The following is a 144,179-nucleotide window of genomic DNA, read 5'->3' on the forward strand; positions in this document are numbered from 1 at the left end:
TTCACATCATTAGTACTGCTTGCTATGTTCCTCACAATATCTGTGAGAGTAAGGGGGAGACGTTTATGGTGGGGCCAGACACCAGGGCGGTTAGAAGAGCACAGTAGGGTGCGCTGTGCATCAGAGAAGCTTTGAAAACCAGTTTCATGACTGTCCAGGCTACGGTGTGAAAGTTCTGTTTGTTTCTTCTTGATGAAAACCCACCCCCTTGATCCACTCTATTTCCCTGTAAGCCAAACGCTCTCCCCTCCCCCCTTTGATCTCCGCTGCAGAGACAATAAAGTCATTGTTGTTTCAAATTCATACATTCTTTATTAATTTGTCACACAAATGGGGGGATAACTGCCAAGGTAGCCCGGGAGGGGTGGGGGAGGAGGGAAGCACAGGAGTGGGGTAATTGTAGGGGCAATTAATAATTAATAACAGTATGTCATTAGCTGTGATTTATATGTTTTGACTATAACTCTATTAGGGTGACCAGATAGTAAGTATGAAAAATCAGGACAGAGGGTAATAGGCATCTATATAAGACAAAGCTTTAATATCAGGACTGTCCCTATAAAATTAGGACATCTGGTCGACCTAAACTCTGTGCATATAATATTATAGAGGTTAATGGCTCAATAGATAAGTTGGAGATGGGACTTGCATTTAAAGCAGGCATGAAACCTCCTCAAATTTAACACTCTTGGCCTGACTTGCCATTGCTCTGCAGCTTGTATATTCACATACACAAATGGCAAAACAATTGTAAAATGCTACCATTCTGATTTGGTAGCTGTTTACACACACTTTGCACTGATGTGACTATACAGGTGCATGGCTGTAGATGCGCAGACTCAGCCCTGCAGTGCTTTCTGCTGGTGACTTCTGGGAATTAGCTCTTTTGCAGCCAGGAGCGCCCTCTGTAGGCCGGTGATCCACCTGGCCTCTGGCCCCGTGTCCCTCCCTGGGCCCCGGTGCCCCTTTAACTGGGGTGCTGCCCCCTGGCAGTATCCCACCAATCTGAGTATCCCCTGCCTGGGGAACCCCCAACCCACTATCCCCACTTTGTCTCAGTATATGGCTACTGCCCAGTCTCCATCTAGCCCCCGTTCACTGAGGCAGACTGCAGTATCAGCCACTCATCATAGGCAAAGGGGTTTGGACCTGCTGCCTTTGCCTACGCTGGGCTGCCCCCTGCAACCCCCAGTACCTCTTGGCCTTATGCTAGGCCACAGCCTGGAACTTTCCAGGCAGGAGCTCCCCAGCTCCTCTGCCTTTCCCCAGCCCTGCTTCACCTAGGTACCCTGTGTCTAGCTCCCTGCAGCCAGGCCCTTCTCCCTCTACAGCCAGAAGGAGACTCCCTGGCTGCCTCTTATAAGGGCCAGCTGGGCCTGATTGGGACCTGGCCGAGCTGCGGCTGCTTCCCCAATCAGCCCAGATTTTAGAGCTTCAGCTTTCAAGTCCTCCCAGGCCACTTTTTAAACCCCTCAAGGCAGGAACGGGTAACCACCCTGCTACAATAGCAATGGAGGATCAAGTACTCAGAATGGCCCTCGGGTTGTATCCAAACTTTGCAGGCTGCAAATAGTCACAAGGACTTGAAACTGCAGCAGAGGATCAGCATGGTGCAGGCATACCCCAGCCACATACCATTTCCTTGGCTGTATCTCTTTTAACTTGCTACACTGTGAGCAAGAAAAATAAGTGGTAGTTCCTACATCAGCTTCAAACCACCGGAGGATCCCTTTTACACTGTAGTCATTCTCCCTGAGCTGGCTAAGGTGACTTTAGTGCCAGATTCCACATCTGATACAGCACAAAACAGTCATGGAGCACCACAGAATCTGATACAGTACATATAATCCTTGTTTTATAACAAATGTTCTATATCAAAGATTCTCTTTTGCTAGACATTGTTTGAACCAATCCCATCATTTTTTGTCAGCCTGGGGAGGGATTCATCTGATTTTCCCATCCTACAAATTGTTCCACAGATGGTTGAAGCTTTGAACTAGCAATTGACCCTGCCAGTAGCCTCATCAACCACAAAACAATGATTTGAAAGGAAGCATGGGCCTTAGCACCAATTATTCTGTCACTAGCAGAAAATTACTAGGAACATATGGGTCAATAAATTTCCAGTGTCCATCTACATTTTGTATTTCTATAGATTGTGATAAAGGGTTTTTTTCAGCTGAAATATGAATACTAAACATCTGTTTTAAAATTATATATAATGCTTATTCATTATCAGGAAATATATAGCAAAGTTGTTGTATAATTATGCTTAAACTGTATAGCCACAAACATATGTTTATAAGTTAAAATAAATCTCCTGGATTTAGATTAAGGATAAAAATGAGATTAAACATATGGGAGTAGACAAGAATGTGTCCTAAGAAGCCAGAATAAATAATAATTATGTAGTATCTTACTCCACAAGAAGTCCCATTGACTTAGTTAGACACAACTGAAAATGAATGTGTACTGCAATCAAGCCCAATATCAATAAAATTAAATATATCTTGTTCTAGACAGATTCTGGTCCTACAAAATAATCTCAATGGGAACCGAGGGCACCTTGTAGAGTTGACATGTCTGTGACTTTGAACACAGATGTTAATGGAGAATTTGACCCTATGTGCGCTGCAAGCCCAAATCACAATAAAAATGAATAGCGTTAGAGAGAGAGGAAGAACTTTCATTTACATTAATCTGTTTTATTGGCAAACTTAATAGCTTAATGTACACTAACTGAGTTTAATTCTAATATTGTTTATTTTATCTGCATGGCTCTGATTGACACTGGCATATTCATTATTGTAAAGATGTCATTTCAGGAAATTCTGATTCAGGCTGACCAAAGGCTACTATCATTCAGTATTGCTATAGTGATATAAGTATTATAGCTGCCCTAGATGGCTAGTGGCGTTCTGTTATTTTCTTTGTTGGGCCTGTCTTGTAGTAGGTGACTTCTCGGTACCCTTCTGACTCTGTCAATCTGTTTCTTTGTCTCTTCCATTGTCTACAGCCAAGCTCTAAGATACAACCGCATTTGCTCCAATCCCTCAGACAGAGACAAACACCTACAGAATCTCTATCAAGCATTCTTAAAACTGCAATGCTCACCTGGTGAAGTGAAGAAACAGATTGACAGAGCCAGAAGGGTACCAAGAAATCACCTACTACAAGACAGGCCCAACAAAGAATGTAACAGAATGCCACTAGTCGTCACCTACAGTGTGAAGTCAGTCTAACGAGATAAATCAATTAACAGCAGGATAGCAAGGAAGGAAAAATAACATTTGAAGAGGTAAGAGAGTGGCCCTTTACAGACAGTTGACAAGGTGTGAGTAACAGTAGGGTGAAATTAGTATTGGGGAAATTAACCTTAGGTTTCGTAATGACCCAACCATTCCCAGTCTTTATTCTGGCCTAATCTGATGGTATCCAGTTTGCAAATTAATTCCAGTTCTGCAGCTTCATGTTGGAGTCTGTTTTTGAAGGTTTTTTGTTTGTTTGTTTATTTTTGAAGAAATGCCACTTTTAGATCTGTTGCTGAGTGACCAGAGAGATTGAAGTGTTCTCCTACTGGTTTTTGAATGTTATGAGTCCTGATGTCAGATTTGTATCCCTTTATTCTTTTGCATAGAGACTATCCGGTTTGGCCAATGTACATGGCAGAGGGACATTGCTGGCACATGATGGCACATATCACATTGGTGGATATGCAGGTGAATGATCCCCGGATAGTGTGGCTGATGTGGTTAGTTCCTATGATGGTGTCCCTTGAATATATTTTCTGATGGAAAAAAAGAAAAGCTCCAGAAATGGTTCCCTGATTTAACTTTTCTCATTCTGTAGCAAGCAATGCTCACAGGCAGCAAGCAGTACGCCAATATGTTTGTAAGGGTTATAGAAACATTTTTTTTTTGTATTGGCAAAACAACCTTTTCCCCTAATTTAATTCTCAGAAACATTTGAATGATTTTAACTGAAATTTTCCAGAAAACTGTAGCCTGAGGCAGAGAGCATGCATGGAAAGTTTCAGCCCAAGTGGCCCTGGCTTGAAAAAATAGAGCATGACTGAAAATAGGGGCTCTAAACAGAAAACGTTAGGCAAACAATTTTAGGGCCTGCTACTGTTCCCCCCCTATGGTAATACAAGCTTTTGAAATGTATTCCTCTTTGGAAGAAATTCTTTGTGCTTTTCGTGTGAGCAGAACATAATTTCCCTGAAAGCCATGATAAAGGTTACAGCATTGTTGTAGCTGTGTTGGTCCCAGGATATTAGAGACAAAGTGGGTGAGGTAACATCTTTTGGTGGCCCAACTTCTGTTGGTGAAAGAGGCAAGCTTTGGAGTGAAGAAGAGCTCTGTGTCTCTTTCACCAGTAGAAGTTGGGCCAATAAATGATATTACCTCATTATAAAGTTCAAACAGACATTTATTAATTCAAACTAAAGGAACATTTCTGAAGAAAAATATTCTCACCCCCACCCCCCCCAACCTAGATTTCATGGACCACACTGGGTACATGTGGCTAAAGCCATGAACAAGGAATGGTCACTTTGCTCAGATTAACTGAACTCTTATTGATGGCTCTAGCTGTGCATAGATGTGGGACACACACAGAGTGTAAAGGGGGCTGTTGGTCAGGGAGGGACTTTGTGCTCAGTTGCAGAAACGCCCCCTCCTCCGCCCCCATTCTTCTGCCAGTGCTTTCAACTGGACAATTAGGACTCCCCCCAGTCCCAACCCCCGTCCCTGCCACCGGCAGGGAACTCCTTTAATCACCACAAGCATGTCTCCGAGTGCTTAGCGGGGCTCAGGGCGTAGTGGCAAGTCAATGAATCAAGTCTCCCTCCGGCTGCGGACAGCAGCTTCACTGGATCACTTCGGCGTTCTCAGAAGGAGGAAGGGAGGACAATCCGACGGGGAGGAGACTGCAACTTTATCCCGAGCCCGGACTTCCCTTCTCCAGCCGTTCACACTGCTCCTCTCCTGTCTCCAACAAATCCAGGCTCCCTCCAAATCCCCCGACTGTTCCTGCAGTAGAGATGGGTCGCAGCAGATGGAAGCTGTGTACTCAGACCATGAGCCCCCGCCCCCTCTCCCATGCCTTTCCCGTAGCCATCTCCATCTCCTTCTCTCTCCAAACACGCTCAGTAACGCGCTCGTGAATCAGGCTCTCCTACACACTAACCCGATGCACTACTCCAGCAAACAAGAGCATCCATGATCCCTGATCTGATCCTAGGGCTGCAAAGCCGGATTAGAGGTGACCAGCAGGCAGCATTATCTTCTCTCCTTCCAACACAAAGGAAGAACTATGTGCAAAATCTTTTTCATATAGGTAAGTTTGGAGCCTTTCTATAAAGGCACAACTTTATTTCCAGAAGCTTTAGAAGATACTCAAGTACCTGGATCCGGAAGTGCCCTGGCTCCTTTTCTTTTTCAGATAAATTAAACATGGTTAATATTTCTATTTACTCATCTTTTATGTTAGTTTTTTCCCTGGGGTATTATTTATGAAGATATGAAAAAGTCAAATTAGAGGAAACTCTTTTTAAAAAGTAAAATTTGCTTATGAAAACTGAACTGATAGCATACAGGACACTGCTCCAAGAAAGATATTTAGAAAGCCAACCTCCTATCCCCCAAAAATCTGTCATTTTGAAAATTTACTTTAAACATACATATGTAAATTATCTGTGACTTTGAAAAATATATAATATAATTGGTTAAAATATGCAGCATTCAGTGAGAACATTGGAAGGTATTTATTAAAAGAACTGTTGCACTTTTAGACACTGGAAACTTATGGAAGAAAATGTAAATATCCATATTTTTATTTCACTAGCAATCCTTTTCTACTTATGCACAGTATATATGTTATTTATTCCTATTTTAAAAGTCAACTCTAACTTTGTATACAAGTTGCTGAGGCTGCCTTTTCCATCATTACAGAACTGTAGCCAATTCTAATGAATCTCCCAAAATGTAAAGATCACAGTCACATTGTTATAAAACTTAAAATACTAAAATCCTGGAACATGCTACCATACTGATCTGAATTAAAGCAAACTAATGTGATCTATAATAATGAAAAAGATGAAATATTCATTTTACTGCATAAAAACAACATGCACTTTCATAGCTCTGTGTTGCAGTCCTCACTCAGACAAAACTCCCAATGATTTTATTAAGAGCTCAATTCTGCATTCCTTAATAATGTGAGTAGCCATATTGGCTTCAATTGGACTGACTAGTCATGTCAGCTGGAAATGTAAAACTGAGCCCCCGTGCAAAGGTTCTGTCTAAACTTTCTTTTTCAGAATGTTCAAGTTTCTATGTCTGAATATATTCAGGAATATGTCTTCAAGAATTGTATCTCAATATGACTTGCTTAAAGTACACTAATGTATATTACTGACTTCTTGGATGCTATACATTACGTACATTTGTATCTGTAAATTTGTTCAGGATGCAAGAACTGATTTTACAATGAAAGTGACTCTGAGCTCTTTTATTATAGAACCAGTTTATGAACCCTGATTTCACACTTTTTTTAAATGTAAAAACCTTTGCATTGCTTACAAGGAGCTATTTTATGCTAATTTTTCTGGCTAAAACATAAATTTTAAGAGACCTGTCACTGAGTATGGACTCAGGCAGAACTCTCACTGAACTGAATAGAAATGTTGGTTGAGCCAGGAATGTAGGCTGGATGCTCAATAAGTTAATTTTGGACAGACAGGAAGTTATTTATTAACACTCAAGTTCCAAGCAGAGTCATGCTTTTGCTGTGCAGACTTAAACTATTGTTTCTTATATATGCTAACTGAAAGAATCTATTGATCCATTTCACAATTAATGATAGATGAAATGATACAAAATCTTTAAAATTCAAAGTAAAATAATTTCTGCCTAAATTAACAAAACAGTTTTATGCTGTGACTCTGGGAAGCACACATCAGAGTACACAACCCAGTGGGAAGAAAGACAGAGGTGACTTTAAACCTTCTCTGCTTGGTATGGACTTTTGGTCAGTTGGTGGTGGTGGGGGAGAGGGGACTGGTGTGGTCCCTGGCATAAATTATAGCAGCCATGGGGGAGCTCTAATATATGGCAGCCTCCCAAAACTCATTATGAAGCATGGAGCAGCCTAGAATTGCTATAGCACTGCAGTAAAATAAATAAATACCCCTTATGCCCTGTCTCCATCACTAGTGAGGGCAGCATTGAACTGATTAAACCGACCCTACATTGCTTCTGCAGTAGGGGAATTCTCCCCAGCCACATGCAGTGTCTTTATGGCCCATATATGCTGCTGACTGGCATATGTACTGGCATGTGGAGGAAGACTCTTTCCCCAGGATTATGAACTATACTTCTGTTAATTTCCATGGGAAAGAATGGTTGACGCTTGCACCCGAAAGGCATGATTTTGCTTGTAATAGCAAATCTAATAATTACCCTCTTGTCAGCCTGAACCAGCAAACATTCTGATCATTTTTGCAGATTGGCCTTTCAACCATTTATTATTTATTATTAATTATTTCTTGTTTGATAGTACTCAGATGCCCCAGTCAGGATTTTGGCTCTATTGTACTATGTGCTGTAGAAGCACTGAAAGCCACAGTCAATGGCCCAAAGAGATTTCCATCTAAAGGCCAATCCTGCAGTTTGTAAGGGTGGACCCTTCCACCAGCACAGAAGTCAAATAGGGGTCCAACCGTACAGATAGCAGAAATGGGTCTTAAAGAACAACAGGTAGGATGGAGGTTAGGGATATAATTAAAATATGTAAAATATCTATTTATGCCAGTGTGGAAGTATGCATTAAATACATATTTAAATACACTATATTTAAAAACAAACAAAAATAACTAAATGAAAATCAACTAAATATAAGTGATCCAACCAACCCTTAATGAAATGGATAATTACCAGTAGGCATAATGGGGAAAATGGATCTTGAGGACTATGATTCTATGTATTGGACTTTTGGGTGAATAATTAATGTGAATCTATTATGTGAATAACAATCTACCACTGCAGATTATTAGAAAGCAGTTCATTGTGAACTTTTGACATTCACATGTGGAGTTATTCTGAAAGGACCTGTGTCATCTGACATTTTTCTGTCCCTAATTTCATAAGAGTAACTCTTTTTGGGTTTCCATCTCAAGTACTCATGATTACAAATGTGAAATTCACTTTCCATGAATGTCCTAAAATATTTTATTGAAATTTTCTGTTCCAGCAAACATTCTGCCGGTAAACTTATTTCCTAAACTATTCCTGGAAGGTAAACACAAAAGGTGTCTGAATCCATTTAAAATTAAAAATGAATATTTGAGAAAAATGTGTACCGTATTCAGCCAGCTCTGATTCTGAATTAAATTTAATGTGTCACCTTCACCTTTATTGATTTTTGGAAGAAGAAAAAAAAAGAACAATGGAGTGTACAAGGGAAAAATATACAGGGCCAAAATCTATTTTTAGTGTATGCCTATACTGCAATCACATGGTGTCAAGAAGACATAGCTAGATTAAAGTTTGGGTATCTCTGGTCTTGGAGAAGTGAAGTTGCAGCACATGCACTCCAACATATAAGTCCCTGGAACTCTTAGAAATTACTTGCAGGGGCTACCTCACACTGAAGCATGTGTTGCTGTGGCTAGTTTAAAACTGGTTAGTTTAAAGTCAGGCATAGGCAACTGCTATTGATTTCCATGGAAGTTGCCTGTGGGCAGAATTTAGCGCACACTATTTAGAATATGACAACACTGAATTACTCCATTTCGCTATTTACAACAATTCTCTCCCTCCCATTATCATGGAAATGAACTGTATACATGCACATAATACAATACAAGTAAGGAGGTTGGAATCCCATGTATTACTTCCTAGAAATATCATCTCTAAGGCTTAATGTATCCAGAAGATAAATCATTGCATTGGCCAATCAGTTATGGAATATATTAGAGTATTGCAACCTGTCAACTTGCTATGGACCAAATGTGTTGGCTCTGTTTTTACACTTTCAGATAAAGACTCAAAAAAGAAAAGCATAATAACAAATACAGGAGAAAATATCCCATAGTATGGGGCAAGATTAATTAATTTTACATATTTTAGGTGTCTCACCTGTTGTGCAGAGAAACAATGTTTTTTAAAAGATATCAGTCAACAATGAAAGGTCAGAGTGCCAAGAACAAAAATTGCAAGAGTTTCAAAGACTTCTTATTAAAAACTTATAAAGAGAAACCAGCAAAAACTGAATAGAAAATTCAAAGGTCATTGTGAAATTTCACATTGATAGGCCACCCAATTTTAGAGAAAAAACAGGAATACATCCATCATTTAAAGTCCATTTTATAACACAACCCTAAATAGGGTGTCACTACCAGGCAACACCATAAAATCTATTTATGTGTATTAAGTTGGAACATTACATATAAGTGCTAAGAATGTGGTATAGGTGTGTATATATATATATATATAACTGTGTCCTTAAAATCACCAATTGCATTGAATAAATAAGCATCTGCAGTTAGATACCTCAGTATTTGTAGTATTCAAGGTATTTCCTATGATGTATCCATATATTTTACCTCTACGTATGGAGGTCAACATAGTCCCTACATGGGACTTAAGTGGTGCATGGCCCCTTGTGCTGATTTTCCACACTGGGATGAATTTTACCCATAGTGAAGAATATAGGCTGGGCCCAGCACATCCATGATTCACCAGGTTGCTGCAGAATTCAGGAATCTTGCCACACAGTACATGAGGCCTTCAGTACAGGGCGCTACTAGCAAATACTGCGATAACCTTATCTCACATAAAAATTGCAAGCTTTTAATTGCAAGCTTTTTGAATGTCCATCTGTGCATAATCATGGGAGAGATGCTGTGAGCTTTAGTTTAACTACATAATGTTTTCTATCCCGATGCCCTGGTTATAGTTGCTCATAACTCTGAAATTTTCATTTTTCAGAATGAAATTTTCCAAGCTTGGAATCTGTCCAAAGATGAACTTTTTTGCAAAGATTGAGCAGAAATAATTCAGTCATTTTTGCATATAGTGGGAATGGAAAAGAATATACGTTTCTGATTATAAAAACCTCTAGTTACCTGTTTTGAACACTCCTACAGTTGGGATTAGAAATTTGAAAATTAACAAGAAAACAACTGTATTTATGTCTTCAACTGTTTTGGCAAACTTGTTTTTGTTCTGACACTGTGATGATCGCACAGTGCTTATTTTTGCTAACACACAAAGCATGTATTTTAAGAAGGTGAGATAGATATTCATATGTGGCTAATTTAGTGCTCAAGAGAGTACTGATGTGCACTTAGACAGAAGCAGACTCCACTGGGCACTAGGCTTGATCCCTGCAGACCTTTTGAGGTAGAAAGGGGTTAGGAAAAGCTACTGTGCATTTTGGAAAATTTCTAGAAAGATGCCATGCCAGAACTTCACCTTAGCTGCATAGTTGGGGAAGGAGTGAAGACTGTATTATAATACATAAGGTTTGTTTGGGTGCAACCCTAATATTGGCATTCCTGCCTTTTGATTTCTTAATCAAGCAGCCTAAATATTTCCTTAACTTAGCTTGGTTGCGTGGCTTTATATTAATATTTAGGGGTTTTTTAAGCTAGCCTAAAAGACTTATATAGCTCTTAACTTTTCCGTTTATTTTAGATATCCTTTAAAGACTATAGACTTTAACATATTAGACTAAATAGTTTCTTGGTGACTTTTGTATATCATGAATGTTAGTTCTGATTATGAACAGAGTGCTTGAATTTGACATGGCTCTGCTTCAGGCTGCAAAGTGTTTGAAACTAAAGAGGCAGTGTTGAGGGGATTGTGGAGTTACGTAATATGAAAGATTTATGAAAAGCAGCTTTTTTTCATTTCCAGGGAGTGAAATGAAATTTCTTCCACAATATGAATAGTCTTGGGCACTAGTATCAACAAATTTTGAAATCCTGTTGGCCCTTTAGGCTTATGTTTTTTAAACATTATGCCAGGCCTGCACAACTCGTAAAGCGGCGAGGGCCACGTTACTCCAAAGAAAACAGCTGAGGGCCGAAACCCCCCGGCCCAGCGGAAACACCCCCCCCCGCGGCCCAGCGGAAACACTCCACCCCAGCACCGCCCAGCCCTGCAGAAACAAATCCTCCTTTCCCAGTGCCACCCCACCAAAACAGCTGTGGGCCAAAAAGGAAGGTTGGGGGTGGGGAAGTGATACTTGATTTTAAATCAACCAGGGGCTCCCAGCTGAAGAGCTGGCTGGGAGCCCTCAGGGTCAAATTAAAGGGCCCAGGGCTCCGGCGGCTGCGGGAACCCGGAGCTTTGTGGGGCTGGGGCAGGGATTTAAAGGGCCCAGAGCTCCTGCTGCTGAGGGGAGCCCAAGCCCTTTAAATCCCAGCCCCAGCGCATCCACTGGAGTCGCCGCCGGGATTCAAAGGGCTCTGGGCTGCCCGTGGCGGCGGGGAGCCCTGAGCCCTTTAAATCTCAGCCATGGCCGAGAATCTCTGCGGGCAGCTCAGAGCCCTTTGAATCCCAGCTGTGGCTGGGATTCAAAGGGCTCTGGGCTCCCCACAGCTGCGGGGAGCCCTGAGCCCTTTGAATCCCGGCCAGGGCTGAAATTTAAAGGGCTCTGGGCTCCCCACGGCTGTGGGGAGCCCAGAGCCTTTGAATCCCGTCCGCAGCTGGCAGGGCTGGCTTCAGGAAGTGCAAGGCCCAATTCGAACATTTTCGGCAGGGCCCCGGCAGGGATGACTGAAAAAAAAAACCAACACGTGTTAAAAAAAAAAAGCCTTTCATTTCTTAGCAACCGGTTCCCTATAAAAAGTTCTGCCATAGTGGGTATTTTTTGTACCAGTAGGGTTACCATATGTCCGTATTTTCCTCCTGGATGGCGATTTAAGATCCAAAAAGCCTGACATGTCCGGGAAAGTACAGATGTATGTTAACCCTACCTAAAGTTCTTTTTTAAAAAGATGTGTCTGAACTAGAAATGAGCTCCGCCACTCCCTAAGGATGTGTTAGGGTGCACGTGTGGGTCCCAGCTGCTCCCTGCTCACGTCATTGAAGCAGGTGTGCAGGGTTACATCCCTGGGAACTACAGGGAACCAGTGCACATGGGGCTGGCTGGAGGTGGGGAGAGGTGGCTGGAGGTAGGGTCTGGCTGCAGGTTGGGCAAGGGCTGTGGGACAGGCTGGAGACGGCATGTGGGATGGGCTGGCTGGCTTCAGGCTGGGCCACAGGGGTGTGTGGCATGGGTTGGCAGGGCTGGAGACAAAGGAGTACAGGACTGGCTGGCTTCAGGCAGAGGGGTGCGGCAGGGGTTGGCTGGAGACAAGGAAGGGGGGGCGGGGATGGCTGGAGACGGGTTGGTGCAGGGCTGAAGGCAAGGCAGGGGGTGAGGGGCTGGCAGGAAACGGGCTGGCTGTGGGCAGCGGGTGCAGGGCTGGCTGCAGACAGGAACTGGTGCAGGCAGGGCAGGAGGTGCGGCAGGGGTTGGCTGCGGGCAACTGGTGCTGGCACAGGGGGTACAGCCCATCCTGTATGGTGAGTGCTCCCTCCTCCTGCCTCCCCCACCAGGGTAGCAGTAGCAGCCCGTGGCTCAGGAGCTATTTAAAGGACCAGGGCAGCAAAGGTATCTGGAGACCCCCCCCGCTACCCCAGGGCTCTGGGGGCTATTTAAAGAGACTGCGGCTCCCCTGCTTCTACCGCCCCAGCCTGTAAATGGAGCCCTGGGGAAGTGGTGTGGCTTCAGCAGTTATTTAAGGACCGGGGCAGCAGAGGCAGCTGGAGCCCCGGACCTTTAAATAGTCCCCAGAGCCCCCTGCTATCCCAGGGCTCTGGGGGTATTTAAAGGGCCCAGGGCTCCCCTTCTTCTACCACCCCAGCCCTTTAAATAGCCACGGGAACCCTGGGGAAGTGGTGGGGCTCCGGTGGCTATTTAAAGGGCCGGGGCGGTAGAAGCGACTGGAACCCTGGACTTTTTAAATAGCCCCCAGAGCCCCACAGCCCTACCCCAGGGCTCCAGCAGTGGTGCTCTGGTGGCAATTTAAAGGGCCTGGGAGCCAAAGGCTTTTAAATAGCCCCCTGGGGAGGCTGGGCCACCCCGCTACAGCGCACTGGCTTTTGTCAGTACACCGTACTGGGGTTTGGGCATGTGTCCCTCTTAGAGGTGGGCTGACTCAGGGGAATTGGATGAATTGGCCTAAAGCCGGCCCTGGCGGCTGAGATTTAAAGGGCTCTGGGCTCTCTGCGGCTGCGGGCAGCCCAGAGCCCTATGAATCCCGGCCGCGGCTGGGGTTTAAAGGACTCTGGGCTCCCCACCGCTGCGGGCAGCTCAGAGCCTTTTGAATCCCGGCCGTGGCTGAGATTTAAAGAGCTCTGAGCTCCCCGCCACTACAGGCAGCTCAGAGCCTTTTGAATCCCGGCCGCGGCTGGGATTTAAAGAGGTCTGAGCTCCCCGCTGCTGCGGGCAGCCCAAAGCCCTATGAATCCCGGCCGCGGCTGAGATTTAAATGGCTCTGGGCTCCCTACCGCTGCGGGCAGCCCAGAGCCTTTTGGATCCCGGCCGTGGCTGAGATTTAAAGAGCTCTGAGCTCCCCGCCACTGTGAGCAGCCCAGAGCCCTTTGAATCGGGGCCACGGCTGGGATTTAAAGGACTCTGGGCTCCCCGCGGCTGCGGGCAGCGCAGAGCCTTTTGAATCCCAGCCGTGGCTGGGATTTAAAGAGCCCTGGGCTCCCCGCCACTGCAGGCAGCTCAGAGCCTTTTGAATCCCGCCACGGGCTGCACAGTGAGCCTCTGCAGGCCGCATGCGGCCCATGGGCTGTATGTTGTGCAGGCTTGCACCAGTGTATCTTGTGTAGATGTGATGTAACATGTAGGGTGTTTTGGGTGGAAAATGGATCTCATTTTTATCTGTTATTCATCATAGCTGAAAGTTAATACACCAGCAGCTGCTATACTTTTCTGTCAGATGTTATACTACAGAGGTTTGGTGTGCAATACCTGGCATAATCTACCACCCTTGTTTAATCGTTAAAAAAAAAACCTAGCAAATTAATATACAATAAAAGCTTTGCTGTGAAGAAGTTATGGTTGCTAGATACACAACATACCTGACATAATCCCATAAAATCAAGGGCATGAAAAGTTAAGCCACCTACCAGTAGATATCCTCTTCTCCTCCATCCATAGGCACACCGCCTAACTGTACAATACATCGCAGATGGCACACCTTGACCTTTCCTTTGGCCCCTAAGTGTCCAGCCTTCCATCACTACCTTTAACAAATCAAACCCTCCTATCCTACCACACCAAATAGCCACAATTAATTTTATTGGGAGAAGTTTGGTAAATGGGTGTGTGTACAACAGCAGGTTAAGGGGAGCAGAAATAAGGTTGAGATGTCTGGTCTGTGCAATATGGCAGTTGTGATAATGTTAAGGATTGTCTGTAGGTAGATGAGCAGAGCATAATGCGGTTTAACCTTTCATTGCCCTGTTTTTGTGAGGTTGTGTTAGGTAAGCTATGCTTATGGCAACCCTAAGTCTGCATCACAGCAAAGCTTTTTAAATATCTAGAATATTTTTGAGGAAAACAGTAGTAAAATATTTACCAGCTGCATAAAAAGGTTTCTACAATTGTGACAGGAAGATGTTTTATGAGAGCATAAAAATATGTATATATAAAAGTAATTTTAAAATAAATTCAAATAGAAAATTTGTATAAATTGATTGGAGCTTTCGGCAATGTCATACATGCAATGTTAGATTTTTTTTAAATAGAAAAGTGCATCTGAGTGTATGTAGTAATCAGTTTCTTGATTTTGTAAATTAATGCCAGATATTTTAAAGAACAGAACTTACTCAGCTAATGGTATTAGTCTAATTCCTAAAAAATATCACTACCATTGGCACCTTGTTGGCAGTCTCAGTAGAGAGGGTAAACATCAGCTACTTTCTCTGGACTTCGGAGTACTAGTATTTAGCTCTTATATAGCACTTTCTTGTGTGCCCCAGCAGCCTTTGCATGGCGCATGTCTTTTACAGACAAGAATCACAAATGCTGCCAGTGCTTAGAAGCAGCCTGAGTGACATCCCGAGAACTAACCTGTCAGCCAAATGAAGGAATAAGCTGCGACTCATAACAGAATGCAGACATGTTTTGGTCCACTTTCATCAATCGCTTGTATTCAGAGACTGAATCAGTCAATCAGACTTGGAGTATAGCTGCCTGCCAGAGTTTCTCCTTTCTTCTCCCCTATTTGCCCCACTCAAAAAAAAAATCCTCAGAGTGGCAAGAGGATTTGCTGGTTTTCATTCCAGCCCTTCCTATCTGCAGTGTTAGCTGGACTGAGTTCATGGAAAATACATTTAATTATCTGCCCTCCATTTCCCCCCTTTCATCTTCCTTCTGGATCCTAGGGGTTCACAAACAAGTGAAGGAACTGGGGAGGTTGCAGGGAGTCACGTTAGAAGGTAGCTATTTAATTATATTGCATAATTATGTAAAAATGAGTGAAATATACATCAGTGAGTATGGGTTGCATAGAGGTCTAATTTTGTGCAGCTTCATGTGAGACCTTTCTTGATAATGAGCAAAAGTCACTGATTTTTCCCTTCAGGGTCTCCTGGTGCAGTAGCAGTAAGTATAGAGGAGTCAGGAAGCTATCTTTCACACAACTCAGAAGCAAGGGCAACCAGAGGCAGCCCAGGATTCTACAGAAGCCAATGGGGAGGTTAATGAAGGGAAGCAGGAGCTGCTGGGAGGGGGCTTAGTATGGGAATAGGGATTGGGCAGGAAGGCTGAGAGACTGGAGGATTGTTGGTGGAGGAGTGGAATCCCGGGGACTGCAGGGTTGCTGGAAATATAAGGGAATCTGTTGCAGCCTTCCTTATTCTGCCCCACAGTTCATTAGCCTCCCCACTCCTGACCCTGATTTTGTCCCCTGCATTCTGCTATTCCTTCACCCCGCCCCCCACCCCCACTTTTTTACTACCAGGTGCTGTTGCTGGCACTACTTCCTCCTCCCTGGGTCTGATACCAGCTGCAGGGGAGAGTGAGGAGAGACAGAGATCACTTGATAGCAAAAATCTGATTCCAGAGCACATCCCATCATCTGGAAAGAGGGACTGCTAATGCCTAGTTGAATGCATGAGATGGCAGCTGAGATACAGACAGGTGCGATAGGACTTGTGACAGTGTGACTGTCACACACAATATCTGATGCTTGGCATCCCTTTGCGCTGTACATTGGGGATTGGGCAGTCACAGAAAGGGGTGAAAGCTGGAGAGGAACCCATGCATCTTACTGTACATAGGGCTTCACAAAATGTGGAGCTAGTCATGCTTCCTTGGCTTCTTGGCTGAATTTCTAGCTAATCAAGCCTACTTAGAAAATCTGGATGCAGGAGTCAAATAAATGCAATTGTAATTTTCATAGTAATGCAAGCTCAGTTTATGCCATATACAGAACAGTGAATGTAGTAGCCTGTGGGTAACATCACTTGTAGTTTCAGAGATTATTATAATAGCCACTGAAATTGTGGCATATTGATCACTATTATATGATAGGGATACTGACTTTTGCCTGCTAATTTGCAGTCCCCTTCATGCTCCCACTGGAATTTCTTGTAGGCCTCCAATACAGCTGGTCAAGCCACTTGTAGCAGTGTGGGGGATTTCACCCTCTCTGATTTCTCCGCATTACCACTTGCTTCCAGAAAAATTCAGAAATGCTGCAACCATCTCCTCCAGTTCTCTGCCTGGTTCCCTTTTATACTCAGGGGTTTGGGAGTTTATCTTACTCCATTTCTGTGAAAGATTCAGTTTTCTTCTGATACCATATAATAAATCAGGAGTGCTGGTAAGATATTGGACTTTATTTCCTGGCCCCAATCACAATCAGAGTGACACAGATCAATGCCTCTGTCACATGGCAGAGATCAGACTCTATTGACTCCTGTGGAAACCATTACAGAAACCACTATTTACAACTATCTTATGAAATCTTTAAAAACACTGAGACAGGCAAATACAGGAACAATACACCAGCCCAGACTTTAACTCCAGTAGAACTGAAATGGTCAGTCATGTAACGGATATGTTAAATATTTTACAAAGCTCATAGAAAGAGAATTTCCATCAGAATCTGTAAGCAAACTATTAACAAGATTCTGCCGAAGGCATTTTAAATACTATGGCTGGAGTGAAATCTACACTTAAGAGGGAAATCCTCCTATTAGTGTGCAGCACCTGGCAAAGAAGTGCAGGAAGAAGGGAGATGTACATGTGCAGGGGCCATCCTGCTGGCACAGGGTAAAATGGCTCAGGAGAAGCCCCTTACATTAATTTAAAAAAAAAAGAAGAAGCCGTGTGTTGTTCTGGCTAACACATGCTACCGAAAGCCACTTACATTCTGAATGGCTAGCCAATACTATTCCCCACCTGGCAGACTATAGCCCTTTCCAGGTATGGTGCACCAGCCTATTAGTAGCCAGTCCTCGTCACTAGTGCTTAGGACAGAATTATGGCTGGCTGCTTTGTGGGGGGTATGGTATGCTGCCTTCTCCCACTAACACACCTGCCTAGCACAAGGCAGAATTTAACCCTAAATTTTTGCACAGAAAACATGATGAGCTAAATGAGCTCCACGATGGGTGTGACATTTCCCAGGAGTACTCAGGGTTGTGAGGCACCTTGCTATCACTGGCTCTTAGTGTGAGAAATTACCAGACCTGCAGTTCCTAAAGGAACAGTGCTCTGCAGCTTACTAGTTATACCTTAGAACACAGCTCCACTTATTCTTAATACATACATATAATATAAAATTCTAAGTGCTAACTAACTGTTTGTTTCCAGTATTTCTGTTTGCTCTCATATGAATCTCCATTCTTTGTTAAATAAATTTATACTTGATTTCTTCATAAATAAATCAAGTATACATTTATTTAACAAAGAATGGAGATTCATATGAGAGCAAACAGAAATACTGGAAACAAACAGTTACATATAAAATAAAATTCTAACGTGCATTCTAGAGCCTAAACACAAATCACAAGATGCTCTCTTGCCTAGTAAGGTACTGCAGTCCTTCCTAGAGAACTTTTTAACCAGGGTGGCTGAGACTCTTCTTTCATGGCATCAAGTCTGACGGTAATTTGTCTCCCTCAGTGAAGGATGCCAAAGCATCTTTCTGAACCCCAAGATATACCAGATCAGTCCTTTGTTCTTCATCTCTAAAACAGGGCCCTACCCCACCTGTTTTACTTCTTAATTTTCCTTCTGAAGTCCCCACAATCTCTTCATTAGAATTTGATTCAGTTTGTAAATAGATCCTCATTGTAAGATACACAATACACAATGGTCAGCCAGGGATATAAATGTATCCCATCTCCTGTATGTTGTAACTTCACTGAAGGCATGCTACCTCTGGATGACCTGCCTTTAACTACGAGGCCCTAGGAACATACATTTCCAATATATACATTTCTCTTTACATATTATATGCACATACATTTCACAAACATTATGGTGATCAGTCTGACACAAGCTTTCAGCAGAAACCATACATAACCCTCTTTAGAGAATTAGAATGTAAATACTAGATCCAGGAGATCCCTGTAATGATTACGTATCCCTGTACCCTCTGCCAGTTGGCATCAAGAGATCCTTTGGTCACAATAAGTTTAAATTATCTTTTCAACCCTAAAGGTCTATGTTAGAAATTCAGTAATATCTGTAGGTAAAGATGATTGCTTTAGAAAAGATCAGCAACTGATTCAAATGCTAATGGACATGATCCAAGGACAGAAATACAGTCACAGAAATGTCTGCAAACTCCCTTATTCCACTTGCATGTTTCCTAAAACATGTTCACAAGCCCATAGCAACAACACAAAGGCTACATTTAAAAGAAGGCTTGTGAGCCTGTTATAAAGACAATAAACAATTTCATGGGAACGAAAGATCAAAATAAAAATAAGGGAGGCATTACTCTCATATATAAGGAAAGTGTGTTCAAAGGATGGACCATGGAGAATCAGAAAGCATTCATCCAAAAGAAGACTGAAAAATTTCACCACAACACTGATACTGTGACTTGAAGTAAGAGTGAAACTGAATCAAAGTTCAGAGGGAAATGTTCTGATAACACCATCTGCTCATTTGCACTAAGCCAGATTCCCCTAACACAGGCCATCATAGTGTCTTATTCACATTTTTCCATTGTGGACAATGTGTGGAAGTACATAATTTATCTAGACATCAATATCTCCTACCATATTCAATGACTAAAGTTAATGAATTCTTGAATTGTTTTAAAGGAGATAGTGAAATAGTTTTCCCTTTTCATTGGAGACAGTAATAACCATTACCTTTATTCCTGTCACTTCACTGCTTCTTTAATATGGTAAATGAAGTAACATACCTTTCAGATTCTGGTAATTCAACAAATAACAATACAATCATACGTCTTTAATCACACACACACACACACACACACACACACACACACACACACACACACACACACACACACACACACACACACACACACACACACACACAGAGGATAAAATAAGCTGCTAGTAGTTCACACTCTGCTCAGTTGAAGAATGGGGAAAAACCTGTGCAAAGCCTGAACAAATTCTTTGTTATTACTAAATTTTCCATTAACCTGCAAAATGCAAGAGGCTGTGCTCTTGCAAAATACATGCTGAAAGCTGAAAATCTTGTCAGATATGATATTTTGTTCATAGAATTTAACATGGATTCTGTATTAAAACTCTCTTTTACCCATCCACATCCAAGATAAAACATTTGTTCAGAATTTTAGTTAATATTTCTCTGGTACATATTTTCTTAATATTTTAAAGCATGTCTGCAAAACTATTTCTATCAGGGACTTGATGATCAATGGTTAATTTCAGATCTGTTGTGTGGTTTTGCACAAAATCATTTTGAATGATATACTCTCTATCTTAAAGTCAGGAAATGGATTATAGATCTTATAAACTGTTTTAAAATTATCATTATGGTTGTGAATCAATCTGACAAAAGCAAGAAAATTCCATATTTAAACTAAAACACCTGCCCTTAACCAGACACATTTTGATGAATGTGAATGTTTTTTTTTTTCAGTTCAAGGATTATTTATAGCTAGACATAGAAAAATAGTTTCATTTTTTTCAACAGCCTTCTAAACTTTTGTCCATTAACAAAAATGTTGCTAGGGATGTGTAACAAATATAGCTACAGCATATATAGCATGAATTTTATTCTTAGATGGCAATGGGTCCTAAAACTGCTACGTGAGAAAAATACAGTCAAAAGAAATTACAGATTAGTCACCTGTGGGTTGTGGGCATGAGTGTGAGTGTGTGTGTGGTGATACTATAGGCTAAAACTGTCTTGAACTTTTTGTTGTTTATAATTTACCAAAAGTATGCAGTTTTTTAAAAGTATAATGCCACTTTTTCAAAAACTAATAAAATTTAAATGTTAAAACATTAAAAACACAGATCTCCATGCTGATGACTCACGGAACTACCTCTCTATTTCAGACCTGTTTTCCTCTGTCCAAATTACATTCTCAGCCTGTTTCTCTGACATGTTCTTGTGAATGTGTAGCCATCAGCTCAAACTAAACATGGGTGAAACAGAGCTCCTAAGTCCTTCCTCACCAAGCCCTCCCAGCTACTTCCTTTCTTGATGACTGTGGACAACACCATCATTTTACCTGCCATTCAGGCCCATAATCTGGGTGTCATCTTTGACTCAGATCTCTCTCTCAGGCATCGCATCCAGGCATATCTCATTATAACATCTCTAAGATACAACCTCTCTTATCCATCCACACAGCTAAAATGCTCATCCAAGCTTTCATCACCTCTTGTCTTGATAAAGGCAACATCCTTTTCTCTGGCCTTGACAAATGCAGTCTTGCCCCACTTATATGCATTCAGAATGCTGCTGCAAATTTTCCTAGCCCATCTGGTGATGTTATCCCCCTCTTTGAATCCCTCTCGTAGCTCCCCGTTCTCTATTACATCAAACGTAAGATACTTTTATTTACTTTCAGTTCCCTTCATGGTCAGTCCCACCCTATTTTCCCTATCAAGCTATTGGTGCTCACTTCCGATCACCCCATGATGCCAGCCTCCTGCATTCTTTCTCCATTGCTCCCCACATGCTCCCCAGGAGCATCTGCAAAGCTACCTCATTATCCAACTTCAAATCCCACCTCAAAACTCTTCTTTGCCATGAGACACACAAAGTTAGGCTGCTGGTGTACAGTGACAACAGCCTATCATACTGACAAATATTGTCTCACTATTTCCTTGTACTCTTCTGTAGTCCAATGGGGCAGAGACTGTCATTTCATTCTGTATTTTTACAGTACCTAGCACAATGGGGTCCTGGTCCATGACTAGGACTCCTAGGTGCTACAGTAATACAAATAAAATAAATAAATAAACAAACAACAATTAGTCCTCAAAAAGGACACAGATTGAATTCACTAGAGAGCGAATCTATTACTGAGTTAAATCAAATACTGCTGCCTTTTCAAAACTGTAATTAAAAACAATGTGGGTCTTTTTACTTATTTTAGATATTTTCTAATAAATGTGGCAACACTTGTTCAGGATAAATTAGCATGGCTTTACTGTGTACCATTGCCATATAAAAAGCTTCATGTGATTTGAAGTTTGATCTACTATAGCCTTTTTTAGAATAACTATTTATCATTATACTTTACTATTAAACCTTTCCCATGTTTGCTTTTAGGAAATACAAGAACTCTTGAAGCCACCTCTGACAATGTACACTCTTTTCAGGTGTTCCAAAGTCCTGTTTCTATTGATGTTTTTCAGGTAAGAAAGCTAAACTGTTGTTATCCCTTCAATATGTGTGCATAATATAGTTGAGTATCATCAAACCGATTCTAGTTAGAACATTATTTTTGCCCAAGTAACAAACATACCTGAGGGTCTGCAAGGAAAAAGTTTAAAGGAACACATGTACCCGCTGAATCTGGCCTCACTATTACAGAAATAAGCCCTCTTCAGCTAAAAGCAGAAATATAGAGCTGAACTCACCCCTGGCGTAACTTCATTGTTTTCAGTGATCTATAATATTTTATACTAAATATACTGTTGATCAGTCAAACTTGTCCAGAAATAAAGTGGACTTGAACTTTGCCAAGTAATATTATTTGATTACTATTATTATTTATGGAGAGCGAACACTGTGCTAGGTGCTATACGAATATGAAATATATATGGCCACATGGTCCCTGCCTGAAGCATATTACAGTTTATTTCAGACAGAGCAGCTCAGCCACACATAATACAACAGGTGATAGTACAATCTTAAGGTACGATTAGAAGTACTGGGTGCAGGCGGGTCTAGGCCTGTCCATGACTAAAGGCCATCCCACTCAACTAAGGGAGCACTAAGTGCAGGTTCCATTTGATTACAGGAAACAAAGGAGAACACAGGCACAGGAGTGAGGACAAAAGAGTCAGTGGATATTGCCCAGAGGAACTCTGCCTGGAGTTTTGAGTGGAGAAGGGACCAAAAATAGTTCCCATAGTTGCAGAGCACTCCTTCAAGTTTCCTCCTCCTGGTGTGATGGGTGACCATCTTGGCCAGTGCCAGGAAGAGAGATTGATGAGGAGGTCCCGTGACCTTAGGGGACCATGGATGGGGTGTGCACAGATCATCTTGATCTGATCATCACTGAAAGGCTTTAGGGAAGGGAAGGGAAGGAGTTGTTTGAAAACATTTTTTTCTGGGTTAGAATATGTTTGTGAAATCCAGTTCTCTCTGTAACTCCCTTAACTAATGGGCCAAATTCTGACCTTTTAAACATGAATGTAGTTCTGCTGAAATCAATAGGGTTGCAGGGATGTAACTTTTTAAAAACAAAGACAAAAAGCACACTTTAAAGAACAAAATAATTTTGAAGAGGTCTGTGACAGGTTACCCCCCCCTTTGAGGTGCCACCTGATGTACTGGGACACCGCTTAGCTCACCTGAGTTTCCTTACCTGTCTTGCTAAGCCACGCCCTCAAACCACCTCTAGCACACGCACAGGTAGGGACACATCCAGCTGCAGAAAGACATAGTAAATAAACAAAAACTGCAAACTGAGCTTAACACACTAGATAGGTAGGATATAAATTAGCAAATTCCCACTTTGAATGATAAACGGGCTGGCAGACTCTTAAGGCACAAGTTGCTTTGGCTTTCCCAGGTTTTCATGCCACAGGCTAAAGATCCTTCTAGCCTGGGACCATCACTTCCCACTCTTCAGTCCTGCGTCAAACAGTTCCCATTATGCAGTGCTATATCTGAGAGATGTTTATTGTACACAGTTCCTGTGGTAATCCTTGTGCTTGTGTGCATTTCCTCAATAAGCCATTAACATTGTTTGGCCTTTTTACTGTTGTACCTGAAAGGCAGCTTGTGGGTTCTTTTTAACCTCACAACATGTTTCAGTAACACATACATAGCCAAACTTCATAATGTCACATTCGACAACAACACGTACAATTCAACAAGATGTTAATGTCTAACAGATCAAGACCTTTGGAATGATACCTCACAAGACATACTTTGTACAAAACATTTCCTAATTACATAACAGTGGTAAATATTGGGGGCTCAGGGTGTCACAAAGTCTATGCAACATATCTTTCCCTTATGAAAAGATAAAATAGGAGGGAAAAGTTTACATATGTTGTGACAAGATGTATAGACCCCACACTGATGAGGAAAGGGCAGAGATGCATGGGTGGAAGGCCTAGCCCCACCCCTCTGGCCCTATCAATCATGCATTATAGGGAGGAGGCCTTTAAAAGGAAGGAAACTGCAGCCAGTCATGGGAGTACGCATGCACCAACCACCACTAGGGTTGCTCTAAGCAGCAGACTGCAGGAGCAAGTTGTGAAGGGCACTCCTAGGCAAGGGACCTTCACCCTGGCCCTGAGGAGAGTACAGCAGGCTCCCAGTCCCAGCTAACACAGACAGGTTGAGTCTGACCCAGCCACAGCATTAAACCTATTATGCTGGGACTGGATTCTTGGCAGCACTAGACTTGCCACTCCCATATCCCCCTTTTGCTGAAACTCCAGGGAGAGAATATCCCTGAAGGCATGACAATTTGTGAATTTCATTTTTATCACCCAGCCAGAGAACCATAAGGAGGCCCCAAAAGGGAAGAACTGCCCCCACCCTTCACACAGTAGGAAAGTGGGGCTGATGTTGCAACCACCAGTGGTGATAATTGGGTGGGGGAGGAACCACCAAGGACTCTGTTACATGCATTTCTCCAAACTATTTAAAATAAATGAATTGTTACTTAAGATTTCCTGACCTGTTTGGAAACCTGCCCTTTGTTAATCTTCCAAAACCCTGTCTGCCTCCTTAGCAGAAATGTGTGGCAACAGTCACTTTCAACTCACTTTAATTTATAAAAAATAAATTTGGAGTGTTGAGAAAATCCCAATTTATCTTTGATAATATAAATTTGGTTAAAAGTAGCCAAAAGGGCTACAGATTGCTGCTGAAATAGGAGTTTAGCAATCTGGTAGGAAAGGAGAGTTTAAAACTCTCAGGTTTTCTCCTTCAGCCCTTCACACATACAGCTCCCCCAAACACATCCCTGTCGGTATCACATCTCACTTTTCCTTTTGGAGGGAATCAAGTAGAGGAAGAGTGAAGGAGATGTTGTCTATAGGAAGGAATCCAGTTAGTCCTTTCTGGGACAGAGGAATCCACGGGGAATGACCTGGACTGTGGGTAAGGCCCGAGCGGGTGGGTGGTCAGGGGGCTTTGGGGACTGTTTCTGGGGCCAGCAAGCATAGTCAGCAGGCCTCTAAGTGAACCTCACTGTACAGAATCTTGATTATTTTGGAGTCAGTTGCATGGAAAATTTTACCCATACTGTTTAATTGCTTAATTATGCCTACTATTTTATTATCAAATATTTTATCTGAGATTAATATGTTGTGGAGCTTAATCAAAAACTCCTTTCTATTTGCCTTTTTGTTTCATAATACCATGAATTTATGGATGAGATCTCTCTAAGAAATTGCGAGATGAACTGATTATCCTGATAGACTCCTACTCTTACGCTCTTTTGCAAATGGATAGGGTATAAATCTGAGAATAAATTGGCCATTGAGTTTATTCTGTTGATTGTTGGCTCAAAGTATCTTACAATAAATAGATCTGGCTTCTGAGAGGATAGACTAGCAACAACCTCTTCATCCTACCATGTATATTCTCTGAATTGTGTTTTCTTCACTTATTTACTTGCAAATGTTGGACCTGGATAACTGGTGAAGAGTTATTTTCAATATATCCTATTTCAATATCTACAAATGACATTTCTCATTTAATTTCTGGGACTTGGCATTATTTTATATTACAGTCACAACACAAAGCATAGCTTACTCACATTGAAATCAATGGACAACCTGTATAGCCAGTTTCAAGGAAGCAATTTTTTGTAAAGAAAAATCAAATAAAACATTGAATAAAAGTATTCAGTACCAAAGTTATAGGTGTATAGTGGAGTATTTGTAACCATTAACTTTAGAAGTAATGCAGGGTCAATAGAATATGCAGCAAAATGACAAAATCCATTGACATTTTACCTTACAGTTCTTCATGTTAAATTTAATTATTGTATAATTTTCCAATGGAATAAAATATATAGAAAATGGTTTAAAGTATGTATCATGTATGTAGGAATCAGATTAGATAGATATACTGGGCCTGATCATGTGGGTTTTGTTCAGGAAATATCCCATCGATTTCAATGAGAGTTTTATAAGATTAAGAAAGGATTGTTGGATTGGGTTTTCAGGGATTGATCCTGAGAGGTTCCATCCACCTTTTGTGAAATGTTAACAGCCTTCACCTGGATTTGAGGGCATTTACCATATTTCATCATTGGGTTTTTAATAAGGAAAGAATTAACATACATATTAAATTCTTGATAGACTGAAGTGACTATCAGAGAGTTTCATTTCAATTGCTGATGTATTTCAAAGTATTATTGTTTTGCTGTGTAGAAGCCGCTGTAGTTTGTTAAAAATAGAATGTTTTAAAACATACATTATACACCTGACAGACCAGAACAAATAGGCATTCCAGTCTATTGGATAAATACATATTCATAATTTTTCTAAAACACATTCTCTAGACAGTAGCCTGGGACAGCTGTTTCAAAGTAATTTTGTATTAGGATGAGTGCTAATGCATTTTCGATAAATTCCATAAGAAAATTTAGGAACAAAACTTACTTTAGGAGTGTAGATGTGTTTAAAAATTAAGTACCAAGGCAAAAGAAGCTCTGGTACATACATGGCAGAGATGCATAAGGGAAAAGGAAAAGTTCTTGGCTTTTTTCAATTCCCTTTGTTACAATTGTACAAAATACCCTATTGCAGTAGTTATCCCTGCTCCTTTTGAGGTAGGGTAAAGAAGGGAGTACACAGCATCCCAATTACAGAATAGGACTACTTGGTATGCTCAGATTTTTGGTCCCAAAGGCAACATGATACTTAAGCAAGGAGTCTAATTTTAAACTCATATGTTGGACGGCTAGCTAAATGCTTAAATATCTTGCTGAATCAGGGCCTTTTTTAACTTGTGTTTTGGAAACTCAAGAGTTAGTGCTACTCTGCTTATGGAAGAGGTGTAATGTACCCTTCTTCAGCCACCTGAATACAATGGGTTGTCCTAATGCCCAAATGATTATGAGGTCTTGTGGACAGAATGTGACCCTTAGTTATAATTTAATCAAGAACAAGAGGAATGAGGCTGCACATTAGACGCTCATTACATAAATCCAGAATTATCTTGGAATAGCATGGAGCTGGGTGATAATTAAAGTGATTGAAATAAATTGTTTCTAAACACCAATTACTTAATGGACATACCCACCATGCAACAGCTTATGTAAATTATAACAAAAGTTGACACTCCAGACCAATGGAATACAAGCTATAATCATATATTGATCAGAAAAACAATGTTGTGTGATGTGATTAAAAAGAATGTTGTCTGGCAATTTTCCCTGTGTTTTTTAGAACGACATGAAATATATTCATCCACAGTCCATTAAAACTATGTGGTTAAATTAATGCAACTCACTGACTGTTTAGCTGTAATTATGTGTTACTGGGTGAGAGACAGAAGAACTGCAGCAAGTATGGCCTCTATGTAACAGATTAAAAGGTGATACTTACCCAGCAATTAATTATACCTACATTTCATTAATATTTAAAATATATACTTGATTTAAAGGTTCTTTCTTCTTTAGAAGATCATAAATCTTATAGCGAACAGATTAATTGTGGCCAAGTATTGTTAAAAGAGCATACTTAAAAGAAAATTGAGTAAATCAATGAAATACCTCCACCTAATAAATCAATTTCCAGAGACAGGAGAATTCATATAGTCTATGTGATTCTAGAAGAAAGAACTTTACAACTGACAATGAAATACAGCTACCTCCCAGCAAAGATTATGAGAGGAAACACACTTGCCCAGTGTCACACAGTAGCAGAGGGGGGAATAAAACACTCCTGATTTCCAGTCCTGTATCCTATCCACAGAACTCCTACCTCCATCTCTACATAAACCTCTACTATTAGGTCACTGGAATAATCTTGTTATACCACTAGTTTTATTTGTTTTACTTTCCTATATTGTACTCATAGCAAGTTTGTGTACATAGGAGCTGCCACAGTAATTCTACTTGATTTACCCAACATGTTTATTTCTCTCTTTTAAAATGTGGTGCAGTAAAAGCAGGATTTTGAGAGATTTAATGTATAAAAATATTCCTTTTTTTTTAAACTGTCTTTTTTTCCCTGGGGACTTTAAGTGGATTTCACTGTATAAAAACAAGCATTATTATAAATGAGGAAACAAAAAACAAACAAACCAGAAGAGATATATGGTACCGTATGTTTTACACATTCAATGCTAGGGAAACCTGAGTTGTTTCCACAAGCTGTTCAGTTATTAGAACAGTTAAAAAAATATTTAAGGCTAAAAATGGTAGTTTCTGCAAATTAGGGATTGAACAAGCTTCATGAAATCTGACATTCTTTAGGATATTATTTTTCTATAGATGTGTGCTTTATGAAATACAAAAGCACAGACATTTCACTTTATGTAAATCTAATGGCAAGCAGTCATTTATGGCCCTGACACATGTACCAGTTTCAGGAAACTCAATTTTGTCTCTATAAGACTCTTCCTCCATGTTCTTCTTTTCCTTTAGGTTAAGGAAAATGTCCACAGCTGAAGGAAAAGGTGAAATTCTTCCTCCAACTATACAGAAAATAATGAAGGGATACAACAAGTACCTACGTCCATTTTTTGATAGTAAGTATATAAGTTGCTTTGGACAAGTTTACACCATAACTTAGGCGCTGACTTTTGTTTTTGCTGGTGGGTGATTTTGAAGACGTGTGTGTGTTTGGGGGCGGGGGAGGAGAGGCTCTGCCAGTTTTGGGGGGAGGCTATTTTTAGCATATGTATACACTTCTTTCATATTCTAGTTATTGAATACGTTTCTATCATTGGTATCTTTACTATTTTAATAATGATTTAATTTTTATGAACTACTAATTAATTGATAATTACATTATCATGGATAATATATTAACATACTATATAAATAGTATATTAACAGCGTTGCAATCACCTACAAGCTGTCTTCACTAACGTCCCAGGTTAAAGACATTAGGTATCTCACTGTAGCTTTCGGGATAACTGTCAGCAATCTTATTTACATCTAGTTCCCTGGTATGATCTTGATGCACATTAAGGACAGCTACATTATTCAGTTGCATCTGTCCCACTGATGACTGGAGATGATTTTTAAGTGTTCTGAAACTGGAGAATGAGTGTTCCGCAGTTCAGGATGGTACAAGCACGGTGAGAAAGATGTATAAATTTGCAGTACTCTGAAAGCATAGTGCTTTCAGAATACTGCAAATGACTCAAAGATCTCTTTCTTGATGGGTAACAGCTAATTTAGACACCATTTCGTATAGATAGTTGGGATTATAATTTGGCAATAGCATTACTTTGCATCTAACATTGAATTTCATCTGCCATTCTGTTGCCAAGTTACCCAGTTTTGTGAAATCCCTTTGTAACATTTTGCAGTTAGCTTTGGACTTACCTTTGTTGAGTAAATTTGTATCATCTGTAAATTTTTCCACCTCACTGTTTACCCCAGTACAGGTCCCTGCATGGATCAGCGTATTGTATAAAATCTGTCTTCCTTGAATAACATGCAGACTCTGAAAATGAAGTTCTCTAGTTTTAAATTTTAAAACATATGCAGGTCATGTATGGCACTGTAAAATAAATTAATCAAAGGGAAAGAAGGCAATCATTCTAAAGTTAGGAGTTCAGAAGCTTAATTCTTTCTGACAAAATTATTTCCTTTTATGTAATCACTTAGAGTCATTGGCTAAGGAGGTTCTTAGATCATGCAGTTATGTTTGAACACATGCGGTGAGACTAGTCATCAGTTTACCAGCCAGAGCACATCACATCACATGTAATTTTTAGAGCAATTTTATAAAATACGAATAGCCATTACTATATTGTATTTAAAAGTGCATAATATATCTACATCTGTTTCTCTCTTTTTTTAAGTGTTCCAACTTCTGACACAGCTGCTTTTGTTTATGTAGTATGTTGTTAGCAAATAACAAACAATGTTAGGCTATGGCTATACTTTCAGATGTAGAGAGCCAGAAGTTAAACCAGCCCTTGGAGACAGCAGCAGGTAAAGTGCTGCCGTGTTTTCACACTGTCAGCTGCAAGCACAATGGCGTGGCCACACTGGCAGCTCTTGCAATGCCACAGAGAGCAGTGCATTGTGGTAGCTATCCTGCAGCATGCTTTTCAAATGGTGAGGGTGGAGTGTGACAGGGAGTGTGTTGTGTGTATGTGGGGGGAGAGACAGTGTTTTGGGGAGCAGAGAGTGGGTCAGCACGCTGTCTTGTAAGTTCAGACAGCAGCAGGGCGAAGGGGGAAACCCCGACATAAGCCCCACCCCTTGCCCCTCTCTCTCTCTCTCTCACACTCACACACATGCACAAATGCCTGTCTCTGCAGCAGCAGCATTCCACAGTGATGGTTTGCTTTGCATCCCGGAGCAGATAAGCATGCTGGCTGTCAGAAATGGAGCTTTGAAAGGGGATATCCACATGCCCTCAGCCGAGTTCAAAACAATGACCAAAGTGGCCACTTGACATCAAGGGATTATGGGACATTTCCAGAGGCCAATCACAGCACAGTAATGCAACACGTCATCCACACTGATACCCCGGTATTTCAGCCAGGGTGCAGCAAGCTCTATGTTTCTCATGAAGGTGGATTACTAGGAGCACTCCAGCTTGCAGAGTCCAGGCGCTCTAAGTGCCTTGCCAGTGTGGACACCTCAGGAGTTAGGGCGCCCAGGGCTGATTTAATGTGCTCTAACTTGCAAGCGTAGCCAAGGCCTTAGTAAATATGGAGTGCTAAGTACATTCCATCTAATTCAGGACAATACACAATGAGACAGTAGTTACCATTAGGATTTCCGTTTTTTAGGTATAAGAATTGCTGGGGCCACTACATACATATGTGGCTTGATCAGCGGAAAATGACTTTAGTTCTAGTCTGCTACTAGTATACATTTGTTAACGTGCCTTGGTTGAGTGAGACTCAGTACAGAGACAGACACAGAGCAGTAGCAAAGTACATCTGTTGAGGTCCAATACTAAAGCACCTCAGCAAAATCACTTTAGTTAAGACCTAACACATGAGCACATTTTAGCAATGGCTCTCAGCTTCTGGAGTTTGGCCAGAGCTTCTTACCTCTCAGTTGTGTTATAGAAAGTCTGCTGAAGAGGTGGGGTGAGACTACAGGAAATGCATTTTACAGGTAGCAATTTTTACAACAGGATTATTAATCATGATGGGAGAGAGAAGAAATTTATCAGGGAGTAATGTAGGTGACTGGCATTAATGTTTTAGCACCATGTAAATGTTTATGTGTTTTTGTGAGAATAACCTATGGGCATCAGTAGCACCTAATGATGATTTTTAGTAAGGAAGTTATTGAAGAAGCATGGCTTTCTAATGTAGACACAGTCTACAGTGACAAAGACATTTTTTTCTGTAAATGCAGGAATACCACTTCCCTGAATAACATTAGCTATGTCAACAGAAGCCCTCTTCCATTGACATAGGTGCATCTACATGGGTTTTTTTCCCAGCATAGCTTAGTGGGTTTTGTTATTGTTGTTTTTCCCCACACTCATGACCAATGTACCTATGCTGACTTACCTTTTAAGTATAGACCAAGCTAAAGTATAGCAGACTTTATTCAGAGCTGCAACTACGTCCACAACTCCTAAATGCAGGGTTAAGCCACTGGATCAGTGTAGTCACATAAACCTCTTCTAGGGTCTTATTATTATGGGTACCTCAACTTATTTTTTCTTGTTTAGTTGTTTAATAATTGTATACAGAAAATGACAAAGGGTTGACCAAATGCAGATGGATATTTTGCTGTAAATGGGTGTAGCTTCACTGAAGTCAATGAAGCTATGTTGATTTATACCTCCTGAGGATCTGGTCCTAAGTACAATATATAGACCAACATGCATATGCACATAAGCATATATGTACACTGGCATGAGTCCAAAGTGTGCCTGTACAATCCCTGAAGCACAAGCAAGTATTTGTACATATGTATGTTGGATACACATAAAAGTGTGCTTGCGAATTTGAAAATCTGGGCCATAATGCTGCTTACATTACTCAGGAGACTCTGCAAATTGTATAATCCATTTTATCAAGGAGTTCATAGATTTGATAAAATCATCTCCTAACTGTTTTCATTAATTTTCTTGTACAAACAGGCATTGGAATGCAACACACTCAGATTTCAGTGTGCATATTCTTGATTGTATCTGTTCTCCATTTGATCTGCTATTAATTATCAGTAAGGATGATTACAGAAAAAAATTTGCTCCCAAAAGGGAATTAGTTTGTCATATGACTAGATCTTGTTTAGATGAGCTGATTGCTGGCATCAACAATTATTAGAGTTTAGTATTAACTAGGTATAAAGGGATCTAGTAATATGATTTAATCTAGTGAAAAATGGAACAGATTTTATCCTGAATTTTGAAACCCAATAGCTCGGAGGTGTTCATATTTGAGGTTTTGCTTCAGGCAGGACATGAAGTTACTTAGTGTGATCCTTGCATACAAGTATCACTCTATGAAAAAAAATTGACACTAAATTCTCTTTAATATTTAGCAAATGGATTTCTAACCCTAAAAAGAGAACATCATTTATTAATAGATTGGCATCAGACAATGTGGATTCCCCATTGCTGTTGCCAAGAGGGAGAGACAAGTACCATTGTCATTAATTAATGATACATTTTAAGGAGGCATATTCTTTTCCTTTTAGGAAAACCTCCATCTTGCCAGTTCCTTTTCATGTGTCATTTATTCTGAGGTAGACAGATGATTGGAAATTATTTTCAATTAAAAAAATCAAGCTAGAATCACCGTTGAAGAGACTATGAAGATATTTATTCTTGTGAATACAGTGAACCTGGATACATTCTTCTATAGCAATAGAAAAATGGTAATTTATCCCTCTTGTATAGTGCAGTATCCATGTAGTTAATAGAGTCTAATCTCTCAGCTTTTGCAGATGTAAAATTGATGAATGGGTTTTAGGTTTGTCTGTATCTGTTTAAGTACATATCCACTCCTCTCATTTACTAGAGGTTTGTAGAGTACTTAACACAACAGGGCACCAACCTTGTTGCTAAAAGGTGTGTAATAGCCCCTCGCTCTCCCGCTCAGAGGGAGGCCACTCAGGCTGGTCCTGTCTGGCCAGGACCAGAGTCCTCAGGACAGCCAAGAGCCCACAGTAGGGCTGGGCAATCAAATAGTCACTGTCAGGCTTTAGCCTGGGTTTGGGTGGTTCAAGCTGTCAGCCCTTAAACAGAGTCTATCAGGGCTGGCTGTGGCCTGGGCGGAGCCAGCAAACAACTATTTTATCAGTAGGCTGAGGCCTGGGCTTGAAGAGGCTCAGGCAGCCCGCAACAAAACAGTCTTTAGGGGAACAGGGTCCTGGGCTTGAAGAGGCTCAGGCTGCCAGCAAACAACAGTCTTTTGGCTGGCTTTAGCCTGGGCGAGGCTCAGGCAGTCAGCAAACAGCTGTCTGTGGGTGAGTTGGTAAAGAGGCTCCTTCCTCAGGGCTAGAGCTTCCCTGCACAGTGTAGGGAGTCAGCCATCCAGGGTGGGGTGGCAGGGGGATGCAGGCCCACCCTACTCCACTGCATCCCAGCCCAGTGCCCTGGCAGGGGCAGGATTGGCTGCCCCTGCATCAGTGGGGATCCAGCTGCAACTCGCCAACTGAGCCACGCTTGGCTCTGCAGCCGGCTGCTCCATGGCTGCCCCTGGGCCACTTCCTGCCTCCCCGGGGTTTGGTACCGGTAGCCTCCAGGCTTCCCCTGGCTCCTCAGAGTACACAGTGGCAGGCACTCCGGGCCGGTCCTTGTCAGCATCTGGGGATCAGGAACAGCCAGGTATAGGTTTCCCTCTGGGCTGCAGCAGAATGGGAGGAGCGTCATTCTCCTCCGCAGGCTCTGCCCCAACTGTGCTGCAGGGCCTGCCTTTTATATTTCCAGACATGTCCTGGTGCTTTTGGCGAGAGGAGCAGGGCGATCTAGGCTCCGCCCTCTGAGGCCATTCAGCCTCACTACAAGGTGCTACTGTAATATTTTTTAAAATTATTAACCACAACAATGTTCACATTTCCTAACAATGCTTCTGCAATGTCTTTCTTTTGCATCAGTTCATCAGTCAAGTCAGCATGAATTCAAAGGATGGGAGTGAGGTGATAATATTACAGAAAAATCAAATTCCCTAATGTAGAGTGACTCCTCTGTGTATCTTACTTTTCATGATTAATGACTGTTAATTCTCCTCTCCTTCCCCCACTCATTCTGAGTTAATTTCTGTATGTTTGTCTAGTTGGTTTATATTGTAAACTTGTCAGGGCAGGGACCTTGTCTCTTAACTTGTTTAATGTACATTGATTGCCCGGTATACAAATAAAAGTATACATACAATATATTTTCTTGAAGATTAGTCAATCAGTTAGTTCACCTTTTCCCCAACAGGGTGGCATTAGCATGTATTCAAGTGACTGATCAAGACTTAAGTAGACTAGCTAACAGATGGCATCATGATGCAATCAAAAAGGTAGGCTGCCACCTACATCAGGGTATTCTTGCTGGACTATTTGGTGATAAACTGACTTCTTGCCAATCCTTGTATTTATATTCACAACATCCCTGTGAGGTATTGAAGTATTCTCTCCATTTTACAGATGAGGAACTGAGAAACAGAGTGACTTTCCTGAAGTCCAACAGGATGTCTATGAAATAGTAGGGAATTAAACTAGGGTCTCCCAAGTTCTAGGCTCGTGCTCTAACAACTAGTTTATCCTTCCCCAAGAACATGATGGCTACCTCCAGATGGGAAAGAAAAAGCCCATGTTGAAAGGCCACTCTCAACCTTAAAACCATATTTTTTGTGAAATTATCATTTTCTTTAGCTTTGTAACTAACTAGTAGACACTTTACTAAAGTCTGTGTCAGCTGGTGCACATGCTCCAACAAAGAAACTTTGGGTAAAAAGCCCTAAGTGATTTAGAAGGCTAAGTTCCATTAAGTCTTAATGAGACACACTCCTAATAGGGGCATTTCCAAAAATACCTACCTCCTATTAAAAGTCAATAGGAGCTAGGCATCTAACCTGCTTAGGCACTTTTGAAAGTCCTGTGCTAAGTGCTTTTGAAAATGGGCCTTAGGCTCCCAAATCACATTGGGGCTTTTGAAAATTTTAACCTTTGATACCCATCTGCATGGTTTTTCTTGTAGTTCTTAAAGGAACTGGACACCAAAAAGTCAAATTAGTATGTTTCCCAGACCTTAAGAAAAGCTCAAAAGCTTGCCTCTCTCACCAACAGAAGTCAGTCCAATAAAACATATTACCTCACCCACCTTGTCTTTCTAATAGCCTGGGACCAACATGGTTACAGCAACACTTCAAATTACCACTATGTTTCGTGTGAATCTGAATATTCTTTTTTTCTAATTATTTGGGCTCTCAGGCGATTAAAAAAATTAATTGTGATTAATCCCACCATTAATAAAAATTAATGACAAATTTACAAATGTAGAATTATGTACAAAAATAGCTGCATTCAAAAATAAAACAATATAAAACTTTAGAGCCTAGAAAGTCATAGACTATCAGGGTTGGGAGGGACCTCAGGAGGTCATATAATCCAACCCACTGCTCAAAGCAATCCCCAGACAGATTTTTGCCCCAGATTCCTAAATGGCCCCCCTCAAGGATTGAACTCACAATGTTGGGTTTAGCAGGCCAATGCTCAAATCACTGAGCTATCCCTTCCATACTTCTCATACAGCCAGTTGCTCAGACAAACAAGTTTGTTTACATTTGCAGGATTTAATACTGCCCATTTAGTGTTTCCAGTGTCATCTCAAAGTGAAAACAGGCATTCATATGGCACTGTAATAGCTGGCGTCGCAACATATTTATGTGCCAGATGCGCTGAAGATTCATATGTCCCTTCATGCTTCAACCACCATTCCAGAGGACTTGCATCCATGTTGATGATGGCTTCTGCTAGATAATGATCCAAAGCAGTGCAGACTGATGCATGTTCATTTTCATCATCTGAGTCAGATGCCACCAGCAGAAGGTTGATTTTCTTTTTTGGTGGTTTGGGTTCTGTAGTTTCTGCATCAGAGTGTTGTGTTTTTAAGATTTCTGAAAGAATTCTCCATGCCTCATCACACTCAGATTTTGGAAGGCACATCAGATTTTTAAACCTTGGGTCAAGTGCTGTAGCTATCTTTACCGGCATTGGTACCTTCATTGTACGTTGTCAAAACTGCAGTGAAAGTTTTCTTAAAACAAACAACATGTGCTGGGTCATCATCCAGGTCTGCTATGACATGATATATATGGCAGAATGTGGGTAAAACAGCAGGAAACACAATTCTCCCCCCAAGGAGTTCAGTCATAAATTTAATTAATGCATTATTTTTTTAACGAGTGTTGTTAGCATGGAAGCATGCCTTCTAGTATCTGGCATGTAAATACCTTGCAATGCCAGCTACAAAAGTGCCATGCAAATGCCTGTTCTCACTTTCAGGTGACATTGTAAATAAGAAGCAGACAGCATTATCTCCCATAAAATGTAAACAAACTTATTTCTCTTAGCAGTTGGCTGAACAAGAAGTAGGACTGAGTGGACATGTAGGCTCTAAAGTTTTACATTGTTTTGTTTTTTAATGCAGTTAAGTAACAAAAAAAATCTACATTTGTAAGTTGCACTTTCACAATAAAAAGATTGCACTAGAGTACTTTTATAAGGTGAATTGAAAGATACTATTTCTTTTATCATTTTTACAGTGCAAATATTTGTAATAAAAATAATAATATAAAGTGAGCACTGTACACCTTATTTTATGTTGTAATTGAAATAAATATATTTGAAAATGTAGAAAAATATCGAAAATATTTAATACATTTCATTAGGTATTCTATTGTTTAACAGTGGGATTAAAACTGCAATTAATCATGATTAATTTTTTAATTGTGATTCATTTTTTCGAGTTAATCACATGAATTAACTGTGATTAATTGACAGCCCTACTAATTAGGTTAATTTGAGTGCTAATACAATTATTTTTTAAAAAATACTGCATTTCCTATTTAACGTGTTTAACAATTTTACACTAAATTCAGCCTCTTACATCCCTCTTCTCTTCCAGTTACCAGTATTCCAGACAGGCAGACAGCTCAAAACCCCATACCCACTCTCCAATTCAACTTGATACAGACCTGTGTGTCCCCCAAACCCTCAAGTCTGGGGTAAAAGTTGGGACTCCTAAATCTCTGTGTTGAAGTTAGCCACATTCTAAACTAGGATGAGTATTTTATCCCCTCTTCCTACAAAGAGATATGTTTTAAAAATATTTTTAGGCAGGGATAGTCTCACAATCAAAATTTTTCATAAATCTATCCTAAGTGAGGGGAGTCTCAAAACTTTCTGTTTAGTTCATTATCTGATTTCTTTCCACTTCCTCTTGTCTGTCTTCTTTCCAAAGGAAAGCCAAATATGCAACTTATTTACATTATTATAAAGTAGATATAAAAAACTTAAGACAGCCACTCCCTCAGAATTGTTTGTGTTTGTCACCACAATCCAATTAGCCTTCTTGGGCTAGAGAGCAAGACTATCTACATGCAGATTTCAACAACATGTAATGTTTCTCAATGAGAAACTCTTTAGATATAATTCTAATTTCTCTAATATACACTATCCTGAAACTTTCAAAGTGCTTATTCACTCTGCTTTTGGCTAGTAAAAGTTTTATACATGAGAAATAACTATTGTTTCCTTGTGGACAGTTATTTTTATTGCATAAGTCCATCCTCTGTTCAAAGTAAGAATGGCTAATCACAGTAATAATCAGTTTACATTTATATTTCTGGATCGTGCATTTTATGCAAAAATATAGCTGTCATGGTATAAATCCCCACTCTGAACCTTAGCGTCCAAAAGATGGGATACCAGCATGAATCCCCCTAAGCTTAATTACCAGCTTAGATCTTGTAGTGCTGCCAACAACCAGGACTTGCAGTGCCTGGTACACTCTGGTCCCCCAAAACCTTCTCAGAGGACCCCAAGACCCAGACCCCCTGGATCTTACACAAGGAAAGTAAACTCTTTCCCTCACCGTTGCCTCTCCCAGGCTTTCCCTCCCTGGGTTGCCCTGGAAGATCACTGTGATTCAAACTCCTTGAATCTTAAAACAGAGAGGAATGCACCTTTCCCCCTCCTCTTTCCCCCTGCCCCAAGAGGTAATACAGATTCAAGCTCCGTGAATCTAAAACAAAGGGATTCCACCTTTCCCCCCTCCCTTCTCTCTCCCTGTCTCCCACCAATTCCCTAGTGAGTACAGACAGACTCAATTCCCTTGAGCCTCAACAAGGGGAAAAAATCAATCAGGCCTTAAAAAGAAAAACTTTTAATAAAAAGAAAGAAAAAAAGTAAAAGTTGTCTCTGTAATTTAGATGGTAAATGTTACAGGGTCTTTCATCTTATAGATATTAGAGAGGAGCCTTCCCCCCAGCACAAATACACATTAAAATCATTCCAGCAAAATACACATTTGCAAATAAAGAAAACAATCAAAAAGACTAAACAACCTTTGTACTTATACTCACTATTTGAACAGAAAATTAGAGAGCCTGTAGGTACGTCTGGTTACTCTCAGAACCCAGAGAGAACAACAGACAAAGAAAAACACACAAAGACTTCCCTCCACCGAGATTTGAAAGTATCTTATCTCCTGATTGGTTCTCTGGTCAGGTGTTCCAGGTTCACTGTTTGTAACCCTTTACAGGTAAAAGAGACATTAACCCTTAACTATCTGTTTATGACAGTAGCAAAAGTAATGATTGTTAATGAGAAATCTGGCTTTATTAGTGTAGCGTGGCTGAGAGAGAGAAAGCATGAAGTGCTAAGAGCCAAAAAGCATTCCTTGAGCCATCCTGCTTGCATAGTGCAACAATGTACTCTGCAGTGCTCCTTGCTGCTCTGCAAGGATCAGTGTGCGTTTCCTCATAATGCAATGACAATAGCAGGAAGAGGATAGGGGGCCCAGAGGCCTGCTCCTTTTATGTCAATGGGACATTGAGTGCACCATTAGCCAAGAACACTCCCCACACTCCTAGCTTTCAAGAGAGCACGAGGTTCATATTCTGTGCTGGTTATGTACATGTGCCTTGGGAATAGGGAGAAGCACCAAGTGCCCTCATCTTTTCCCCCAACAAACAACCCTATGAAAATCAGGGCAGAATTTTGCCCTAAAAATTAGATGAGGTTAAAACGTATCTCCTGTCGGCAAATATAGAATTACACCAGGCTAAATGCAATCTCACTAAACAAGATGCCTGTATTGCTGAAGCATTTTGTGTGCACTATATCATCATAACATCATGGCTGGATGTATCAGCTGAAACACTGACCATAATTAGAACTTTTACAAAAGTGTCCTGAGGGATAAATTTTTAACAGTTATTGAAAGTTAGATGCAAAAATAACAATGCATGTTAACTAGATTTGTGCACAAATCACCACAGTTAGGACACTCACTCTGGCATTTTTTTGCTATATTTACCACATTTTATCCAGGGGCTATGAATAGATTCCTGGCAATAGCTATTGCAGTAATGAAGAATAGAATATGTGACTTTACTAATGTAAATTATTTTGAGCTGGGGTTGTACACATACAGTAACTTTTCACTTAAAGTCATCCCACTCAATGTTGTTTCCTTGTTACATTGCTGATCAATTAGGGAACATACTCATTTAATGTTGTGCAAAGCTCCACTCTTACGTTGTTTGGCTGCTTACTTTCTCCACAGCTGGCAGCCTCCCTTCACCCCCCACACCCGCCCAGGACCTCCCGCTCGCCAGCAGACCCCATGGATCAGTGCCTTCCCCCACAGCAATCAGCTGGCTTGCAGCATTTTGGAGGCAGGAGGGAGGGGGGAGGAGTGAGGACTAGGTGTGCTGGCTCCCTCTCCCTTTCCTCCCAAACACTGCAGGTTAGCTGATTGGGCAGGAGGCGGTGGGGGAGCAGGAGAGGGAGCCTTCACCAAGTCCTCGCTCCTCCCCCATCCCTCCTGCCTCCTAAACGCTGCAAGCCAGCTGATTGCCCCGGGCAGGAGGGAGGAGCGAGGACTTGGTGTGCCTACCCCCTCCCTCCTGAACATGGCAATCAGCTGGCTTGTGGCGTTTAGAAGGGAGGGAAGGGAAGGGGGAGGAGCCAGGATGCAGCATGCGAAGTAAAGGGGGAAGAGGTGAGGGGGAGAAGAGGCAGGTCAAAGGTGCGGTCTTGGGGGAAGAGGTGGAGTGGGCAGGCTGCAGGTTGAGCCCCCTGTCCCTGGTGCTTGCAGAGTAGGGGAAGCTGCCCTGGAACCTAACCTCCACTATTTACATTAATTATTATGGGGAAATTGGATTCACTTAACATTATTTCACTTAAAGTCACATTTTTAGGCACATAACTACAACATTAAGTGAGTTACTGTATTTGCTAATGCTGCTTGCAAAGCACATAGGAATCTGCCATATCAGATCAGTCCAACATTCCATTTAATCCAGTGTCCTGTCTCAGATAATGCTAATAAAAGATGCTTCAGAAGAACGTTAGAGGAACTCTTTTGTGCATATTTATGGAATAACTTTCTTGTAGAAATTTTGTCCTAACCTCTGTCAGTTATTTTCTAAGGACTGATGATTTATAGCCTCCCTCCCCAAACACACAACATTCTATATGCAACTGTGAATATTCTCATCAATATAAATATTCATTCCTGTTTTTAATCCTGTAAAGCTCTTAATCTCAGTGATACCTCGGAGCAATGAGTCTCACACATAAATTATATTTTCTATAAAAATATCTGCTTATATCAGTTGGAAATTTGCTGCCAATATAATTGGAATTATTCCTATGTATCCTTTCTCATAATGCGAAAACAAGGAATGCATAATTTATCCTCTTTATACCATTCATTATTTTGTATAATTCTAACATGTCCCCTCTTATTCATCCTGTTTCTAAATGAAACAGTATTATTCTTTTCAATTTCTCTTTATTTATGGAAATATTTCCATGCCTCTGTTCATTTTCACTCTACCTGCTCTGAACCCCCACTATTTCTGCTCTATCTTTTTTGAGAAAGACAGACCAGAATTTAATACCACATTCCAGCTGAAGTTATAGGATTGATTTATATAATAGCATTGTATTATTTCCAGTATTATCATCTATCCCATTCCTTATTCATCATAGCAATTTTGTTGCTGTTGTTGTGTTAGTATACCACTACACATTGAACAGGAATTCCTTTGGGCATCACTTGTGTTTGTCAACACTAAATTTAATCTGCCATCATTCTGCCCATTCACTCATTTTTGTTAAATCCCTTGAAAGGTCTGATTTTTTGAGTCTTGACTAATCTGAATAATTGTGTGTCATCTGCAAATTTACTATCTCACTTTTAATCCTTTCCCAAATCATTACAAATATAATGAACACTGGTCCTAACGGAACCTTGACACATGCCACAGTTAATCTTTTGCAATGCTGAAAATGGACATCTTATTTGGCAACTTATTCATCTTTTTGAAAATCCAAATTATGTTAAACATTCATCTTCATCCATTCTTTTGTTGACATTCTCACAGAACTTTAATAATTTAGAGAGTCACAGTTCTCTTCTACAGAAGCTGTGCTGGTTTGTCCCAATCATGTTATTCACCTAGCTGTTTTATAATCCTGTTTTTAATTTGCTCAGCCAATTCACCTGGTATTAGAGTAAATCTTACTGGTCTGTAATTTCCAGGATCATCCTAGCACCTTTTAAAAATAGGTTTAACGTTTTCTGCAATCTTGGACAATAGCCAATTTTAACTAGAAATAGCATATTTTTACAGAAGACTCAGCCTTTTCATTCTTAAGTTCCTTCACAACTCTTGGATGTGTACCATCCTATCATAGTAACGTGGGTTGTTTTAATTTATCAGTTTGTTCCATTACTTTTTTTTTTTTTTTTTTTTTTTTTTTTTTTGTCTCAGAGTCTGTTAGTACCTCAATTACCAGAAAACAGTAGATCCACAGTAAGTATCCTACTAATATCCTCTATGGTATACACTGAGGTCAGCAAATCAATTAACTTTTTCTGCAATATCCATACCCGCATTAATGGCTTCCTTTACATCCTGGTAGCCAACAGACCTACAGATTCTCTTGCAGGTTTTCCACTTCTGATATATTTAAAAAAGTACTTGTTTGTTTTATATCTTAAAGCTATTACTCTTCAAAATTCCTCTTCATACACCTAATTTTCATTTTATATTTTACCCGCATAGTTTATATTCTTTCAGTTGGCATCATTGGTCTTCACTTGCCATGATGATGTCAACTTATGGCACTGCAAACACAGACAGTGCAAGATAGCTTATCCTATTCTGGATGTGTTAGTATACATTTATCCAGAGGGTACCAAAGGGATTACTTTTGAACTGTTTCAGCTAACTCTACGATCATTAACAAATTTATGTTCTTTCACAATATGGTACAAGATTGAAACTAGGGATGGGAAAACTTAATTATGTCATTAAATAAGAATAAATTATATTTTAAAGTATCCTTCATGACTGTGTTACATATAAAAATAATAAATTATTAAAACAAAACATTACTTTGGGGGATTGGAGGTTTTTAAGAATTGGTTAGATATATATCTGCCAGGGATGGTCTCAATATACTTACTCCCGCCACAGCAAGGGGAATGGGATAAATTAACTCTTGAGGCCCCTTCCAACCATATATTTCTATGATATTAAAAGCCTTTCAGGATAGACATAGTGCTTTATATCATAAGGATTTGATGTACAAAACAGCTGTTAAAAGACAAGTCTTTATATCCTGTCCTTTTCACCATTGAAGAGGAAGTGGTCTGTGCTGTAGATTACAAACTTGTGGATTAAACCCAGCTATTAACCCATGTAAGGATGGATCCTGGAGAAACTCTAGATTGCAAACCATAGCATTTATGAGTGAATTTGGATGTTGTGCTAGTATTGTTTTTACTATTGCATTTTTAGTGTTTGTAGTTGGGTTTATCAGCGCAGCCCTTTAAGAACAGGATGTGACTGACAGAGTCTGTTTGAGTTGGAGTGTTTGTCCTCACTGCAGTTAGCTCAAGTGATGTATACTTGAATTAACTTCTGTTGAGTTAGCTTGACCACACCGAAAAGCACTTAAACTGCGGAGTGATTGGATCAGCAGCACAGGATAGCTGTGTCCTACTGTATTACTAGCTTAAGCATCAGCATTGCTTGAGTTTCAACCCATACCCCCTGATGGGCCAGCTGGCTCAAATTTAAATAATCACTTGAGCTAGAGATTTGGGTGTGCGGATGGGAGTGAGGTTAGGGGGAATACTTGAGTTATACATTGAGCTAACACTGCAATTAAGACAAGCCCTTCATGCCAGGTGTGGAAGATTATGCCTGCGTTCCCAGAAAGCAGAAGATTCTGCCTGTATAAACTAAAACAAACAACCCACCCACCCATATACTAATCATTCCAGAAAATCAACCTAGTTCTCGAATGTGTAACACTAGCATTTATCGGGACTGGCTGTCTCAGGATTTTGCTAATAAGCTATAAAGCCTTTCACCTGTAGGTCACTCATCTGAATCCTGTTTAGCTCTGTAGGGATTAGATGTTGTTTCATATAATGGAAGTTTGATGACTCCTACGAGATAAGTTTGGTAAGCCTCAGTTCCAGCTCTCACATTAGACACTCACACTTATGCTTTGCATTAAATTGTAAGCTCTTCAGGACACCGACTTGTGTTTGTACAATGCCTAGCACAATGGTGCCCCAAACTCATTTGAGGCCTCGAGTGAGAGATCCAGCTGCAAGGAGGGAGCAAAATCACCATACTCATTCTAAATTTGTGAAAGCTGGCAACACTGTTAAATTGTCACACACACATTGGGATGCAGGCAGGGATTCAGAAAGCAGAAGAGAGATTAAAAAAGCATGATTTAATCTTTTTTTTTTAAAAAAAAATCATGATTTGCAAGGTCTGATTCATGATTTTTTAACTTTTGAGGTTGACAGTACCGTAACTGCCATATTGCTCTGTCATATGAATGGTCAGTATCCGCTAATTTCTGTAGGCACTGTTGCATCCTGGATGGAAAGGGATTGAATTTCATGAAAGTCCAGGTTTTGAAGCAGCAGCAAAGACAACTCGGTTGCCAGATCCCATAACTAGACCATGCAGATTCTGGTTTCTATAAATTACCATGCAGGGTTTGTTCAATGTTAATAATGAAATCCATTTTCACGACAATTTACGGGAGAAAAGAATGAGAAATGGTATAAACATGAACAATTCTTGTGGCAAACTTTACATAGTAGGAACTTACCCTCTTTCTGGCTTGTCATGAGCTGAAGATGATGGAAATTAATATAGAAACCAGGAAGATAAGACATCAGTGATGTATCTGAGAACTCTACAATCAAGTAATTTAGTTCCAAAATTTGCTTGGATCCTCAAAAGTTTAGTCTGAGTAATGGAACAATTCCTCCATCTCTAAATATAGTGTACAACATACAGGGAAACAATGTTACACTGATAGACCAGTGTGCTACTTTAAACTGGAGCATTGTATTAAAAATTTTGACAGAATCCCAAGCTAACCACTACTGGAGTGTCTTCCAAGAGCATCAGTCTTGGCCATGATCATACCCTGTTCAACAGAGCTATGTCTCCTCTCACCTCTTCAGCAGAGTTCCAGCTCTTCAAAGTACAGGATGCTGGAAAATAGAACCCTGCCATTCCATCCAGGTCTTACTCCAAGAAAACATTTACAATTATACTAACATATATTGTAACTTTAAGTACTACACAAAAGATTTTGGGGACTCTGTGGGACTGCTTCCGGACCCTATATGTCACTCTGGTAGCATATACGTGATATTAATGCACTGCAAAGAGCTGAAGGAGCATCGTAGGGCCACTGTAAACTAGATACATTTTATCTAAACCTTCCCTTATTGCTGGGTGAAATATACTCAACTTCTCATAATTACTTAAAATAAGTTGTGCATATATTCAATGTTGGTTTCCTAGTAGATGCTCTCTTTTTTAATCATTATGCACACATTCAGCCAGGACAGTTGTGTACTATGCTGTCATGGCAGCCCTTCATCATTCTGAATACTTCAGTTCACAACTGGTCACCCTCTCTCCACACTATGTAAATCTCTGCTCCTTTGGGGCATCAGAAGCCTAGCCCTACAAACATCACTATGAAACAATGACAATGCTGTATCTCTGTCTAACTAATATATTTCTAAGGTGCTTAATCACATTGTTATATAAGGGTTCTTGATATGCAGGCTGTCACTAAAGCTGTAGTATTTTTAGGGGAAGAATGGAATGACCAACTAGCTTTCTACCATAATTATACACAACTATGCAAATGATTCATTGCTAATAATCAAAAAGCAATTAGTGATGTCAAGATACAGTGACACAGAATAGACAGTAATCTCTTAAATAGACACTATATAAGGTAGATCATATAGCCATCTGCAGATTAATCATGTGACAGACCCAGAAGCAACTTCATAGCTCACTAACATCTGAGGAACCAGCTGCTGTAACTGGAAGAATTCTTTCCATGGCTGTGCATCTGGAAGCAAAAGCAGTGGGAATAGTATCCTCAGCACCTTATTGCATCATGTATTCCCTACAGCTTTCACTGAAATGTGAAAAATATAATATTTTATAAAGCTTTGGAAATAAAGATCTAAAGAACAAAAGTTGTCATCTAAATATATTAAATCATTGTATCATTAAATAATTAAAATATAGATCTAAGTTACTATACTTTTGTACTCTATTGTAAATGATGAAAACTGAATATTTAAATACAATTACTTTAAACAATGTTCTGATATTCAATTTTTTTCAGACGGTCCTGTCTCAGTAGGAATGAGTATGGATATAGCAAGCATTGATACAATATCAGAAATAAACATGGTATAGTAGCTTTGTAATATTTTTTATCTTATTTAAGTTAATGCCTGTTGTTTTACAGACCGCAGTAGTTTAGTTTTGAGATGGCTTTCCTTCTTGTTCAACCAACACCATGCCTTGGATATTAGGAAATGGAACCTTATATTTAAAGGACATGAAGTAGTTACCTTATGATAAGATTGTGCCTTCTGTAAGTACAAGTGCAAATCAGGTCCCCCATAGATCAACAGCAGTTAGATGTGTACTTTACACAATATTCTGCCATTCCAATGAGTGACATACATAACAACAGTTATCTCCTGAATGAGACATTTCAATCTCTGTGCATTTGAGAAAAATAGCCATATATGACCATTAGAAACCAGTCTCCTTCTATTTAACCATAGCAGAAATCATACTATTATTCTTACCATGTGTCTCAAACAACCATTCATTCTAGCTATATTTCATTATAAAAAACCCACGAACGTTGAAAAAAAGGAGACAGAGTATACCTTTTTACTTTATATAGTTATTAAAGGTCTAATCCTGCTCCCATTGAAGTAAATGGCAAAACTCTAATTTCAAAAGCAGTTAGTCTGGGTCCAAAGTTAGGATCTTACTAGTTTTTTCAATATCAGACTTAAAATTAAATATACCTTTTAAACTAAATTTTTATTGCTGTGTATTATCACAACCATTAGAGATTTGAATCTGTCTACAAAAAATAAATATCAACCCTTTCTGTATTACTACATACTTCCTTACATGTATCAGTATGTCAAAAGAGTTAGAAACAATGCAAAGATAATGTAATATAATGGCAAAAGCATTCACCTTGTTAAAATCAAGCATTGATTTTAAAAGTGGCTTATGAATGGCATGACTGATATACAAAATAAAATGTTGTATTTGAATCAGGGCAAAAGGCGAGCTGAGCATTTGATGAAATGCAAAGCCTTGATGTCTTTGGCATTATTAAGTTACCCTTATCATTCTGAAGGTGTAAAGTGTGCTATTGATTGGTTGAGTTCCCTTGATTTCCAATTACCCTTTCTTCCTTGACCCTTATACATTTGAATATGCACAACTCTATTAAAATGAATGTCTTTAGTAGTTTACATGAGCAAACAGATGTTTGTAGTATTTACATAAATTACCCTGAAGGTCATAGATTTACAAAGCCAGCTATGTCTGCGGAGAGTTTGGCTGACAATGCTTGCTATTAGAGTCTGTTCAGTCATAAGGGACTAAATCCATTAGAGACTACACTTATTCATTGTCAGCCTCACATCAAATGACCAGAATTCTCAAATGCTGGAAAATTTAACAGCAAGCAAGCTAGTAAAACTGGTGACTTTAATGCCAATAATTAAGAATTAGAATTGCAGAGTCACAGTCTGTTATGAGTGACCCACAGCTCTATTTCCATGTATTGAGGAGAGGAGAAAAAAGGACAAAATTTCTCTCAAATTACTTATGAAAAACAGAAGAATAATTGTTTATTCATTGTGGCACTTTCTGTATCTCCTTTCAGGATTACACAGCTACCATATTTCTTAGACAAAGATGGACTGATGAACGACTTTGTTTTGAGGGTAATAAGAGTTTAAGTTTAGATGGTCGTCTTGTAGAAATGCTTTGGGTACCAGACACCTTCATAGTAGACTCAAAGAAATCTTTTCTTCATGATATCACTGTTGAAAATCGTCTAATAAGGATATATCCCAATGGAACAATCCTTTATGCCATACGGTATGTATACTTCATAAGCCATATTTACACATAACTTCTATTTACATTTTAAATTATTCAGATTAGCACTATTTGCTCTTAATCTGGTCCCAGTTTAGAAATTTTTCTGCTTGTAGATATCTACTATATATATATATATATATATATTTTTGCAGTTCTCTATAAATGCAGGTATTGTCTGACTATACCGAAAGAAGGACAGGAGACATTTGACATGGGTTTAATCAGGCTGCAACTTTATTATTAGATGTCTGGGATTACCTGGCAGATAAAAGTGTACAGTGCAGGTAACATGTTTATTCTATGTAATTACCCAGGGGGCTTTTACCAGCTCCCTCTCTTTTTTCCATCTAGGTCAGGAGTCATTAGGGGGTCACCAAATGAAATTAATAGGCAGCAGGTTTAAAGCAAACAAAAGGAAATATTTTTTCACATAACACACAGGCAACCTGTGGAACTCTTTGACAGAGGATGTTGTGAAGGCCAAGACTATAACAGGGTTCAAAAAAGAACTAGATAAATTCATGGAGGATAGGTCCATCAATGGCTATTAGCCAGGTTGGGCAGGGATGGTGCCCCTAGCCTCTGTTTGCCAGAAGCTGGGAATGGGCGATGGGATGGATCACTTGATGATTACCTGTTCTGTTCATTTCCTCCGGCGAATTGGCCACTATTGGATATTGAGCTAGATGGACCTTTGGTCTAACCCAGTATGGCCATTCTTATGTCCCTCCAGCAAATCCATTGCTGGGACCTGACCATATCCAGGGGGGCTTCCACCAGCTTCCCCTCTTTTTCCATCCCGGTCCCTCCAGCAAATCCAGTGCCTGGGACCTTACTATCTACCCCACTCATAGGAGGGTTAAGGTGGGCTATAAGAATGGGTAATTGGCTCCCTGCCTTACCAAGCATAGGAGTCCCCAGCAACCCCCCATTTGTTCCTTTAATGAACACCTCTTTTTATGTCCTTTTCCTAGCCCTTTATCCAGTCACTGTATTCCTTCCCCATGGAGTACCTGCACTGGACATCCGCCACAAGGAGGAGCCAGCAATTAGTTTGGCTGCCTCCTGCCCAAATCCAGTCAGATTCCCAGACATCTCTCACTGCTCTCTTTTATTTCAGCCAAAACAAATGGTCTCTAAAGCTTTAGAGAGAAACCCCATCCTCTCTGAATAATTTGCTGCCCCACTATGCCCAAATTGCTGAGCCTTTTATGACCCCAAGGGATTTGGCCATCCCCCCTGTTAGCATCTGTCGTGCCTTGTCCACCCAGGTGACATTCCATGGCTCCCAGCCAAACCCTGTGTTAATGCATGTCTTGCAACACAGATGTGCATCAAGTCCCTTCTTGTTCTGGGCTATAATTGAACCCCTTTACACATCCCCAAATAGTGTTGTCCAAGGTGTGCCACATCATGTCGGTGACTGCTGACTGGCCTCTATGGTACACAGCAGTGGCATCAGCTGGTCCAATAACATGCTTCTCCTTCCATGTCAATGCAGGTTCACCCCATCACTAGACCCCAGTTGCCAACCAGCCTGCACTATGTAAAAGGGAAGCTTCGGGCACAGAGCTACCCCTTTTAAAACCTGCATTCCCAAGGGATGAGTCAGCAACCACGCTGATCCTTTTACAGAAGTTTTCATCTCTCTCCACCAACCATAAAACGCTGTTCCCTTCATTTGGCCAGTCAGCCAAATATTCCTTCCTCCCCCCCCCCCCCCAGCATAAAGGTGCAGGGAGGTCACTGGTACTAGCTGCTTGTAGATATTAATGTCAATATTAATTCTTTGACATTGCAGGGGCCTTGAGCTTTGGTGCACCTTGGTCCCTCCTGTTCTTTGCCAGTGGTGCACAGTAACTTAGTCTCCTGTGGATTATAGTACTTTGGTCTAATTGCAGTTGATGGAGTTAGTGAAAGGATGGCTCAGTGATGTTGGTGATCTGTGTTATACAGGAGATCAGCCTATATTATCTGATGGTCACTTCTGGCCTCTGATTCTATGAAAATAAAAGCCAATGCAATTAACATATTAACTAATTGATTTCTAAGTAGATCAGTTTGCTTAGATGTAGAGACTAAATTCAGCAATTAACCTCAGGCAACTCCAATCATTGCACATTACAAATGATCACAGGAAATGGCCCATTACTATTATTTGTTGTTATTTTGCTATAGATACTTTGAAAGCAGAGATTTACATAACAAGTGCAAGATATTTTATTAATAATTTGAACCTAAACTCAATTGTTCCTTTTTTACATAAAGCATCAGTTACCTTTTCCTAGGCATATATATTTGCCCACAAATATTAGTTGAAGAAAGTAGGACAACCCATTTCTAATTATAGGACATGCAATATTATGTACAGTTAATAACCATCTACTTTCGGTTTTTAAAGGATAACTGCAACTGTTGCATGTAATATGGATTTGACCAAATGCCCTATGGACAAGCAGACATGTACCTTGCAACTGGAAAGCTGTAAGAGACTTTATTACTGCTACTTTTATGTAGTTAGGACAATATTTGTGATCTATTTTAAGGGCTTCTAGATAATGTATAACATTATCAAAGAGGGCTGGTATTTACAAAGACTAGTGAGAATTGGGTGACCAACTGCTACTGAATTTCAATGGGATTTGGGTGCCTCTCTATTTTAGGATAATTTGAAAATCCATCCCCAGAACACTGAAACACTAAGGGCTTGTCTTCACTATGAGCTAAATCAGCACTGCTGCGATCAATACAGAGGTGTCGATTTAGCGAGTCTGGTGAAGATGTGATAAGTCGATGGGAGAGAGTCTCTTCTCAATAAAGCGTGGTGTGGACACCGCTGTAAGTCGAGCTAAGCTATGTCAATTTAAGTTACATAATTTATGTAACCTAGCTATCATAATTTAGATTGAATTACTTTCTCAGTTTAGACAAGGTCTAAGAATAAAGAGAAACACAAAAGACTATGAGCCTGATCCTCCATTCCACCACATGCAGAACTCCATAGACTTAGTTCTGCAAGCAGATGATCTTTTTAGTAGAGCTGAGCAAAGGATCTGCAGTCACTATTTCATCAGTTTAGTTGCTTCTTTTTTTCTTTGCTACAGCCATCCTATAGTTCCCACATCAAATTTATCTGTGTGAACTGATCATGAGTAGTTTGTTGCAACTATTCAAGAATTGATATTCCAAACTCAAATCTATTTTGATTAGCTAAGATTGGTCATATATGTAACATGCTATTATTTCTGTTCCCTGATCAGATGAGTGTAACTCTGGTAATCAGAAGGATGATTTGAAACCTCTGAGGGTCTTGAATTTCGCAGGGAGAAGTAGCAGATAATCAGTCAGGGAATTTTAAATATTTAGGCATACAAGACATCCCTGAAGCATCACTCATAGAAAAAAAATAGGTTAGTATTAAGCTTATTGGCTAGGACAGAGTTCAAATTTGATTTTCTCTCTCCCATTAAAGCAGAGTAATTGCATCTACAGTTCTATCAATAAAGGCTGTGGACAGATCCTTGTGTGACTTCTTTAATGGTCTCCATGCCAGAGCCATGGGGATGGAGAGAGAGTCATCAATGGAAAGACTAAGATCTAAATGTTCAATGCTTTGTATGAAGCAGTGTCCTATCCTACATTAAAATATACCACTTTACATGTGAGTACTTGCACAAGTGTAATATGTAATATCCAGGAGTACTTGACTATGCAAGACTAAAACTAGTTTTCTACTACTATTCATGCAAGTAAAACTCAATTGAACAATTGTTCATTGAAAGTGAACGCAAAAAGGGGCAAGAGCACAATTGAATCAAAGACTTTCAAATTTGAGGAAATACTTGTGGAATTTTTTTGCAGTATTTTCACATTTTTACCACTTGTTTTCTGCAAAACAACAGCACACTCCGTCTTCATTTTGCAAATTATTCTACAGGTAATTTCCATCAAGAAGATGCTGTCAAATTTAATATTATGTTGCCATTAAGGGTTTTATCCTGCAAGGCGTACTCACACAAGACTCCCACTAAGGTCAGTGGCAGTATTATGGAGGCCACAATCAGAATTACTAGTTAGCAGAGATATTTTTCCTAAAAAAATTAAAAATAAAATAAAAAAAAAAGACAGAGAGAAAACATATTGTTAAGTCAAAAACAGAATGATGTACTTACATCAATGCCATTGCCTAATGAGTCGTTCAGCAGTTTCTGTAGTCCCCCCAGGAACTTAAAATGTATTTGACAAGGGGGAAAATAGAGGAATTCCCTGTCTAATTGCAAACTCAGATTTTTAGAATCATTCCATCTGTTCTATTAGACAACTCACAAGTATCTCCTGACTAAAGGGAAAACACGGTAATATAATCTAAACTGCTCCCATGGCATTCTTCTTTAGTTTCTGGAAAAATAGCCAAGAACACAGATTGCAGAATGAAAAAGTTTATTAACAGCCTTTAGCAGTGGCAGTCACTTTTTTGTTAAAAGCACTTTAAAAAATTTTGGGGGGGCGCTACAGTTCAATAGTGTTAGTTTTCCTATTGGATAAGCAACACTGACTTGAAGAATAATATTTTACTTCTCTAGATACTGTTCACTTGTAAATATGGTTGCTGGGTATTATACATATATATAACATTTATAGTATAAAGCAAATATTTAAACTAAAATAAAATGTTAGGAATTTTGGTTAAACTATTATGAATATAAACACTTAAATAACATTACAAGATAATGATTATATGAGGACATTGCTATAGCGGCTTATGTAATGAAACACCTTACTTTCATTTGTAATGTTGTTATTTAATTATAGGAGCCAATTGAAAAATGGTAACAAAAATATCAACAAGAACTGTTGTTTTTTTTTTGTGGGTAGAAATCATAAATACTTTGAACCAGTTTTAATAATTCCACAATGAGAAATTTCTCAGTCATTTATCTCCTAGAAAATCAAGTTTCAATTGACTATGAAATTATTAATTATTATTAATATTACTGCAGCATCAATCTCAACTGAGGCCTTGTTGTGCTACACATTGTACAGACACATAGTAAAAGATAGACCTTGCCCCAAAGAGTTTACAATTTCAATCCTTATCGACACTGCAAGTATCCAATCACATTACTATGTTTTCACACAGGCATCTATCTCACTTGCAAATAGTTATTCATCTTTTAGACCTACCTTTGAACAGTTATTCCCTTTTGGAATTTGCTCTTCAACTTCTGTTCAGTGAAGGTCCTTCACTTATTCTTGAGAATCAGGGAAAAAACAGACTCTGAGGAGCAAGGAAATCTACTTATGAGATTCTGAAAACCTTTAGGCCAGGAAAAGTTCCTGCAAAAACCTACTCATGTGATTAACTTTATGCATTGTGAGTATCCTATTAACTTTTTTGGGACTACTTACAGCGCATAAAGAACATGAGAAGTCTGCAGGATTGAGGTATTAATATGGATGTAAAAGTTAGCTCCTCCCACTCAATGTCATTTAAAGAGACTAGAGAATTAAAGAAAAATAATATGGTTTTGTTCCTATCAGTTTCAAAGCTTTTGTCAATACAAACTTTCTCTAACATGTTGTGATATACATAACTCGTGCCCCTACCCTAAGAATAACGTTAGAGTGGGGAAACAACGTAATATTTATATGCAAAATGTAATTTGCCTGATACTCATGAAGCCCCCCCCCGAAGTTCTTTATAAGTGGTAATACTGAAGATTAATATTTTGAATATATTTTGATACCAAAATATGCTCTAAATCTGTGAATTGCTCAGATAGAACTATTGCCTTTCCAAAAAATGGGGACTATTAAAGAAAATAAAAGCCTCCTTTCTGTAGTGTGCTTGCTCACAACTTTCTCAGGCTTCAAGATTTGTTTTTATCCACTGCTAGTTCATTAAGTTAGATGAAACCTGGAATTATGAACATCTGCATTTTTTGAAGTGACTCAAAGCTATTTTGGATATCCGTGTGAACATCACTTTACAGTGAACTCAATATGATCTTTGAGTTGCAGTATTCCACAGGGCAGCAGAGTGAGCAACAATGAGACTGAGGGTCAGGCAAATGCAAAGATGATTGATCTATGTAATCAAAAATAGATATTCAAATGCTTACTCTTAATACCTAGGTGTACATCAATATATTCTCAACTGGACCATATATATGAATGTATAAACTGGCCACTCTCTAATTTAATGTAAAATACACTTCAAAGGTGTTTTATCAATGTATAAGCCATGTACTGATTAATGTATACACAGCACAGTTGAGGTCTGTTATATGATACTTCTCCCACCTTGGGTGCCAATCATCTATGCCAGTTAAGAGAAGCCTTCCCTAAAGCATGCACAACCGGTAGCCTGCAAAGAAGTCTCCGTGTTATAGCATATGTCGTTTATAAGCTCTGCATTTCCAAGCTCCAGCAATTTTCCCTCTTCCTGTCGGACTTGATGGACTTTGCCTTTGAATATCCTATACAACTCATCCTTTTATTTGTCAGTTTACACCAGCTTTTATTTTTCTACACCACCTATAGTATTTCTTTTGAGACCGGGCACTCAAATTAAATTTTCAAATTTTGTCATACAATCGCATTATTTATAATCCAATTTTACTTTTTTTACAAATGGCAAAGGATCATAGACAAACATGTTCTACATAAACTATTTATTATATTTAACAAAAACATTCACTGGTTGGTTTGTCTATAATTACAGGGGGCTATAATATCAATGATGTCCAGTTTTACTGGACCAGAGGAAATGATTCAGTTCGAGGCTTGGAGACACTCCGGTTGGCACAATATGCAGTAGAAGATCATTTTACTTCAGTATCTGAAGCAGTCTATGAAACAGGTAGGAACTCCCTTTGAGAACTTTCCTCTTGAAGTTCAGAATGTAGAGATGAAAGCAGAATGGTGTGAACGAATTAACCAATTTGCCTTTCTTTTAGTATTTGCAAAAATGAAAAATCTCATCCAATTTCATTCATGTAAGCTATATGGCTTGTATGATATTCTTTAGGGAATTTGTAGCCTCTTAGAAAATGCACTCAACTGTTCAAATGTTTACAGTTATTGGACTTCTGTGGTAACATCTCAGAAAGTCACATACAATTTGAAGAAGCTGATTTCAGGCAAAGTTCTGCTCATGCAGCTATTAGCTGAAGCTTATGTTGTATGCTATATGGAATATGGGGAAGAGAGAGGAGGAGGAAAATTGTTTAATGTAACAATGAGGTTGTAAAGTGAAATATTCATGACAGGGAATTCTAAAAGATATGCATCTAAATTTTCAAAAGTAACTAGTGATTTTGGCTTCTGAAAATCAGATATCTTTCAGCTTTCCTTAACTGGGCAAGTGAAAAATCACTAGTCACTTCTGAAAACATAAACCAATATTTATCTCACAGTGTTAAAGTCTTGTACAACTTACAAGAAATGCAGACTTTGCCACTAGGGCTTGTAAGTTAAACAACAGCTATTTGGTTTTGGCAGTTTCAGTCAAACTTTGATAAGCAGAGCCCTGAATAAGCAAAACTGTGAATTACTCTACCTAAAATATCTAAGGTACTATAATTATCATTTAAGAAGTTCCATAGGCAGGGCCGGTGCAACCATTTAGGCTACCTAGGCGGCCGCCTAGGGCACTAGGATTTGGGGGGTGTCATTTTCTTTGGCTGCCCCTGTTGCCACCAGCATTTAGGCGGAGGGAGCTGGGGCAGGGGAGCACAGGGAGGGCTGCCTGCAGCAAGTAAGGGGGGGGCGGCACGCAGGGGAACTCCCCACCCCAGCTCACCCCTGCCCCTCCTCCTCCCCAAGCATGCTGTGGCTGCTTCACTTCTCCAGCCTCTTAGGCTTGCGGCACCAATCAGCTTGGGCGTCGCAAGCCTGGGAGGCGGGAGAAGTGAAGCAGGTACGGCGTGCTCGGGGTGCTCGTGTGCGGATCAGGGGTGAGCTGGGGCGGGAGGGTTGCCTCAGGGCAGAGGGTGGGGGGTGGGGAGCTGCTGCAAGGGGTGCGCCTCAGGGTGGATGGGGGAACTGCCACGGGGGGGCACCTCAGGGCAGAGGTGCGGGGTGGCGGGGTGCGCAAGGTGGAAGTTTCGCCTAGGGCGCGAAACATCCTTGCACCGGCCCTATCCATAGGACTTCTGCAACTCTGATTCATCATAGAACAAAGCTGTGGAAAATATTTCTTTAGCTATACAGACTTTTTGACTGTATAAGTTATGGTGGCTGTTCTGGAGATGCCAAAGGATCTTTCAAAGGGAAGAAGAGCTATCAAACATGCTTTATCCTCCTTGAGTTATTCATTGACTCTTCTTTGTTCCTGTTTTATGATACATATTAAATACTATTTGTCTTATGCACAACCTACCATGCCAACCATAAGGATTTTCTTTATGTAATGACTCCTAATGCACCCATTTACATTGTAATTTGGGACTCTGGTTTATGCTTTCCTAACCCTCATTTGCACACAAATTGCAACTTCTTTCCTCTACTGCATTGTTTGGATTTTATTCTTGAACAACACAGCACAAAAGGAAACACCATGATCTAACCTGAAATATTAACTCAGGTTAAAGCATCAAAGTCCTCCAAATGGATATCAAAATATAGATGAAACACAGAATAGCAGGCTTCATGATCACAAAGAGTCTTGCTACTTATATAACTGGCATCTGTTTCCTTTCCTCCCTTCCATAGCCCCTAGCTAAATCACATCAGGCTCAGTCAAAGGAGAATAATCCTTTAGTGCTGTTCTGCCCAGAAGCGAAGCAGGACCTGCTCACCATTCCAAAAAAAAGAAATCTGTTTAATACTTACCACCTTCCCCTATCACATGTAGGGAGGGTCCAAACTGCAGCAGAAGCACAAAATGGATTCCATTGTTTTTCCGCAAATGGAATAAGGGCAGTTTCCCATTTAAGTGAAATGCAACTAGAGGCACAGTCACATGGACAGACATGTTCTTTTCCCTAAGTATCTCTTGTGGACCCTCTCCCCCTGGTTTCAGTGTTAGCTGTGGAACATTAAACACATTGCAAAGTCAAAAGTCTATTTTACTGTACTTTAACAAATACAGCTTATATTTATTAGAATTTCTCATACCTAATTGTACTTGGGATTTTTCTGTTTAAGAACACAGCAATATGGAGTGCTATGCAGTACATTTCTAACAGCAAAGCTTCTGAAATAATACCATAACCCTCTTAATTCTCTTTTAAACCTTTATGAGTATGGTGTTAAATACAGAGGCTGTTCAGTTTTCCTACAATGTTTCATGGAAGCATTGCAATGTATTCTCTATCCTCTGTTATAAAAATTAGAGGCAAAAAGAATGATTGTAGATGCATATATACAATATTAATAAAAAAAGCATACAGAAACCAAAGGTAATAATTATTTTGCTTTTTACAAACATATATTTGAAAGTATCTTATAAATATTATTTGTGCCTTAAAGGCTTCTGTGAGGCTAGGCAAAAAGCAGTGTATAATTCTTCTTACAAATGCTAAACTGAGACAGTCGCTGGCAAAGCTGAGATTAGAATCTTGCAGTTAAGGAGGAGGTCAATCTATAAGCCTGTCACACAAAAAGCTTTCCCCAAGAGAAGGAAAAAGGGTGGCAAAATATGAAGTGTCGGAAAACAATTTGTAAATCAAGCAACAAAAGCAAATTACATAAACCAGTCCAAGAGCACATTAATAGCATTGCCGCTTACTTTTCATTTTTGTCTGAGTAGAGTGTAGCTTAATTTTGGAAATAGGAAAATTCTGAGCTACAGTCACTTATTAGATTTTTGGTCAATACTTCTTAGCTAAAGTCCCAAATCTGCAAACACGCACATGCTCACCTTTCAGGATGTAAATAGGCTCACTGAGTTCTGTGAGCATCGTCATGTGACTAAAGTTATGCACATGTGAAATGTTTGCCAGATCAGACCTGAAGGGTGGATTTATATTTTTAGCCTTTTTTACATAATCTGGTTTTATTATTCTAATTTAGATAGTATATTCTTTTAATTGACTAGAGACATCTCTTACATTCACAGAACAACAAACAAGGGCATAGAAGAGAATGCTTGTTTGATGCCTACTGTATCCATTTACCAGCTGTCCTTCCTCATCTAGAAGACACAAGGAATGAATTTGTAAAATGTAAAATTGTTTAAAACTAGAGTAGAAATCATTGAAGCTGGTGAAGAAATCCAATTCTGATTTAAAATGTTAAAGATAGGTACATTTGAAATTTCACACAAGTACCATGTTCAGCTATCATTAGCTGGTTTGGGTGGGGAGATGTTGAGGGTTAGGACGAACAAGCACATGTTTAATAAAATATTCACACAGATCTACATCAGTTACGGACTACAGCTGGTTGCACCTACAGAATCAGCCCCGGAGTCTTGTACCTGGCCCTGCAATCCTAACATCCAATGCCCCACATATAAACAGGGCAGAAGGCAAAGCTGAGGCATTGGTGGCCACAGGGGAAGCAATAGTTATTAGGTCTCTCCACTGAATGAGCTAGATGTGTGCTCTCTCCCATTGCTCTGTGGCTGTTTTCCTTTTGACTAACCACTGAAAGAGTGGATGCTCTTGTTGCTCTATTGGAGATACAGGCCCACATCACTGCTGTGAAGAGGATGATGTCTTTCAGCTGGCAGCAGAGGGGTCTCGGGTTGCCCAGGAGGAGAAAGTCAACGTGGGGAAAGTCAGGCTCTTTTTAACCTTGACCTTAGTGTTTCCACACCATACTGCTTCTTATGATCCAGTAGACTGGCTACTAAAAAAAGAACTTCATAAAAGATCCATGCAGATCTCAACAACAGCACAGTTAACTAAGTGTGAAAGCATGTTGCAGCCATACCTCAACATAGCCAAACTACATGTGTAATGATGTGTGGGGGGAAAGTCAAAGGCCTCCACTTTCCATTGTCCATTAACTTAGGGTGGCTTCAACATTGAGTGCTCGGCCTGAGATACATAGGGCCTAACTTTACAGATGGGCTGACCACCTACAATTCCAATGGGCTTCAATAGGAAATATAGATGCTGAGCACCTCTGAAAAGTTGGCCCTGCGTGTCTCAGACATCCAAAGTGAGTGGACATGGTTGAAGATATAGGCCACAGTGTATTCAGTATTCTTAAAACAGAACTCCAAAGTAACAATGTCTAGATAAACAGGAGCTGTATTTCTCTACAATTACGTTCTTTGGTTTGGAATGAAAATCATCATTGATTGTACTTGGGGCAGAGAGGCAGTGCAAAACTTTTGGTAGGTTCTGTTTAAGGCCAGAGAGGGTCTCTGGGGAACCATGGATAGAGTGGCAGTGGATGGTATAGGCGGAGGGAAATCTCTGGACTTATTACATGCCTTGCATGGAGAAAGTACAACAAACACACACTCACTATTAAATGAGAGGCTCGAGAGCAGATCCATGTATTATGCACATCAAAAGGACCAGAAACTCTGCATAGGAGATACAGAGCAGTAGTGATAGCTATTCCGGACCATAGCTGGACCATAGCTGGAACAACAGCCATAGAGAAGCTGCACTGCAGTCCCACAACCCAATAGCCAGGAAGAAGAATGGAGAAACTACTCCTTCTCCAATTTCATTTATTCATTTATCCTAAACAGCAATAGCACATTTTGGTCACATACTGCAAGGCATAATTTTCTGTAGTCAGCTATGTTTGAGGCACCCTTTCAAATGTTATTTAACTCTTCTCCTTGTGCCCTCATTTAAGCAAAAAGCACCACCTTATAAGGCACAAGAGGAGAAGCAAGGGATGCACGGCTAAACCATATTCATGCCTTTGTGCAGAATGTACACCATACATCTTAACTGGCACCCAAGGGGTTTGTATACATATTTCATGAGAGAGAGAGCAGATTGTGCTCTTTGTGCCTGAATGCACACTTCTTTGTGGAATTGCATGGGATAACAAAAGTGCATCTTTAGATAAAGTGCTACACAGAACTCTTTATATGAGTAAATTTCACCAGAAAGAAGACAGGAAATAGCCATGGGCCAGATGCTCCCCTCCACTTACACTGAGCAGAAATGAGAAAGGGAATGCAGAAAGCTGAAAGCAGCATCCCTGCAGAATGGTTCCCTCTACAAGCTTCTCCCACTGCCACTGATTGTTGGGGGCAGAGATGAGGACATGCACATTGAACAACTTCTCCCACATCAGCCAGAAGTACGCACAGTAAGGATTTCAGTTATAGACCAGAACTTTATTATACAATTGAATATACAGGATGATTATCAACTGCCAAAGAGAAATGTTATAGCTTGAGAAGGAAACCTGTTTATTTAATCTTAGGTATATTTCTCATGTGGTGCAGTGACATTCCATACTGATCAAATCATGGTTATGATAGTGATGTCTCTTTGAAGAATCAGAATCACTGCTGGAGACTAGTGTATGGCTTTGGACTCCAAAAGCCAAATTCAGAGACAAATTATAAAATGGGGGTAAGCCGGATCTCTTTGTACTCAGACTTCCTTAGACTTTACACCTGCTTTACCATTGCATAGGGGAGTCTATATTGGTATATGCCACTGAGCCAGAAAAGGGATATGCTATGTTGAGTGAGAACCATTTCTACTTACACCTTCTGCTCCTCACTATGTATGTTACACCCATTTATTTTCATGTAACAATATTATGAATGTAAGTATATGCAAGGTATCTAAATAAGTATGGAGAATTCAAACAATGTGAGGTTGAGTGATTCATACTTGAATTACTCCTCTTGAGTTAGCCTGGCATGAGTGAGAGCCACTGTAAAATAACACTTGATTTGCACAGAGTGATTGCTATCAGCTGACAAATTGTGCTACCTTAAGCTTTAGCTACTATCCCCTCTCAGGCCAGACAATTCAAGTTAAAAGTACCACAACCCTCGAGTTATGGGTTTGTGGGTATGGACAGAACTCAAGTTAGGGACAACACTCAGATAGCTCAAGTTAACTCTGCTGTGAAAACAACACTGCCACTGTATCTCATATCTCCTCCTTTCAATTACACAGGAGAGCAGTTTTATTAGATTGCCCAATACTGTACTTTCCATTATAGAAGATTCTTCTGACCCTTTTTGTAAAGCTGTGTCACCTCCATTGTTTCTTTGTATGCAGCAGGTCTTTGAAATTTGGCAGGGAAAAAGCCCTCAGACTAGAAGAGTGCCTTTTCTTGGTGCCATGAAATTCCATGCAGGTTAACTGAGGGTATATCTACATAGTGAGTGGCAGTGAATCTCAGAGCCCAGGATGACAGACTCAGGCTTGTTCTGCAGCACTAAAAATAGCCATGTAGACATGCAGCTCTGGCTGGAGCTTGCGTTCTGAAGCCCAGGGATGGGGTGGGTCTTCAGAGCCTGAACTCCAGCCTGAGCCACAATTGTCTACCCAGCTATTTTTAGTGCTGCAGCAGAAGCCCAAGTCTGTTGACCTGGGTAGTGAGGCTTGCTATGTAGACGATTTTGAGTTATAAACTGTTGAAAAACTCTCCACTTTCCCTTTAAAAAAAACAACAAAAAACAGAATTTGTGTTTAGCTTTTTCCTTTTAAAAAAAACCTAGGAAATTGCATACAAAACATTGCTTAGACGAATGTTATATAGGTTGCAAAATCAAGTTAGAAAATGCCAAATTTACAGTTACCTGCACAACTGTAATGTTTTATGTTACAGTCTGTCATTACATGATCACACAGCATTTTCCCCCAGCACCTTTGCCTCGTTTAATGCACAACATGGATGAAGAAAGGGGGCAGAATTAGTGTTGCACAGGAAACTGTAAATTTGACATTTTTAAAGGCTTGACTTCGGCCTGATCTACACTGGAATAACTCGTTTGGTAAAGGAAGTGTTTTTTAAAGATATGTAGTTATATTGGCAAAAACCCTAGTATAAGTGCAGTTATATTGGTATAAAGAAGATTTATGTCAGTATAATTTTCTTTTCCCTGTGAGAATAGCTACTACCTGTACAAATCTCCAATTGTACTATATAGCTGACCCCAATAAGGAGGCTGAACTCTCAACTGTTCCGGCATAGTTAAAGCATTACAACTTTCTAATGGAGCCAAGCTCTTTGTAACCTTAATAACTTTCTTTAGACTAGTTTTATGTATGTAATTTTAAAAATATTGTAAATATTTAAATGTAAGCAGCCATATTCTAGTCTGGTAGCAATAAGACAGACCTGTGTGTGCATTTGTAGGCTGTTGTTGCACTTCACGCTGTTAAAAAGTCCTCTCAACCTCATACCTCACAATGCACCTGAGGGATGCACAAATAGCCTATTAATGCAGATACTGCTGTTGTGGCTTACCGCTAAAGTGCATCCATATTTATAAAGCACAGTCATGACTCATGGCACACAGTATTAAAAACAAGCATACAACTTCACTTAGTCAAATAAAAATAGCTCAAGCCAACTGACTACAGTGAATACCTGAATTTCACCCTTACAGAGTTTGGAAAAATGTGAATTTTTAAAAAAGTTAGAGATCATCATTTTGTAACCTTCAAAATAAAGTATGTACTGAACATTAATTGTAGATCCAGCTATGTTAATAAAAATCAGATTGTTTCTTTATTTTCATGCATTATAGCCTAGCAGGAACATAAGGTAAAAGGAAATTCACATCCTAAACTTTTGTGTGTCTGTGCAATTAAAGCTCACTTAGGAATCTGGGACTATGAAGAACGAAATTCAGACTTAGCATAAGGGTGTGTAATTCCACTACTTTTACCAAGTGTTCATTTGGCTTCAAGGTTCAGATCCTTGTGCAAGTCATAGAAACATAGGACTGGAAGGGACCACAAGAGCTCTTCTAGCGCAGTCCCCTGCACTCCTCAGTGAAGGACTAAGCAATATCTAAACCAGCCCTGACAGGTGTTTGTCTAACTTGCTCTTAAAAATCTTCAATGATGGAGATTCCACAACCTCCCTAAGCAATTTATTCCAGTGCTTAACCACCCTGACAGGAAGTTTTTCCTAATGCCTTTGCTGCAATTTTGCCCATTACTTCTTGTCCTATTTTCAGAGGTTAAAGAGAACACTTTTTCTCTCTCCTTGTAACAACCTTTTATATACTTCAAAACGGTTATCATGTCCCCCCTCATTCTTCTCTTCTCCAGATTAGACAAATCCAATTTTTTCAATGTTCCTTCACGGGTCATGTTTTCTAGATCTTTAATAATTTTTGTTGCTCTTCTCTGTACTTTCTCCAATTTGCCCACATCTTTCCTGAAATGTGGCACCCAGAACGAGACACAATACTCCAGTTGAGGCCTAATCAGCGCAGAGTAGAGCTAAGGAATTATTTCGTGTCTTGCTTACAACACTCCTGCTAATACATCCCAGAATGATGTTTGCTTTTTTTGCAACAGTATTACACTGCTGACTCATATTTAAATTGTGATCCATTATAACCCCCAGATCTCTTTCCACAGTACTCCTTCGTAGGCAGTCTTTTCCCAGTTTGTATGCACGCAACTGATTGTTCCTTCCTAAGTGGAATATTTCATCATATTTATTTCAGACCATTTTAATCTTATTCTCCAAAGCACTTGCAATTCCTCCCATCTTGGGGGGTTTATAAGTGTACTTTGTATGCCATTGTCTAAATCACTGATGAAGATATTGAACAGAACTGGACCCAGAACTGATCTCGGTGGGCCTTCTCTTGATATATGCCCTTCCAGCTTGACCATGAACCACTGATAACTACTCTCTGGGAATGGTTTTCCAATGAGTAATGCACCCACCTTATAGTAGCTCCATCTAGGTTGTATTTCCCTAGTTCGTTTATGAGAAGGTCATTCAAGACAGTATCAAAAGCCTTACTAAAGTCGAGATATACCACATCTTCTGCTCCACTTCCCCATCCACAAGACTTGTTACTCTGTCAAAAAAAGTTATTAGGTTGGTTTGACATGATTTATTCTTGACAAATACATGCTGACTGTTATTTATCACCTTATTATCTTCCAGATGTCTGGAAATGGATTGCTTCATTATTTGCTCCATTATCTTTTCAGGTACTGAAGTTCAGCTGACTGGTCTGTAATTCCCTGGGTTGTCCTTATTCAACTTTTTATAGATGGTCACTATATTTACCCTTTTCTAGTTCCTTGGAATTTTACCATCTTCCATGACTTTTCAAAATAATCATTAATGGCTCAGATATCTCCTCAGTCTCAGGGTACATCTACACTACGGGATTATTCCGATTTTACATAAACCGGTTTTATAAAACAGATTGTATAAAGTCGAGTGCACGCGGCCACACTAAGCACATTAATTCGGTGGTGTGCATCCATGGTCCAAGGCTAGCATCGATTTCCGGAGCATTGCATTGTGGGTATCTATTCCATAGCTATCCCATAGTTCCCGCAGTCTCCCCCGCCCCTTAGAATTCTGGGTTGAGAGCCCAGTGGCTGATGGGGCAAAAATCATTGTTGCGGGTGGTTCTGGGTAAATGTCGTCAGTCATTCCTTCCTCTGGGAAAGCAACGGCAGACAATCATTTCATGCCCTTTTTCCCTGGATTGCCCTGGCAGACACCATAGCACAGCAACCATGGAGCCTGTTCAGCTTTTTTTTTTTTTTTTTTTTTTTTTTTTTTTTACAGTCACCGTATGTGTACTGGATGCCACGGACAGAGGCGATACTCCAGCACTACACAGCAGCATTCATTTGCTTTTGCATGATAGCAGAGATGGTTACCAGTCGTTCTGTACCATCTGCTGCCAGTGTAATTTGGCAATGAGATGACGATTATCTGTCCTTCTGTGCTGTCTGCTGCTATCATGGGTGCCGCTGGCTGAGATCGGCTGGGGGCGCAAAAGCAAAACTGGGAATGACTCCCCGAGTCAATCCCGCCTTTATGGTTTCTAAAAATAGAGTCAGTCCTGCCTAGAATATGGGGCAAATGTACTAGAGAAGCAGTGTATCAGAGAGTACAGCTGCTCCGTGTCAGATCCCGCAGAAATGATGAGCTACATGCCATTCATGGGGGGTGCCCCTGCAACAACCCCACCCGTTGCTTCCCTCCTCCCCCAACCTTCCTGGGCTACCGTGGCAGTGTCCCCCTCATTTGTGTCATGAAGTAATAAAGAATACAGGAATAAGAAACACTGAGTTTAGTGACATAAAATGAGGGGGAGGCAGCCTCCCAGTGCTATGATAGTCCAGGCAGGACATTAAGCAGTGTGGGGGAGAGGAGCCCAGCATCCCACTGCTATGATAGTCCAGGCAGTACAGAATCTTTTCTTTTCACATGAAAGGGAGGAGGCTGATTGAAGCTCAGCCCCCAGTTGCTATGATGAAGACGGTTACCAGCCATTCTGTACCATATACTGGGAATGACCGGGAGTCATTCCTATTTTCACCCAGGTGCCCCCGGCCAGCCTCACCTGAAGCCAGCCAGGAGCACTCACGGGTTGATAACAAGGACGGTTACCAGTCCTACTGCACCGTCTGCCACCGGGGAGGGGAGAGGAGAGGATACTTCTCTTCACTGCTGCAGCATCACGTCTACCAGCAGCATTCAGTAGACATAGGGTGACATTGAAAGAAGTCAAGAAATAATTTCTTTCCCTTTTCTTTCACGTGTGTGTGTGGGGGGGAGTAAATTGACGAGCTATTCCCTGAACCACGCCGGATGATGTGTTTGAACCTACAGGCATTGGGAGCTCAGCCAAGAATGCAAATACTTTTCGGAGACTGCTGTGGACTGTGGGATAGCTGGAGTCCTCAGTACCCCCTCCCTCCCTCCATGAGCGTCCATTTGAGTCTCTGGCTTCCCGTTACGTTTGTCACGCAGCACTGTGTAGCCTGGAGATTTTTTTTCAAACGCTTTGGCATTTCGTCTTCTGTAACGGAGCTTTGATAGAACAGATTTGTCTCCCCATACAGCAATCAGATCCAGTATCTCCCGTACAGTCCATGCTGGAGCTCTTTTTGGATTTGGGACTGCATTGCCACCCATGCTGATCAGAGCTCCATGCTGGGCAAACAGGAAATGAAAATCAAAATTTCGCGGGGCTTTTCCTGTTTAACTGGCCACTGCATCCAAGCTGAGATTGCTGTCCAGAGCGGTCACAGTGGTGCACTGTGGGATACCGCCCGGAGGCCAATACCGTCGATTTGCGGCCACACTAACCCAATCCGATATGGTAATACTAATTTTAGCGCTATTCCTCTTGTCGGGGAGGAGTACAGAAACTGATTTAAAGAGCCCTTTATATCAATATAAAGGGCCTCGTAGTGTGGACGTGTACAGCGTTAAATTGATTTAACGCTGCTAAAATCGGTTTAAACGCGTAGTGTAGACCAGGCCTCATAGACTCAGACTTAAGGTCAGAAGGGACCATTATGGTCATCTAGTCTGACCTCCTGCTCAATGCAGGCCACAGAATCTAACCAACCCACTCATGTAACAAACCTCTAACCTATGTCTGAGTTATTGAGTCCTCAAATCATAGTTTAAAGACCTCGAAGTGCAGAGAATCGTCCAGTAAGTGACCCATGCCCCACGCTGCAGAGGAAGGCGAAAAACCTCCAGGGCCTCTGCCAATCTTCCCTGGAGGAAAATTCCTTCCCGACCCCAAATAAGGTGATCAGTTAAACCCTGAGCATGTGGGCAAGACTCACCAGAAGCACCCAGGAAAGAATTCTCTGTAGTCACTCAGATCCTACCCCATCTAACATCCCATCACAGATCTGTGCATATTTACCTCCTAATAATCAAAGATCAATTAATTGGCAAAATTAGGCTATCCCATCATACCATCCCCTCCATGAACTTATCAAGCTTAGTCTTGAAGCCACATATGTCTTTTGCCCCCACTACTCCCCTTGGAAGGCTGTTCCAGAACTTCACTCCTCTAATGGTTAGAAACCTTCATCTACTTTCAAGTCTAAGTTCCTAGTGTCCAGTTTATATCCATTTGTTCTTGTGTCCACATTGGTACTAAGCTTAAATAATTCCTCTCCCTCCCTGATATTTATCCCTCTGATATATTTATAAAGAACAATCATATCTCCCCTCAGCCTTCTTTTGGTTAGGCTAAACAAGCCAAGCTCTTTCAGTCTCCTTTCATAAGACAGGTTTTCCATTCCTCGGATCATCCTAGTAGCCCTTCTCTGTACCTGTTCCAGTTTGAATTCATCCTTCTTAAACATGGGAGACCAGAACTGCACGCAGTATTCCAGATGAGGTCTCATCCGTGCCTTGTATAACAGTACTAACACCTCCTTATCTCTACTGGAAATACCTTGCCTGATGCATCCTAAAATTGCATTAGCTTTTTTAAAGGCCATATTACATTGGCGGCTCATAGTCGTCTTGTGATCAACCACTACTCCTCCTCCTCCTCTGTTACTTCCAACTGATGCGTCCCCAATTTATAACTAAAATTCTTGTTATTAATCCTTAAATGCATGAGCTTGCACCTTTCACTATTAAATTTCATCTTATTACTATTACTCCAGTTTACAAGGTCATCCAGATCTTCCTGTATGATATCCCGGTCCTCCTCTGTATTAGCAATACCTCCCAGCTTTGTGTCATCCGCAAACTTTATTAGCACATTCCCACTTCTTGTGCCAATGTCAGTAATAAAAAGATTAAATAAGATTGGTCCCAAAACTGATCCCTGAGGAACTCCACTAGTAACCTCCTTCCAGCCTGATAGTTCACCTTTCAATGTGACCCGTTGTAGTCTCCCCTTTAACCAGTTCCTTATCCACCTTTCAATTTTCATATTGATCCCCATCTTTTCCAATTTAACTAATAATTCCCCTTGAGGAACCGTATCAATGCCTTACTGAAATCGAGGTAAATTAGATCCACTGCGTTTCCTTTGTCTAAAAAAATCTGTTACCTTCTCAAAGAAGAAGGAGATCAGATTGGTTTGGCATGATCTGCCTTTTCTAAAACCATGTTGTATTTTGTCCCAATTACCATTGACCTCAATGTCCTTAACTACTTTCTCCTTCAAAATTTTTTCCAAGACCTTGCATACTACAGATGTCAAACTGACAGGCCCATAGTTACTCAGATCACTTTTTTTCCCTGTCTTAAAAATAGGAACTATGTTAATAATTCTCCAGTCATACAGTACAGCCCCAGCTCCAGTCATACAGTACAGATTCATTAAAAATTATTGCAGTCCCGGAAGATTAAAAGGCTCTCCTCCCTATCAACTGAGGAGGGGTGACTACAGGTCAATCAGGTTCAGCTGAGAAGGGGTTACCAGAGATCAATTAGGATCAGCTGAGAGGGAGTTACCCAAGGTCAGTTAGGATCAGCTGATTCCAACTAAGGGCTGCCTGAGACCTTTTAAAACCCTCCCCTGTTTGGGGAGAGAGAGAAAGAATAATTCATGACGCCAGTAGGCTAGGAGCAGCAAGACAGCAAGACTGCATTCCCTTCCATAAGGGAGAAAAACAAGCCCAAAAGACTGAGAGAAGGAACGGACTGCCCCTATGCAGTCAAGGAGGACAGTTTTTACCCAAGCCCATCTCAGCAAGGCCAAAAACAGCTAAGGCTGGTGAGACCGAGAAGGTGCCTTGCCACACTACATTTAAATATGTTTCCAAAAGTCAAATTCTTAAGGTTGCCTTGTGATAAAGTAGATTGATTTAGTCAGAGGTGAAAGTAAGCTGAAACGGCATACCAGCCGTGCTGGACTGGACCAGCTTTTCTGGCGGTGATTTAAAGGCTGTTGTGGGGAGCCCTGGGCCCCTTAAATCATCGCCGGAGCCATGCCGCCGCTACCCCGCAGCAGCCAGAGCCCAGGCCCTTTAAATCACTGTTGGAGCCCTGCCCCTTGGGGTAGCAGCGGCAGGGCTCCCCCGGTGATTTAAAGGGCCCGGAGCGCCATGGCAGCTGGAACCGTGGGCCCTTTAATTCACCCCTGAGCCACAGGGCTCCCAGCTGCCTCTGCAGCTGGCAGTTCCGGGGTGATTTAAAGGCTCTGGGGCTCCTAGCCACAGCTGGAGCCCCGGGGCCTTTAAATCTTGAAAGGCCCCGCCTCTTCTGGTTGAGGTCACGCCTCTTCTGGTTGAGACCATGCCCCCACTCAGGACTCCAGTGTACTGGTAAATCCTTTAAGTTACTTTCACCCCTGGATTTAGTTAATTGGTTTCCTCATAGATTAGGAGTTTTGTTCCCTCCTCCTACTCCACTTACCCCAACTGAATACCTGGCACAAAACTTATTTGCTCAGGTTTAGTGTACAGAATGGGTGAATCTCACATATATTGAGTATAGGTTTACTTTAAGAAAGGCTCTCCTCTCTACACTGGAATTTTAGCAAAACAAAGTTGACAAGAATTACAATATTTGTTTACCAATTTGGACCTAATTAGAGCTTTTACTTCCAAAGTATCAGAAATGGAAAGTTAACAGATTTGTTGGGAAGCGTGCAAGACAAACTTAGAAAAAACATCTTTAATCTTTAAAAATTGACCTTTACAATAAATTGTGGTAAGAGGCACCATCTAACATTACCTTATACCAATTAATCGTTTGTTTCAAAAGGTTGTTTGCTCCTCTTTTCACAGGACGCTATCCAAAGTTAGTATTCCATTTTGAGCTCAAGAGGAACATCTTGTATTTCATACTAGAGACATATGTGCCATCCATCTTGCTAGTTGTACTCTCCTGGGTATCATTCTGGATAAGCCAATCATCAGTTCCAGCCAGAATCTGCATAGGTGAGTAATTGAAAAAATGAAACAGAGGTTGAAACAATAAAAGGTGTTTGTTGCACGGACATAGCATTCATTTCCAGAAGTTTCAAAGACTTCTGTATTTTAGGCAATTACTTCTTCGGTTTGCCATACATCATGTAGATTCCCCTTGGATTTTTATTTCTGTGTATTATCTAACAAGGAAAGTGTCCTGGGAAGTCATCGGGAGTCTAAATGGCAGAAAAGCACAAAGAACATTCAGTTATTCCTTAACTCACTTCAAAGCATTCAAGTACAACGTGTTGTACACAAGAAAGAATTATGAGGTATTTGTGAGGATGAAAAATACATACTAATTAACACAAGAATAAAGGAAGAGAAAGTACTGTAAGAGATTAAAATAACTCATTTTAAATGAGAGAGAGAGATGTGGAGCTGGGAAGAAGAAGAAACAGCTGCCACAAGACTGAAATGTTCGGAGCAGAAGAGAAACATTACAAGATATATAGCTTCATGCTTCTGGATTTGTAAAAAGGAAAGGTGTCCATACAGAGTGAACACAGTTGAATAGAGTGGTGTTGGCACTGTGTGTGTAAATTCATAGAAATGCTCATTGTACCTACTTTCATGTGAATGCTACGCAGCAGAGATGCAAGATAATTACATTGTGGTTATAAAAAAAATCATTGTGAACCATCTTTGTAGTCAGGGAATATCCAGACCATTTGCATACTACCGTAATAATCACAAGTGTACAGTATGAGTCATTTAAGTTCTGCTCATTTTAGTTTACAGACTCTCTGGATTATTAACCTTGTTTCTATTTTTTTTAAACAAGTGGATTCAAAATCTTAAATATATTTAAAAGTCTTATTCCAGAACATCCAGCAGTAAATGTGGAAATGTGGTTGCACACACTGAACAGCTCAGATTAACCATAAAGCTCAGAAAACACTATTTTGCAGCTATTCCAAATGCTGCATAAAATGCCATAACTAACACCACTTTTTACTTCATTCCTTGTGTTCCGCAGGTGTCACAACAGTGCTTACCATGACAACTCTCATGATGGGAGCCAGGACTTCACTTCCTAATGCTAACTGCTTCATAAAGGCAATTGATGTATACCTTGGTATTTGTTTTAGTTTCATCTTTGGGGCTTTGTTGGAGTATGCTGTGGCTCATTTCTGCACTCTTCATCGTTCCAATTTGAGGGTACTCACAAAGGTATTTAAATTTTTAAATATTTGAGTAGAACGAATACCTAGGGAACTCCTTGTCAGGAGAGTACATTACCTGTATTAGCATTAATGGGAATTGTATGGACATTTAATGGAAATATTTCTTACAATAAGGACACTAAAAGGCACTATGGGTATGACAAAAACTAAGGAATTAAGCACCCTGGAACTCCAGCTCTGAATTTTGCAGCTCGGGCCCTCTTTACTAGAGGATACTTTATGTCTCTCAATTATATCCACACAAAGTAACAAAGAATAGTTCATGAATCACTGAAGTCTTTGGCACTATTATTGCGGCATTTATGTTGCAGCAGGCATTCTCCTCCTGTCTAGCCCAGGAGGAGAAAAGGCAGAGTTTGAGGCTGTTCCATGCACACAAGGGTGTAAGCAATCTGCCATATCCATTAAGAAGGAGAAAATTACTTCCACAGATGAATACTCCTTGCTCTTCAGAGTGGCATGGAGGGAGTGGGGCAGGGCCATAGCTCTGACTCCGCCTTACCCTATTTAAATGCAGGGACTGCTACTTCAGGAGGCCCTTACATAACTACACAAGAGTTGGGCAATCATCTGAGCTATCTGTACAAAGGCTACTCGCAATCTGACTCTTGCCATGACCATAACTCTCAGTGCTGTTTATATGTAACTGAGGGCAGCATATTTGGGTCAGAACCATTTACTAGCATTTCCTCTAACAACTTAGGAAATTATTTTTGTAACTTCTTGTCTTCCACCTTGCTTGCCCAGGTATTAAGCTACTCCATCCCTTGAACCTGCCAGGGGCACATGGTGTCTGTTCCCCATATAACCCCATTCTTAGCAGCAGTTACCATCACTACATTCACAACTCAATGCCCCACACCGCTGGTTACATCAATGGAAGTGCTCCTGGTGAAGACATGCACCACCAAGAGAAAAAGCTAGTGTTGGCATGAAAAATCACAGTAACTACTGTGATGGCATTATGTTGACCTAACTTAGGTCAACTTAATTTTGTAGTGTAGACAAGGCCTGTGCAAGGCTAAGCCATGTAGTCTGAGGGTATTCTCTGGGAATGGTTGCAAATGCAGAGGCTAAGGATTTGTTTGGCAAGCTGGATGTGGGTGAGAGAGAGCCATAAAGCCAAGAGAGAGCATCTGAAATTGAGAGAAGCAGTAGTGAGCATGGAGCAGAGATAGAGCTCCTTGGTCACAGAAATGACCAGAGGACCAGACTTAGAAATTATGAGCAAGGAAACTGCCTGCTGCTGTTTGTCCCCATTGTTTTCAGGGAAATAGGGCTTTGTGCACAAATCTGATTTTGAGTATAGAAATTGTGCATACAAAATTGCAGAATCAAAAGACTACAAAATGAGTTCAATTTTGTCATTGTAGCCTTAAACAATGAGTAAGAATGATCTGTGTTGCACTCTGTTTTAGTATTTAAATAAGATCCAGCATTGGTTAAATTGGCACATTTTAGTCCTTTGGATGTGCTGGGGATTTACGGCTTAGAATATGAACTGTGAAATAGCTAGCCATATACAGACACCTGCCATAGCAAGCTCCATGTGAGCCATGATCATCACAGACAACATAAAAGTCAATGACAAAAACTGATGACTCACCTGCTGTATGGAAATTCAAGCATGATGTCCCATTCATTTCAATACAGTTAGCCCACAGCATAACAGTCTGAATAAACCAACAGGTTACCTTTCAAAGGCCTTACACCTTGCTTTCTTCTGTATGAAGGCCAGAACCTACCTTTATGACTAAAGAAACCCTTCTGACTCTTTCCCCTGTATAAAAGAAAGGGTTCCTCATCTAGCCTTTTTTTTTTTTTTAATTGACCTTTGGATAGAAACAAGCCTGGAAACTTTCATCCTGAGAGAGGAAAGTGCCACAAATTGAAAATTGAGTAAGAATGGAAACAGTCATATCTACTGGTCACATCTGCTGCAGCTACAATGCACAGCATCATGTTGCCTTTACACACATTTTAAATTGGCTTGGCAAAGGAATCTCCAGGTACACCAGATACCATGACACTCTTGGATGAAACACTTAATCTTGAAAATCTATAATATTCAGCAGAAGTGACATCTTTCCTCCTGTCAGCTGTTGGATGTCAAACAGCTCAGTTAATATAAACAGCAACAGCAGATAACATATACAGTACTTTTCAGCTCTCATACAGTACCTTTTCACGGATGCTGCTGATTTTTGTATTCAAACAAATCCCTTCATAGTGCCATCTGCTATTCTCTCATTAAGAGCTGGGAGTGAGAGAAGAGTAAATGGTATTACATTTAAAAAATACAGCTGCAGTTGAACTCTCTCTTGAAATGCAAGGTTTCCATAATGTAAAACATAATAATTCTTCTCACACAGTACCCCAAAGCGCCTCTTTTTCAGCAGTCCCCCATCATCCCTGATTTGTAAGGCAGATACCTATTTGTGGTTCTGTTGTAGAGTCTCTTATTTTCGCAGGTGCAATATAGCACCAGGTTGATTATCATAAATGCATCTTTTTATGCTCTGTGAAAAAAGAGACATGCACCACGCCATAGGCAGCATTTTCCACTCAAGTTTTAAGGGCTTCGTAGGGAAAAGAAATAAGTTAAGAATAGCCTACTAAAGCAAAAGCCACCTGTGAATTGTTCACGTGCAGTTGTGTGAAAAGAAAAACAGCACATGGGCAGTGTCCTTTCCTGCTGTGCAATAAAACTATAATTCTGTCCAAGTTTTATTTGACTTTACCTGGGTGAGAAATCAAACTTTAAACTGAACAGTGCACTAACTCCCACCATTTAAAAAAACCCAGATGTTGTTCTGCTCCTTTTCTCTTTCTAATAAATGAGAACCTGGGAACAGTCAGGTTTCTTTGAGAGGTTTCTTGATTTTAACAACTTTTGAAGTGCCAGTTACAATCATTATAACTCAGCCTTAGTGCTTTGTTTAAAGTGTTGGAGACACTGCTGGGAAGGATTTTCTCTGGCATCATGAGAACGATGTTGTGCTGAGTACAGTTTTTAAAGTAGAATAGCTAAGAAATTGAAATGTGTAGTAGAGAGAGGTTCAAAGTAAAACTCCGTATCTAGCATTTCCTCAGGCAGTATTTAAAGTCCAGACTGGAATTTTATGGCTTAATCTTATCTGTGGTTTATAAACATATTTTTAATCTCACTTTTTTATTTCAAATTACTGACGTTGCTGCAAGAAGCTATACTGCAGATGAAAGGAATATTTGACATCAGGTGCATTTTCTGGGAAAACCCACTGTGTTGTGCATGGTTTATCTCTGTCAGATGGAAGATACTAGATTTTCTGGCAAATTGAAAAACAAAAATGATAGTGATGATAATTTTTCCAGTTCCTTCTATTCTGTTTCACTGACTCACTGCATTTTACTTCTAAATCTGAGGTAGAATCCTGACCCCACTGAAGTCAACAGCAGAACTCCCGTAGATTTCAAAGGGTCAGGGTTTCAGCCACGAACTTTCTGGCTCAATGCTCTCTCCAATCAAAGCAAAGAAAAACCCCTGGAAATATTTGTGTAGGGCTCAACAAAGTGCTGCCCTGTTTCAGCAAAGCTCTTAAGCACGTGCTTAACTTTAACCCACTGAACTTTAAGCATGTGTTTCAAGTGCTTTGCTGAATCAGAAACTGAAATAAGGGATTATGAAATATTGAAATATTCATTTACTTGTGAGGTTCATTCCTCTTCCTTATCCTTGTCAGTGCTTTATTATTTTTTAAAATAGATCAACCTGCATCATGAGCCTAAGAGGCTGAAGAATAGTCAGCCTACTATGCAAAGAGTAAGATTCTCTCAAATTCTGAGGTGCTTGAACTAGCTAGCTAGATCTAAAGGTAGCTGCAGCTCCACTGATCTTCTGCTAAAATAATGATATACTCCTAAACAATTCCTAGCTGCTGACAGTTAACTTGATCTTTCCAACAGAAAGATTGTTTATCCCCTTTGATACATTCAACAGATTTCATGCTCACTTTAATATTTGATGGAACATTTTTGTACAAATCTAGTTTTCCTTTATGCTCAGATGTGAACTTTTGCCAAAAGCTGCCATGTAAGTCATTGTATTGTCCCTGTATTTGGAGACTGAAAATGGACCGTAGCTGCTTCCATGTATGTGTATACCCACTAAAATCAGGTGTGCACTACAAAAAGAGAGTCATAGGGAAACCTAATCAGTTCAGTGTAAATGTAAATATATGCGATGAAACGTATGCTTAAGTGCCTCTATCCTGCTATTTTATTTCCTGTCAGGATGAGGAAAAAGAGGTTGAAGAAGAGCTTAATGGAGTACTGGCAACAATTGCAAACAGTTGTAATGTCTCTGACAAGATTAACAAGGTTGATTCAAAGAAAAACATCAATACCAACAGTAACAGAAAAGACGAGAAAAGTAAACACGGTGGGTGTAGTTCACCAATGACAGTGATGAAAAGACTCTTCTGTATCTCTGACTGTTTCTATGTTTAAAAACCCATACCACAATAGACAACTATGCCAGACTCGCTTTACCCATTATCATTTGTCATAATAAATGTATTTACTGGGTGTATTATTTGTATTCTAAGTATTTTAAGCTATAAAACTGTCATGTAAATTAGTCTGTTAGTCTATAAGGTGCCACAGGATTCTTGCTGCTTTTACAGATCCAGACTAACACGGCTACCCCTCTGATACATGTAATTAAGGTAAGACATAATGAATACAGTTGGGAAAGTTGCACTGGTTTTGTCAGAGTAACATTTTTATTATACAATGCAGTACGGCTAGGGTCCTACCAAATTCATGGCTGTGAAAAATGCATCACAGACCATGAACTCTGATCTCCATGAAATCTGGCTATTGTAGGAGAGGAGCAGAGCTGAGGGTACCCCAAGTTGGAGGCTCCTACCATGTGCTGGGCTCCAGCTGCTAGCCCTGGCCTAGGCTGGGGAGAGACAGGACTGGACTTCTTCCCCCCGTCAGGGGCTGCTCCTGAAGGCAGGTCACATCCATCTCTGGCAGTGTCCCCCCAGCTGCAGGAAGCTCCATAGCTGCTGGCTGTGAGCCTAGCTCCGAAGGCAGTGCAGAAGGGAGAATGGCTCTCAGCCCCTGACCCGGGCAGAGAGGCTGGGGCCCCAGCTGTCAGCCCCAGACCTGGGCAGAGAAGCTGCTAGGAAAACCCAAACATATAGTAACCAACTCTCCATATCCTGCAACCCTCACTTCTGCGCTGCCTGTTGGTGACCGCATTGGCTTTAGAGCTGGGCACCTGGCCAGGCAGCTGAAGCTCTCTGGCTACCCAGCTCTGGTGGGTAAGCAGTAAGGGTGGCAATCCAACAACCGCCCTATGATAGCCTTGTGACTCCTTCATGACCGCCTTTTGGGTCAGGACCCCCATGGTTACAACACTGTGGAATTTCAGATGTAAACATTTGAAATCCTGAAATTGACTTTTTAAAATTCTATGACTGTGAAATTGACCAAAATGGACGGTGCATTTGGTAGGGCCCTGATTATGGTAAAAACTTGCCATTTTATCAAGTAGTACTTCTATTGAGTTTCAGGTTAAATTACTGTTCATCTGTTAAATTACTGTAGTATAAGATCAGTTACTGTAAGTTACTATAGTCCAAAAACTGACCTACTTAGCATGCCTATCCTTCTGTGTACTATTTATCAAAAGCCAACAAGTTCTGTTTTTAAATGTTACCTTTTGTAAAATGAGAGAGTTATATAACACTAATTTCTGCACTGCAATGAATATATTTAAAAATAAGATCAGTAAAGTTATTTTTCTGTTATGTTCCATCATTATGTTCCCTCTGGCTTTGTCAATAATGCATACATCTCCAAGAATATTCTGTAACAACACTTATCACTGGAAATTAAATTTTTTTCTTAACAGCAAATAAGTGGTTGAGGGATTGAACTATTAACACAAGCCAAAACCACATGTAAGACTTTACAAGATCACAAATAATTAGCAACACTGACCCATAAAGACACATAGAACTCCCAACGCCAAAGAGCTTGGATCCAGATCTGTACTCTTCCCAACTGAAGAGATGTTTAGATTGTATTGTTTAGGTGTGTGCAGTCTCTAATCGAACATGGCCATTTACACCCTCCCAGATAACCATTATGCCAGGGCTAAACCTGATGTGCTTCATTTAAAGGGACAACTTCCCTTTCAATTAATCTCCGTTGACTATTTCACCTTTATTTAGCATAACGCAAAAATTCTAACCAATCTTAGTTTTCACATGCAGTAATTTTCCAGTTGCAAACTGATAGTCTTACACCAGCTAAAATTGTGACCTGGCTAACAGAATAGTTTATGATAATCTTATAAATCAATTTTAAATAGTAATTCACGCAGCGGTAATATTATGGAAATTATTGGGTATATGACCCATTTTTATATTTGCTACACAAAAGTTCAGAAATACTGTCTCTCGTCATCTACCTAGAATTCACTGAGCAGCTCCATGTGTGTATACTGTATATCATGGAAAGTGGCCAGTGATCTGACAAGTATTTTATATTATAATGCACACTGTACTTGTGCAGAATATTTACACCAATTGGTTCATATCCACCCATCAGTTTCTCTACTTGTGAGGGAAGACATCACTACATGTTATGGAGGAAATTCCATGTTCTTAAATCGCAATGGTTTTTCTGCACCCCTATTAGTCAATGGGACTGATACCATCAGTTCAATAGAGCAGGTGTAAGCCATTATTTAGAACATATTTGATATAGTCCCATATATACAGTTGAGTGTTTTTTTTAAAACAAACCAATGAAAAAGACAATTAGCTGGGCCCCTTAGTACCTTTGAGGATCTTAGCCTTGTGGCCCCGATTTCTAAGGCCTCACAGGCTATTGTGTCAGCAGGTACTGCAGAAGGGTAACTCCAGATTCTCCTCCTATAACCCTTTTGAAGGAATAGGGAGAGCCTACTCTGGTCTGAGGTTTCTGAGTTCAGCATGCCCTCTCCTGCCATTCATATAAAAGAATGTGGAAATGATAAACCAAGGTAAGAGCACTTGTATGAAGAACAAGAAAAATACGACCTCTAATTCATATTCTGGGATGTCTATCAGTAGAATAGTCTCAATAATTGTATATTATAACAATGTCAAAGGGAACAATTTTTCATTAACATACTGAATTATGGACCTGAACCTCCAGTCTTTATCATGCAATGGATTCCAAGAGAGCTGCACTTGAGCATAAGCTGTGGGACTGGGCTTTATTTGGGATCCACTTCCAGGTTTGTTTCCCTTCTGTTATTTCAGCAGAAAGTATAAAATAAAGCTCTGTATTTGGATTTCCAAATCTTTAGCTTAAATCCTTATATATCTTTTTGAATAGCCATTTGTATTTGGCAAATTGGTTACATTAACATAGTAAATTGGGGGAGGAGATTAAATTAAAGTTATAATACCCAAAGGGTAACCTTGTGCTTTTAGCAAAATAATTTAGAGACAATTCGCAGTAAATGAACTTTTTGAAACTGTCTTCAGGTCAAAGTGACTTTATTTGAAGTGCAAATCCATAATGGAATCTGCTCTCCCACCGATGTGCTAATAGTAACAGGAGTTAGATGTGGAAATTTTCCATGCATTCATTGAAAGAATAAACTGAAAAGCATCTTATGTATAATTATAATTTACATAATTCTGTATTAATGACAAATTCATAAAACAAAACTTGATTTGGCATGAGTGCATCTTAAGTAGAAGACAGTTGTAATCTTCTGGGACAGGGGAATGGATTTCAGGTCATTGCATGAAGAATTAGTAGCAAAACTTGTATGATCCCTCTCACACACAGCATTTATCCCAGAGTGGCAAGTGACCATCTCCAGACTCCTGGGTAACTCGCTGCAATAGATACACTAAATACATGAAATTTATGGAAGAGGTTTTGAAGATAAGATATGAGAGCTAGAGCAGAGATGAGTAAGCCTTGGCTGGTACTAAGACCAGAGGCCTCAATACAAGCTCAGATGTCTAAGGCAGAGAAAAAAAATGGTCTGATTTTCACAGGTGTTGGGATGTAACTGAGAAAGGCTCTATCTTGATATATAGCTAACATCACCTGAGATATTTTGCTCGTATGTCTGTCTGCTTATTGTGGTCTTGTTATTTTGATGTAATCTCTTCAGGACAGGACTGTTTCTTACTATGTATTTGGAAAGCACCTAGCATATTGGGGAGCTACTGTACTTCAGAGAATAAATAATGAGGGACACCAAATGTGCAAATTATACATAATTGTAGCACTGCACTGCTATATACATTCATATGGCAAAATCTGCCTATGTAGTTACGCACAGCTCCGACTGATTTTTATAGGAACTGACCATGAGTTTCGTGAGGGTAGCATTTAGTGCAATAAACATGATTCCACACACATACATACACTTTGAAAAATATTGAGCCACAAATCCTTTTCTCTGGTGTATCAAGCTCCCTACAGTTGCTTAATCACATACATTAGATACACAACTGTGACATTAACAAGGTACCATTCCTGGGTACTAGTAAAAATACTCTAACTGCTAGGTCATCTTTACATTTCATCATAACAGTGAATTTCCCTGTGTATGTCAGGCATTTGGGATATTAGTTCTTTTTCTGCTAGTTTTCCATATTACCTGCTTTGTTGCTGCCATTCAACTGACATTCACTGGTCCAGTCACTGGTATAGCAGAGGTGTTCTGTTAGATATACCTGGAATATTCAGCAGAATTCAGAAAGGTAGTACTAAGAAGGAAGGAGTCTTAGAACAGACATTCATTATCTCTCTAATAAATCAAAGTGTATATTTACAATCAATATGAGGAGATATATAAGGAGACTTATTTTCAAGTGTGACTTAATGCAATTTAATCAGTTGCCAAAATCCACATTTGGATGTTCAAATTGGCACATATTATAAGTGCATAACCCAGGCATCTATTAACTTAGGAGTTGGCGTGAGTACCCAAATGCAGCATTTGAGTGTCCAGTTATAGCCCATTTATATTCAGAACTAGAGCTGGTGGATGGAAATGTTTTGATGAAATGATTTTTTACTTGAAAATGCCAATTAGTCAAAGCCTTCTCAAGTCCAGGATAGAAATTTTTGGTCAGAGAGACACTGACACTCCAGAATAACCAATAGTTGATTCAGAGTATGTCCTGATCCTTGATTTCCCACAGCCCAGCTGAGTGCCACCAGCCTATGGAATGAGTCAATCTTGCTCTCTTTCTGTGGCCCAATGACTATTTAATGATCTATACAAAGTGGAACAGCTGCAAAAGGAGAGATTGAGAGAGCCACTCCCCAAATAATCTGTAGCCTGGTGGTTGGCATATCCTAGGTGAGGGCCCCAACTCCCAGGCTAATGGCTATTCTAGGGTGAATCACTCTCTTGGTCTTGTTTTTTCTTGAAAAATTCCAGAATTTTATTTTTGCTCTGATGCAGAAGGAAAACAAATTTTGAAACCTCAACATTTTTCATGAAACGGAATGGTTGGGCCAGTTTCATTCAAGACACTAGTAGCTTGAGGATCTCATCTATCTTTGTTCTTCTGTACACTGTTCCCAAGAATTACTATTAAAGCACCATCTTCACTCTCAAACTAGGGGAAAAGCAAGCCAAAGAAAAGCCAAGAAAAAACAAACTTCACCCAAAAACTCAGAACAAGCAATTAAAAAAGCCACACACAGAGGAAAAGATAGATTATACAAGCCAAAAGGGATTACGAGAAACAGAAAACTAATTAAACTGTCCCCTTTCTTCTTCCCACTAAAATATTTTGCCAGTTGAATGGTGAAGCAAGGAGCCCTAGAATTACAGTGAAGATAGCAATCCAAGGAGACCACTAAAGAATTTACTACTATTGGTACAGTTCACTTCATGCAGCAGTAGATGGAGCTAATTAACTACTCTTCATGACTGGGTGAGCAGATGTAAATGTCAAATCCTAGTTATGGATGGCTCTAAGGGAAGGCTGTTGCAAGCTAACATCTGTACTATGGCAATTAGGTCATGTTTGCAGTGACAGATTAAAAGCAAACAAAGAAACATTGTCAGGTGAACTACTGGGGGCTCTTGTTTTCTATTCCAAGTTCAGATGTTTTGGTCCTCCTTACAAATCCAGACTACCTTACCTAGCTATGGATTGTTTAAAGCACTTATATGCTCACCACTATTTGCCCGAGTATAAACTGACATCATAATCATAACACCTGGTGATTTACTGACACGAACATGACATTTTCTTTATCCCTATCAATCTGAACATGGCTAATTCTTCCCATGGGTTGTCAATATGCCTCCACTTATTATAGCCTTTCCAGTTCAGTCTGACAGCTGCGCTACAGACTGATTGAGGACTATACTGTTTTTCCTAAAAAGATTTAATAATCCTGAATAAACTTTCAAGTATTTCACTGCATTACTGCTAACAATTCACACTACTGGGATCAACATAATTTTAAAAAGACAACACAACTTTTTTGGAAAAGTTTCCCTACTTAGAAGAGCTTGCTGAAACATTGGGAATCTGAACAGCAGGGTTCTATTAGGCTGATTAAACTGATCACTGCATGAACAAATTATCCCAACCTGGCTGATGAACACTAGAAGGAACTCTGCTGTAAATTCTTGCAAGTACTGATGTTAGCTGCCTCTAAATTGTTATCAGCAAAGACATTAAAGAATTTTTACAAGGAAAGAGCACCAACAGTTTTGGTACTCATATCTGATTCAAGAGGTTCTCTTTTCCATCTGATCAATCCTACATTGCCAGATCAAATTCAGTATCAAGTCTAAGCCCCTGTAAGACATTTACCATTACTTATTTTTATAATTATTATTCCACTTTAATAATACTGTCAAATTCAACTTTTCATCTGTTTTCCTCTGAAGTCATCTTTTTTCCCCCAACTCCCACTGTACAGACTATCTTTCCAACCTGGTGACAGCTTGGCGGGAGGGCTATTTGTTAGTATTTGAATCCCTGGATGAGAACCTGCTCCTAATTTGGGTTCTGTGCCAGATTTCAGACTGGAAGGGGTCTATTGACACCATTCAGTTCAAATATAGCCAAAAAAAAAAATCATGAAATTTTAGCATAATCAAATTTGAACACAAACCATAGCCCTGATTCAGTATCAAGTGCTAGTCTCAAATGAAACAATCCAAATTTACCTTTTCAGCCTATACTCATCCATAACAATATTTTTAAATCATGGGCATTCAATTGGTATAACTTCCTTTGATGAGAGATGAAAGGGTCTGAATTCTAAATAGGAGTCCAAAGCAAAGAGTCCAGTGTGACTCCTTCATCTTGGGAGGGAGCCAAAGCACAAGCTGACATAGCACCGACCTCTAATTTGGTTTGGTAATCCTGACACTTGCACCAATTGGGGAAAAAAATAGAAAACACAACAAAATGAATCTCTGAGATTTATTTACAGCCAGAAATACACATTAATGTCATTTCCTGCACACGTCCCAAGCCTCTCCATTTGTATTAATAATTTTATTACTATCCACATGCATTGTGTTTTAGAAATAGCAACAAACTTGCAAGAAAATATGCCAGAGTGGAGATGGCTGATCCTGTACTCATTGTTTGTCATTTTGGATAACCTTGTTCAGACCTGTCTATGTCACACTTCTCCCCATGCACATTACAGTAGGCCCTCAGACCCATCTCTCCTTTTGTCCCAGACATCTCAGGAAGAGAGAAAAGATGCCAGGAATGTGGTCAAACTGGGCCCAACTCTGTGAGAACTACTAGGCAATAACTTTAAATCTCTGTATTTGTATAAGTTCTCACAGCATTTGCCCTCATTGAAAGGCACATTGTTGCTTGCAAAGACCAGGTCTCCAGCTTAACTGCTCTGCCTGCTATCACGGCTTCACTATCACACACAGAGATAATTTCTATATATTTCCCTTTTAGTATCTCTATTGGCTTTGAGAAGGTTGCACTATGATTTGGAGCAGCCAATCCTGCTTAAGGTCTGCCTTGCTGAAAGAAAGATTGGGACTGATAGCTGTAGTGGCACTCACCACATAGTATGTCCCACCTTTTGCCACACACAGAGTGGGAGCCTCTCATGGCCTTAACCTTCTGTCCCTACATTCCCTCTCCAAGCTGGATTCCCATGTTCTGAGGCACTGCCGCCACTCCCCAATCCTGCCCCTATATATCATTCTGCCAAGGGGCCAATCACAAGATCCACTACACTGGGCTGCTTTACCTTACACCCTAATGTATGATGCACTGGGACCCTGCAATTCCAACAGACCCATCCTAGTTTGACAGCTCAGCTGCTGGCAACATGTGAAGACTTTATGCTAGGCCACTGCTATCTCCTGGAGAATCTGGGGTAAAGCCCAAATGTCATGTAAAGGAGCCCCCAACCCCACAGGGAAACCTTATGGGCATCTCAGCTATAGGGCTACCCCTAAGTTTCCTGAGAATGACTGGGTGGGAGGGAGAAATCCCAATTATTTCAGCCCATGGGAAAATTCCTGATTTCTTTCCTATTACTTCTTCCTGCCCCTCGCTGCTGGGGGCATGAGTGCACAGGGAGGTGGAGAGTCAACTATTCTGCCCCTCCAGACTCACTCCCAGCTAAGGAGAGATCTCCACCAAGGGAAACCATCTGCACTTGCTGCCATCCTCCTGGGGCAAGCGGGGTTTGTGTCACCTCGCAAGGGAAAAAGCTCTGGGCTCTGCTGTGTGTGTGAGGGGCCCAGCCCCTGGCCTGCCCCAGGTGCTACCTCTTACGGACCTGGCTGCACCCCTGCAGGGTGATTTCTAGCCAGTCCTACTAGAATCCTGCTGGGCACCCTTATGCTCCTTGGGATTCCATCAACTGCTCCAGGTTGCACAACCATGTGTAACTGCAGCAGGCTACTCTGCTGCATGCCTCCCTGTCCCTTCTCTTCACAACGCAGATTGGTGGCCCTAGACTGGAGGAAGAGCTTATAAATCTCCCCCTTAGTTGTACAGGAGCTAACAGGCTTTGCTATACCCTTCCCTTCAGCCAGCCAGGCATAGGGACCCTGTCTTCAAGCCCAAGAGGAGGCTGAGTGCCTACAAGGAGTGGAGAGTGGTGCAGTTCTTAAAGAGTCTAAGGGATTGGGTTTTCTTTCCCCTGCTGGCCCAGGCAAAGCCTCCCCACCTCTCAGGTGATGGAAAAGAAGCATTTTTTGTTGAATTCTGAATCCCAGAGCAGGCCAGCCCACTTTTAGCTTTATTTATGTGAGCAATGGTTACCACCTAAAATGATTGAGTTATACAGGTTCAGTTTCATTTTTGAAAGAGGCTTTTTTCAGTTAAAAAATCTGTGTGAAAACTTCTAACCAGCCCTCATAACAAACTCTCATTTAACACACACTCTGTTCCAAATTTGTGGTCAGCTAAGGCTATGCTCACACTAAAGAACTGAGCTGTTGCTGAATGAAGGGGTTATTTAGCATCGCTGTAAGCACCAACAGGGCAGTATGCTCTCATGAGTCAGACTGTTGTGGGTTCAGGCCCATTGCAGGTTTCGCCTACAGCCACATTCACACTGTACTACACCGCTGCACTTACACAGCTCTCTGGATACTTATGTCATAGGTATCTGGAACAGATTCTTAGAGATTCCAAAAGTCCTTGGGGATTACGTTATAGAGCACAGGTACATTGTAGAAGTACATATCAATCTCCCATAGCATCCTAGAAAATTTTCACAGTTTCCTAAGGGAAATTTAGTGATGTCATTTCTAAGCAGTTATTTAAAATGACTGTTCTCTTTGCTTCTCTTGTTTAGCAAGGAAGGTTTTTCTGCTGGAGCTTTTAAAAAGGCAGTTGCAGTGAGGTGATGGGGGATGACAGAGAAAAATGCTCATGAGATCAGTCACCTGCCACTGCTGCATTTGGGACTTTTCTGCTTCAGAAGCACAGAACTGGGACATGAGCTAGAGGAGAACCTCCCTTTGAGCGTATTAATATAAGGCCTATGACACAGTTAAGTTATTCTATTAAAACTAGTTCCATCATGACATTATTCATCTTAATTCTCTCATTCCTTATCTCTTCTCCCTATCTCTGTGCTAGGCAATACTATTGTAATGAGCTTTAGAAACATAATTATTGTCCTTCATCAGCAGGGGACACAGCTGCTGTGGCTTTGAACTGAAAGAGCGACATACTGATGGAACCAAATTCTACCCTGAATCAGCTAAACAGATTGTTTCCAAGAAGATGTACAGTAGGTTAGAGTATTAGCAGTTGCCTAGTCCAGAGGGAGATCCCAGGAATACAGTCTGGAAAGGGAAGATCAGAGTAAAGAGTGCATGAAGCAGCCTTTCACTCTGTGAGGCTAGGAAGAGCAGAATAAAATGGAGAAATCACAGGAAAGTCTCTGGGTGCTAGAGTTCTTAGCTAGAAGGGCAATATTTTGCCAGAATAATAAGCATCACCACTGACCACAGGTAAAATAAAGGGTCTCTACCTAGAAGTGATTGGAAAAGGCTTCCCTCTTCTTATAAAAATTAAAGCCTAAATTTAGATGGGGGAGGATTTGCAATGGAAATGAAATTACTATGTTCTCCTGCCAAGCAGTTTGTCTCTCTGAATTGCATCATGACAAGGGTTACAATGAGACTAAGGTTTCAGAGTAGCAGCCGTGTTAGTCCGTATCTGCAAAAAAGAACAGGAGTACTTGTAGCACCTTAAAGACTAACAAATTTATTTCAGCATGAGTTTTCGTGAGCTATAGCTCACTTCTTCAGATGCACAGAAGTGAACACACAGACAGGAGATATTTATACATACAGAGAACCTGAAAAGATGGAAGTATGTATAACAGGAAGAGTCTAATCAATTGAGATGAGCTATTGTCAGCAAGGAAAAAAAAAGCTTTTAAAGTGATAATAAAGATGACCCATAGAAGGTGTGAGGAGAACTTAACATACTAAGGATTTTGCAATACTTTCAGTAGAGGTTTTAGTCAGTTTTATCTAGCAATCAGAAGAGGGTGCTGTCAGCTCAAATGTTATTTGGATGTTTTGATCATTTTGGTGTTTTTTAATCAGTTGGGATTAATAAAATGTTTATTATGAAAGAATTCATTAAGAGTTTTTATTATCATAGGTATTTCATTCCCCACACTGTACTGTAGAGACAATTAGATTTGACTACTACAAGTGGCTCAATTCTAGAGCTTTGTAAATACTAAACATTTTCCCTCTATGTATACCCATGTAAGTTATCTTAAAATGTATTTGCTCTGGTTATACTCACATCCTTTTTTTTTCTCTTCTCTTTCCCCCACGTTTACTTTCCAGGCACATTCATTCATGCAATCATGTTTTACTGCCATGAGTATCTGCAAGAAGTGAATTCCAAAGATCCGTGAATATGTTTTTTGGAAAAGAAATTAAAAGTTTGCATGAGCCCATATTAATACCAGTAATGACTGCATGTTTATCTAATCATACAACAGAAACCAAAACATGTTATTTAAAGGACTAGTAGCCAAGACATAACTATCTCACAGATTGATTAATTGAATTGTACAGATAAATAAACCAGATTAACTTCATGAAGAACCAGGGCCATCAGTAAACAAATGTTGTTTTGGTTTTATTTTGAACCCTGATTCAGTAAAGCATTTAAGCACTGGTTTAATGTTAAAGAGTACAGGTAGTGATATTAAAACAAATAAAAAAATCGGGAATTTTCATAAAATAGTTTCAAATATTAAACATAGAACAAAACCTGCTAAAAGGTTCTCTGATGTATATGGCTCCTTCAAATTTTTGGAGGTACCAGTGTTCCAAGATAATCAAATTATGTTTATTGGCACCACCAGAACACCTATGCAGTAGTAAGGCAGCCTCCAAGTTTTCAGATTGTGCATTGTTGATTTTCATGTTTTCAGTACTCAGTATATATGTGTGTGTGCACACATGCACTTTGAAGGAGCCTGCTTTTCTTATTTGCATACTATCCCAATAGCAGCATCAATGCAAGAAGGAAGAAACACCCACCAATATGAAATAGAAGCAGCCACCACAGGCATAATGCTTCACAGCCTTGCACTGGGTGTAGTCACTTAAGCGGGTACAAAGCAGATGTAGAACACCATTAAATTAGAACAGTAGAATTTTAGACTCACTTTGTGAAAGTAAAAATGACTACACAAGGTGCAGGGCAGGGGAGAATCAGGGCTCATGTCTTCTATTTGTCTGCACAGTGCCTTGCACACTGTGCGTGTGATGACTCACCAGTGGTGCTTCCTGCTGATCATCCAGGCCCTCTGCAGGCCAGCATCTCATCTTGCCAGTGGCCCCCTTATGTCCCTCCTAGACCCCAGTGCCCCTCTACATCAGGGTTTCTGCACTCACTGGGTCTCCCCTCCCCAGGGAACCTCCAGCCACCTCACCTCAACTCAGTCTTTGGCTACTGCCAGTCACCATCTAGCCCCCACTCACTGGGGCAGACTGCAGTATAATTGCCACTCACCATCAGCAAGGAGGGTTTGGACATGTTGCCTCTGCCTACCCTTTGTTGCCCTCTTTGCAACCCCAGTACCCTTCTTGGCCTTTAACAAGGCCAGTAGCCTGGAGCTCCCCAGCTCCTCTGGCCTTCCCCCAGACCTGCTCCACTCTAGGCACTCTGTTCAGCAGCCAAACCCATCCATCCCAGCAGCTGGAGAGAGACTCTGTATGTACTCAGCTTCTGGCCTCAGCCCTCTTATAAGGGCCAGCTGCCCCCCCCACCCCATTAGGTGGCCCACAGCTGTGGCTGCTTTTCTAATCAGCCTAGCTGTCTCCGCTGCAGCCCCCTCTAGGGTTGCTTTTACCCTTCCAGGGCTGGAGTGGGGTAATCACCCTTGCCACACACACCTATTTTGTGCTGAATACATAATAAAGTATAGATACTGATGTTTATTATTGCACTTAAGAAAAACACAATAGAGCATAATAAAGATTACAAAATACATAGACTGGGCTGCTACCACCAGTTCTCTTCAACCATTGGCAGTGGTGCTGGAACATTTTTAGTAGTGAGGGTGCTGAAAGCCAGCCTTCTTACCCTGTCCATGCCCCCCCCCAGCTGAGGCTGGAAGCAGGGGGAGGGGGAGATCTGAACAGGGGTAAGGGGGCCAAGGCTGTGGCCATAGCTGAGGGCAGGCATGGGGCCAAAAGTGGAGCCCTGGGCATGGGCCAGCAGCTCGGACCCCATGTGCAGGGCCAGGATCAGAACCCCAACCATGGAGCTGGATGTGGGCCTCTGGGAGTGGAGCCCTGGGAGCGGGGGGTGATATCAGGGCCCCAGGAGCAGAGCCACAGGCACGGGGCCGGGAGTGGGGCCCTGGGCTCTGGCCCCAGGCACAGGGCCAGCCAGGGAGTGTGGCTGGTTTCTGGGACCTGAACCCCAGGTGCCAAGAGGGGGAGCAGAGTCCTGGGCATGGGACTAGTTCCCAGGGAGCAGGGCCAGTGACCGGGACCCAAGTCCTGGGTGCACGGCCATGAAGCAGAGTCCTGGGCAGAGGGCCGGGATCAGGTCCCCAGTCGTGGAGCAAGCAGATGGGGAGCAGGATGTGGGGCTGTCCCCTGAGACCCGAGCCAGGGAGTGGAGCCTCAGGGGCAGGCTCAGCAGCCTCTCATAAAACCTGGGGGTACTGCAGAGCCCCCTCACTCTTACTTCCCGTGCCTATGACCCTTGGATGGATTTTCTCTCATAGTTAAGTTCCTCTGCCTCAGACTTCACTTTGGACATCTTTGGACATTTGGTTAAGCTGCAAATAAAGACGCACCACAGCAAGCCTCATAGCCTGGGGCAACTGACTTGGGCTTGCTCTATAGGGCTAAAAATAGCAGTGTAGACATTCCTGCTTGGGCTCAAGACACCCCCGCCTCTCCCCGCCTGGTTTCAAAGCCTAAGTGGGAACATCTACACTGCTATTTTTAGCCCATAGGGTAAGCCCAAGTCAGTTGACCCAGACTCTGAGACTTGCTGCCATGGGTATTTCTTGGTGGTGTTTTTTTGCAGGGTAGACATACCCTTTGAAGCCTGGGAAAGAAAGTTTCTGTCTCAGTAGCACTTTCTCCGTGACCCTGAATGTGGTCATCTGGATTTTTATAGCCCTATTCATTCCCAGAGGACTTTGCAGCTTTCCTCTCCTAAGGATTTGCCTCTGCATTTTGTATATTCTGCATTTTATGTCAAGCTTTTTTAAACAACTACACTGCCGTTACTTTGTTAAAGCTTCTCCAGAACCAACCACTGTGAAATTTTCCTCCTTCGTTTCCCCAGCTGCTCTTCTGCAGCTGTGGTTTTTTAATCACCATTAAAATGTGTACATTTGGTATTGTCAAGCACCTGTGTGGAGCTCTCACATTTGCTGTAGTTCTTCATGGGAATAGGGAACTCAAGAGCTCAGAACAGAGGACACATTATTTTTTCCATTGCTGTTACAATATAGCCCATATATGCTTGATTGCTTACATCTACTTACACCTCCCCAAAACTGTTCTCCATTAAACCATGAGTAGCTAAACTGAAAATTCTTAGGCTAGTATTTTTATTCTTCTAATATTGTCAGGCCTGATAAAATGCCACCCATAATTTTACTCTAAAGTTTATATTTGTGTTGAATCTTAGCTTTATTGGTTATTTTTGAGAGGTAGAGAAAAATTCACATTCACATGCAATTGCATCTGCTTTGAAAGTTACATGAGTGTCGAATCCTGAATATATGCATATATAGAATTTATGGATTTTGCATGCAAAATGCAGTATGCAGTGTTTGAATCTAATCTAGCGTTTGGATGAAATGCAGTAAAATCTCAGTTTATGGGCAAAAGAGACTCTAAGCACACACACTACACTCTACTCGCCCCTAAGCTAGATTTCTTGAATCGCTTGGGAAAAAGGCACTGCTTTTTGGGCTTCCTTGTATTCAATAACAGTGATTGAAATGCATCTTAACAGGTATATTCTCACTCTCTCTATACACACTACTTGAAAAATATGGTTTTATGGACTAGCATTCTAAATGGTAGATTTTTCAACAGTTAAGAGACTGCTTTTCAATTACCAGCATCAACAGTCAGGGCAGAAGTCAAACTAAGTAATAAACAGAATTCCTGGGTGTCAATGTGCTGAGAGAGGTTACTCCATAGAGTAGTCTTTAGGGAAAGAGTTAAGAAAGCACGAGAAGGAAAATATAGCAACCTTGCTCCACCGAGTCTGTTTACACTAATAGGGAAATGGCTGATATTGGACAGGGCTCTGCTGTGAGGAGAATCTGTCTATAGCCATTTCAGATTCAGGCTCATGGCATGTAGTGTTGCTAAGAAAAATGCAGAAAAATGAAAGACAGCAATTGTAGAGAAGGAGAATAAAAACATTTTTGTCTTTCCTGTGAAGTTTTTCTTTTGACAAACCGAATACAGAAGATAAGAAGCTCACCCCCACTATTGTGGTTTAGGACAATTTTTCTTTTCTGATCCACATTATAGAACCTGCTACGCTACCTCCCCACACACACATGCTGAGGCTCTGCTATATAGTCTGCATCTTTTCTGAATGAGGTTCACCCAAGAGCCCAGCAACTACACAAGGCCTTAGCTCTTCCTGAGCCCTGTTAAAGGTGATGAGACAAGGGCAAAGTAGCCATCCAGAAGGCCACCAGCACCCCATCCCTGCAAGCTGGAGGGAATCTCAACATCAGTCCTCGAGGGGGATTTTAGTGGATTGGAGAAGGAAATTTTGCCCTGAACAAGTATTACAAATACAAACGCATGCTTGGCATGATCTGACAGCTAGTAATACACTGTTCCAGACATTGCCTAGCAAATTCAATCAGATTCATCTAAGGGATTATAATAATGTAAGCAATAATCACTCCGTTTATATGTGCCTGGAAGAAAACTAGCACAGGTGTAATGAGAACACTGCAAGATGACATTTATGAATTGCCATTTTTCTATTATTATTATTATTATAGTGACTGCTGTGTCTCTCTGGCAACACTCCCGAAACTACTCATTAGGAACTGGATTTACTGGAACTCACAGCAAAATGTTGGGGAGAATATGAGCATGTATCAGTCATTTCCAGTATATGCCCTCACCCCCAAATTAGACATGTTGTGATAGAGATGGTTGAAATACATCCTGTCCCCAAGACTTTAAGGGTTTTAATTCCTTCCTTCACACTAATGCCCATTTAATAAGTAGAGGCTGGACAAAAAGTGCACATTTTGGGCCAGATTTTCAGAAGACCTCAACTCAACCAATGTAAAAGGACAGATTTTCAACAGAACTCCGCATATCAGATGACCCAGGCCCAGGCTGGACCCAGGTTTTAGGTTACGCTGGTGAAAGTTATTTCTGTATTTGCAGATATTCTCTCTATGAATTATCTTGTTTGGTGTTTTAATTTTCACTCTTGAATCTACAGAGATCACTGTGTGGTGTACCCAAAAATCCAGAGAAAAGAGCTGTTGCTTATCTCTCTCTTAACCATCAGTGAAGGCAGCATGATACCCATTGCAGCACTCTTCTAGATAAACGTTAGTACAAACATATCATGCTGGATGTACCCATTTATGTTTGGATTAACTTCTCAGTGGAAAGAGTTTTAATAATCTAGAAACCAGGCAAATGAATGTGTAGCTATGCAATTTATTTATTACAAAACCTGACCTGTTTATTTGAATGTGATATGCTACCAAAGCTGAGAACATGTATAATATGTCTAGCTGCAAACCACTTTGCTTTCAAATAGAACATAAGAACAGTCATCCTGGCTCAGACCAAAGGTCCATCTAGCCCAGTATCCTGTCTTCCAACAGTGGCCAATGCCATGTGCCTCAGAGGGAATGAACAGAACAGGTAATCATCAGTGATCCATCCCCTGTCACCCATTGCCAGCTTCTGGCAAACAGAGACTAGGGAACCATCCCTGCCAGTCCTGGCTAATAGCCATTGATGGACATATCCTCCATGAATGTATCTAGTTCTTTCTGGAACCCTGTTATAGTCTTGGCCTTCAAAACATCCTCTGGCAAAGAGTTTCACAGACTGACTCTGTGTTATGTTAAGAAATACTTTGTTTTGTTTGTTTTAAATCTGCTGCCTATTAATTTCATTTGGTGACCCCTAGTTCTGGTATTATGAGACAGAGCAAACAACACTTCTTTATTTACTATCTCCACACAAGTCATGATTTTATAGACCTCAATCATATTCCCCCCCCCCCCAGATACCTGTTATCAACCTGGCAAATTTTTGAAATGTTCACTTTTAGAGATTTGAAGTGATAAAGAAATTTGGTTTTCAAATGTGTGACTTTTGACTTGTGTCCCTTGTAGAATTATAGTAAAATAAGTAAAACAAGTCTTTTACATATATTGCAAATTTAAGTAAAATATTTCAAACTTTTTATAACTCTGTGAGAAGGGATTGTTTTCTCAGCAGAAATCTTACAAACATCTGCTCTGTTCGGTGCCTCACTCTGCAAAGAATGGGTAGCTGAACTACTTCATTATTGAAAGTGTCCAAGAGCTGTGTTCTGTTTCATAGGTCCCAAAGAGAATTTACATTTACATTGAATATTTGTGCCTTGGGTAGCTTCAACCTCTACTAGCCCTGGAAGTAAACGGGCTGTGACTAGCTGCTTCTCTGGCCCCAATATGAGAGGGAGCAACAGGCCCTAAATTGTTAAGGCTTTGCATGTTCTCAAACAATGATATTTGCCCTTCATTTTGTTGTTAAAGCTGGTCCTCAAAGCCTGACTTGATTATACGTATAAGAGTAGAGCTCTGTGTATTGCCTAATATGATTTAGCTAATGATTTAAGCCTCACATTCTTCTTTTTTGTGTAGCTTATATTGTTTGCTAACAAATATTTCCCTTCTCATAAAAATCTGAAAGTAAGGCTGACTTACTTCTATTAGTCACCAACTTTTCTACGTAAAATATCACCAGTACATTTATTTCAGTGCTGCCTGCTACTTCAGGAAGCCTTCTGATTGTGGAAACACCTTTTATTCTAATTATTACACAAATACAAACATTGGTCAACCTGCCAGGTTAAAGCCCTGCATTTAATTCTTACTTTCCATCATAACTTCATCAAAAGTGGCATAGAGCTCTTGAGTGACATCCATCCTATGCTCACTGACTTAGGAATGCAGTTGGAGGGAAGTATCCAACTTCCTTTGGCCAAAGTCTGGGTCACCAAGATATGGGACCATTGAAGACACATGAGGAAGTACAGGGAGAAAAATGGAGGATCCTAGAAGACATCTCAGATTTAAAAACTCACATCACACAGAATTCTGTAATAAATCTAGCGCAAAAGATATAGGTCCATATCCTGAAATCAGCCTTTGCTCAACCAACTCTGCCAGTGAAGTCAATGGGAATTTGACAGCCTGGTTAAATGCTGCAGGAACCAGCTTTTTGTTTACCAGAAAAAAAAACACAGGTTTACAAACAGTGCCCAGTTCACATCGCGGATGGATTTTGACTTAAAATATGCAATTGTTCCCATTTTCTTTTCTCCAAGAATCATAAAAAGTACAATGAAAATGGTATAGTTAAAAGTTATGTGTAAAGAGCCACAAAGTTATTTCCTCATCACAATGAGTGTAATTGTGTTACTTCAAATACGCCACAGACACGACCCCGTAGAACAGAGAACCATACAGTGCCATGTAAATTCTCTGTGTTTCAGAATGATCACAGCTAGCAGATAAACTAAATGATTGAATGTCAGTTTGCAAAACCCTGACGCACACCAATAGTGATTTCAGCCATCTACGGGGCTGTGTTTGGAGAGTCTCTTCATCATGTAATATAGCTAACTTCTAAAGACTTTTCACCCTCACTGTTTTCAAAGGCACAATCTGCTCTTCTTGTACTTTAAAGATACTATTTAAGGGATGTGGCTTCAATATTAAGTTACCAATGACTTAATGTAGATTGACACTCCTTGAGAGTTTTACTGGAGTAGGGAATTCAGGGTTGGTCCCTATATTTAGACACTTTGGTTAAAGTTTTAAGAGTGATGTGGTTGCGATACATATTAGTCATAACCTGGAAATTTCTCCCACTATATCACCAGTGGTTCTATTGCTCAGCTACACACTATTAACTAAGGAGATTTACTGCATTCTGATTATTACCTTTGTTATAGCACTGCAAAGTGAAGTGACAAGGATTGCTTAAGAAGGCCCAGCTATACAAGGTATTCTCACATGTTAACTTCTTCAACATCTGTACAGCCACTAACACAGTATAACTGCCATTAGACAGAGGATGGCACTTATTTTCTTTTCCCCTGTTTGCACAGAATGCACATGAACTCTTTTGTAAATAGGCCATTGAAAATAAATGGATAAACTAATAGAGAAACTGATTCAAAGCCTATGGAAAGTCTCTTATTGACTTCAAAGGGCCTTGATCAGGCCCTAAAACTCCCTATTGCTAACATTAGTGGAGGGGACAAAACCTGGTGGAAGTTCCTGGGGAGATGCAGAAGGAGGGAGAGGTAGCTCCATAGCATGCTTCTCATGGAAACCCATCCATGCCATTCAGCAGGGTTCACACTCACTGGGGCAAGATGTGTGCATGATGGTGGCCAGGCCAGGAAAAGACCACTTTCCAGAGCATCAATACACCCTCCAGGCAACTTTTGGAAGATAAAGCTGCTGACATGGTCAGTATTTTCTTCTGTAGCTTTCTGGTGGGGATTTGGGACAGTGGCTAGTGAGAAACCAATAGAAGCACAGCTCCAGAAGGAGTCATGCTGCCTTGAGAGGGTGATGCAGTCAGATGTACAAATGTCCTTGCCCCTTGCTGCACTCTGAAGAGGAGAAGGGGGGAGTTCCAAAGAGAAAAAAGACAGAGAAAGGTGAGGAGAGAGTTAAAAGAGAAAGAACCACTAAACAAACTGGAGCATAAAGAGTAACTGGAGAAGGGACTTGACACTAAAGAAAGGGAAAAAAAAAACACCAGAACTTGTGGTGAAGGAATTGTATTTTATTTATTCATGTTCCAGTATTTTGCTGTATTTCCCTGGCAGACATCTCACAGCTCTGTGAGTCTGGGGGAGAGGGCTGATAGAATGATGTTGCTGTGAGGATTTCAGTCTTATTGATTTATGCAGTTACTGTTGGTTTTGCTACTTAATGGACCATACTTTTTTCAAATGACATGCTGCAGAAGCAGGTATTCTCCCCCACCCACCCACCTCAGCATATCCAACGTTGATTTGGAAGCAGAGATAGTTTAAATGATTTTGTTTTAATTGAAGGGATTTCAAAGGGGGACACAGGAAAGGGATGTAATTGGTCCAGTTTGCCAGCTGCCAGCCAGGACACAGACATACTACTCTTCAGCCAGCTGGTCAGCCAGGAAGAATGCTACACTAGTCAACTAGTCTAGCCAAGCAGCAAGAATGCACCTAAGAATGCTATCCCTTGGCTGCCTCTTCTACTAGATTCTAGACTGCAAACAATACTGGTAGAAGCAGAGTAATTTCTCTGCTGATGACTTTGCTACTCTGAGCACACGTGAATTTTGTCATGTTGGCCACGTACTCTGGATACTGCAGTTAAAAATCTTATTTTACGATTAAACAAGTTGGCATTGTTTTGGTATTAGCCTTACAGGGGGCTTTGTTGTCTTCTTTCTGAGTAACTTTGATGCATCACTGGCGTGGACATTTTAGGCTCAGTTGTCCCCTGTATCTGAACTCAGCTTGGTATAGGAGAAGGATGTCGGGGAGCTGGTTACAGATTCCGGATTGACCCATGGAGTAGAGGATGTTATGCCAATGGAGGATCAGCATAGCAGAGCTCTGCTCCATCACATTCTTGACATGCCGCCATCCCAACTCTGATATGACTCCTCTCTCCCCTGGCAAACTCACTATGCTAGGGGAGGGGAGGGGATTCATGCAGCAGACACTTCCTCTGGATTTATGCTAGTGGAGAGTCCTTTGACATGATTTTTCCTCTTGCCATTCAATACAAAAATGTGGTCGTTATCTGGCTTTATATTGCTATTCCTTAATAAGTCTGGGACTTGTCAGCTTGGAAAAGAGACAGCTAAGGGGAGGTATGATTGAGGTCTATAAAACCATGACTGGTGTGGAGAAAGTAGACAAGGAAGTGTTTACTACTTCTCATAACACAAGAACTAGGGGTCACCAAATGAAATTAATTGGCAGCAGGTTTAAACCAAATAAAAGGAAGTATTTCTTCACACAATGCATAGTCAACCTGTGGAACTCCTTGACAGAGAATGTTATGAAGGCCAAGACCATAACAGGGTTCAAAAAAGAACTAGATAAATTCATGGAGGATAGGTCCATCACTAGCTATTAGCCAGGATGGGCAGGAATGGTGTCCCAAGGCTCTGTTTGCCAGAAGCTGGGAATGAGCGACAGGGGACAGATTACTCGATGATTACCTGTTCTGTTCATTCCTTCTGGGGCACCTGGCACTGGCCACTGTTGGAAGACCTTTGGTCTGACTCAGTAGGGCCATTCGTATGTTCTTAAGTTGATGCAGGGCTCCACAGTGCTAAAAATCACTATCTTTCTCCTCCAGAGTCAATGTCTCCTATATCTTCATCTATACATATGTGCAGTGCCAGCATGATAAGGATCTGGTCCCAGGCCCTTTAAATCCTGGTGTTAATAATCAAATCATTCTCATTGGTGAGGCCCACGTCCCAGTTTAAATTATATTCTAGCATGCCTGGCTCTCAATATGCTTTACTAAGTGAACATAGATCTCAATGCTGCAATGCTCTCTGGATGCAGAACTCTCCTTGTTTTCAAACATGGAAAGTGAAAATTTTGCCCTATTCAAGTCAATGACAACTCCCATTGAGGGCTGGAATTTAATCCAGAGAGTATGCAAGACTTGAAGCCTTTAATATAATTTTTGGCAAGGGATGAGCCTCACTTTCTTCGTGCAGAAATGGAACATTTAATAGGGCATTTATAAACATTCCAGGGAAACAACCTGGGCTTGGAGTTATATTTTACATTTTTCAATTTTACTTCAAATACAAATCATGCAAAAGTTTCCTATAGATCCAGGAAATGCTATGAGTTAACATCAAGTAAAAATACTCTTAGCTATATAATTTTTGGTCAACACCATTTTGCAGCACCAGGGACCTGAGCCAACTTCTACTACAGCCAATGAGAATCTTTTCATTGACTTCCACAGCCTTTGGATTGAACTCTAAGTCCTCCAAGGAAATATCTTATATGAAAGGAATGAATAAATCTGAGAAGACGTGCTCTCATTCAAGTACCCTTGTAAGTTCATAAAGCAAACATTATCTTTGAATATTCCACAACAAACAAAGTCATTAAATCTGTCCGAAAGACAAAAGCTTAAAGACTCATTTACAATTATTCTCCAGATGATCAACACTTGTTGAAGAGATAGATTCAATTTACCTTAGTAGAAGTGGATGTGTCTTTTCACCGCATGAGAGTTGATTTTCATTATAAATGATGAGAACCAGTTGGGATAAAAACCCCTAAATATAGCATCTTGATACTTTAAATGATATTAACAAATATAGGGAGAAGTCTGCACTGGGATTAAGAATCTCTTGCCTGTGTATCGACATTGCAGCCACTGTGATTGTTACTCTTGAAATGTGGAATATTACCCCACAAAATTAAATGTTATGAGATTGCCAAAAAAGCATGAAGACCCTGAGCCTGTTCAGCCCTGTTTTAAGCAACTGAAACTCTTTCAATATCAGTGAATTTGCCTCCACTAACATGTGGGCTGAACGTAGCTGTCTTTTTCAGACTGGAGGAAAGGCAAAGGTTTTGATTCCTGTTGATACCTAATCCATATCAGAAATTTTGTAGGGCTGTTTTAGAGACAAACTTCATGAAGTGAAGCCTGACAGATTCAGGAAATGTCTGTCTTTTACATCTGTCCTGTATATAATATGTTTTTAGCAGGCTTGAAAGAATTCAATTTTTATTTTTTTATAATTTTGACAGATGTTTATTTTTAAGCACTTCTTTCAATTTTTATCAATTTAAATTTTCAGAGTTGTGGGAAATTATTAGGAGGATTAGATAATTATTTACTGATAGTTGTTAAGATTCAAATAGTTAAAAGCTTTGTAACCATAAAACACAATTGTCAAGATCACATGTTAAAATATACAAAGAAAATATCCTTAAATCAAATTCTAAGTTCTCAAGCGACATTTTTCTTACTTTTCTATCTGTAAATTTCTGTTATCAATAGAAATATTTGTCAGTTTGTGTGTACACTGAATCAACATTTACTGACCTTTACCAATACAAATCTAATTCTTTAAGCCTAGCTTTAGAAAAGAAAAAAGTCTTAATAATCCTCAAAAGTTCTGATAGCTGTATCTACAGAGAACCTTGGAAAGATGCTCAAGTTTTTGTATTGGAGGGAAATTTCAATTTTTTTATCTTCTTCTTATAATGTAATATTGACTTTAAAGCTTTGACTGCCTGTTATAAGAGAACTGGATTTGGCATAACCACAGGGTGAAAGTAAGGCGGTATGGGCTGGTACAGTTACTGGTAAAAGTGGCTGCTGGTACCAGCCCATACAGCTGACTTTAAAGCGCTTTAATGTCGTTGCCCTTTTTGCCCCCCCAGGCCGCAGCCGTGGTTGGGCAAAAGGAGCAGCTGCCCCAGGGCTGACAATTTAAAAGGGCCCAGGGCTCCAGTCACTGCTGCTGCTACCATGGCAGCAGCCAGAGCCCCAGGCCCTTTAAATCGCCACTGGAGCCCCAGGCGACAAGGACCAGGCAGTGCAGATGGGCTGGCTGGGGGACGCTGACTCTCAGCCCTGTCCCTTCCGCCTGAGGCCCTGTCCCTTCAAGGGCCCCATACGGGTAAGAGTTCAATTTTACTTTCATCCATGCATAACCACAGTCATTTTGTGTGCTCAGACACCATTAATTGGAAGCAAGAGCACCACATAGTCAGAAATAATTTGGCCTTTGCCTAAGCAGACAAGACAAAAACAGCTGCACAGCTGGAGAGTTGCTAATAATAGGTAGTGACAGATTCATGAGAATGAAAGGGAGAATGGATAGTTGACCTTGGATGTGGGTGTGTGACTCTGAGTTTTGCGGGGAGTTGCTTCACTGATAAGTAGTAGAATTATTTTGCTGATGCTAGGAAAATTGTTAACACACTAGGAGTCACTATTAATTATGTGCTTTGTTTGGAGAAACATATAAAGAGATTAGTGTGTGTAATTTGGAGAAGTTCAGAGAGGATTTCAATGAGCTAAGAGACTGACATCCAACTTCTGAGCAGCTAAGACAAATGCTGGCCATTGGAAAACTACTGCTGGCTACTCTACACCATCTCAGATTTTGGGCAACAATATCTGGAGTGCTCTAGATGTCTAGGTGCTATTTTAGATGTGTGCTTGAGACTCAATAAAAATAAGGATTTTGGGGTGAAAGCACTCATGTACCAATCATTTATCAAACAGAGGATCTGTGTCCCCATTGATTTATGACCTGACACCATCTGGAAAACAGAGATTAATTACCATGGTTTCAAATTCAGAAGACCCCAGATAACACATCAATTGCTATGTTTCCAGATTGGTCTCAGAAATAGACATGGCATTTTTAATCCTTCAGTTGATTCAGCTATAATACCCACACTAAAGTCTATGCCCTGAATCATCCTCTCTTGTGGGAAATTCTGGGAAAGAGTTGCCAGCAAGGATCCCCTCAGAGTTCTTCCTTGATCATTCCATCAGTGGGACCTCTAGGGAAAAAGCCACAGAACCTATCCCCACATTTGGCAGATGTGAATGGCTCTGACTCCTGAAAGGTCCCATCCTAGTCTCTGACAGCACAACATGCAATAGGAAAGGTGAGGCCCTCTATGCTAAAGCTAATACAGCATCGCAGAAATGACATAAGCTACAGATGAGAACAGGGCCGGCGCTTCCATTGAAGCGAACTAGGCAATAGCCTAGGGCGCCAGGATTTTCTGGGGGCAGCATTTTGCTTGGGGAGGGCGGCAGGTGGCTCTGGTGGACCTGCCGCAGTCGTGCTTGCGGAGGGTCCGTTGGTCCGTGGCTCCACCGGAGCTGCGGACCAACGGACCCTCCACAGAAATGGCTGTGGCAGCTCCACCAGAGCCGCGGGAGCGGCACGTGGGGCGGCGAAATGGCCATGCGCCTAGGGCGCGAAAAACTCTAGTGCCAGTCCTGGATGAGAACAATGTGTATGTGTGTGGCCACTTCATCTGGTCCTCTCCAGCGTGTCCACTCTTTCCCTTTCCTGCCCAGTCTGAGTCCCTTCTCCTACATAGAATATAAGAACAGCCATCCTTACTGAGTCAGACCAAAGGTCCATCTAGCCCAGTATCCTGTCTTCCAACAGTGGCCAATGACAGGTGCTTCAGAGGGAATGAATCGAATAGGTAATCATCAAGTTATCCATCCTCTGTTGCCCATTCTCAGCTTCTGGCAAACAGAGGCTAGGGACACCATCCCTGCCCATCCTGGCTAATAGCCATTGATGGACTTATACTCCATGAATTTCTCTAGTTCTTTTTTTGAACTCTGTTATAGTCCTGCCCTTCACAACATCCTCTGTCAAAGAGTTCCATAGGTTGACTGTGCATTGTGTGAAGAAATACTTCCTTTTGTTTATTTAAAATCTGATGCCTATTCATTTCATTTGGTGACCCCTAGTTCTTGTGTTTTGAGGAGTATATAACACTTCCTTATTCATTTTCTCCACACCAGTTATGATTTTATAGATCTCTATCATACTCCCCCTTATTCATCTCTTTGCCAAGATGAAAAGTCCCAGTCTTATTAATCTCTCCTCAGATGGAAGTGGTTTCATACCTCTAATAATTTTGTTGCCCTTTTTGGAACCTTTTCCAATTCCAATATATTTTTTTTGAGATAGGGTGACCAGAACTGCACGCAGTATTCAAGATGTGGGCATACCATGAATTTATATAGAGGCAATATAATATTTTCTGTCTTATTGTCTATGACTTTCCTAATGATTCCCAACATTCTGTTAGGTTAGGTTTGCTTTTTTTTTCACTGCCGCTGCACATTGAGTGGATGTTTTCAGAGAACTATCCACAGTGACTCCAAGATCTCTTTCTTGAGTGGTAACAGATAATTTAGACTCCATAATTTTATATGTATAGTTGGGATTATGTTTTCCAAAGTGCATTACTTTGAATTTATTTATATAGACCCTGGACCCATCCTCAGCAGAATTCAATGAGTGCTAGAGATTGCTACATAGGAGTAAGAGCCTTCTTTCTGCTCAAGAGGGGGAGATCCATCTGCACATGGTCTCCTTCATAAGTGCATCTATTCCTATGTTATTAGAGGAATCTTAAAGATTTCTGCTTGTTTTTGTCATCTTGGGCCAAAAAAATAAAATAAGCAACATTGATGAATGAAATAAAGCTGCCATGAGTCTAATCTGTTTCAGTAATTATTAAATTGGTGGGAGTGAAAATAATGAAGTAGATGAGAAACAATCACCTAATGGGCCCAAAGCCACTGGAGGAAACCTCATGTGTTTTTTGTTGTCTGAACCCCATCACTTCATTGTGTGATAGCTTGCTGCAGTTATATTCACCTGTCATTTGAACAAGACATCTATTTGCTCCAACAAAAAGGAAAAATATTACCCAGTGATCTGTATCTGGAAAGGTAAAAGGTGCAGGGCTTATCACTGCTGATATGAGAAAATTCAATATGGGGACAGCAAGCAGTGGTGAATCTGCTTATCTAGAAGCCATCTTGTTCCCCTCTCCCCTTTTCAATAAAAATGGGGTTATTATTCCACATCTTGCCAAGAATAAAGCCCTCAGCATGCCCCAAAGATTTACATGCATGGCTTGTTTTGAATTTACTTCAAAAATGCACCATTTAACACAAAATGTTCTCAGGAGAAAATTTCCCAGACCTTCCTTTTAGTGCTTTTTAATTCCTGTGTGCACAAATGCATAGATAATGATACTTGAGAACCGTTCCATACATCCCACTGGTTTGGAGACATTTCCCTTGTGTCTATCTTTAACTGACTTTATTGCTACAGTAGGAATATTATTTCACTTGCTATATGCTAAAATTCTTTTTTGCATGAAAATGATTAATAGTATTTTTACCCATAATGCCTGATTGTACATTCTACTTCTAAACTAATGTGTTTGTCTCCAAATGCTAACTAACTCACTAGTGTGCTCACTGAAGAAATTAAGACTGGAAGGCATTTTTTCAACCTTGACACACATTGAGCAGTAGCATTTGGGTAACTATTCATGTATAACTTATGCGAAAGCTTTACTTTTGAGCATCTAAAAAAAAAACATGTGCCTGCCTGTTTCAGCTTGATAGAATGATTTCAGGTCTGTCTCTTGGATCTGCTCAAACTAACATTTATCATTAAGGTAACACTTCATATTAACTCCTTGAATCTAGCTTTTGGGAATTTCAAATGCTGAGCAATAAAGCAGTGACATTTACAATAGTTTGGGGAAATCCAAGCAGCCTGCTTCAAGAGGTACAGAGAATTGTTTCAGAAACATTACTCCCAGGATACTGCACAGTATCGCTACAAGTTTAACAAATTCTCTCTTCTTTTTCTGGACTTAATAGCAAATATCTAATTATAGCCTGTTTTATAGTTGTATAATCTATGTGTAAATAATACAGAAAACAGCAGATTTTCCTCTTTATGCAAATTTAGCTGCCATTGCTGTGAATGAGAAACACATGGGGGTGCATCAAGACTATATCATACCTTGTTTCATTAACTGGCTGATACGTATGAGAGGTCTAGGACTTTTGTCCACAGTACTATCAACTTTGAAGTACCATCTAATTTGCTAGTAATAGCAAGTGATCTCATGAGTCTTTAGTGTTTTTCACATGGTACTGCTAACTTTCACGAGAATGTGTATGCAACAGATGTTCTGCAAAACTATTTTAACAAACAGGATAGCCTGCATAATGCTTGAAGGAATCAGTTGACAAAGTAACAGTTACATTGCCAAGTACAGTATTGATAGGCATTTAGATGCCACATTAATGAGTGAAGTTGAGAAGCTGAAAAGAAGAACTACTAACACAAAGTCAGACAGATGAAATTTAGTATGCGGGAAGGGATCAAGGGAGAAATAAATATTTATCAATATAGCAAACAAACTAACCAGTAAAATCCCATCTAGTGAGAGAATCTGCAGCACTGTTTTTCCCATTAAAATTAATGTTATCTGTGACAATTTGTACTAAGATGCCAGGTAGTGTGGTTATAAATTCTGTCTTTCTATAGGAAGAAGATACATTGTACCAAGTTGCTTTTCATTCCCACACTGCATTTTTTTACTAAAACAAATAGCTTAGAAATACAAAGACATTATTTATTGTATTTATTATGACAGTCTGTTCCAGGACATAATGAACATAAAGGAAGGGTTGGACCCTGTTCAAAAGACTATGCATTTGAAATTAGATAGACCATGTAAATCAGGAAAAAGCACCAGTGCTCCAGTCTTGCCACCACTTAAGTCAATGACATAATTCCAGTTGCCTTCATTTAGAACAGATTCTGACTTCAACTGAGCACACAGAGGTCAGTTTCAAAGGGAGGCCTTGGTGAGTGAGTGAGTGAGTGTGTATTTTCTTCACCTATGAAACAAGCCACAAACACATTAAGGATCTTGTTTATATTCTGTTTTGTTTTAATATTTGTATACAATGGGCAGTGGAAGGTGGATGTCAATGTGGTCCACACAAAAAAATTTGAATTGAATTAATAATGTACATGACTACTTAATTATGCAATCATTCATACAATTCCTTAAAGTTCTTTTACCCCTCCCAATCATGATTTTCTGGGCTGTATCTCAAAGACCTCTGATGGGGGAAAATTGTATCTGCAGATATGAAACTCAGTGGTTGTTCTAGGCTAAAATTCTGTTGGCTCCATCATCAACAATGGTTTCCAAAAATGAAAAAAGGTACTTTTAGTCAGAGCTGTCAAAAACTCATTATATATTTTTGGAAATCAGTATTTCTACTAAAATACAGTTATTTCAATTGACATAATTATGCACACACAAGAACCCTCATTACAGTACATTGTAACTTGCTGACATGGTGATTATACACTTAAATGTTTTGTTGAATACATCTTGGTCTACACTTTTTATTCCCTCCAGACAGTAATGGGGAAGGGGAGAATGAGAGGGAACATTTAGAAGATCACAGTGATGCTATGTTTATCTGTTCTTAAATGTTAGAAATCTCTTGTTCCTAAATCTGATAGTGTATGTCCATTACAATGGGATGGCTTGCCTCAATGTGTGGAAAACCTAGGGCTAAGCCAACCCTGATTACAGGAGGAGCCCCACTTGAGCGGGATCGGGAAATTCCCTATAAAGAACAGCAGGTGGCTGCAGTAAGGGAGGGCATGGTGGGACATTCAGGAAATAGAGGCTTGAGAAACTGTAGCTGGCTGGAAGAAGCACCTGTACCTAGCAAGATTAGCTCTTGCAGGGACTGAACTGTCCTAGCTCTGGGAAAGAGGGCTACCCATGCCCCCAACTAAAGGGACAGAGATATTGAACTGGGGTTGGGGCTTGGATGACCAGTGTATAATCGAAGAGTGAATAAATTGGATCCCATGTAGGGAATGTATTAATTTTTTTTGGACTGTTGAGAGTTTAAGGAATCCTATGAAGGAGAAAACAGGGGTGGGGCAGTGCTGAGTAATTTCTGGCCACAAGGGGGTGCTTGGAGGGCAGCCAACCCTGCTACATTCATTTTGTCAGCTAGTCCCAGAATGGGAAGGGAAGGAGGCTTGTTTCTGTATGCTGTTTTCTCTACTCATCTGCAGAAGCCTTCAATGGGCTATTTAGTTTGATAGAAGTACTGGGCTTCACCTGTGAGCTGGATGAACCCTACAGGAAGTTTATTCCAGAAACCTCTATTACAGAGTTTCTCACACCTTCTTCTGAAGCATTTGATACTGGCCACTATCAGATATGTGGTATTGGTCTACGGGTATCGCTGGTCTAACCCAGTATGGCCATTCTTTGCTTTAGTTGTTTTTTCCCCGCTAGAGATCTGATCTAGAATTTGACGTATGAAATTAAATGATCTCAGGTCACCTGGAGCCTGATTTGGGCAACTCTTTCTTATAAGTCTGTGGAGATTAAAATTTAAGACTTTGTGTCCTTGCTTCATTCATATTTGCAGATGTGTAAGTTCCTATGTATCAATTCCCACTTGTTGCCAGTCTCTTAGCAAGAATTGTCATTTGAAATGTATTATTCAAGCACAGAAAGTCCTTCTTTTCAGGGTCAGGAAAGCTACTATACCCAAGCCCTATGCTTCTAGCATAGAAACTGAAGTATCAGCTTAAAATCACAACCAAGAAAAATAGTTTTGTCTGAAACTTTAGTCAGCAGCTTAATATTGGCTAATCTTAACCCTGGCTCAAAAAGATGGATATGGAATGAGGAGGAAATATCAATCTGCTTATATGGTTGATGTCATTATAGTACCACAGTTGAGTACCCCACAGATATTAATGATATTAAGATATTCCTCTGAAGTAAGGAAGCATTACTAATTCAGATTTTAGAGAAGAGGAACTGAAGCATGGAGGGAGATTAAATGACTTGCCCAAGGGCATACAGAAAGTCTCCTGGTAGAGCTGAGAATTGTACTTAGATTTCCTAAGGTCCGGTCGGTTCCCTATTCTTAAGATTCCTTCTTCCTAAATATGCTCCATTTGATAAAAGACCTAATGGAAGTAACATCATAAACCTGGATACAGAATAGAAAGTAAGGGAAGCTCTTCATGAATTCTTTACCATTTGAGCACTGGCTGTCAGTTTACCTAAAGCAAAATCAAAACCACAGATGTTCAGTTCAAGTGCTGCACGAATTAAAATTTTACAAGGTGATCCTTTTGTACACTCAGTGCTATATATAAATGTTACTTAGCAGTATCATGGGGTTGCTGTGTCTTCTTAATTGTATTTTCAAGTTCTTATCAGAGGCATCTAAAGTGTTCAGACAGCTGCCTGTTTTACAGGTACATGTCTGTGATTTTTAAAATTATATTAGAACAAGTAACAGCGGTCAAAGTACACAATAAGTGACTCAAATATCATAGGACTGTAATTTAACTCATAAAGTGTGAGACAAAGGAGTTGGCTTATCTTCTCATCTGAACTATACTGATTGAGCCCAAGAGTGGGAGAAAATTATTGCCAAGGGGTCAGAAGACATTCAGAAGAAAAAGGGGCAACAAATCTGTCCTTAACAATGAAATGATTCTAGTCATTTCTGCTTGGTTAAACTCCCATCCAGGATGTCTGTGTGTTCCAGAAATACATGTAGCCACGTTCTTCCATTAGGCTGAGCGAATGTTCAGCCAGTTTGCAATGTTTCTGATCACTAGATAGAGATATAATAAATGGAACTATTTATTTGGTGTAAACATTTTGTTGTTTGATTCCATATCACTTCTTGTAGCAATATGTGCTGTGCTTATAGTGAAATCATATGCTCCTAAGCTATTGATTTTTTTTTAAAGAAAAATTGCATAGATTAGATTGATCTCCATAAATAACTTCTTCATTCAGGATTCATTCTGAAGCTAAAGCTAATTATTATAATTACAGGTATTATGCCAAAAACTAATGTAGTTCAGATAGAATTACAGTATTTTTAAATTAACAAACATTATAAAAATCTTTAAGCTCTATTTGTATTTTAATTGAAACAATCATGCACATTTTATATAGATAAGGTGTATGTAAACACAATATGGTATAATCATTGTACTTTTAGAACTGGAATATCATTAGTTACTTAATTACACTTTTCCAGCAGAATATCCTCTGTGCCCAAAAGCATACAGACTGAGGCAGAAATTCTCTATGGCATGACACATATTTGAATACAGATTGTCCTATCAACAACCTGCCTTATTTTCAGTTGCAAACAGACTAACCACACTTCCATTGACAGCTGAATTATCTCCCTGTGGATACATGGAATAGTAATTAGGGAAGTATTCCTGAATTTTCTATACATCCCACAAGAATGATAACTAGATACCAGCACAATGATGGCCATAGCAGTCTATGTTAAAATATATTGGACGGAGCACTACTATTTTATATTATTACACAGTTATCAGTGTTTTAAATAACATTTACAGTATTTTAAAATCAGTTTAATTAATTAAGAACAAACAAAAAATCTTTTCCTTTTAAATCTAAATTCCTAGTTGTTTCAAGTTCCCTGCAAAAAATAACTTGGTATTTCTGACTATTAAAATGTTCCTCTTGAGTTACTAAAATTATTTTTGTCTGGGGTGCTTTCAGTGAATCCAATATATAACATTGTACTAGGACAATGCTCACCCTGTCTTGTCCAGTTGACTAATTAGAAACAGATTGTAGCCAGAGTTTTGACTGTTGGAAAGTGATTGTTATACAACCATGGACAAATGATTTTCCCACAAAGTGACTCCAACATTCCAAAGTCAAGTTTAAAAAATCACATATTAATATTTACATGCAACACTAAAATAAGGAAAAATCTCTAAGATGTTGTATTATACCATCATTGTTCATTTTGTTGCAGCTGATCTATCCTTCAGTTGTTATAACTGGCAAACAGCCAGTTTTAAGGCCAAATTCTAACAGGCACTGTGCTTAGCCAGCCAACACAAAATTTGCAGTTAGCAACAGTATTGCAGGTGGGAAACTGTCCATCTTCTATTCTATATAGGTTCTTATATCATGCTTATCATGATCTACCATGCCTTCTGGTAGTACATTAAGTGTCATGGCTAACATCTAGCAGGGGTTGTTTGTTCTCTCATCCTCTCCCCAAGGGAAAAGCGGGTACAGTGGCGTGGGTTGTTTTGGTAGGGTTGGGTTTTTTTTAATAAAAATGTTGCTAAGAAATGTGCTTTGCGCTTAGAGTTGAAGGTGGTAAGATTTGTGATGGTCCTTAAGCTGAAAGAATGTATAACTGTGGTTAGGTCATCAGGCTTATCTGGGATTTTCCTCAAATCCCAAGCTAGGCAACTCTGCACTCACTCTGTGACAGGAACCATGAAGGACCATTCTAGGACAAAGGGCATGGTCAAAGGGCATGGTCTATATGTTGATAGGCATATACCCCCTGCTCAAGAAATGGCCCTTTCTCACATAACCCCACACAGGTTATTGTTGCTCCTAAAGGAAAATCTGTATGGATTGAGCCCCAGCTTTTTTACACCCTTAATATGGGTACTTATTTTTTAAAAAGTGTATTTAGGCACCTAAATAGTGGTTTGATTTTTCAAAAGTGCTGATCGCTGAACATCTACCATTGCTGGCAATGTGAGAAGGGGCACTTGATTTTTAGTGGGAGAATGTAAGACAAAAAGAAGGAAACTTGTTCTCAAGAATCTCAGAGAATATGCTTATTTGAAGACAAGCTTTGTAGCTTCTGGACAAATATGTGTCTAAGGGTATAACCTCATTGTTCAGCTGTTATGAGAATTCTTCTTGTTTGTCAGGCCATGTAGTATGGGCTCCAGACTCTGGTGTATCTGAGCTGGGTTTGGAATGGGGCTGGACAGGAAAGTGCCAAAGTGGCTTTAAGCAGTTCTTAAGGCTCTAGCTGCTACTTTGACTCTCAGAATGCCTGAGAGCAGTTTTAAAGGGGCCCAAAGGACCATTCTGCAGCCACAAATCAACTTAGCACAGTGGCACTCACTCTGGCTAGGCTATCCGTTTTTCCTGCCCATACTCCCTACATCAGAGGTGGGAGGAAAAGGAGGAGCACTGAATTTCAAAATGAGCTGTGTGAAATCAATAGGAGGCAGATGCTTTTGAAAATTCTACTAGGTGTCTAAGTGTCTTTGAAAATCTGTTCTTAAGTCCTCTGGCTGAGAGTTGTAACATTCATATCTTCTGTGGATTAGGCAAAATGGGGAGGCATAACATGCTGAATATTATCACCTTTTACAGCATGGCATAAAGAAGACAAGTTATATTTGCTGTAGGATTAATATCCCTGAATTTTTTCATAGGGGTCTAAAATATTAATTACAGTGTTGCTATGTATGCAGTTTTTTGGCATTTATGTAGAATAACATTTTCCAGTGCAAATGAGCAGCGTCTTAAAAAAATAATTCAAAATGCGTGTAGAGGGTATTTGACAGAGGTGTTTTTTGTTCTGCATGTGTTTTAAGGCTCCTTTGTTTAAATATGGTACACTGCTCTAGAGTGGATTTCTTTCAGTTAAAGTCATTTACAGAGGCCACTTAACTAGGTGCTGCTGACGAGCAGCTACAAAGAATCGTATGTTTGTTCTGTAGTTATTGAAAGTATTTGAGGAAGAATGCACCTTTCTCCATCAAGTAACAGAAATGTCAAGTGAATTAGAAACAAATCATGAAAAGTAGTTGATAAAGATATATTTCTGTGTCTGACACTTTCATCAAGCTTTGGACCAGGTCCTCTGGCAGTACTCCTCATGAAAAATTGCTTCCTCTGCCATGATTTTAAAATCTCAACTGCAGCTGTGCCATTCTTGACAAAAGATACCAAAGTTATTTGTTCAGACATAGAATCAAATCTATATGAATTTGTTAGGAAAGACAGGATTGTGCCTGCCAACACTGTAAGCCTGTATGATGAGCCATATTATTTCCAAAATAAATGCTGTATCATACACAACTTTTTAACAAGATGCACAATGAATGAACATCACCACAAATCATTAGCGGGGATAAAATCCATACCTTCTAGAAGTCATAGCACAGTTCTCTATCACTAACCTAGCAAAACAGCTTCATTAGATAAAAGAGTAGGCGCTTGACCTTTATTAGAACTAGCTACTAGTGACCACCTTAGCCAATATATTACACACACAAATATCAGTAGGCTTGGCAGATTTTTTATAATTGATGGATATCAATGTTATTTTTAAACATTTTCCATTTTTATTGATTTTAACTTCCCACAGTTGTGGGAAATTATGGGATTGCAAGGGAGTCCAGACAGTAGACAAAATATAGAAAAATCTCCTTAAATCAAACTTTAAGTTCTCGAGCAGCATTTTTCTTACTTTACCTAGCTGTAAATTTTAAAATCAATCAATGCACATACTTCTTGTTGGTTTGTGCGTATCTGGTGACATTGACATTTATTGATTAAAAATGTAATTCTCTCAAGCCTAAATATCAATTAAATGTTCATTGGATTGGTGCATTATCTTTTCAGCTGTGGGGAACCTGAAAAACTGGGTTTAAATAGGAACATTTTATTTTCTCTATGTGCTTCAGTTATGCACAGTGCTCTCAGTTCCCACGAATTTTGAGAGTGCTCAGTATATCATTGCACTTTGAAGGACTGGACTATTTTTTATCTATACAGAACTTCTATGGTAAGTTCTATCCACAGGTCTTACATTGACTTTAATGGAGTTCTGTAACTCAGCTGACCATCTCTATTGGGTATATTAATATTTATTGGGGTACTGTGAGACCTAATTGGTATTTATTAATCTCTCTGAGATACTTGGATGGAAAGCACTATGTAAGGCCCAAGTATTATTAATAGTTTAGTTCACCCTGAGTGTTTTCCTACATTACAAAGCCTATTTGAAATCATTTCCACTTTTTTCTTTCTTTTTTTTTAAGAAAGAATTTCAAGACCTGAAAGAGTAGGAGTGCAGCAGGACTTAAGCTGAACCATTTGGGAAAGTTCACCCAGCACCTGCCTGCAGGATACATTAACTAGCTTTAGCCAATATTACAAATTCATCACATTCCTTGAGCCTGAAAATTTGCCCAACTTCACTTTCAAAGAGCAGATGTTTAACTATCGGTGTTCTCCAAGTCTCACGTGGCATTAGCCCAGCAGCAAATTTTGTTTCTATAACAATTAGAATATCATGTCCCTGATAGAAGCCAGAGGAAAAGGGATGCTTGTGAAATGAAGAATGCATCTTTACATCTCAATCGGTCTGATATCTGTTAGCACATTATTTTACAATAAAAATAGAGAGCTAGTATTACTGACAATTAAAGTGCTTCCACTCCAACATATTTTGTAAATTAGTTAGGTTCTCTCACTACTGATATTTGCCATCACCATTTGTATTTTTATTTAGTATTTTGGAGTTCCATTTTGTTCACATTGAAGTTATCAGTAATATTCTCCTTAATTTCAAAAGGAGTAGGGCTGGACCCCAAGGTCTAAATCCTACTCTGTAGTAGGGCCTCTCTGCACTAGATTAGAGGCAGAAAGAGGCATTAAGCCACCCTCCATAGGAAAGGCCATATACTGGAATGTATCCACATGCATAATTTATTGATGTCAACGGGAATTGTACATGTAGATTCAGAGCAATTTATGGACTTCAGTATAGAAAAGTTTCTCAAATTAGGAAACCTCAAAAATCCAGCTGTTCATATTGTATATGGGCTGTGTAGTCCCCATGATGTACTGTATATAGTTGTAATTGATAGTATATACTGCCAGATTCATGCATGTACTATACCAAATAACAAAATAAGCATAGTCCAAAATGTTCTGCCTCTGACTTGCACCATCTTTTTCTCTCCTTACTCCAAGAAATCTTTAGAAGGTACAATAGTCTTTGAGATATTGTGCCTACAACCTCCATATAAATGAAACAAGTTTTTATTTCCATTTTTCTTACTAAAAAGTAAAGCAAAGAGTGTGATAATGAGCAGCAGAATTAACAAAAAGGTACAAATTTTTGCTCCTCTGGGTATTCATAAAATGTCATTGCATCTTTTAAGAAAGAATGTACTATATGTATAGAAAAAAAGGCAATTAAGAAAGTGATTATTTTTGGTTTGCATAGTAGCTAGAAATTGCTGTACAAATATTATTTGTGATATCTATTCATACCATGCTGGAAAGATGCAGCTGTTTCAACAAAGCAGAGGAGTATGGAGTGAAATAGGAAACAGACTTGCTGGGGAAAAAAGTCAGAGTCTATACTAGGTAACCTCTGTGCTCTGGTGAGGCAAACTTATGACTCTGTCTGCTTTCTTCACATGCCTTGAGTCCATCTGGTTCTTTCCAGTGTCTGTAACGTCTGATGGCTTTTCGCTTTAGTGGTGATAATATATGCCCTACTAAATCAGAAGCATAAAGCCCTCAGCTGGTGGAGCCAAAGCTGACAAGCTAGTTTTAAGGGTATGCGGGAGGGATGTGTATGTGTGAGACAAAAATATATCTATAAATAAGTTATATATTAAAGTGTCTCTACTGAAGTTTTGAAGACTGGATTAAGTTGATATCATTACAGAGAGAGGTTTTTCAATTGCAGGTAAGTAGTTAAGGAAAGTGAAAATAAAGGTCAACTTCTCAAACACTGAGACAAGTGTTTGGTTACATTTTTGGTTGAGTGTTGCTTGGCAACATGGAGCCAATGATGAGACAGGAATATTTATATCTGAAGTGATAAAGTAATAATTTAACAGGGTAAAGATAGAGATTCTAATATCTCAGTTCTGGACAACCAAATTTAATGGTATATTTTTGGGTCATCACCATAAGAATAGGACTGATTGGTATTAATGCAGAAGAGAGAGTGCTATGATTTAGCACTGCTTTGTGACACTAGTAGCATATTTTACTTCAGGAGAAAGCTCTCTCTGTGTGACAAGGTCAAGCAGGAGCTGCTGAATGCTCATATCTTTTGTAAAGTCAATCCACTTAAATCAATGGCTAACTAGGGATTTAGAAGCCTAATTTTAGTATCTTTTAAAAAAATCTTGTCCATTTTACTTAAGAATGCCCTAAAAATATTCCTAAGTGAGAAGATGGGTTAATAAGGATGGTCTTTTGTATGGGATTTACTGTATATGGATGTATATTGTGATTCTTGAAGAGTATTGCTACAATCTCATTTCAAGGCCAGAGAAACAATACATACTGAACAGTCACTTCACTGACACCACCACGCTTTACCCCGTTCCACTGAAAAGTCTGTCTCATTAACCCTGGCTCACTCCCATGACTACATGGGATTTCTTGCACTCTACATTTATTCTCTCCTCCTTCAGCTCTGTCATCTTCCTGGCCAAACAGCACAACTTTTCCAGTCTCATCATCTCTTGTGCCCACCCTCCTAGCTGCTTAGACACCACCTTCAAACACCCACCTTAAAACCTTCCCTCTTTCCCACCCCTCTTGTCTCGCACCGCACAGAACACTGCTGATTTTAATAAGTGACTAATTTATCTTAACTGTATATTGTAAAAGCAGCAAAGAGTCCTGTGGCACCTTATAGACTAACAGAAGTATTGGAGCATGAGCTTTTGTGGGTGAATACCCACATCGTCGGATGCATGAAATTTTCAGAGGCAGGTATAAATATGCAAGCAAGAATCAGGCTGGAGATAACAAGGTTAGTTCAATCAGGGAGGATAAGGCTGTCTTATAGCAGTTGAGGTGTGAACACCAAGGAAGGAGAAACTGCTTTTGTAGTTGGCTAGCCATTTACAGTCTTTGTTTAATCCTGAGCTGATGGTGGCAAATTTGCAGATGAACTGAAGCTCAGCAGTTTCTCTTTCAAGTCTGGTCCTGAAGTTTTTTTGCTGCAGGATGGCTACCTTTAAATCTGCTGTTGTGTGTCCAGGGAGATTGAAGTGTTCACCTACAGGTTTTTGTATATTGCCATTCCTAATATCTGATTTGTGTCCATTTATCCTTTTACATAGGGACTGTCCAGTCTGGCCGATGTACATAGCAGAGGGGCATTGCTAGTATATTGTAAAGCATCCAATTAGTACCATACTGCCAAGTCAATGATGTTGGAACCTCTATTTTTGCATTTCCTGAATTTGAGGGTGTTTAACTGTATCAATGTGTATTTAATAATTTTCTTTCCTATGGTTTCTTTTGGAAATGTTTCATATAGAAAGTTCTCACCTCTATTTAAATACATGGGTTCACAGACTGGATCTCTTAAAATAACTATAGACTCTTTGTTTAGCATCATCAGCCAGCAGTTGTTATAAGGTCTATCACATTTTCCATTCTCCTGGGCATCCAGTGTGGTACTAATAAATTGCTGCAGTACATTGATTGTTAAGTGCTAGATTGCTACTTAACGGAACAGCATTTGGATGATTTCATTGTGACAAGGAGACATTTTTTCCAGTACATACTATTCCTAAAGGGATTGAAAGTAAAAGAAGAGAGTAGTTTAATAATTTAGGGCTCAGTCCTGCTTCCAGTGAATTCAATGGCAAAAATTCTGTTGACTTCAGGGCACAGTGCTTTTGGGAAGTGGGGTGGAGATATGGCTGCATGAATTAAAGACCCCCATCAATATACCAAAGCACATATGACAGTATTGTCAAAAACTCCATTATAAACAGGAATGATAGTAACCAGACTGATTCAGTTGAAAACCTTTAACAAGAATGCAATTTGACAGATCTTCCATCATTTTGACCACAGCTAAATCAGAGCAGAAGTTCCAGAATATATAAGTCACTGACTAATTCAGTGAGCTGAATCATTCTTACTCCATAATAATCACTTGATGACAAGTTACAAGCAAAAGCATCAATGTGATAATTAGTTCTGGTTACGGATTATTAAAGAGAGAGGGTTCACTGACTATTCCTATTCCTATTCTGGGACTATTCCTATTCCTATTCTGGGACATTTCACTCAATAAAGAGTCTATGAAATGTTAGTGAGTCAGAAAATGTGGATTTAATGGTAAACAATATTTACTAACTTTGTACATGATTACATTGTAACTCCTATTCTGGACACAGGATTTGATTTAAAAGCTGCTGCTCTATCAAACAGGAGAGCCTACTGTCTAGCTGAAAATCTATGCAAGAGAGTTATAAAACTCTATTCAACTTAATTGCAATTTAAAATCAAAGCACTGTAAAAGATTAACATACTGTACTCTGTAATTGTGGCAGTCAGTTACATACTATGCCTTGTTTAAAAAGTGAGGGACTAATTCTGAGGTCCTTAGCCAGGGCCTGCCTCTCCTCAGCAAAAATTGTTTCAGGTCAGTGTTTCTTAGGAAACACCTCTTGAGCTGGGGGCAGTACGGGGGTGGGTGGGGGAGGGAGGTTGCCTCCACCCACAGCCCCAGTAAAAGAAGCCAAGAGTTTAGCCTCCAGAACCTGCTGATCTTCTGGGTCCCGGTGAAGACTGGAGCCAACAAAATTAAGAGGGCCATTCACATAGCCACCCAATGCCTCCCCACAAGCCTCTGGGGCCTCCTGCCTGCCCCAACCCATTTCTTGAACCCACGCTACTAAGAATACCCCTACCTACTTTTAACTGTGGAATCACCATAGAAGTAGTTCCACAGCACACACGAGCAGACCCATGGGAATCAATAGAACTATAGGTTTTAACTCCCACTATTTCCACCCATGGGTTTGATGGAAGGGGAATTTAGGGGAGCCTAACTTGCTCACTTTCCCTGTGTTTGGTCTTCCCCCTCTAACGCAGTAGAAGCTCTAGGGAAAGGCTTCCACAAAATAAAGGGAAAAAGGAGAGTGTGTGGGCCAGGTGGAATATTCTTTCTGCAGGCAACTTATCACCGTGTATCTGGAAGAGAGCCTGACTTCCGCACTGCTTTGCTCAATTCTTATGCACGCAAACTCTCATTGAATTTGCTGGGAGTGTCCCTGGGTCAGAGCAATTCTGAGCACTGGATGCAATTCTGAAAAATGTTTACACTGACAGCATGAAATGGTTATTCATCATGTGCTATTTGACTGTACTCAAAGTCATAAGATAAGGGCCTTATCCTAACAGATGCTAAGAACCTAAAATTCCTATAAAGGCCAATGAGAACTCAAGGCACTCAGTATCTTACAAAGAGCATTCATGGCCACCCAGAGGTGTGGGGGGGGCAAGTGGGACAATTTGCTCCAGACCCCGCAGGGACCGCCACGAGAGTTTTTCAGGGCCCCTGGAGCAGGGTCCTTCACTCACTCCGGGGGTCCCAGAAAACTCTCACGGACCCTGGGCCCCCGGAGCTTCTTCTGCTCCGGGTCTTTGGTAGCAATTCGGCAGTGTGGGCTCCTCACCACCAAAGACCCCAGGCCCCCTGAATCCTCTGGGCGGCTCTGCTGTCAGAACCTTGTGGAATCAGGTCCTTCATTTGATTTATTTATGCCAAAATGGATCATTATACAAGCCTCATTTTTTAGATTAAGAATATTTGTATCCTATTGTTTACTGCTATCTTGGTATAGTACCAAATATAAGGACCAGCTCCATTTTAGAATAGATATCTAGGCTTTATTATTGGAGATTTGATTTAAACAAAGTGATTTTAACATTAGAAAAATGTTTACAGTTGTGCATGATCATTATTTCTCGGAGCTATTAACTTTACCATGTTCTCATACAATAGAACACCATATTAAAATGTTTGCTATTCTGGTTTATATTGGGGATGCATTGTGACTGGCTCCACCATCTATTAGTGGGAGGGGTTTCGAAAGGTGGACTACAGTTTTTGACTGCTTCTTTCTCTCTCTGGCCTGCCCTAAGCTCAGCTCAGCCCTGGAGTATATTCGCTCCTTAGGGTTCCTAAGGAAAAATTTCATTTGCAAAGATGTATTATACCAGCTCCCACCTCATGGAAAATTTTAGAAATATTTTCTCTAGAGAGAAATCTGACTCTCTCAGGGAATTTTTTATTTTAAATTAAGCCTATCTGCATGAAAACAGGATTCTTTTGCTCCTGCTGTTTATTCACCATCTGAAGTAATAAAATAGAATGGGAGAGAGGGGTGTGGATGTGGTGAAAAAGGTTACCATCCATTGGCTTTTGTTAATAGATTGATTTTCATAAGATCTTTTGAGGATTTCTCTAGTGTAAAAGGCACACAGTGTGTAGTCCGTTGGGTAAAACATGTGCAAGCAGAGTCAGGATGAGCGCTACCCTGACATCTGGTGGTGAAAGGTAGAGAGTATGGAAAGAATTTCAAGAATTGCATTGGCATCCACTCCCCCCCCTCCACTTAGCATAACCCCACAGTAGCTTGGGATGGTGATTTTAACAGCTCTGGGATCCCCAATTTCTTTGTTATTGGGGCAAAAGTTTGTCACCCTGATTGTGTGAATGGAAAGCTGTGGGACTGCTTTGTGACAGAAATGACTCAACCTCAGCTGGGTGGTACTTGCTAAACATGGGACATGGGTTCCAACTCCCCATGAATGGAGAGAGGCTGGGGACTGGTATGTGTACATCTGATGGTATGGGCCCCCTTTGAGGGCCTGGAACACCAATTGCATATTCTCCTCTCTCCAATGTTAAAGAGTAGAGCTAATTTTTTATTCTAATAGGAGTCCATCTAGAGACCGCTGAGCTGAATTCATGTTGGGCCAATGGTGCACCAGCACCAGGGCTCCCCTACTAAGAGCTGAAATCACTGAAAGAGCTGAATTGAGATCATAGAGTGCTGTGTTAACTAGTGGGGGAGTCTGAAGACCTATTGTTAAGCAGCTGGCAGAGCAGAGCAGTTTGCAGCTTGTTGGAGCAGCCCATGGAACAGTGAGCAGAGTGAAGCAGTTTGCAGGGACAGCTGGAGGAGCGGCACAGCTGGTGTGGTGGAGCTGGTTGTGATGAAGGCTGCAGCAGAACTCCATGGAGAGGCGGAGCAGTTGGCCCTGGCCCACGCAAGGTGCCCCTTAATACCCTGTGTGGACTTCCCCCCCCCTTTCCACCAAGGCTTGGGGGGGGTAACACTGCAGATAAACTCTTGAATTCTGGGGTGGCACTGAGCAGACTTTTGGGTTGTTGGACTTTGGGATGATTGGACTTAAGACCCTAAAGGGAAAAGGACATTGCCAGACATACCTGGGGTTGGGGTTTTTTTTGTTTGTTTATGGTTTGTGTTATAATCCTGTTTGTGGTGCTTCTCCAGTGGGATGCCACATTGTTTCCTTCCTTTATTAAAAAGATTTTGCTACACTCAGACTCCATGCTTGCGAAAGGGGAAGTATTGCCTCCTAGAGGTGCCCAGGGGAATGTGGTATGTAAGTGTCCCAGGTCACTGGGTGAGGGCTCGACCTGGTTATGCATGGTGTTATTAAAACGGAACCCATGGATACTGAACCCGGCCCTTGTTGCTGCCAGTTCAGAGGGGCAGAAGGGTTACACATGCAAGAGAGTCTTAGTCACTTAAAAGCCTATATCCCCTTGACTACATGAGTAGGATGATTTTGAAACTTCTACCCATTGTGCACAGCTTGGAGAAGTTAAAAATTAATTTAAGTTAAAGAACTAAAATTTATTTCAGGCTTCCATATGGCAAAAGACTTCATTAACATTCTCCATGACTAAATGCTGTCTTGGGCCTTCACTATTCCATATTACCCGGGAGTTTAAGATTATTGCAGTATTATCCTCTCCTCCATTTGCATTCTTGATGAGCCTCTGTTAAAGAAACCAAGCACTGTATGGTTTATTCTGATACTTCATCAGAAGGTCAACTCAGACTCACATCAGCAGACAGCTTTGAAAAGCAAATGACTAAATTTAAAAAGTTGTTTCAAAATCTTTTAAATATAACATAACATTCCAGCATCTGGAGAGTAAGGGTTAGCTCTTTAGGGAGAGGTACACAGTCCTTTTTTTCCTGTTGCTAAATCCAAAGTTAAAGGGTGGAAAGAAGGACACAGAGCTTCATCTTTTGCCATCCTCCTCTTCACTCCACCGAGGTGTTCAGGGAGGGGAATGGTCAGCCCTGCACTGGCCCAGGGGCATGGGCCTCGCATGGGTCAGCAGTGCAGTATTCTTGCCACAGAGCTGGGGCAGTCTGCTCCCACAGGGACTAGCTCTCAGGGGTGTACTGTGCCAGCTGAGCCGGAAGAGCAGCATTCTCTCCCTGTAGCTGGGTAGTCTGCGCAGCAGCATGTGGTTCTCCACTGAGAACTGCAAACACTTGTGCTTTCACTGTGGGGAGTTCTTCCTGGAGATGGTTAACTTGTTCATGCATTTCTGGTGCCCTGACAGACATGCTGAGCATGGAATGATTCATTGCCTCCATGTTACCACAAGGCTGGCCTTCAGTATTGGTTAGGGGTGATCCAGGCAAACGGTCAGGGTCCTGGGCAAGGGGTGGCCCCAAGTCAATTTTCTGAGCCCAGGTCTGAACTTGTGTTGGGGTTCTGGAGAGAGGGAGAGAGTCCAAGTCAGAGCCAAAGTCAGTGCCATGAGTTCAGCAGCACAAAAGTAGAGTCAGTCACCGCAGCTTGCTGGAGATCTAAGATGTTGCCTGATATGTCTTGTTACCATAACTGGGATAACAAATTTACCCTAATTGTGAGCTCATCTGTAAGAAATGTGAAAACTCAGAGGTTATTGTGACATCTTATAACTTTATGTCTGTGTGGGAATTAACCATGGAAAGCAGGTCAAGTTATTTTCAGTGAAGTATGTTATAAGAAGATGCAAGAAACCAGAGAAACTGAATTAGTGCAAACAAAAAGGGCCTACCAACGTGACTCAAGGACTGTTGAGACTGGATTTAATGAATAAGAAAATATGGTCTTACAGAACTGGGTTTAATTGGTGAATGAAATAATGAGGGGATGAACTGTGCCTCCTATTTGGTCAGGCACTGTCTCTGATAATCAGGCCTAGAGATTGAAGCATGGGTTGCAGCTAGGCATAGGGTTGGGCCCGGGCCAAGGGTGGTCCTGGAATTGAGATCTGGGGAGATGCTGGGGTCAACACAGATCAGAGTCAGTAGCCAAACCAAAAATCAGAACTGTAGCCGGAATCCAGGTGCAGGCAAGAGGTCAAAGCTGGGTTGTCAGAATCTAAAGATGAGCCAAGTTGATAATGAAGCTGGAATCCAGAGACACACTGAAGGTCAAAACCGAGTAGTCAGAGGGGTATTGGAGGGGATACGAGGGAATAGTAGGCAGAGGCTGAAGAAGGTTGGTGAGGAGGCTGCAGCAAGGCTAGTGCAGGCCAAGAACAATACTAGGATAAGGCTCAGGCAAGGTGTGGGGGAAGCAGGAGTCAGAGTGGGAGCAAGCTGGGAGTCTTTGGAGTCTGCTGCACTGCAAGGCAGCAGGATGGTTCCTGACTGGGCAGTACTATTGTTCAGACTGATCTGCAGCTCTGTTGGGGTGGTAGAAATATCTGAGCCTGAAGTCTTCTGATCCAGGCTCTGCTTGATGATAGATGGTTGCTGCATGTCTGAGCGCTGCTCACTGCAGCAACTGATCAAGCAGCCCTGGTATGGCTGCAAGTTTGCCTCACATGCTTTCCTTCCCCCCCACCAAACACACACCCAGTTGGGGGTTCTTTAAAAGGAGACTTTGAGAAAGTATCATGGGATCCCAGCTCATTGACTTGTATCAGTTTGACTCATCTCTTCCCAGCTCAGCTCCTTGCACCCCAAGACAGAAGGAACAGACCAGACAAAGATTTTCTTTCCATTTGGGCCTTGCTCTTATAAGAATTTTGTTGTTCACCTGCGAGTCCTGAAAGTCACTGGATTTATGGCTTATTACAACAGTCTGTAACCCACTAACCCCTTCTTTTTGTCGTATGTCTGCAGAGGTGTTTGTGGGCCACTCTACCTTAATGGTCCTTAGAATGAGTGCTAGATACTTGTGATAAACAATCTGGTCCGCCTTGCATTTAACTGTGATAGAGTACCATTCCCAGATGTGAAGAAGAGCTCTATGCAGCTCAGAAGCATCTTTCTCTCACCAACAGAAGTCAGTCCAATAAAAGATATTACCTCACCCATCTGGTCTCCAATATCCTGGGACCAACACAGCTTCAACAATGTTACATACATCACATCATGGCACCCAAGTCCTCAGCCCATCAATGGATATACGTATTTGTCAGCACTGCAGAGGCACATATGATACTGTTCTGTCTCCCTTCCTGTTACTTTCTGCCCCACTGTTTTTTCTCCTGGTATCCTGTCTAGCTCTGTTGGCTTCTCAATGGATCCTAAAATCAACTGCACCACATGCATTATCACAGCAATGTGAAATGGCCCATTGAGTCCTGCCCTGTTTGAGGAGAAAGAACCCAACCAGATAATGTCTGACTAGAATGCAAGTCTGGGTCCAAGCAATAGGAGTTGTGGCTGACCTGCCAGCCTAAAGCATCCATTCATGATTGACTAGCTGTTCAGTGTTCCTGGAATACCAGTAAGGGCTGTATTTCAATCTGTTTTATCCTGTCTCTCCTCCAGCTTGTGTCTGGCACAATTAGAAATGATTCACTTCACATCAGGACTGAGAGTAAAGTTAACCGCTCTTTATCAAAGAAAGGTTGTTGGTGGAAATAAGATACTCCTTTTGGAGGCAAAATGTCAGACTATGTTTAGATTGTTTGTTTTGCATAATTACTCTATCAGTTTTTGCTTGCGTGTTTTCTTGCATTTTGATCAATGAACTTCTAACTTTAGAATGAAAGCTCTTGGATGCCAAGAAACTGAGTAAACCAGGTTCTTTGTCCAAAACTGTGTAACCCTTCTGCCCCTCTGAGTTGGCAGCAACAAGGGCCGGGTTCAGTATCCAGGGGTTCCGTTTCAATAACCCAATGCCAAACCAGCTCGAGCCCCCACCCAGTGACCTGGGAAAATCTTACACACACCCCTAGGTGCCTCAAAGAGGCAATGCTTCCCCTCTCACAAGCACAGAATCTCGGTGTAGCAGAAAAGGTTTAATACATGAGATAAACAACAAACACTAAATTGGGAAAACACCTCAACTAGAGTTCATAGACAAAACCGTGAGCAAAGACCCAACCCAGGAAACTGGGCTGTGTCCTCTTTCCTGGGCTCTTGAGTCCAGCAACCCCCCCAAATCACCCACAGTCCCAAAAGTCCCACAATCCAAAAGTCTCTGTCCTGGGTCAGTGCAGCCCCAAAGTTCGAGAGTCTATCTGCAGAGGTCCCTCCTCCCAGCCTGGGTAGAAAGGGGCACCTTACGTGGTCCGGGGCCAACTGCCCTGCCTCTCCATGGGTTCTGCTCCTGCCTTCTCCACGAACTGCTCCGCTTTACCAGCCTCTCCACTCTGCTCCTCCAGCCGTCCCGTGAGCTGCTCCAGTTGTCCCTGCAAACTGCTCGGCTCCACTCGCTCTGTGGGCCGCTCCACCTGTCCCACAGCTACTCCGCTCTGCCAGCCGCTCTGCTCCACCAGCTGTCCCGTGATCCGCTCCAGCCGTTCCCACAAACTGCTCCACTCCGCCAGCTGCTCTGTTCCACAGTATAGCTTCAGGCTCCTCACTAGTTAGCACAGTACTCAGTGCTCTCAGCTCAGTAATTTCAGCTCTTTAGTGATTTCAGCTCTTAGTGATTTCAGCTCATAGTAGGGGAGCCCCAGTGCTAGTGCACCATTAGCCCAAAGTGAGTTCAGCTCAGTAACCTGTATCTGGATTCTTAAGGGAATAAAAAATCAACTCTGACATTCCACAGTGGAGAGAGGAGGGGGTGGAACTGGTGCTTCTGGCTCCACAAGGAGACTGCACCACCAAACACAGATATCTGTCCCCAGCCTCTCTCAATTCACTGGGTTTTGGAACCCATGTCCCTTGTCTAGCAAGTACCACCCAGCTGAGGTTGAGTCATTTGTCACAAAGCAGTCCCACAGCTCGGCAGCCTGGGATGGGGCAGGCTTGCCTATGCAAATACACTCAGGCGTGCCTATGCAAATACACTCTCTGAAATTCTTTCCACCAGATGTCAGGGTAGAGCTTATCCTGACTCTGTTTACAACTGCATAAACTTTGGTATCACCATTTTAATGTCTGGACAGTGAAAGAATTTATAACAACTTTAACTCTTCTGGCCCTTGAGATCAATATAGTAGTCCTGTGGACTTTTATAGGGTTAAAGGGCTAATCAGAAGCCTCCAAGTCAGCTGCCAATAGAGTCTCTTGGATGAGACTTGCTATAGTGTACATCAGTCGCAGGTCATGGGGAGCAGCCAGGTTACAGCTACCACTGAGTTGTTGTGTGGAGATGCCTGTTGCCTGGTCCCTCTGCTGACCCAGTTTTGACTTCCGGCAATCCTTACTGGTATAAACTGTCACTAACTCAACTCCACCAGCCCGTATGGAGAGGAAACAAAGATATCACGTGGCCCAACCTTTCCGTGTGGCCCTTGGGGTTTCAGGATGAGATTCTCCCAGTGCTTGTGGTCAGGATGTGCAAACACAAGCTAAGACTGGTCCCTGTGCATAGAAGAAAACCACAGAAAGCTACTTGCACCCTCTTTTCCCTGCCTCCTTGCACACCCATGTTGTGCTAACTTTAGTCTAACAGTATTTATCATCTGAAGCATTCTTTGCCTCATGGAGTATAACAGATATCTGTAATTTTCATTTAGCCTCCCACAAAATACTGTAATTCTCTAGAAATGTATCAGATTGCTATATTCCCTATCCTATCTTATCTACTACGAATACTTAATGTTTCCTTAACTTTTTTAAATAGTTAGTTCAATTTCTTAGCTACAAAAGACACTCTCCAATCAGAAAGCTCCATTTGTTCCCTGACTGCTAACCTTACCTTATACTTCATTGCCTGATAGAAAAGAAATGCAGAATTCCCTCAATGAGGGATAACTAGTAGTGCTAGCATCTTGCTCAAAATTTTGCTTTAAAATTTTTTCCTCTCCCTGTGGAAATGCTGCCTGAAAGGTTTGCATTACTACAGACATAGGTCTTCACTTCAAAACGAAAAGGAAACATTTAAAGAGTAAAAAACTAGTTTATCATTCATGTCCCTCAGCAGAGGTTATGCCCAATGACAGATGTTATATTTTGCCTCCAGCGGGGTGGAGAGGGAAATCAAATCACTGCTGATTCATGATCTAATCTGGTTTATTTCTCCCTTCACCCTCCTCAAAAAAAATAGTTGCAGATTTTGGTAAAGAGACAGACACTCTCCTACAGTTCAACAGCAGCTCTTGTGGTATTGATTCACTAGACAGATTTAGTTTGTGTCTCCACACTAATCAGGACTAGTCAGGTCTTTATTTGCTTTTAAAAGATTTGCATTAGTTTATTTTACAGATATTGTACAACTATTCTAGGTTTTATGCACAACCCTAAGCCAATTTTACAATATTGCCAAACCCAAGCATTGAAAAATCATGAATCAGTCCTCAAAAAAAAAGAAGCTTTAACTGTGAGATTTTTTTTTTAAGTAATAAATTCTGGGCTCAATTTATGGCTTATGTTTCTAGCTTCTGAGTTTTTAGAGTCCACTTTTTCAAGCTTTTCTCTGTAACAACGAGGGCTAGACAGTTACTTTTTTTTTTAATTAAAGTAAAAGCAGAGAGTCTCACATAAGCTGATGACACCAGGAGTGGAGGCTTTATGGAGAAAAAAAATAAAACAAATTTCACAGGAATTGCAATAAAATTGAAAGAATTGGCAACACTGATCTCCCTTCCTTAACATAACAGGCCAAACTAGGAAATTACAAAATAAGACTGGGAGTTATCAAAAGAGGGGCACTTTTAAAATGGTCAGGCACTATCAACCCATCATGGTGTGGAGGTCTGGATATGAACTGAGGATTACATTTGTAGCATAGATACCAGTTCCAGCCACAACAAAGAATGACTCTCTGTTAAGATAAAGGATCTAATTCTGGCCCATTTTATGGAGCAGTAAGTGCCTCAAGAATCCTAAGGGCAGCTGAGGCTGGTACAAACGGAACAGTAGGAAGATTCCAACTCTGTGGTTGGGAGCCACCATACTGTATATGAATGGGGAGCTCCCTTGCCACCCAGCAGTTCTTCATGGATTGTCACTGTCTCCTTGCTATCTACTCAGTCCAGAGAGATTAATTTTGGAAAAAATCCACATGCTCTTGCAGTTGTATGTGTGCACACTGGAGGAAGACAAGAGAAAAACTATGATTATCTGGGGATTAGCCCAGGGGCTGTTTGCCTCAATGATCCCCATCGTCTGGTAGCTATATTTTAGATTTCTACAGCTGCATTGAGAGGGCTCTGTCAGCTTCCCTTCTTTCTCAGGGACCCCTAGATTTCCACTGTAGATGTCTGCGGCCAGAGATAATGTCAGTTGGATTTTGCCAAATGCTCATTTCAACTTTCTTCTGTGTGTTAAGGGGGAGGGTTCATTTTCATACAGACAAGGACATTTGAATTCTGTCACTTTGTGGCCAGCTTCCTCAGTAAAAGCAAAAAGGAATTTTTTGCCCTTTGTGACACTTAGCAATTTATAACTGTGTCAATGCTGCTCAGTGAGGGAAACGGAATTCCTAGAGCTCTAATGTTTTGCAAATCAATGATGATGGCATCACTCATTTGCCATTTACCTATAATTAACTTTACCCTTTTAGTGCATTTAGCTGTACATTTGGTTTATGGAAACAGATCTACAGGCATATCATGAAAGGGGCGCATCATGAAACATGACCAAACCTTTCGGAAATGGAAATGCACAAGGAACTCCGCAGACTGCAGCAAGCTGCAAAGCAATGCTTGATTTTTCTCTGAAAAAGTGACATGGTCACAGTGTTTCAAACCATCACCTTCATGGAAAAACCCACAAAGGAGAATGGACTTTGTGAGGTCCTTTTCACTGCTTAGTTCTTCTGGCAGGTCTGGGGGAAATGGAAGCCCAAAGAAGCCAAGGCTGTCTATGTGGAAAGTCTTGTGCATCTGTGTTTCTACAGGGCCCTGTGTTGTTCACAGATTCCTGGCAGCATCACTGCAATGGAGCCATGCTAATGGGGAACCTTTCACTTCTGATTACCTGTGAAGGTGGCAGTTCAAATGTTAATAAAGTGGCTACAGATGATATTATCATTGCTTTGGAGTACCCTGGAAGTTAGTACAGAGAGGATGATATCCAGCTTGACCTGACCCTCTCCATGTATGTATCACTGTCCTCATGGAATGCCCTAGGTGGGATGCAAGGACAGAGCAATGGTGTCATGGAGATTGCTAGTCTCTTCTTCCATGTGGAAAACAGGACATCAGCACATGGAGAGTGTAATTTGGGCAACTCCGCACAAACCCAAATAGACATTTTTGAAGCCTGCAATTAATTAACTTTTAAAATGTCCCTGAGAATGGGGACTCAGACACCGCCATGTCAGCAGTGAAGCTGTTGGCACAGAAACCTGAATTAGTGCAAAGATGGGCTGGGTGGCGTCTCAAGTGAACCCTTAGTTTAAAATCCCACCACCTATCCAAAGAGGGGTCTGGAGAGATTTGCTGACCTTTGATTATCAGCAGGTAAGTATGCCCAGTGGTCTGTGATGGGATGTTAGATGGGGTGGGATCTGAGTTACTACAGAGAATTCTTTCCTGGGCGCTGGCTGGTTAGTCCTGCCCATATGCTCAGGGTTCAACTGATTGCCATATTTGGGGTCAGGAAGGAATTTTCCTCCAGAGCAGATTGGCAGAGGCCCTGGAGGTTTTTCACCTTCCTCTGCAGCATGGGGCACAGGTCACTTGCTGGAGGATTCTCTGCAGCTTGAGGTCTTCAAACCACAATTTGAGGACTTCAGTAACTCAGACATAGGTTAGGGGTTTGTTACAGGAGTGGGTGGGTGTGAATCTGTGGCCTGCACTGTGCAGGAGGTCAGACTAGATGATCATAATGGTCCCTTCTGACCTTAAAGTCTATGAGCTCATCCTAATCCTTGTTTTATATGCAAAAAACTTGGTATTTTCTTGAAATGGAGTGTGATTTCTTATTTTTAAGTTATGGGAGATGTTTAATTTTTTTGGCTAGTTCTCCAAAATCTATATTTAATAGGATTTAAAGATGATAGGTAAAGTTCTGCCCACATCTAGTTCTGTATTGTCATGACTGAGAGTATAAATCAGCCTACCATTTATGTTTTGGTTCTTCCTTTGTTTATCTTAAGTGCCTATTGCTATCTAAGCAAGGCTGTAAACCTCTGAACAGGCCATTCCTGTACAGAGAGGAGGCTGGAAAAAAACAGTCTGCACTTGCAAGATTTCTTCCTCACTCTTTTGATGGTAGATGAAGATTTTTCCACCATCCATTGATACACATCTGAAGAAATACAGGATCATTCATTTGGAGGTTTATTCCCCTATACTGTACTCCCATACACCCACTCAGCTCCCAGGCAGAAGAGTTTGTAGGACTCCTGCTGCCAAGTGGAAAAACATGGACTGGATACCACAGAACTCTTGGCTTTGGACAGGCAGACAAAGCCAATGAGAACTCCTAGCCCTATGGTCTGCTCCCTCCTGAGCTAGGGAGTCCAATCCCTGTAGAGCAAGGTACATGGGATGCTAGCAACAATGTTGCGGAAGTGGCATACTACCCATCCATGCCTCCCCAAGCTGGACCTGCTGAGGTAACTACAGGACTCTTCAGGTTTATCTTGAAAATCTTAGACTCTGTGGCATTTGCTTGATAATTACTTTGCATTTGATTTAAGTCACAAAAATCTGAATCAGCACAGTCTGCTATGTTGACATTTAAACTGGCAGGAAATTTGTAATTTGTGTTTTCTCTAAATGTTGTTGGCCAGTTGAAGAGTTGGAGGTTGTGGGTTTTTTAGAATTTGTTTATAATTAACCACTCTGGTGATGGATGTGTAGTCCTGAACTATCAGCTATTAATTATGTAAGTGCTCACAGAGAATTATGGAAATAGGCAAGTAAAGCCAGATGCACAAATGGCATGGCAGAGAAAGCCTGCAAATAAACAGAGTAAAAGATAAAATGTAGAGCTTGGAGGATACAGCTAAATATTTACTCCTAAATTATTAAGCAGTTCTATCAAGCTGAAAATGTATCCCTTAATGCCTTGCCATAGTTTGTCATATTTTAAAATATTATCAGCAATAATGAAGCATACATGAAATGACTGACTTCCCCAGTCAAGTGGAATATACCTGCATTATGTAATATGACCCTGCATTATGTAATATCATGGATTGTAGTTCATCTTTCATAGATATCATTAATCATTTCAGTCTTCCTCATGACTGAATGAGCTGTATTAAAGTTAATGGGAAATGAATAGCTAAAGCCTCATGCAATGCTTTCCAAGTATAGGGGACTGTGGAAACTACATTTTAAGGATGTCAGACTATTGGCTCTAATCCTACAGCTGGATCTGTGCAGGCAGATTCTTGCACCCACATGGATCCCCAGTGAGTTTAGTTTGTCCCCGCATAGATCCAGTTGCAGGACTGAGGCCCTACAGCTGGAAATTCCTGTTAGAGATATAACAGAATACATTTGTCTAAGTGTATCCAGAAAGGAGATGTTTATGAGAAGATGCTGAATTTCTGGGTCTGATCTGTTTATATTAAGAAAAGGTGGTTTGTCAGTGAAAACTATTTAATATATTTAAAGGAAGAAAACTGCAAAAAAAAAATCAGATTCAGGGGGAACAAATCAAGGCCCTTATCTCACGAAAACTATGTAAGTATGGCTGTTGCAGTCAATATATCAGCACTGCAGCAACATCCTTGAGTAACACTTTCTACCACTGCTGGTTGGCTAGGAGACTCCATCCCTGTCTGGCAGGCCATGACCTGGCCTCAGTTATACGTGCCTTTGTCACCCTGCATTTGGATTACAGCAGTGCAATGTGCCTAGTAATAAATTCATGATCCCTTAGGAATTTCAAACTACTACAAAACACTGCAGCACATCTCCTCAGCAGCACTGCCTACAGTGAGCACATCACATCTCTTTGCATAGTGCACAGTCAGCGTGTGGAACTCTTTGCCAGAGGATGTTGTGAAGGCCAAGACTTATAACAGTGTTCAAAAAAAGAACTAGATCATTTCATGGAGGATAGCTCCATCAAAGGCTGTTAGCCAGAAGGGGCAGGCACGGTGTCCCTAGCCTCTGTTTGCCAGAAGCTGGGAATGAGCAACAGGGAATGGATCACTTGATTACCTGTTCTGTTCATTCCTTCTGGGACACCTGGCATTGGACACTGTCAGAAGACAGGATACTGGGCTAGATGGATCTTTGGCCTAACCCAGTATGGCCATTCTTATGTTGTTATCAAATCACATTCAATGTCTCAGTCTTTATCTTTAAGGTGGTCAGTGGCCTGAGCCCAGGATTCTAAAAGACAGGTAACTCTGGGATGAAGATCATGTTCAATAGCTTCACTCTTCAGGCCCAGAAGAACTTTCAAACCCAAGGGTAAAGCTCATCTGTGCTGGAGAGAGAGCTTTCTCAGAGGCTGATATGAGGCTGTGGAATGAACTACTCCAGACACTAAGAACTATCACAATCCCCTGCCACCTTCCACTTGAGGGCAAGGTTGAAGAAATGTACTTTGCATTCTAACATAAACACAGAGCAGTGTGTACATTTGAAAACAAAAAATGCTGCCGAAGCAAACATTCCACTGCGCACACAAATATCTCACTGGGAAAACGAGGAGAGAGAAAATGAACCACCAGTGACAATATTGGTCATGTCACTTAATGCACTGCTGTAAGGTGCTCAGATACTACCCTCTTCACAGTAGTGTAAGGACCTGAATAGAATGGGCACAAAGTTATGTTTTTGCAGGATTAGGCACCAGTTATCTATAGGAGATCACTATATATTCAACTTCTTTCCCAGCCTTCAGCTAATAGCTTTTATTAGGGATAGCAGGGGTGTCATAAACAGATAGTTAAGGGTTAATGTCTCTTTTACCTGTAAAGGGTTAACAAACAGGGAACCAAACACCTGACCAGAGGACCAATCAGGAGACAAGATACTTTCAAATCTTGGTGGAGGGAAGCCTTTGTTTGTTTTTTGGGTTTTGCTTTGTTCTCTCTGGGTCCTGGAAGGGACTAGACGGGCAACCAGTTTTCTTGCCAATCTCCCTGCTATAGTCTCTTATATATTCAAAATAGTGAGTATTTTAGTAAGAAACACAGTTATAGTCTTTTGATTGTTTCTATATTTGCAAATGTGTAGTTTGCTGGAAGTATTTTAAATTTTATTTTGCTGGGGGGAGGCTTCTTTCTAGTGCCTATAAGCTGACAGACCCTGTAACTTTTACCATCTAAAGTACAGAGACAACTTTTACTTTTTTCTTTCTTTTTATTAAAAGTTTTGCTTTTTAAGACCGGTTTGATTTTTTTTCTCCTAGTTAAGGCTCAAAGGAACTGAGTATGTACTCACCAGGGAATTGGTGGGGAGAAGGGAGAGAGAGCAGTGGGAGAAGGGAAAGGTGAATTTCCTCTTTGTTTTAGATTCACGGAGTTTGAATCTGTATTGCCTCTGGGTGAGGGGAAAAGAGGAGGGAGGGGGGAAGATAACATTCCTCTCTGTGTGGTGATACAAAGAGTTTGGATCACGGTGATCTCCTAGTGTACCCAGGGCGGGAAAGAGCTGGGAGGAAGAAAAGAAGGGGAGGGAAATGGTTTATTCCCCTGTGTTGTAAAACTCAAGGAATCTGGGTCTTGGGGGTCCCCAGGGAAGGTTTTGGGGGGACCAGAGTGTATCAGGCACTGGAATTCCTGATTGGTGGCAGCTTATCAGATCTAAGCAGGTAATTAAGCTTAGAGGAATTCATGCTGGTACCCCAACTTTTGGACTCTAAGGTTCAGATTGGGGAAAAATACTATGACAAGGGGTGCAGAGGGTAATTATCACTTGCCATAGGTGTGCATTGTGTCATTATCATTACATGCTCCCATTGTCATGGAGTGCACCACTCACCACTTATCTAATGCCTCCTTCCTGTGGTCATACACCATCACATTGTCTCACTCTCAGGTCTGCAGCCCCTCTCACTCCAGGATCTACAGCATCCTCTTCTTGACTCAGCCCTCCAACTAGGTCAGTCAGCACTCCCACCTTCCAGGGTTCAGTCCTTCAAATCCTCTATCATCCCCACAGTGACACTGGCAGTCTTTCAGTTCACTGCCCCTATACCTGGTCTATGCCTTACCCTCTGTGGCTGGTAGGGGAACCTACGGCCCACCAGCAAGTCTGGCACAACCTAGCAATTCTGGGTTTTCCTCTTCCACTGCTCCTTCCCTGGACTGCTTCCTACTACTCCTAGTTCTGCCTACTTACTGTGGGAATATCAGCTCCAAACCTTCTTCACAGGGAATAGCTGCCCTTTTCCAATAGCAGCACCTATGTGTTGCCAGCTTCCTGGCTTTATAGGCCCCACCTGTTTCTGCACAGCTTAACCTGCCTGGATCTTCCACCAGGTGCAGCCTACTTGGCCACCTCAAGCCCTTTCAGTCCTGTCCTACTGCTAAAAGACCCTCCCCTACCCTTAGAGGAGGGTCCACAAGGTCCAGGAACTCAAATAATTATGGGAACAATTAAAAACGTAACTGGGCTAGGTGTGAAGGTCTAAGGGTCAAACAAAGGGAACCTGAATGGGACACCAAGGAGAGAACCCCAGACAGTGCCCACTGCTCCTTGAAGGTGTCAAGGCAGCCAGCAGATTCCGCCCAGAGGATCTCCACCCAGATGTGTGAATGGAAAGAGGATCGGAAATAGGCCCCACAGTCACAGGAAACCCTCTCAGCCAACCTCCTCTCCCTGGTGTTGTAGATGGCCACTTTGGCCAGTGCTAGGAGGAGGTTGACAAGGATGTCCCATGACTTTGTGGGGCCATGAATAGGGGGCGAGTATAGGAAAAGATGAGGGGAAAAGTGCAGCCAAAAACATAAAAGGATGTTCAGGAAAAGCCAGAACAGGGGCTGCCAGTCATATTGGAGCCCTCGGAAGCAGTGCAGGAAGGCGTATGCCAACATGCTCCAAGCTGGACTACCTGCACCATAGAGGAGTCTCTGCAGGACCTGGAGGCAGAAGACATGGATCTGAGTGCACAAGCATGTCAGGCCTTGTCCTCCCTCTTCCAGGGGGAGATGGAGAACCCCCACAGAGACCCAGTGCAGCCCTGGCCAAAAGAACTCCAGAAACAGCTTCTGGATATCAGCCAGGAAACCCAGGACTGGGACCAGGGTGTTGAGCCAGTGCCAGAGCATGGACAGGACTAGCTAATTGAGCACCAGTGCCCACCCCTGCAGGGAAAGGCACCAGACTAGTCCCGTCAGGATGGTTTACCTTCCAAGATCGGACAGAATCAGGTGCATTCGGTCCAGTATGGCCATAGGCCCCCTTCCTGTCTTGTGTAGAGTAGACACACTCTACACACCCATTAGGTTGTCAGTCATATTTCAAAAGACATACGTTTTGTCCCCTACATATACTAAATATCTTTAATGCATTCCAGTTTACAGCCTTAACCCTACTAACAACTAGCATACATAGCATATTACATTACATTAATGCTTATATCGCAAATATGGCTTCAGTAGCATGCCTTGTGAAGCTATTTATTAATGTAGAAAAATCCTAAACCTTTAAGAGGGCTGAGAAGGGAAACTTTTCACCTCTGTCGTCTCAAGTTGCACCACTCACCTTTACTCAAGGAATGGATAATACTGATGGCCAGCCTCCTGGTATCCTGACTTGGTCTGACTCTTGGTAACTGTTACCCAATGCCTATGTTGTGGTTTGTCTTTCAGTTCTGATCTTCTGGTATTCTAGCCTAGCCTGTATTCCTAGTAATTGGCTCCTGAACCCTTGACCTGTGCCTGATGCCTAACCCCTTGGCCAGGCTGCCCATACCCTAGCCCGGACACAGCCTTCTTAAATTGTAGGCACCAGACCTGGACACGATATTCCAGCAGCAGTCACTCCAGTGTCAAATATAGAAGTAAAATAAACTCTCTACTCCTACTTGACTCCCCTGTTTATGTATTCCAGGGTTGCATTAGCTCTTTTTACCACAGTGTCACACTGGAAGCTTGTTATCCACCATGACCCCCAAATCTTTTTTCCTGAGTTATTGTTTCCCAAGATCATGTCCCCCATCTTGTAAATTTATGTATGTGGGTAAACCCTCTTAAGTCTTTCTCAGTCTTTTCAATGGTGTTACTCAAATGAATTAAAATTAAGAATATGCCTAAGTATTTGCAGCCTAGGCTGTGGAGCTGGGGGACTGTCAGGGCCATGGTCCAGCCACTTTTTTCCAGACAAACCTGAGTGATGCTGTGACTCTGCATGCCAAGTTGTGATACCACTCATTCAGATTTGGAGGGGTGGGTATAAGGCTCATGGGCTGTGAGCAGGGCTGGCTGGAAAGGAAGACAAAGGTCAGGTGGGAGAGCAAATCTATGCCCCATCACTTTAAATGGCACTCCACAGCCTGTGACTTGCCAGATCAAGGCCTAGATGAGGTCTGCCAGCTGTTGCCTCATATAATTAAACGTGGTCTTTGTTACTGGAGTTGCTCCTCCAGATGTACTTATAACACTAATTATATCATATCACTGAAGCCATTTTTACAAATTGATGATAATCATGCATTAGAAGACACAATATATTGGCAAGTGAGATTTAACAATATTTAATATGCATTCAGCCATTGCCAGAAAATGATGTAAAACTTTTTTCAACTTGCTTTCATGTCCAAACTATAGAGGAGCTATATAACGTACTGTCCAGTAGTCACTATAGCAATATTCATTATACTACAGAGAGAATAGTGACAGTTGCTTACATCTTTTGAACAGAAGAAAGTACCCCACTCTAAAATATCTACATTTACTGCACCTATAGAGAGACCTTGATAGGGTTTTTAATCTCACCTTTATCTCATATTGTAGAGAGCTGAGATTATGGACCAGAAGCCCGCTGTGCTAAACACTGTACTGTCAGTTAAATAACATGTATAATTCTATCACAGATACAGTAAGCATTGTAGAAAGCCACAGTCTGCTGTCTGTTTCCAAATATAAAACTAACACCCCTGAGTTATTAACATAATGTGAAGTCTAACATTACACTGCTCTACAGCCAAAATGCTTCTGAAATAAATGTAGTCCAACTTTACTAATTCTGGGTCACTGAGAACAAAAATGATGCTTAAAATTGTTGATTGGCTCTAGTTTTCAAGATATGCTATTGGGTCAGTATATACGACCCTTGACTTGGGAATGGCAGAGGAGAAGTGAGTTATAAAGGGAAGGGATCTCAATTTAAACCAGAAATGATTAAAATACATCTTTGACTGGATCTATGAATAAATCTATGACTGGGTTTGGACAGTACTTGCTTTTTAGGCAAAACAATGAATGATGCAATCTGAAGCTGGTATTGCGTCATACATGATATGAATTGCATCATGTTATTCCTAGAAGTCATGGATGATGCAATCATAACGAAGCTTACATCACTCTGCTGAACAAATTGCCCTATATCAGCTCTAGAAATCATACAGTGTCGTGCCTCTTATTTGTCAGTGTTTGATTTTGCAAAAGGGACACATTTCTGTTTAGCCAAAGTGAGCAGAGATGCCTCGTACTTGTGTGAACAGTGCAGATAACTTCTGCTATGTTTGTGGTGAAGTGACTTTTGCATCACAAAAGTGCAGTATAACCACTATGGTTAAGACAGCCTATCACCTTTATTTTGGCTGCAAAATTGGAGATCAGGACAAGAGGTGGGCCCCACACAGATGCTGCAACACTTGTGCAACAAATCTTGGCCAGTGGTTGAACAGGAAAAGGAAATCTATGCCTTTTGCAGTGCCAATGATTTGGAGAGAGCCAACAGATCATACCAGCAATTGTTACTTCTGCATGGTGCCTCCAGTTGGGAAAGGTGTGTCAAAGAAGAAAAAGTGGACTGTGCATTATCCAAACATTCCATCATCTATACACCCAGTATCCCATGGAGAAGGACTGCCAGTTCCTGATGCACCAGAATCATTCTCACTTGAGTCAGACGAGGAAGAGGAAGAGGATGAAACATCTGGTCCTGAACCATCAATGTCACAGGACCCACATTTTCTCCCATCCTCCTCCTCTGAACCACACCTCATAACACAAGGTGAACTGAATGACCTTGTCAGGGATTTGGAACTACCCAAGAGTAAGGCAGAGCTGTTGGGCTCCAGACTACAGCAGTGGAATCTCCTGGCAGGCTATCAGGGCAAATGGAGCCCATCAATGCTTGCAGACTATTGCTGGATAGTGACAAGAGATGCTCCATCTAATGAATACAAGAGACAAGCCAAGAAGCGCCGAGTAGACACTGAATAGGACTAAACTATGTACATAATAGTTTTTTGCCTTTTGTTTCATAATACATTTTATTTATATAACCCTTTTGCTGATTTTTAAAGTGTTACATAATCAGGACAGGTGAAATATTATCATGTAAAGCAACCATAAACACATGAAAAGACCTAGGTTTACAATTTATGATTAAAACTCTGCTAACTACACAATATACATAGACATAAAATGTAAAAACTTAAATATCTTAGAAACAGTAGCCAATCAGTTGTTTTAATTGTCATATTTGAATTCAGCACATCAAAATACATAATAAATAGCACATTTTATCTCTGAAGCAGACGACTTCTCAAAAATTGTAGACCAGTGTTATCTAAAGATTTGAATAAAATGGCAAGATAAATTATGTAACATTAAAAACAAAAGACTTCTAAGATTTAGGGTAGAAAAATGACTTGTTTGGAATATTCTGCGTGCCCCTCTCCCTAATTTCCTTTCCCTGCTAAGGAAACAAATTTCCACAGACTTGCATAATAATAGATTCACCTGTGACTCAGACTACTAGGGATTTGAGCTGAGGTTTTTCAAAGCAGTCCAGAGGATTTAGACACATCATTTATTAAAATTAAATCCCCTAGACTACTACTCAACCTTGAATTCTCTCTGCCCACATGGGAGGCTAGATGGCTTCAGTTATTAGAAGACTATTAACTAAGCTATATATGCTGTGGATGGAGGCAGCAGAGACTAAGTAAGCAAGAAGAATGCTGATAAAGAGTTGCAGACTGCTGGACCTGGATGCTAAGTTTGGATAATTTAAAACTGAAGGCTTAATTGGAATTGTGAAATATGGTATCAAACTTGCTCTACCTTTGGAGTGAAGTTTCTCTTAGCTGTTGTAGGATTCATAATTATTTACTCTGTTGCCTAATTAAATTTCTCTTAATGTTTCTCTCTATTGAAAGGTATAGACATGTGGCTTTGATATATTTAAAAGTAAGTTGGCTGCTCATTTTAATGTTTTACATGGTGTAGTATATTTACACTAGCTTTACTGATTATGTCTGCTGAAATAATTTTGTAATCAGAACATATGAGATTTAAGTATTTTTTGTTCAAGGTTAACTTTTAAATTCCTGAAGCTGACTAGAGGCTTGTTTGTGATGTACATAAACAGATACAGGAAATTCATAATATTTCATAAAATTTCCTGAGCTAGCCTAGCCCTAGACATTGCAGAAAGTACGTGGGGCAGTTTGTGTGGGATAACTAAACTCTTATCTTTTTTTCCCCCTCTCCTCTAACCCACCCCCTACCATGTCACCATGCAAACTCAATATGTAGGAGCAAAACGCATCTCTGATTTCTGTTGCATGTATGGCTTATGTCCCAGTAATGATAGGTGTACTGTCTGGTTGTGTGTAGTGTTCCTGCAGTATGTTAAGTTCACTGCTGGCAAAATGGCTCAACTTTGGCCTTGCAGCCATTGTGCATCACATAGCAGATCACAAAAATGCAGATAGCATTAACAGTGGCATCCACATGGATCTGAAGGCAGTGCCAGATGGATTTCAATCTGTCAAACACACATTCCATCACCACCCTACAGCTACTGAGTGTGTAGTTGCACCTTCTCTGGCCAGGCCCTTCAAAATTAGTGTATGACTTCATAAGCCATGCATGGTTTCCCTAAGACAATATTGGGGACAGTGACTCCCTTTATTCCTTCCACATGAAACTAAGGACTTGCCAGGATTTTCCAAAAATCATCATGCATCTTCCCAGTACATCCCACACTCATGTTCATGATCTTGTCTCTGTGGTTGACCTGGGCCTGCATAGAGTACTACCCTTTGCATTTTTATGTACTCATATGCTCTTTGCAGAGACCAGACTATGGGCACATGATTCCCACAGAGCTTAAGGCCAGAAGAGACCACAAGGTCATCCAATATGACCTCCTGTACAGCACAAACCACCACCACCACCTATCCTAGGCACACTAAACCCAACAACAAAAATGAGATCAAAATATTATAGCCCCCAGGAGATGTACCCATTATGGGCCACACACAGAGAGTAGAAGGTGTACCAGTGCTTGAGGCTCATGCAATGGCAAGGAATTAATTGAGAGATGCTTAGATAATCCTGGCAATTGACCTGCACTCCATGCTGCAGAGGAAGGTGATGACCCCCCCAAGGTCACTGCCAATCTGACCTGGGGCAAAATTCCTTCCCAGCCCCACATAGGATGATTAGCTAGCCCTGGAGCATGTGAGCAAGAACCAGCTAGCTAAGAATGGGCGGGAGAGGTGAGAATGCTTAGTGCTACCTCAGGGCCCTTGCATATCCATTGATAGCCCCAGAATAGTTAGCCCCATTGTCTAAAAGTTGGCAATCATTTCAGGAACATTATTACTGTTTACTACTTTTGGGTAAATCACAGTCCTTATCACCACAAACCTTCACCCTCACAACCCCTACAGTTGACTTGCCAACACCAAACCGTCTACCCATGGCTATGCAGCAATCCAAATGACAAGAATGACCTATTTCTAGACCAGCATGGCTTCCCTCATGCATGTGTCCTGATGCTGGAGGGTCAGGGTAAGCTGATTGCACAGCTCCAGAAATGTCTGCTGCTTCATGAAAAAGTTTTTGAGCCACTGCTGGTTATTCCAGGTCTGTACGACTTTGTGATCTCACCAGTCTGTGCTTGTGCCAGTGCTCCAGAATGGCTGGTCTACATAGAGGGAATCTCCAGTTATGGCAAAAGGCAAGAGCAACATCTGCCATGTCTGTACCCCCTCCAAGAAGTGTCTTTGAGAGGACAAATACAGCTGCTGAAATGTCTACCAGCATCTCTGATTCCCAAAATAGGAGCAAAAGCATAAGCAAGAAAAGTTCTTCCACTGGTGCTAGATCCTTGCTACTGATTCAGTTTGCAAGGCACTTGAAAACCCAAAAATTGCTTGGCTGAGTGTGTCAGGCTAGCAGCATTTCCAGACAAGTGCTGTTGACTGGACAGATCAGCTCTCCCACCATAAACCAAAGGCCTACAGTGGCTCTACTAGCAAGCCACCAGCCTCCTGGAAAACTGCCTCAAGGCTTACAGAGACTGTTTGGCTGCAATCTGACCACATGAAGCCTGCTACAGGAATGTATACTGGAGGTCCTATGCACCCAGTAGAAAAACATCAGTAGAGGTCTCTAAAAACTTTTTCTAATTCAAAACTTATTTCACCCAGCACCAATTATCTCTAGTTTTGGACCTCATTATGACAAATAAAGATGAATTCACCAATGCCCTCAGTCTGTGATTGCGTAGGGATCAGTGATCATGATCTGATTACATTCAACAGTGGCAAATAGAGGGTAGTCCCAAACAGTAACATAAGGTGATTCAAAAGGGCTCATTTCCTAAAGCTGGTGAAAATTATGAAGAAAATTGACCAGAAGGAAAAATTTAGAAAGAAAATGTGACTGCAAAGTGGGAGTTTAAGAGGAGTTTATTATATAGACAGGATTCCACAATAAGAAAGATGACAACTTTAGCTAGAAGCCCATCCTGGTTCAGTGTCAAAATGAAGGCATCATCGGGAAGGGGGCTGAAGGAATATATAGCAACTGGGAAAGGGGGGAAATACCAACTGATATAAAAGTTTATAAAATGTAGAAAATTAATAAGGGGAAAGCATCAGGGGAAATAATCCATGGCTGTCAGGACTAAGGACAATAGGGAGCTTAAGTATATAAGGAACAAAAGAAACCCTAATAATGGTATAGGTCTATTACTAGATGGAGATGGTAAATTTAATGATTTACAAAAGGTGTTGATAAATATTTTTATTCTGTATTTGGAGAAAAAAGCAGGTGATGTAGTCTTATCACATGAGGAGGATTAAGTACATTCTGGTCCATTAGTAAGGAAGGAGGACATGTGGTTTAAAAAAAAATCTCCTAGGGTTAAATACTTTAAAATCATCAGAGCCAGATAGCTAGTACCCAAGAGTCCTAGAAGAGCTGGCCGATGAATTCTCTGGCCCACTAACGTTAATTTTTAATAAATCCAGTCTCCTGGAGGAGTGCTAATATAGTGTCAATATTAAAAAATGGCAAGCAGGATGATCCAGGTAACTGAGAGTGAGTTAGCCTGATGTCAATCCTGTGCAAAATAATGGAAAACTGGTATGAAATTCAATTAAGAGAATTAAAAATAGGAATATAATTAATACTAATCAGGATGGTCTTATGGAAAACAGGTCTTGTCAAACGAACCTGATTTCATTCTTTGAGATTATAAGTTTTATTGATGAAAATAACTGCATAGAGCTAATATATTTACTCTTGTAAGGTGTTTGACTTAGTAGCAAATGATAGTATGACTAAAAAATTAGCGCTATACAATATCAATCGAGTACATCTTAAATGGATTAAGAACTTGATTATTTCCAATTTGAGAGATCTGTCAGTTAGCATTACTTTCAGAGTGTTTTTAGTGGCGTTCCAGAGGGATTGGGTAATAGGCCCAAAGCTATTCAATATTTTCATCATTGACCTGGAAGAAAATATAAAATCACTGCTGATTAACATTTTTAGATGACACAAAGATTGGTGGAATGGTCAATACTGAGGACAGAGCAGTCATACAGAGAAATCTGGGATGCTTGGTAAAATGGGCCCAATTAAACAAAATGGGATTTAATATAGCCAAATGCAAAGCTGTAGAGTTTGGAATAAGGAATGCAAGCCATACCTAAGCATGGGGGATTGTATCCTGGGGCGCTATGGCTTTAAAACAGAGTTAGGGGTCATAGTGATCATAGCAACTCAAATCATAGGGATCATAGAAATTTAACATGAGCTACCAATGTGGTGCTGTGGCTAAAAGGGTTAATGCAAACATTGGATGTATAAACATGAGAGTACTGAGTAGGAAGTTGGTTTTTTTACTTCTCTATACAGCATTGATGAGACAGACACCGGAACAGTGCATCCATTTCATGTATTTACATTTTAAAAAGGAAAATTGGAGAGGGGGCAAGAAAAGAGCCATAAAAATGGTTTAAGGGCTGGAGAAAATGCCTTACAGTGAAAGACTTAAATAGTTCAATCTGTTCATTTTATCAAAAAGATTGAGAGGTGATTTGATTACAGTGTATAAGTACTTTCACAGGGGAAAATACGAGGTGCTAAAGAGCTCTTTAATTTAGTGAGAAAGACATAACAAGAACCAATGGCTGAAAGCTAAAGCCAGAGAAATTAAAATTTGATACAAGGCACACACTTTATAATTGTGACAGTGACTAGCCCCTGGAACCAATTGTCAAGAGAAGTGATGGATTCTCCATCTTTTGCTGTCTCCAAATCAAGACTGGTGGATGCTTTTCTGGAAGATATGCTATGGCCAAATACAAATTATTGGGCTCATTACTGGAGTAACTGGGTGAAATTCTATGGCCTGTGCTATACAGGAGGTCAGACTAGATGATCTAATGGTCCCTTCTCACCTTAAGCTTGATCATTTATTAAGATTATGTCCATCATTTCATCTCACAGGGGTAAAAGAAAACTCTCTCCTACTTATGTAGATCAAAGTTGGAATGTTTCTTTCCAGATTTAAAGATCCTTAATGATGCTGTTTAAAAGTGTAGTTACAACAGATGATGGAAGGCCAGTTATGCACGTTACTACTACATTTCCCTTTCCTGTATTGCAACGTAACTCTTTGATAAAGCACAGTGCTTCACACAGTGTCTGTTCTGCATTCTGCTGATACAGACCCTAGAAGAGTGTTAAGGGTGAGTGGACAGAAAAAAACATTTCTAACTTGTACTGCTGTTCATGTCTAATTTGTACTCCAAATCATATACAAAGCTTGGCCAAAAAAAGGGGGGGGGGAAAGAAACCAAGACAAACTTGAATATTGGATTCAACACAAGTTTAAGGCAAAAAACTCTGAGCGTAATTAACCTCTGGAACAATTTACCAAGGGTCATGGTAGATTCTCCATCACTGACAATTTTTTTAAATGAAGATCGGATGCTTTTCTAAAAGTTATGCTCTCAGAATTATTTTGGGGAAGTTCTATGGCCAGGAGATCAAACTAGATTATCACAATGGCCCCTTCTGGCCTATGGACGCACAGTCCTAACACTTAGCCTGCTCTCAGAAATACAAGCAAGAAAAGCTCAGAGCAAACTGATTTTCAAATAATATCAATTATTTAAGAAGTGAGCTGCACAAATAATTGTATTACGAGTCAGCAGTGCAATTTTATGGTCTGAATGGTCTTAGCTATGATGAGTTATGACATTACCTGAACCTCCTCATTTGTTTCTTTAAAACATTCTTAGACAGCTGTTTTATCATACACATCCAATTGATTTTAAATGGAAAACAGGTTTTTTTTGTTTTTTTTTTCCTTTGCCTACCATAAACTGATATGCAAAAAAATGGTGATTTATCCTTTAAAGCTAGACTGAAATTAACTTATAGCTAGACTTGATACACACCACATATATTATAACTTCACTGTACTAGAATGCTGGCCACGAATGATCAACACCCTGAATGAGTTTGAGGTGTAAATACTGAAGGCAATAGAATGTTGTCCAATACTTGGTTTGAAGCATGAAAGAAACACCTTCCTAGATGTAATAAATGTATAGCTTTGCAAAAGACTTAAAATTCCACAATACCTGAATCCAGCAGTTTTAAATCAAAGTGCCTGCCTGCCACTGCTGCAGTAGCAGAATACTGACTTCTACAAATGGAAAAAGCAAATGTGGAATCTAATTGGCATGTTACATTTCACAAAAGTCTTCTTTAAAGTCTTTTATGCTGCCAAGGCCTCAACTAAGTAAAAAATTGTCCCTGTCTATAGCTGAGTACCTGCAAGGATAAATCTGATTCTGTTGCTGGAAAATGCAGATGATCACACCCATATAATATCTACTAAGTCTTCAGCTCCACCTGGGTCCCATATCTAGTGTATGGGGTGGATTTGCCAGCACTTGGGACCTTAATGTGACATTTGGTAATGGCATAAGGAAACCTCTAATTCTGGGAAACTTCTTTGCTATTTGTTGTGATAATTTAAAATAAAATTTTCAGATGTAGAGTGCCATTCAGATTTGGATTAGTCAGGATTAACACTCATTGGGGAGTAGAAAATTCATTAGTAAGCCTCTTTGCCTCCCTCATTCCCATCCCCATCCAATACTCTGTGGCTAAGCTTGGTGTAAATTTAAAAAAATGCTTTTCAGGCCCCAATAAGTTTATAATCAATATATTATGATTGACCAGCTATAAATATTACCTTTTTAAAGGAGATGCATTTTAACCAAAATTAATTTAAATAGAGGTCTACATTCTTGGGTTATTTGGGGGTATGTTTTTAATTTGCTTGCCCTCTCATACCTTGGGTTTATTTCCTCTGCAGGAATAGCTTAGTCTATTCCCAGCCTATGAATGCATTCTGAACACAGTAGAACTCTATTGGTGTAGACAATGATTTCAAACACATAACAAGAGTCTGTAGTATAAGAGGTATTAAAGCCCTTTCAGGGCTTGTTGTTGTGTAAGATGTTTTTATTTTTAATTTCAAGTCCAATAATAATAGTTAGATTTAACATGGCCAATCAGAGGGAATCTTTTAATCTTTTTTTTTCCTTTTCCTGTTTCCTAGTTACACAGCTGGAAGGAGGAAGCATTCTCCAAGTTCTGAGCTGTAGTAATTCAGAGGATATCCTTGTCTCTCCCCACCTTCCTATAAATAAATTGGAGAACTTCTCTAAAAGTCTGTCTCTAAAAACCAATGTGTACGACTCCAAAGCTTGTTCATTAGATGATTATTATAAGCTACATGTTTTCCTGTTGATGTATGTATAACTGCAAATAATGATAAAAAGAGGTGTATACACCTAGATCTATTGTGAAATCCCTGACTTAGTTATAAGGATCCATAAATAAATGTATATCCCTGATTATCTACTTCCACCAAGTTTGTTGTATAACTCAATTTGCATGGAATTACTTCTGATTCACACAAGTGTGAACAAGAAGAAACTTTGGCTCCCGGTCTTTAGAATTACAAGACTACTTATTGGCCTAGTCCTGTATTTTGTAGAACTGTTTTCTATCTTCCTCTAACTGTATATATCTTTTTGGACGTACCATCTCAGTTTGATATCACCTCCAATTTGCTATTGATATAGCAATAGGACCTACCTAAAATGATACTAACATAGTACTTTCCATTAAAGCACAATGAGCTTCTCTTGCCTTTTGTTTCCAATTGTAAGTACTCAGATTTATTTCTAGGACTAGATCTCATCCAATTACAGGCATTCAAAGGAGAGTTCTTAAAAGCCTTCATTCAACGTAGAAGGAAATGGTCAGTTTCAACCCTGACCCGACTCACAGTATAAAGAATTATTTTCTCTCTCTGTTTGGTACTGGTGTAACCTATATGGGAGCACAATGTCCATTTATGGTGTTATAATTCAAGAAGGAAAAATTGGAGAGTATTCAGAGAAGAGCCCAGAGAATGATTAAAGGATTGGAAAACATGCCTTTATAGTGGAAGACTCAAGGAACTCAATCTATTAAGCTTAACAAATAGAAGGTTATGGGATGACTTGGGCTATATCTATACTACGGGGTAGGGCAGTGATTCCTTACTCACATGCACATCCTCACATTAGCTCAATGAGAGCTCCTGCAATTGTAAAGAGTAGTATAGATGCTGGTACCATAGACAGTGGCAATATGGCTGAACTGCTGCATGCATGCATGCATACCCACCTGAATCCTGTGTGTACATACTTGGCACGACTAAGCTGTGCCTTTGCTGCCTGTGCTACCATGACTGCACTACTATTTATACTCACACTTGCTCACATTGAGCTAGCACAAGTATTTTTACAGGAGCTAGGAATCACACCTGAAGCTCGTACTGTTAGACATAGCTTTGATCATGCTAACAGTATCTAGGTGGGGAACACAAGATTGATAATAGAGGACTTTTCAATCTAGCAGACAAAGGTATAACAAGATCAACTGCTGATAGCTGAAGCTAGTCAAACTAGAAAAAAAGTGCAGATTTTTAACAATAAAGGGTAATTTATCATTGGACCAACCCAGCAAGGGTTTTGATGCATTCTCCATCCTTTAAAAAAAAAAAGTTTGATTTTAAAATCAAGTATTAAGATATACTTTGAGCTAGGAATTAATTCAGGGAAGTCTCAAGGCTTCTGTCACACAGCAGTTCACAACTGATTATCATAATTGTCCCCTCTGGCCTTTTAATCAATTAAATGTTCAGTTGCTGCAGCAGAATTTCCTGGGTGAAATCTTGGCCTCATTGAAGAAGTCAATAGGAATTTAGTCATTAATTTAAATTGAGCCATTTTGTT

The 144,179-nt window shown here is 40.6% G+C and overlaps 1 protein-coding gene across 1 annotated transcript; it reads left to right on the plus strand.

The window, feature by feature from the left end:
- The first annotated feature begins 21,852 nt into the window (after positions 1 to 21,852).
- LOC115654839 (gamma-aminobutyric acid receptor subunit pi-like) lies at positions 21,853 to 75,040 on the plus strand. The gene is made up of 9 exons (XM_030569670.1): positions 21,853 to 21,905; positions 28,340 to 28,443; positions 45,776 to 45,843; positions 47,357 to 47,574; positions 49,979 to 50,061; positions 54,302 to 54,439; positions 69,183 to 69,335; positions 70,345 to 70,538; positions 74,825 to 75,040. The coding sequence occupies exons 1-9, from the start codon at positions 21,853 to 21,855 to the stop codon at positions 75,038 to 75,040; spliced, it is 1,227 nt and encodes a 408-aa protein (XP_030425530.1).
- The last annotated feature ends 69,139 nt before the right edge of the window (positions 75,041 to 144,179 follow it).

The sequence above is a fragment of the Gopherus evgoodei genome, chromosome 7 (assembly GCF_007399415.2).
Source record: "Gopherus evgoodei ecotype Sinaloan lineage chromosome 7, rGopEvg1_v1.p, whole genome shotgun sequence".
NCBI lineage: Eukaryota > Metazoa > Chordata > Testudines > Testudinidae > Gopherus > Gopherus evgoodei.

Bases quoted from the DNA above. Each gene is read 5' to 3' on its own strand.
- LOC115654839 (XM_030569670.1), top strand. From the start codon at position 21,853: ATGTACACTCTTTTCAGGTGTTCCAAAGTCCTGTTTCTATTGATGTTT. The intron at 50,062-54,301 runs GTAAGAGACTTT...CTATAATTACAG, and splicing joins TACCTTGCAACTGGAAAGCT to GGGGCTATAATATCAATGAT. The intron at 54,440-69,182 runs GTAGGAACTCCC...CTCTTTTCACAG, and splicing joins TGAAGCAGTCTATGAAACAG to GACGCTATCCAAAGTTAGTA.